General features: G+C 43.9%; 2 protein-coding genes across 2 annotated transcripts; both read right to left on the reverse strand.

Moving 5' to 3' along the window:
* Positions 1-61,587: 61,587 nt before the first annotated feature.
* On the reverse strand, positions 61,588-66,272 carry SPP2 (secreted phosphoprotein 2). The gene is made up of 6 exons (XM_065750686.1): positions 66,117-66,272; positions 65,903-66,027; positions 65,076-65,198; positions 63,532-63,642; positions 62,026-62,080; positions 61,588-61,678 (listed from the first exon to the last, which is right to left on the reverse strand). Exons 1-6 carry the CDS (start codon positions 66,199-66,201, stop codon positions 61,599-61,601), a joined length of 579 nt encoding a protein of 192 aa, XP_065606758.1. The 5' UTR covers positions 66,202-66,272; the 3' UTR covers positions 61,588-61,598.
* Positions 66,273-70,405: 4,133 nt separating this feature from the next.
* TRPM8 (transient receptor potential cation channel subfamily M member 8) lies at positions 70,406-98,880 on the reverse strand. Its single transcript, XM_065750566.1, has 25 exons — positions 98,764-98,880; positions 98,195-98,268; positions 97,555-97,711; positions 94,409-94,586; positions 93,897-94,069; positions 93,106-93,280; positions 92,073-92,140; positions 90,260-90,457; positions 88,921-89,023; positions 88,185-88,303; positions 87,573-87,863; positions 86,718-86,813; positions 86,010-86,139; positions 84,868-85,013; positions 84,264-84,376; positions 83,350-83,566; positions 80,415-80,506; positions 79,282-79,423; positions 78,326-78,497; positions 77,692-77,869; positions 77,032-77,222; positions 74,612-74,711; positions 73,800-73,833; positions 72,892-72,972; positions 70,406-71,506 (listed from the first exon to the last, which is right to left on the reverse strand). The coding sequence occupies exons 1-24, from the start codon at positions 98,878-98,880 to the stop codon at positions 72,922-72,924; spliced, it is 3,315 nt and encodes a 1,104-aa protein (XP_065606638.1). The 3' UTR covers positions 70,406-71,506; positions 72,892-72,921.
* Between the last annotated feature and the right edge of the window lie 28,306 nt (positions 98,881-127,186).

Genomic DNA, 127,186 nt, shown 5'->3' on the forward strand with positions numbered 1-127,186 from the left:
AAAGTAATCCTATCATAATAATCTTATCATCAGGGATTGATGTCCCCTCTCAGCTTCATGTGAAGCCTTACCAACCTGCATGCTGGCTGCTGGCATATCACAGCCACAGAAAGCACGTGCTCCCTAAAGTGCAGACTGTATGGAAAATTACTGCCTGAGTTACTGCTGAAAAGGTATTCCTTCCCCCATCGCTGTGCTCAGACTGCACTTCAGAGACTCCCCTGGGCTGGGCACACAGGCTATAGACACACTCTGTCTAGATCATCTCTTCTTAAGAGGCAACAGGGGACAGCCAGAGTGGTGGGATGAGCCCCAGAAGTCAGCCTTTAAAGTGCCTCCGGGACAGAGAAACTACCTCTGCTTTACACCCGGGCTGTGAGGCTGAACAGAGCTCATCCAAGCACTAAGGCAATGCCCAGATCTGAAAGTTTGCCTCTGCAGTGTTTTGAACAGGCAGCAATCAGATAGGGGAGGGCAGTTCCAGTAGAACATTTCCAGCCTTGGCAGCTTTTCCCTTGGGCTCGATCCAAAGAGGCCATTTGAGTTCATGATACGGAGACTGCAGAGGTTGTGCTTTACACAGAGGCTGTCTCACACCAGGCATGGACTGTTGTCATTTTGAAACATGCTCTCCCTCCCCAACCCCTTCTAGCACACATCTCCAGCACAGAAGGAAATCTACAGGCTGGGCAACTCTAAGTGCCTCATCCCAGACTCCATCAGCAGAGCTTCTTATTCCAGCAGCCTAAAAGGATAACCCACCTCTCCTTATGTATTTGCACAAAAACCACATCCACAAGCTGCTTGAGATTAATCCGGCTCATCTCTGCTGTCTGCCAGCTGTGGTTTTGGAAGCAGGTGAGGGCTGGCAGCTGGTTTGCTGCCAACCCTATCCCATGTTCCCATTTGATTCTGTGGCTTCAGGAGGTTGGACGGGCTCCCCTGCCGTGATGGAGATGTTAGACAAGATATTTGGCAGGTCTCATCCCCAGCACAGCATGGGGAGTAGTACCCTGTGAGTCCCCCTGTCTGAGTTAATGGGGTCAGTCTACAGGTGAAAAACGGGCAAGTCTGGAAGTCTATGGCAAAGGTGACAGCGGGGAGGAGGCAGCCCCCGTGCCCACTGTTTTCACATGGCAGCCCTGGGCTCACTCTGAGCTTCTCAGGAAAGTTTGGTCTCCTCTGAGGAGAGGGAGGGAAGTGTAGAGCAGGAAAAGGAGGATGCCTTCTTGGTTTCTGCAGTTTCAGAGGGCTATGGACACTTAACCTCAACCTTTCTGTGGATGGGAAGCTTACCTTACAGCCCATCCCTTACAGCCCCAAACCCTCCAAATCATCTGGCTGCCTCCCACCAGCTCATGCTGCCTCCAGCCTGGCCTTGAACACATCCAGGGATGGGGGCATCCACTATTCTTTGGGCAACCTGTGCCAGAGCCTCACCACTCACTGGACTAGAGGGCTTTATATCAGTTTTTCCAACTGAGATGCTTGATTTTATGGGGGAGAAGCTGCTGTCTCCTCCATTAACCCTTTCAGCTGCTGCCCTGGCATGTTATCTGCCTTCACCTGAGGAAGGAGACCACTACCAGCCTGGCACTGGGGTAGGATAGACAGAGACCCATGAGGATGGGCAGGATGCCCTGTTAGCAATTTCCACTTTCGACCAACTGCAGCAGTCACGGAATATGGAAGAACCCTTAAGGATCATAGAGTCCAACTCCTAGATTTGAAATGACCCTAAATAAATGACCCTACATAATGATGTGGCTATTCCTTGAGCACGGAGGAGCCACCTGCATCAGCTTCAGCTGCTAGAATTGCTCCAGGAATTTCCCTGCACCTGATTTTATGGCTGCCATAGCCCTACAGCAGTGGTACGTGAGGATCCTGGCTGCCACCTTGCCCTCACCCGGTGCTGTCCTCAGTAGCTCACAAAGCAGCTCTGACCTCCCAGGGCTTTTCCCCTTTTCCAGTAGAGCTGTTTCTATGGCAACAGAGATGGTTTGCATTTTTAAATGCTTCCACAAGGACATCCATTAAAGAGCACGATGACTGGGAGAACAGAGGGATGCGACAGCACACTGCCCATGTGGGGCTGAGTGATGGCTTCAGCACAGGGCAAGCAGCTCTGCAGCAAGTCCAGGTGCCCATCATCCAGTGCAGGGCCATGCTGGAGTATTCAAGTGCCTCCTCTTTGTGTCCCTTCTGCAGAGAGCACTGACTGCACGCAGAAAGAAGATCCAGAGAGGGAAGCTGTGTTACTGGCAGCTTATCGGAGTTGGAAACAACCAGTTTCACAGAAATAAATAAATACATGAAATAAAGCTTTTTTTTTTCTTTCCAGAAGATACTAAAATTGAATCCTCTGTTCTCATTTAAATGGGTAAGGACATTCAGGCAGCATTCGCCAAGTTTCCTTCCCAAAAGAGACTCAGAGAAAGTCCTGTAAGGGATAATTAACTGGCTAACAGGCAGGAGGCAAGGATAAAAATAAAGTGGAATACTTCCACCACGGAAGATGATTATCTGTGAGATCTATTCTTGTGATGGCATCAGCCATTACAGGAGAACTATCCAAGCGTTGTGTTTGGATGCCTGGCTGCTGCCAGAGAAGACAGCCCCAAAACTCAGTGCCCCTTCTGTAGGCTCGTCCTAGCTGCTGCTTGTCTGGGGACATCTGGAGTGCTCTAGAAAGTGGCTTCTAGGAAGAAGGCTCTGTGAGCATCTACCCAGCAGGACAGAAAATGAAGCTGTTGCCATGGGATTCTGGTGTTTAAGTTTTCAGGGAGGCTAAGCTGGCTCTGTGCCTTAGGAAGGGGAGGATCCAATCTGCAGGAGATATGTGGCCAGAGGCTATAGAGAAAAGCAACATGGAGTTCAAGCAGCTCCTACCAGCAAAGAGCACCTGGAGCAGAGCAGCAAGTTTTGAAGGTTGCTCATACTAATAACACATCTGCAAAGCACAGGCACCAGCATGCCCCTGCAACAACGCTGAGTGAAACTGCCTGCATAGCCTTTGGCTTTGCATTGTCTGTTTCCATCCAAAGAAACCACACAGGAACTGAATTATGGATTCTTAATGACGGATGGCAAGGGTGGGGCAAGGGGTAGGAGGGATTGGGTCTCTCCCAGCTCTGAACAAGGATCCCACCATGTGCTGGGAGACGAAGGGTTATGTTCGTGCTGACTGCAATCTGATCTCTCCCGAGAAACAAAACTCACTCCATCATCTGCAAGACAGAGGTGGCAGCGAAGGTCTCCTTTCCTCCCTGAAGCAAAGGGCAGAAGAGCCCATGGGAAAACGTATTGATGGAGATCTCAGCTGTGTGAAATGCAAACTCAGGTGGGACAGAGAGGTACTGAGCACCCCAGTCTATGGGGGAATCAATGGGGCTCTGAGCTGCACTTGCTGGTGATAGGAATACTTGCACTCAGTGCTTCATCCTGGCAAGGAGACACTCCTTTGAGCATTGCTTGGATGATCACTGTGCTCTGCCTGTGGCTGTTGCCCCAAAACATGGCACTGTCTAGAGTTGACAGAGATCTGAGCAAGGACATGACCAAGGTCCAGGGCTTCCTTGGTGCCCCACCACCAAAGTCCTGGGAGAAGACCTCACTTTTGCTGCACACCACTGGCAGGGCTGATCTCCTGTGACTCTACGTACCAGGCTTGTTTGATGTTCCTTCTTCCTTCCTGCTCTCTGTTTAGTTGGTGTAGTGCTTGCTTACATGCACAGAAATCACCTGGAACCAGGATGTGATGCAAAAGAAACAATCCCTAGCGCCCACAACAAATTGCTGTGCCAAAACCAAACGTCTGCCCTTACTGTCAGCAAAAGAGGGCTGGATTACTGTGAACAGCCACCAGAAAAACAAAACAAAACAAAAACACCCTCGATGTTAATAAAAACCAAACTGATTGGCATGGTGCTGAATGAATCATATAACCATGTAATACTCCGAGTTGGAAGGGACTCATAAGGGTTGCTGAGTCCAGCTCCTGGTCCCACACGGCATCACCCAAAAATCAAACTGTATGCCTGAGAGCATTCTCCTCCAGAACAGATTCTCCCTTCCTGTATAGGAACCAGAAAACTCGACAGGGCATTGTTGGCAGGAAAAAAGTCAGAGATAACCAGAGAGTAAATGCTGCAACGTCCAGGACTGAGTTCCTCCTTTCAAAGCGTGGACAGGCCTATTTCTGTCCCCTTCAGATGTCCCTTCAGATGAGCAGACAGATCATCTGCTCTTTTTTTCCCCACCATATACAGCAGATGGATAACTTACTGGCTGCACAATTTTCACTTGCAGGGCTCTGCCCTTTCCCTTTGAAGAGCCTTGCCAGGAGTGATCAATCCATAGCACAGAAGGACATAAACGTGCAGATGCAAGGATACCTCATGAACTAGCCACCAAATTGCTTATTGCAGTTCACCCTTGGCTTTAGCCACACCTCACTGGGGACAATTTAAGAGAGGAAAATTGCCCCATCTGACAGATACAGCTCCAGCTGGGCCTTCCCTGCAGTTCGCTTGGGGGCTCCCCTATAATTACCATTGCCACTAATGAATAGGTCAACAGCACAGAAAAGCACTTAGTCCTACAGGAAAGGTTGCTTTTTTTTGCTGGCAAACCCTGTTCAACTATGCCCAGCTGCTGTCAGAAATGCATTTTCTTTGTGGTGATACCATCCTAGAGACATCTCTCCCCTCCCTGCTCTGTCACCTTGGGTTTGGATTAAGAAGCTGGTGGGTTTCCTGCTCCTGTGGCTTCAGGGCAGAGAATAAGATACCCAAGGACCACAAAAACAAAAAGGGCAGCAGAGTGCCTTGGTGAGATCACAGCTGAGCTGTGATGTGTTGAATGAAGCCCTGCCTTGGGTGTGACAGCAAGCCAGGTGACAAGCAAAGGCCAGGGAAGAAGAGCACACTGGATGGACTATTAGCAACGCTGGGTTTTAGTTCTGGAAGAGATCTGGCATGAGGAAAAGAAATCTTCCTCACCAGCGCAATCTCACTGAATACAAATAAGTAAAATCCTTCACAAAGCCCTGAAAATTCCCATCCTGCAAACACAGTGCTTGGTGCCTTGCTCTGCTGCAAAGCTCCACATCTTCCCTCCACCCACCCACCAGCTGTCTCCCTGCTACAGACCCATCCTTCCTCATGGTACAGCACAGAACGGGTGTGCATCTTGCAAAAGAGCTTCCCCCAAACACCCTTCTCGTTTCTGCTAAGAAGTGATCTCTGAGGATCGACCACTTGCAAAGCTTACTCTTTCCCTGACCTTCAGTCCTCTGGGCTCCTATTTTCACACAAAATGATTGCAGGCAGGGTGGTTTGCAGGGTGATGCTGGAGCACTCTGTTTCCCCCCACCCCGTCCCCCTGTGAGCCTTAAAATTAGGCCTTAACAACAGCAGGGTCAAATAGCATGGAGAGCTAAGATTAGTGAATGAGCAGCTGCTTAATTCAGGTGCAGCATCCTTCATCTTCAGCTGGGACACTGACTGGGGAAAAAATATCAGACCAGAGATGGCTGAGTTTTACCTCAAGAGGTTGTTTCTATCAGAATCCTGAGACCCTACTGTGTGCCCACCTCTGCCTGGGCCACAGCAATGCCACTGTGCCCACCTCCGTGGGTACAGTTGCATTGATTCCATGCTTTCCCTGTGCTGTTGGGATCTGAAGTGCTGATCTTGAGATCCTGGCTGAGTCTTGGACTGCGCCACCACCCTTACCTTCAGAAACGATGAGTCAAAGACAATCTCTTCGTGTTAGGTATTTCTCTGGGAGGTCTTACAATTGCATGAAAACCCATGTGAGACAAGTTCAGTGCAAGCTTGGATGAGAATTTTCCCCTATGTCTATCTAGCATGTGCTCTCTGCAAACTGATTGAACTCACAGGTTGAAGAAGACAAAACAAAAAGCCAACAAATCTGATCCCAAGTGTAAGGGAACATCAAGATCTGTTACTTTCACACTGTGCTGCACCACACCTGATGCACACACCCCAACTCAAAATGTGCCAGCACTACCATACAGATTTCCTGTGGGAACAAACTGTAGCTGAGGAATCATCCCTTCTTGGAGGATGGACAAGTCTCAAAGGTTTGACAGCTGGTTGTAAGAGGGATGAGATGCAGGGGGTTCAAGGCATCTGAAATGTGGTGCTGGCTCTAAGCAGGCTTCTATCAGATCACTGCATCCTTGGAACTCCCAGTGTATTCTTGTTTAGGTCACATCTTAAAGCCAGACACTTTGAGAGGAGGGCTGATGAAGAACTAGCCCTGGCACCTGCACCCTCGCTGCCTTTCCAGATCCAACTATATGATGAGAACTGTAGGATAGATGAGCCCTGTCAGCTTTGAATATAAATGTAAAACCAGAAAACATAGAACAAGCCAGGCTGGTGCTAAATCACAGCCGCAGGTTATCTGCCCTATGAGCCTGTCCACAACAGTGTTAACGATAAAATCAAGGTCTCTACTTTCCTATAAAAGAGAAGAAGAACTGAGAAGGTGTGTTAAACACTATAACCCAGGTGGGTCACGAGGTCTGGGAGTAGGCTGATGTGGAAAGCTAAGCTATGCCCACTAGAAATACAGATTTTACACGAGTGAGTTAAACACAGCTAAGTTTCCATACAGAGGAAAACATCACTAGCAAGGCTCTGGGGAAACAGCCACTTGAATCCCAGCTCAGCTGTAAATGAATTGCCTCCAGCTGCAACCACCCTGCAATATGCTCCAGCTGCAAGCCTGTGCAAGGGTAATGAGAAGAAGGTGCGACTTGTGCTAGCTTGCATTGATCTGGCCTCATGCAGGCAAACCAGAAGCACATGATAGGAAAAAACTGCCTTTTTGCTTGGCTTCCTTTGTGTAGTTCAATTATCAGGACTAACAGTTGCTGCCCCAGACTTGCAGAGGTGACGTGGGTGGGCACACAGTGGGACCACCTGATGCTGCAGTGAGTCAGGTGCAGGGGGAGAGCATCAGGGCTCCTCATATCAGTCATAAGGACAGGTCAGCCTCTGCATGTGGCAAGAGAGTCCGAGGAGTGGGGACACTGCTGTCCTGCCCTCAGAAGAGGGCATTTCAGAAATTGCTGTGCAGAATTCCTGCCAAACACTGATAGCACGCAGCATGCCACAGGATCAGGAGCTGGTTCACAGACAGTGCAAAGGAGAGCGGCCGTTAATTCCACTTACTTTGTACAAAGTTTTATTTTTAGTGCTTGCGAGCGGCGTCAGATTGGCAGCATTATAAATAGAAGACTTCTATTTATCCTACAGTCTGGGTACCGCAGCGCTAAGTCAGTTTTGTGACCTCAATAAATCCAGATTCGGTGCTCTCAGGGATGTATCACTACAGAAATAACGTTTCCTTCTCTCATTCATATGCATGGCCAGGGGGACAGATTATACCAAGAGGGGGTGCTGGCCTTGTAAGCCAGTCTGATGCTGTTTGATCTGTCTTGGTGTGATACAGGCTGACATTGCAACAAGACTGCGGATCCCAGCTTCAGATCTCCAAGTCCTTCCTAAGAGGTGATTACCTGCCATGCCCACGCAGCATCACAGTGTCCCTGAATGATGGCCAGCTCTGCACAGCTGATGAAATTGCTGTGTCCTTGTCCACATCAGCAGCATTTGTAGTGACAGAGCGCCCAGGCTAGGAGGGAGAACAGCTTGCTGCTCTGCAAAGGTTAAAAAAGGGATGCAGCACGAGAAAGAAATCTATCTGGAAACGTAACCTGTTAGTTTGAATGGCATACAGCCTATCAGTAAGGTGTTGCTTTTCTACCAGCGTGTATGACTGTAAATAACTATTCAGCACCAAAATAAATGAAGAAGGGAAGGAGGAAGGAAAGGAGGGAAGCAAAAGGAATGACTTTAAGAATCCCCCCCGAATTCCCTTCCACTTCTTGGAATAGAAGCTGGCAAGAGAACCCAACCAGCTCTGCTACACACCAGGAGTGTACTGATCTGACTTCTGCTTCTGAATTGTGTGGGGATCACAAGCTTCCTCTGTCTTTCCCTTCTTCTTTTTGACAAAGATGTCCCATCTTGTGGTGGATCCCTTACTTCAGCCAGACCTCAGTGGTCCTCAAACAGCGGAGGGCAAGGGGAAATGATCAGTACCCTGAAATCACTGAGTTCCCTACCTGGGAACCGACCTGTTTTCAGCATGACTCACCCTTCTCTGATGTCTGTAGTTTCCACTGGGAGCCCAGAGAGCCCAGAAACCAGGAGCTGAATTGGATGAATTACAGCAGCTGTCGGTTTCTGATCATTTCATTTTCAGTGAGATTTTTTTATAGTTTCAAAAGCTGGAAGTCTTGGACTAGTACAAGCTGCTTGGCTCAGATGCAACGTTTTATCTCTGGGAGAACTGCAGTGTAAGCCACTGCACCGCCCTGCAGCAAATGTCTGCCTGAGCTGCTGAATGAGCTGCTTCATTCAGACTTCTCCTCATTTGGCACATAAAGAGGAGGGGGGCAGGCAAGTGGAAAGTGGAAAAAAACAAAGAAAAATGATGCAGAGCAAGATGAGAAGGAACAAACCAAGCCTTGGTTGGGAACGTACATTTTCTGCTAAACATTGCTGTCTGATTTTAGAGTTATCAGCCTCGGTGCAAAAACCATGGAGTCATCACAGAGTTGCAAATCCAGCCCGCACCACTAAATGAGGATTTGAGCTAGCATCCCAATATTCACAAATGGCACCATATAGCTCAAATGCCAGGCTGGGATGTGATTTCATTATGATTGCTGTAAGGCACAAAAGGCGTTGGAGCTCCCTGGCAAACGATGATCCCATTTCATGGCAGCTCTTGAGATTTCAAATGAGTTTTCATTGCCTGAAATGAAAGCTGCATCTTTAGGATGTTTGCAAAAAAATAAAAATAATTTAAAAAAAAAGGAATTCTGTTGAAATGCCCTAACTTTGGGATTCAGATCTAAATCCTTTTCAGGAAAGAATGGACAGGGATGTGGTACTGCCTGGAATGCAGCTCTGCTGCCCTGGGAGCACAGCAGCGTGCTACACCAGGAGGGTCTCTGCTTCCTTCCCCAAGGCAGCGAGTCCCCCAGCCCTGCAGGGAGCCCAGCTCCCAACACACATCGGGGTGCTCAAGGGAAGAGCAAACAGGCTGGGAAAGCCAACAGTGAGGAGCTACCTCATCAGCTGGGATCTCTTCAGAACCTGCCAGCTGAGCTAGACAGAAGGCTGTTTTCCTGCTTATTTAATAATGAAAGTGAAAGGCACCAAAGGCTTTCTTTCCCACCTAAATTACCAGTTGAGATTACAGCATTTAGAATTTATGCCATGCTGCTCACTGCAGTATCAGAGCCCAGATAAAGTCAAGAGAGGATGGAAGGCCTTGCTGAAGGAGATGCATTCACCAGCTGCACGTGATGTTCAAACAAGCTGCATGCAGGAAATCATCCGTCTTCCTTCTGCTGCACCCTGCAATGCATGGCATGGAGCCTCTGTGATTCAGCCCAAGACTCCTTGGGGTTAATACACTCAAAGTCTAATAAGGGGCCTCTGCTTCTCTTGTTCTTCATTTCTACTGATGAAAAACCAAGACAGGATTGGACAACGGGATCACACAGCCCCTGGCAGCACAGCCCATAGCTCCTGCAGTGAAAGAAGGATGTAGTGAGGTGGAGCTTGGCCTCTTCTCCCAGGTGATGCAACAGGACGAGAGGTAACAACCTCAAATTTCACTAGGAAAGGTTCAGGTTGAACAATTTCTTCTCAGAAAGAGCAGGGAATTGGGACAGGCTGCCCACAGAGTGGTGTTACTATCCCTGGAGGTGTACCACAACCATAGGGATGTGGCACTGAGGGACGTGGGCAGAGGGCATGGGTTGGGGTTGGACTTGAGGACCTCAGAGGTCTTTTCCAGCATTTCTGATTCTGCAATTTCTGCTCAGACTTGTGTTACACAGCACTACAGCGTGGTCCAGAGACACTCACAAGTCCAAATTAGAGTTTCATTAGAAAGTGTTGCGTGGCTCAAGCCTCAAAGGTTTCTTTCAAGGTGGCTTAGGTTGGATAGACATTTGCCAAGGCAAGGAAAGACATCCTGCAGTGTCTTTAGGAACGTTGTACTGTGAGCATTCATTTCAGTCAACAGCATCTTGATCCAGCCCATTCTACAGAGCCCTGGAAAAGTTTCAACTGCACTTTCTCCCTGTTCTAAGACAAATCCTTCGAGGCATGAGATGCAACGCAACAGTGGTTGCTTTTAGGGATGCGATTTAAAGAAGAAGGGATATAGGAAACCATTCTTGCTTTCTAATTTTTGATCCTTGAAGGCATCATGCCTAATGGGACTGAAGACACTGCTGGACCGTGACCTACACCCCACACTAAGCCCTTGCAAATCCTCCCTCCAAAAATGCCAGTGGGTGAGCTCATTCTCTGTCCCTGTCTGTATCCAGAGCCTCAAGAAGTGCGATGCTTCCAGCCCTGCTGTGCCCCTGGCACTAACACATGATGGCAGTGGGCTCGGGGCAAGACTGGCTGCTGGGTACTCTCAAATGGCAAACTGGGGCTTCCTGAAATCAGTGGCTTTGTCTCAGCTCCATCCTTCAGCAGGAGCCCGTCGAAAGCAGCCTCTTAACTGCATTCAAGCAACCCTGAAAGTGCAGTTCATGTATTTCTAGATCATTAAGCCTTCTCCTAGCGACAGCATTTGAAAGGCATGCTGATGCTTCATCCCCTGCCCCCTCTCTCCCTCCTTTTTCTGCTTTTTGGCTCTTGAAATTAAAAGATAAGCTTTGTAAATCTCGTAGAGAAGAGGGAACTGTCACTTCAGCTTTAGAAGACAAGCCAGTAAAGAAACAAAATTCCTCTTTTGGCAGAGGAGAAAAATCCATTAATAAAGGCTTAGAAACAAAAGTTCTCAACACAATTAAAGGCAAACCTAAGCCTTTGAAAGCAGAGGGCATGACACTGGAATACACAGAAGTGATAGAGATGAAAGCCTCCATTGTAGCACTGTTGAAATAGTAAAGAAAGTATCAATGGATGCATTTGCCTAAACCAAACTAGATGAGAAGCTTTCTAGAGGAGGGCTGGAGCCTTCCCATGTGTTTGCACAATACCAAGAGCTGCCAGGCTCAGTTTTAATTAGGATCCTGGTGCATTACTAGAATAAGTCGGGGAGGGAAGGGTCACAGCAGTCATTGGGAAATAAAAACAGGATTCCAGCATTTTCTATAGGACATTTTCCACCTGGGAAACCTAATTTTTCTTTCTAGCTTGTTGAACTAAAGCAAAAACAACTGGCATTGTCAAGGCATTTGTCCTGCAGGAGAGCTCACTGAGGATGTGGGTGCAGCTCTCTGAGTGCTGGTGGCCTTCAGCAGAGGTCTGAATCTGTGGCCACCTCCAGAAAGTGCTGAGAAGAGCAAGACTTCTCTTACAGTCTGTAGACTAAGAGCACAAACTCCATAAGTATTCCACAACCCATGACTGGGATATAAGAAACAAAACTGCTGTTGGGGTGCTCTCCTCTTAGGAGGCAATAAAAGCTGCCCCATGTGGTTCAATCACGTGCCTCCAAGTAGAGGGTAAACATCAGAGCCCTCTCACTACCATTAGTGAAAGTCTCTGCTGGTAAAAGGGGCCACCACCACTCAGGAAAGGGCTGGCTTTGCTGCCCATCCTATACTGCAACAGCCCAAAGCCAGGTGTGGCTTGACCCTAGATAGCTGCACTGTGATAGGAAGGTGTTTCCCTCCTGAGAACTCCAAGCACACAAAAAGGAGCCAGTGATCAATAGAAATGAGCATTAATGCAATAAAAAAAGCAAAACTGCAATGATCTTATGGTCTACCCTGAAAGGCTTTGGCATCGGTTGCATGGCTCACTTATTTCTGGAGGGGGATGCTGCTATACAAGGGGAAGCCACGTTCCCTGCCTAGTGTGTCAACATGGACAGTTTGTATTCTCATCAGAGATTCTCAGATTAGTGCTAGTTTTAACTTAGGACTCTGTAAGAAAGGCAAAAGATTCTTTATAGCAAAACTCATCTTCCTTGTGAGGTTAGAGGTGGAGACTTCACGGTAAGGATGGTGCCCAGGGTCACTCAGAGAGCTTCAGATGTGAGCTGGATGTGCACAACACTTCCAAGCTTGTTTCCTTTGCTCACACAGGGGCTATGCTGGCATCTTTTCCACTCATGAGGTCTATCACTGCAGCTAGCTGGTGATTTAATACCACTTCTAATACTCTCTGCAGGGATGCTCCCCTGGTGCGTTTTGGGATGCCTTGGGTTGCTTAACCACAGAGCTGAAATACAAGAGCAGGCAGGAGCCACGCCAGGCCTGCTCATGGCCAGAGGATGCCCGTGGTGGTCAGACACTGGCGAGCTGTGAGGAGCTGTTCCAGATGGACAGGCGGGGAAATCAGCCTTTCCACTCCGTCTGCCATTCACTTCCTCCTGTTCTGAAGCCCCCTGAGGGTTTCCCATTAATGTCAGCTAATAGCACGATCCCTGATGAAAGCAGCCATCTGGTTTGAAAGGAAAAAAGGCAACTCTCTTCACCCAGGTCATCGAGTGGCTTCCCAGTGGTAATGACTGCATCTGTGGGCATCCATCAAATCCGGACCCAATGACCAAAAGCTGGAGGGCTGCTTTGTTACTTCTCCCCTTAGCTCACATCTCTCACTCATCTTCGTTTACAGCAGTCAGAAGTCCTCTCTTTTTTTTATGGGTACCATAAAATATGGATACCATAAAAAAATAGGTGCCATAAAAATAGATATCATGGATACTTGGCCGTCCACCCCATACAACCAAGAGTCAAAGTGGGCTACTTGCCCACTTCTGTGGGTAAGAAAGCAGATAAAAGACATGATAATTCACGGTCCTCCACTCTGAACATAAAAGTAGGTCCCATGGAAGGTTTTAGCTCCTTTTTTTATGCTTTCTGTTGGTTGGTTTTATCACCAAGGAGACTGAATTCCTGCACTCACTGTTTTAGACACTTGCTGGAACATAAATCCATGCTTCTGTGCCAATGGCTATCGCAGCATAATTGCATAAGCTATGTGTTGTGCGTGCAAGCTTTTCCCACTGTATATGTGATCTGCTGGGTTGTTATTCCTGCTTGGAGGGAAAACAATGTCCTTCACATCTGCGCTGAGCCCATTCTCCTCCTAGCATCGTGGCTGGGAGCTGCCATGAATCTGAAGTTTCCTGCTGCATGGTCTTCACACCACAGAAAGGAAAATGAATTCTGCTGTGGCAGAGACCACAGCAGAGCACATTTGTGTAACCAGGCTGCTTGCATTCCTGCCCCTGCACACACTAATCCTGAGCTTCCCCCCCCCCCCTTCCTTTCACTGCTCCTAAGAGCATTATCAGTTTTCAAAGCACTGAGGAGCAGCCCTATCTGATGCAGTTCACAGGAGTTCTGTGCCTGGGATGCCTTTGAGAGCAATGCACTTGCTGAGTTTCTACAGAGTCCCTTAGGACACAGACTGTCTCATTTTGTTTGCGTGGTATCTATCACACTGCCCTCCCCTCTTTCACAGCAATCTGCAAATAGCTGCCTGGGAAACCAGAGGCAGTGCCCAGTCACTTCAGTTGGATGGGTGTACAAGGCCACGTGCCCTTCTGGCTGGATGAGAGCAATGCTCCAGGTACCTAGGTAAATGGCATCAGGCATTGGTGATGCCATCAGGGCTTTCACAGCTGCAAAATCTCACAGCAAGGCAAGCCCATGTCAGGTCACATATAAATGGTTACCTAATTACATGTCTTCCCCTGTCTGTATCACAGAGAATGGAGATGCTGGTTCGCCTACAGCGCTGTGGGAGATGAGACAGGAAAAGAGACAGGAGAAATTCTCAGTCTTGAAGTCTGAAGGCTTCAGGGCTGAACTTGCTGCCTCCCTGAGCCTCCACAAAGTGGCCCAGAGCAGCACCCATGAGAAAAGCAGGCAGAGGAGGTCTCACACTGCTCAGCACACAGCCCCCTCAGCATGCCTCTCAGCATTTCTAGGTTAGACCTGCTAACCTTTCCAAGTGCCACCTAAATACATCTGACCTACAGGGATGTTTCTATGTATCAGTCCCCACACTGTCCTTTTCTGGAATCAACAATGAAAATGTTATTCAACGCTGCTTTACTTTTCCAAGTCAGCTCCTTAACAGATATTCTGCACCTTTCCCACCCCCTCCCATCTTCCCAAATTTTCGCTGTGTTACTGCTCCATCTGGGCCCTCTGTGCTTGAAGGAGTGCCAACCCCACCCAGGAAAAAAAAGAAAAAAAACTAAAAAAAGAGAAAAAAAATCCTCTCTTCAAGTTGGGATAACGTGAGCAGGCATCAGCAGCATATAGGTTTATATCTGATTTTGGATGCTTTGAGCAAGTCAGAGCAGATCTTGATGAGACATCCCTAATGCATATGGCATCCCAGCACTGCCATGCCCCACAGGCCAATGTGAAGTCTGTGCCAGGGGGCTGTCAGCTTGCATCCTTGCTGCAGAAAAGGTGATCAGTAAGTGGCAATGGATGAAAACTCTCCTGCCCTGATTTTAACCCATTTACTGACTTGTGACATTCCTTTCATTCTCTCTCTTCCAATTCCCCAAGAAAATGCAAGGACTTCCAAACACACTGATGAAGGTACTGTAGTCTCTCTCCATAATCTCTCTTACTTCTGCTCCTAAATCATGCAGTTCTTGAGTGGAAATTGCCATTCCAGCTCCATATGTGCTGTTTGCTCTGGAAGTGTGCTTCCTGCCTGTTGAATAGAGCAAACACACATCACCACCCTGGATCCTGAACCTCCGTGCACACAGCAGCTGTGCTTTTTGGAGGGCTGGGGGCACAGAACCCACGCCTTGTTGTTTCTGGTTAAACATTTCCCAGTCCTGAGAGCTTTCTCAGATAACCACTGGGAATGGGTGGGTTTGTGCTGCTCCGAGCATAGGCTTCATTTGGACCAGAAGCAAGGTGTGAGGTCCTGATAAAGGGGCTGATATCAGCCACCTCTTCCCCTAACCCACAACCCACGAGGCAGCAAGCCCACTGCAGTGACCTATCTTGCCATGTACTGCTTTGGCACCCTGAGGTAGGGTCACAGAACACCTCAGGGAGCAGAAACAAAGCTAAGAGTATAAGTAGGTGGGTGAAACATGGCTGGGAGAGATGAATGGTAACATGCACAGTGCCTAGTTGTGCAGTGAGAAAGCCCACAAGTCCAGATGCTAAATACATGCTCAGTTTCAATGGCCAGACAGCCTGCAGAAAGGAGAGGCTCATGTTCACTTTGTCAGCTCTTCAATCAGAGATAAAGCTAACAGCCTTCTGCACCACTAACAACTGTTCACAGGGAGTCAATGAAAGTTAATTAGATGCTAGGAAGCTTTAGCTGCGTTGCTTATCACCACAAGAGAGGAAAAGCATCTGCCTATCTGCAGAGCTACCTTGTCAGACAGCAGCATCACTTTAAAGGCTCAGCCATGTCAGATCAGATAGCAAACAGCCGTCTCGATCTAAGTGAACTGGATGACAGCAAAAAGAAGGACTCCAGCCAAAGAGGGGCCCTTATTTCTTCATGTTCGGAGCACTTCAGTCTGTAAAGATATTAACGCTGAAAACCTACACTGGGTGACAAAGGTTCTGAGAAAGCTTGCTGGGGTGGCATTCCTCTCTCACCAAGGTTCCTTGTTTATCCCGCTCTGATCACTGATGAGCAACACAGTGCTTGATGCCTTGGTCTACTCTTTGACCATATCAGCCTTCTGCTTTCTGGACTGTGCGTATCATACAATCATTACTCCAAGTTCCTGGAGCTGCCAGCTCACTCAAATCCCATATAGAAACGCAGCCCTCGTGTGAGGTGGACCCACTTGAGGAAATTCCATAAGCAGCATCTCCCAGGGCCACCCTTGCTAAACAAGTTCCTTCCCTTTGAACCACCTCTGAGCATTACTTCTGCTCCACATGAAGTGTGACTCACAGACAGATAAGACTGGATCTGTCATGCAGCAAAGCAATATGGCAGGGAAAAAAAAACACAAACGTCCAGAGCAGTTGTGCAGAGACAGGCCTTGACCTGCAGAGCAGGGAAGTAATCCTTCCTCTCTGTAGGACCCTTGTAATTGCATCTGGATTGCACTGAGCTTGAGGCAGGCCATTCCCAGAAAGGCTGACAAACCACAGCAAGCTCAAAGCTGATTAACAACAAACAACAGGGGTCTGGAGGGATTGATTGATGTGGAGGGACTCACAAGAGTTCAATAAGGCTTGTTCAGCCAAGTTATGATTAAAGGATGTAACAGTCTGGAAATACCTACGGGTTAAAAATCTGATGACCCATCATTGTGGGAGCGCCCAGAGGTTAACTTGGGGTCTAACAAGGCCTGGAAGCCTGGAGATAATGAAAATTGCTGAAATGTACAGGGTGACCCTGTACTAGGCTTAGCAATGCTGAGGATTAAACATGCATACCACAGCAGCGTTGACAGGGAAGTGCATGACCCAAGAGGCAAAGCGATATGGTCAAGCCAGGGGTGACCTGCTGCTCAGCCCCAGGAGGGCTGCGTGTCTGCATGAAGACATCAGGGATGGAAGCCAGGCATTCCTGTGATGAGCTGGAGAGAAACAGGACATCAGCTGTTGAGTAGCTCTGAGACATACTGGTTTTAGGGCTCTCCTGGCTTCTCCTTACGCAGGGTCCCCCAGATCAGCTGGCCAGCTGCAGATCAGTGCTGCCTGCTCCAATCCATCAGCATCAGCAAGGCCTGAGAGGGCTCCCTCTCCCCAGCAACCCAATTCAATTTGAAATGGCTCAACAACATATTGATTTAACTATCTGCAGATATGACCTGTCTTCTGGGCCATGCTTTTTAGTGGAGAGCTGCAGTCATCTTCATGAATGTTTTAGCAGATTTACATCCCTTAGCAGAGGGATGGAGGTGAAGGCAGGGATGGGGAGAGGCTTGGAGAGAAGAACAGCCTGGAGCCTTTGAGTTTTCCTTACACAGACTTTGAGATGAGGGTTTTTCATTGTAAAGAGGTGCCGCTTCCTCATAACCTCCAACTCACATTTGCTTAGCACTGCTCTGCAGAGGGTGAACAACAGCAGACACTGAGCCAGGCTGCTTGCAGTTAGCAAAGCACACGAGAAGGTCAACATGGGGCACAGTCCCACAGAGGGAAAAAAAACCCAAAAAACTCACGGAGCATATACACTCCATGGGTTATCGTGGTGGTGGGGTTATTCAGGGACTTCCTTCTGAAATGAGCACTCTGTCCAAAGCCAGTTCAGGCTCTGTCTTCACCTAATGTCCCAAGGCTTCTGCACACTCCACAGGGACACTTGCATGTTCTCCAGCCACCACCATCCTAGTCCTTCTGTGGGGAACTCATCACACACGGACAGCTCTGTAATGGGTAGCTCACTTGATCTTGTTCAGCAATGCAAGAGCATCCCTGCAGCTAGACCTGCTGATTGGTTATGCTGTCCATAACCACCTTGGCACTGGTGCCAGTAGGGCAGCATCACTGGCCTGCTCAGCTACAGTAGAGGGTTTCTGCTTGGCTGCACGAGATGCAGTGGCCACCTCCTGCTGAGTACTTGACCAGCAGCTTTTTCTCTTAGGCATCATTTTTAGTTTTAATTCTGCCATTGGTAACAGGATGCAAATCAGCCTTCAGCATACAAACAGATGAAGCATCACCATATCTTCTCAACTATTTTTAGGAAACAGGATTGGGCATAACATTACCTACTTTTTTTCCCCACAGGCATGCAAGCAGCATACAAGCCAGCCCTTAAGCTGTTATCAGTTATCACAGTCTTGGAGGAATCTACACTAATTTACACCATCTGAGAGCCGACGTCTCTGAACTGCAGATATTTCATCACCACGTGGCTACTGTGACAATTAAAAATGCAATCTTGCACCACAAGGGATCATCTGTATCCCAAATACAAACATGCTGTATTATTCTCTGCATCAGAAACCAATTACGTTTTGCTAAGAGCTCGCAGACCCTGTGATAAAGCTGCTGATCTATAACCAGGGCGGTACAAGAAGGAGAATGGCTTTGTTCTCCAAGGAGTAACCACAAATGGGGCAGCATGCAGATGTACCCACACTCCCATTTCAACCTTGCCACTGTTTCTCTGCATAATTCTACATACTCCATTATACAAAATGACTGCTCCGAGGCATCCATTTTCGCATCCGTTTTCAACGTAAGAAGTGTTTGCTTTCTCAGACTGTTTCTTCTTAAGTTCATGCAGATTTTCTGTCTCCGTGGGACCAAGTGGCTTTCATCTCTGCACAATGAAAGGGATCCCAAGCTGCCTTTCCTCTCCCCCAAAATGGGAATCTTCCAAACTCTGACACAGCTAAGGCCTTCCAACTTCGTTTCCTAGATTCATTTATAGGGACCAGCTATATACATCAAACAAATAAACTGTCAGGGCAAAATAAAATGAGAGCTCCACAGCTATAGAGGCTCAAGCCAGCTTGAGGTAGGATGAGCTTGTCCACAGCCCTTTCCTTGCACTGAACTAAATGTGATATTTTGCATCCAGGACAAAAAAAAAAGGCCATCTAGCCCCTTTAAAAAAAACACTACTTGAAAGGTCCCAGCCCATCAGCCTTTGAAATATGGGCATCATCTCAAAACAGTGGGAACCATTCCAGCTCTTTCCCCACTGCAGGTTTTTGTGTGGTGCACCCAACAGGACCTGCAAATACAGTGTGCATAAGGGTCAAGATGAAGGTCTGCTAGGATGGAGATGACAGATCCAGGTCGCAAACCTTATGTGAAAACTCAGAAGACACCTGTATTCCTCTCCTCAGGTCTGAAAATTCCTAAAACTTCCCAACTTAGGTTGGAACAACTTTTGTCTAAAGCTTTTTAGGGGATAGTGTCATATGGACGCATTTTGTTTTCTCTTCCTTCTCTTCCTGGCCTGCTCTACTCTGAAAACACACATAAATCCTGAAAATGCTGAACATTAAATTCACAAGAATAGCTGAGAGCAACACTCCAAGACACAGCAACATAGAGGGAGAGCTCTGCAAGATGCCAGCAGAGGCCCTGCAAGCAGGAGGCCAGTCTCACACTCGTGAAAGAGAAGCACAGCATAAGCCATTTGCATCATGTCACCACTGTTCTCAACCTGTGATGCTGGAGCTGGGGCACACCTGTGAACTGTGACAAAAAGGGAGAGCCTAGAGCTAAAGAGGACTCCAGAAAGGCAGAGGGGAAGCGAGCCTGAAGATTTCCTGCCAGCAAGTGTCAACTGAGGAGCTGTGTTAGATCTCCCACACTGCTGATACTTAGATCCCCAGCAGGGAGACAGGAGAGGGTTTTGAAGCAAACATAAACCATCTCTGTTTGATGCCTGTTCTGCTTGATCTGCTGTCTCTGCATTCCAACTGTTGTCTGCTGGTTCCCACCATGCTCTGCATGAACATGATATGGTGCAATGAAAATGCACTCTGCTCTCCCTCTCTTGTACGTGCACGTGTCTCAGCCCTTCCCTAGGAGATTAGGCTTCTTGCTGCTTCCTACCCTGACTACCATCACAAATAGTGAAGACCAAGTGCCAGGGAAGGCAGAGTTGATAAAACCTGATAGTAGCTTTTCCTCTTGCTGGAGATGTTCACAGACAGCTGGACCTCACTTCTGGGTGCTTATATAAATACACACATGCATATACACACGTGTAAAGTGCATTTAAATACGTGCAAATATTTGTTTCTCCTCTTTGTGACTGAGAGACCTTTGCCTGCACTCTGGCTTCAAGCAGGTTTAATGACAACAAGCTGACTTGCAAAATCTGCAGCTAATCTTGGGCAGATTTTTCCAGCTGAGTGTTAATGAGATGTGGTCTCCTCACTCTCTCAAGCCCCACTTTAGGTTAACTTTGTTCTCTCCCTGATGGGTTGAATTCCCCCACAAAAATATGTCTCAGAAGCTGCTGCTTTGTGGCAGCAAAGGAAAGGTGCTTCCCAAATGAGCTTTCCTCATGTCTGTGTCATCTGCGTGCGGAGCATCCCCACAACAGGGAGAGCTGTCCCCACGTGGCAGGGAGAAAGCTGAACACTTCGCTGAGCAACTAACTGCACGCACACACTCAGCACTGATTTACCCCACGTGCACACAAACATAGCTCTACGCAGCCCATGCTTTGATGCACCCGTCCAAGGAAGTGCAGCAGATGTGTCCTGCACATTCTGCAACCAGCATCAGGAAGTTATCAGCACCATGAGGCCTGCAGATAGGGAAGCTTTTGGCTGAGGATGAAGGCACCTTTTTTTGCTTTGGACAAAGAGAGCTGGACCCAACTCACGTTCCCTGACACCATCTTTGTCACCTCTCTATGCGCAGACAGTCTGACCTATATTTCAGCAGCAGCTCCCCCTCCCCAGTTATCATAAGGAGACTCTTGTAATGTCTCCTTGGCTTTCACAGGGTGGTAGGAAGTACCATTCATTCAATTTCTTCAGCACACACAAGAGGAAATGCACTCTCTGCCATCAAGGGATAGTGAGAATGATGCTGCTGGAGCAATGTGCAGTGAGAGGAGAAAGAATGAAACAGTGCCTATGGGAGGAGAGATCCAGGTGCCTCAGGGCTGGATCAATCCCTCAGCCATCACTACATAGCACTAAAGATTATCCTTTGTATGCAGACAGCTTGTTCAGCGTATTCAGTTGCAGCTTGGAGCAAGCTACAAATACTGAGGTCCACTTGTGACTGCATTTCAGAACCAGCACTCCAACCTTCCATAATGGATCCTCCTTGTTTCCACTACTTATTAGGAGAAATCAAGCATGTACCCTATACGTCCCACACCCTTTTCAACTCAGACTCTAACATCGATGATCTGGAGATATATTTGGCACGTGCTCCTGACTACAGTGACATCAAAATGTTTGCAGCCTGACTACCCAGCCCTGATTCACACAGAAACAGTAGCTGCCAAATAACCTAGGCTGGGAGGAAGGCAAAACAAACATACAGAACCACATATGACTTAAGCTGTGGCCTGGCTCTCTTTGAAGCACAGAATTCATGGCTGACTTTCAAGCAGGAGCTTGGTGAATGTAGTATCACCTCTAAAAGCATTATTTGGTTGCAAGAAGATTTGGGTATAGTACACGTGCAGTAACAGTTCTCAGCGGGGTGGAGAAAGTACCTTGGTAACCTACAGAGTAATTACAGCATTCAGCCTGCCCATCTTGCTTCTTAAAACCCAAGGAAATTGCCATGGGAAATAAATAGAACACAGTGGTCTGGCATCCTGGTCCCCAGTACAAAGTCCCTCATTTCTAACTGGAAAGAAGATGCTAATCTGCCTTTCTTTTTTTGGCACCAAGAAACGTGGCCACGTCTTAAGTGGTTTTACTTGAGAAGCCAGCACCAAACACAACCCATTCTTCTCTGTGGCTTTCATATGTCTGGGAGGTGTTGCTTCAGAGCCTTCAAGGACAGTGGCTTACTTGCTGTTTCAAGAAAAAGAAGTGTCTAGGTCTGAGCTCCCCTTGGACCACGTATACTACACGATTTCTGCAGCTAATTGTCTACGTGCAGGAGCATCCATGCTACATCAGTACGTGACCTTGCAAAAAATAAAAATAAAAAAGAGCTGCACAAAAAGATTTACAGCCTTCAGCCAGAGGCCTAGCAGAACAATACAGAATATACATCACTCAAAGCCAAAGTTACATCTATCTCTGCTTTGCAGGGACCTCCTCAGCTGTTCCCAGAACTTGAATTCTGTTAACACTCCCAATTCTTGCAGGTGTTGACAAAAAGCCCTCAGCCAGGCCATGCCTCCAGCCACTCTCCATTCATTTGATGCGAATTCATCCCCTCCTCTTTCCCCTCTGCTGGCTCCATTCCACCATCCATCTCATTCACGCCAGAGCTAATGGATGTGGAATATAACAGTGAGTAGTACTTCTCCACAGCTCAGCACTCGATGTGGAATTTTAAGTGATCTGCTGTAACACCCAGTTCAAGTCACATCACGCACTTGGTTTTAATCGAAAGGTTTTAACTGGTTAAGTACCCCACAGTAAAACAAAGTTAATCCTGCTGAAATACCAATGAGCTATCAAACCCACAACACCTCAGTGCCAAACTGCACGTGCATGGGCTTGAGAAGACCGTGAATCATCTCAGCAAGGACACCAGTCCCCCCAGGTCAGACTTTGTCATCAATCTAACCAGGCACCGTGGTCCTGTTTGCAGGAAACATGGCTCCGTCTCATTAAGATCCACACGTAAGCACAGCAGTGGCATCACTGTTAGCATTTAAGGCTCATAAGCACCGCTGTGAAACTTTGCCATCCCCTCAGCTGACCCCCCTGACCTGCAGGAAGGCAAGCCTCCTCCAGAGCCTAGCTGGCAAGATACTCTCTGGTGTGTTAAGCATTTAACAGCCGCTGTTTATTTATTGCACTTAAATTGATTCAGAAGGGAGGACCTGGCCCCATAAGTTCTTATTGTGCCTGCTCTTTGCTAGCCTACTGACTGCAGCACAGGCCAAAAGAACATGCCTTCGTTAATATTAAGACACGAGACAAACACAAAGCTCTTTTTGTTTGAACCCACTGGAGCAGAAATACAATAGAAGTCCCCCAGAGCTTCATGCTGGGTAGAAACACTGGGGTAGGCAGCGACACGACCCTGCAGAAGTCCTTGCTGTTAATGTCTGCTTGCACAGCAGGACTGGAGAGAGTTTTATGCTTGGCCACGGGATGCCCAGGAGGCAGCAAGCCTGTTTTACTCACATGGGAAGTCAAACAGCAGAGTAGCCCAGGAGGATGGATGGGCAAAGGGAACACTTGGCAGTAAGGGACAAAAGGAGAAGCTGTGGAATAAAGCAGTGGTATCTCATGGAGCCCACAACACTGCAGTGTGCTCTGGATTTGGGGCCAGTAGACCCAAGGCTGGCACAAAGTAATACAGTACATTATGCTGGAGGTGTGTTCTCTTTGCTATCACAGTGCCTGCTGCAGCAAGGCTGTGTATTTAGCTAAGGTCCAGTACACGACACCTTCTGCTCGCTGCCAGCATGAGAAAACAACTGGAACAAATTGCTATTTCACCTCCTTCTCAGATGGATGTTCACTTAAGATGTGCCTATCTTTTTCTACCTCCAAAAGGCTTTATTTTACAGAGTGCTGCTTAATGTGTGTAGCCTGCAGTGCCTTGTGATAAAATATACTGTAAAATCAATGGAAGAAGTATCACTGATTAAAACTGTACCTAGTTTAACAAGACTTAGCATAACCCCACTCACTGAAGCTGTATTTCTTGTGTACAGAAAGTAATCTGGGGGTGGAGTTCAAAGTCAGCAACGGGAAGGCAAAAATAACTGGTTAAACACATATGCTCAATTCCAAAGCATGTTATTTCCTACAGCACAGACTCATGCAGAATGACAGACTCATGACAGCAAGGGATGCTGATGCAGGTCTTCCCTAAGCAGGAGAAGCTGTGCCCAGATCTCCCAGTCCAAAACATTCCAGAAAATAAGAGCTTGACTCTCCTAATAACGAGGACTAAACTCCATACCAATAGGATTTCCTGGGAAAGCCTAGTTTTTTTTCCCCCCTCAATGGGGAAAGCTGAAGTGTAATAGCTTTCTCTTGAGATGCTGGATCACTGCAATTTGCACACATCCTTCTGTCCCCATGCATTCTGCGTGCAGTCACAAAATGCATTCATCTCTGTAACTCCTCCAGACTCACAGCACAGAAATAAAAGTGCTGTGAGTGCAAGGCTACCCTGCCCCAGCATCAGAGCTAATATTTGCTGCAGCTGGGTATACAAGATAGCTTTCTTCCCCTCTGAATAAACAACTAAGCTGTCAGATACAACAATCAAAGAGGAATACTACTCCTTGCACACACAAGGTTTCAAAAGCTGGCCTTTAGGATTTGAAAATGCTTTATGAACTCTGATGTACTCAGACTGACACACTCTTTGTTCACACATCTCTATAAAGCACTGCCTGGAACACCTGAAGAGATTACACCGAGCTCCCCTGAAACTACAAGCTCTTGCAAGAAGGAAAAGCGATGCAGGTTTCCAAAAGAAGGGAGATCGTAGCTGGGTCAGGAAATGAAAGGTTTTGACTCTGGCAGTCAAACTTTGTGATCTAGAATGAAGTGGAATGCAACATAAAAGAGTATTGAAACACTCCACAGAGCTTACAACTTCTTAAAATGAGTTTGTGAATGACAGAGTTGTGGTTTAACCCTGGTAAACAGCTCAGCATCATGCACTTGCTCACTTACCCTACTCCAGGTGGGATGAGGAAGACAATTGGAGTAGTAAAAGTGTGAGTACCCATAGGTTGAGATAAAGGTAGAGAAAAAGCATGCATATGCAAAGCAAAATAAGGAATTCATTGCTGCCATTTGCAGGCAGGTGTTGAGGCACTCCCAGGAACGCAGGCCTCATCACACATAATGGTTTATTGGGAGGATAAACACCATCACTCAAAGGACCCTCCAGTTCTGTGGCTGGGTACAGGATATCCTCTGGCCATGTGGGGTCAGCTGCCCAGGTTCTGCCCTCTCTCAGCTCCTCACTGGCAGGGCAGCATGAGATTTTGCATTTCTTTGTGCTTAAATATGATTGCTTTTGAAGGAAAACCACTGATCTGTGTCGTCTTAGAAAACCAGCACCAGCTAATAGCAAACTGAATATGCAGGGATTCCTGCTCATTCCAGCAATAATCACAGGAGAGCAGCCAAGGTGGCAGAATTTTAATACACAAAAGGCAAGTTCTTGATGTCAATTAAATTTTGGATTGGATTTTTTCTGCCTTCTCCTCTCTCCAGGATCTCTTGAGGCTTCAAAGGCACCTTTAGCTTCACTCTAGGATGTTTTCTCATTACAGGGAGCAAGCTTATATATATATAAAAAAAAATGCTGCTTAATTCCACATATTAGCCAAGAAGTGACCCAGATTCTGGTCTCTCTTAAAAGAGAAGTTGGCCCATGACTGTTTCAGGCCAGACAAGAAGACAGATAGCCTGTCAGAGCAAGGACCTGGCACAAAGAGAGGCAGAAGTACATGAGTCTGAAGGACACTGGGAACTTCACCTTGTCACAGCCAAGTCACAGAGACAGGCTCACTGACTTAACTCTTAGTCCAAGGAAAAGATGTAGCAGACAAGACAGTCGTTCATGAGTGATGTAGTGAAAAGGGTGCAGCAACAAGCAGACTGTTTGAAACAGTCTGGGAATAGCATCAATTGACTCTGGTTGGGTAAACCTCAGAATCTAATTTCCAGGTCGACGGGCTCAGCAGGGAAATGCAGAGTGTGAAATAAAACATTGAGAAGTTATAAAGAAACTCCAGGAGACGAATACATAGAAAGGCAGAAGAATGGTGCAGTCCTGCTGGGCTGTTCAGGATTCATCACAAATCACAATTCATTTTCTAAATGTGCATTACATACTTAAACCAGAGCCTGAATGCAGTGCCTCCTGTATTCTGTGTCACATTTATGAAGACAGGCTATTAGCTGTCAAACTGTATCCAAAAATCTCCTGCTCCCAGAGAAGACCTGATGGGCACAGAAAAATCACACATAATGGATGCTCCTGTCTATGCTGTTTTGCAAGCTGGGGCATATATATGTATATATATATGTATATATATATATATATATATATATATATATATATATGTGTATATATATATATATATATATATATATATATATATATATATATATATATATATATATATATATATATATATATATATATATAGGACAAGGAGAAATGGTTTCAAAATAAAACAGGCAAGATTTAGACTGGATATAAGGTGTTGTTTTTTTTTTTTCCCACAGTGCAAGTGGCACTGGCATAAGTTGCCCAGAGAGATGGTGGATGTCCCATCCAGACACCCAAGGTCAGGTTGGATGTGGCTCTGAGCACCTGGTAGAGCTGTAGGTGTCCCTGTTCATCACAGGGGACTTGGATTAGATGAGTTTTAAAAGGTCTCTTCCAACTTCAATGATTCTGATTCTCTATCTCGTGAGCCATCTGAGGTGGCCCTGTGTGAAATCTCAGGCTCTCACTTCCATAGTGCCTCTGGGTTTACCCTACTGAAGGTCCTAATGGGAAGGTTACTGCCTCAGCACTTTCTGTCTGCAGTTGTCCGTGGCAAAAGACAACTATTACATTCCACAGTCTGTGCCCTAAGAAACAACTTTCTTTTGCTTCTGCCTTCAAATTAAACTAGATCTTATGAAGGACACGTGGGTTACTGGGTGCTATGCTGCAGTGACTTAACACATACAAGAAGTTTAGTGCAAGGCATGGGAACAGTTTTGTGCAAACCTGGCTCAAGTGTGCTTGAAGAAAGCTATTTCATAAGTGCTAAAAAGTTGTATGCTGCATGTCCCCACTTGCTGAAGGTTTGCTTGAGATGCTGATTCCAAAGGACACGGCCATCAGGAAATCTAGCAGTTACCTCCCGTGGCTTGTAATCGCCAAAGCAAACCTATCATCTAATCATATCTGGGCATATTTGCAAAGAGAGCTGCAGGTCTCTTTCTGCTGATCCTCCTCATCTTCAATTGTCCCCCTAGTTGGTTTTGATTTTGTCACCTGCTGCAGGCAGCAATGCTTTCAGGACACCTGCTGTGATTCAGGTTCTGTCTCTCCTCCTGTCCCAACATGCACACAGAAAAGTGTATATGTTTAGAAAAATTTGCTAACCCACTGAAGAGAGTAAGACTGGGGGACAGAAACAGCACAGTAACTGTTTGGAGGCTTTCTAGGGGAAGAAGAGACTACCTAGAACCGCTAGATCAGTATATTCAGCTAATGCTGTGTGCAGACTCCCCTGTCACATCTTGTAAGTGACCCATCAAGTGAAGGCAGTGATGGCTGAACTCTAACTCGCTCAAACACAGTGCAGCCACCTGCCTGCAGCCCAAACCACACAAAAGCCATCTCACCACTGGGGAAGTGGAGCTTCCACACCCAGGCAGCCTCTTTCTACAACACTGAAATCCCCTTGAGCATTTCAGCCCTGCTGCTCTCTCACAGCTGGCATTGCAACTCACCTTTTGTTTTACTGCATGAGCTGGCAACTTAGCTCTGTCATTTTGTGAGTTAATGAGAAGAAATCTGAGCTGTCTCTCCTCTCCAGGTACCAGACACAATGTATTTTGCATCTAAGCGATCATAATAAACCAAAGCCATTCATTTACTTCATACATTCACATTTTTAAGTCATTGTAGCCCGTCATTTTAAATCTTATCCTTTGTAAATGTCAAAACATCTTTACTTCCATCCTCCATCAAAATATCCCAGGTGAGCCAAACTAACAAGCCAGCATATCAGTGCTTACCAAAGTCCTTCCTAAGTCACAGGACACAAGCCAGGTAAAACATTCTCTCCCCATTTGGGCCAGCATGGGATCTCTGCATGCCCAGTAATTGCACACAAAAATATCCACATAAACATGTTTGCAGCCCTACACTTCTGAGGAGCACAGAAATCACTTCAGACAAATGCAGCTGAGTTCTAAAGGCCACCAACAAGCAGGTAACAGTGGTAGGAGAGGACAGCAAGGTTAATGAATAGCTCACCATTTCCCCTGTCTGCTCCAGGACACAGCTACACATTCATATTCCAACAGGCAGCACAAAGACCTCGAGGTCCTTGTCACCAGCATCTGTGAACATCAAGGCAACAACTCCTGGTCTCCCAAGACCTGAGGCAGAGTTAACAAGCTGTTTCTTTCAGGACTGTTGTATGCAAACACAGATGTGCCAGGCACAATGCTTCCTAGCTGCCACTGCTGGCATTTGCCCTGTCAGCCACCTGCCTGACAATGCACCTCCAAGGCTCACCTGTCACCTTCTCTGTTTCGATTTCACACCAGCCAGAAATGTACACCTAAAAGAGAAAATATTGATCTGACAGGCTTGTGTTTGCCACTCCATTCTCATAAAGCTTATACTTGCTTAGTGAGCTAGCTTAAGATTTTCTCAAGGCGAGAAAATAGCCTTGGGCTGAAAGGTCCTCAAATCTAACACCAGTGGCTGGAATACAGCTCCTGGCTTGGCTACATCCTTCTGTGGCTCAGAGCAGATGGGTCATAGTCATGTCATTTCATCTCCTGTCTACAGGTATTGCAATAGCCATGATCCCAGCTAGAATAGATCACAGCTGGAAAGTAGAAAGGTAAGGAAGGAAGCAAGCAACCTGCCACTGGGGCACATTCTGGTTACTGATAGCAGAATTTTCTGACACAGAAAGAGCTGCCAGGAGCCCGGCAGCACGAAGCCAATGGCTCTGCAAGGTGGTTCCTGGAATTTAGCAAGGACAAAACCACAGGAGAGTCTGCTGCACTCTGCACGGTCCTACAGGGAAGGGAAAGCCGGGCAGGAAAGCAGGGGCTCTGCTTCTGCTCGCCTCCATGTCCTGGCTAGCGCATGTTCTTGAGCACCATCTGCCGGCACTCAAAGATATCTCGTGCAGAAAAAGAAAACTAGTTTGTCATGCTCCCAAAGCGAGCAACCTGCTCTGCAACAGAGATGAGGCTAAGACACTGTGGATCCATGCAGAACCAGCCCAGATCACAGGATCGCAGACTGGATGGGGTGGGAAGGGATCTCTGAGTCCATCTGGCTCAACTCCACTCCAACAGGGAAACCCAGAGCAAGATGCCCAGCACCACGTCCAAGTGGATTTTGAGATCTCCAGGGAGACTTAAAAGCCCAGCTATAAGCACAGCCTCATGGTGCAGAGCATCTAACAGCAGTATCAAGAGTGGATGGGAGCCCATCCCATAAGCCCACATGGGAATCTTAACAGATCCACGGGCAGACAGCACTGTCTACACAACTATGGGCTGCTTTGATCCTCAGGCTCTGCATGACATGAGTTTCATAGACTCCTCTGAGTTGGGAAGGACCTTAAAAGGTCATCTAGGCTCAGCTTATGCTTGCACAGGCTGCTCCCAATGATCCTACGGATCATTTTTGCTGCCCTCCTCTAGATGTGCTGCAACAGCACTGCATCTTTTCTGTGTTTTCCTGGACACGTTGTGTCAAAGCCCAACATCGTTCATTTGGAAAGAGAACATAGCAAAAATAATCTTAGTTTTAGAAATCCTTTCCAAGTTCCTATAGTACTGAGGAGGATTGGAATGGGATTAGAAATGTCCTGACCAGGTGAGTTTTGAATGTACAGTAGGCAGGCTCAATGGACCAAGTAAACTAAACCCAGTAAAAATGTCATTTTCTGGTTTTCAGTTGAGTGGCTCGCATTAAACTAACCATGAAAAGTCTCCAGGAAATGAAGCACTTTGAGACACTTGAGTTCCCAGACTGGAACTAGATCTCTTCAGAGAACCTTGGAAGGTGAACTCAAAACACAGCATTTCCAGGTGAACAATCCTGCATCCTGGGACAAAACTTTTACAGCTTATCATTGACCTTTGAAAAATTTAGGTTAATAGAGCCAAGGCATTTACTCTGATAGTCACTCAAATGTGAGAAAAGGATTGCCTCAAAGCAGCTAATAGCTAAACAGCATCTCTGACCTCAGTCAGAAGTCAAACCATAGCTTTGGAAGTACAAGACTATCAGGTAAGGTGCTGACAGACAAGCATAAAAAATTCATTGTATGAACAAAGCACTTAAAAAGCAGTAGGCGTTTTGCTTAAGGATTTCACTACCTGCAGAGGACACTCTTGAGGAAAAGAAGCTGTAAAAGGAGTAGCACTTAAAGGAAAAATCATATACAGCACAGATTCCTCTGCAGAACATTGGCTAGATAGCCACTATGCAAATACATGTGTGTACCAGAAGAAAGGTAGAAAAAAAGAGGGGAGAAGAACCAACACCTTGATAGAGACTCATAAGTCTTTGGTAAGGGGTGTCAAAAAAAAAAAACCAACAATTTCTTCCAGCTTCCAATCTTTCACTCCAATCCCCTTTCAAAGGAATTATTCTACTGTATTCTACATGGATGGGAATGAATCCTCCACCCTCTATTCTGCATGCATCTGGGCTTTGGTTGTCTCCATAACACATTGCCAAATCTACCGGACAGGTACTATCACAGCCCATGGAGAGCACTACTGTCTCAAATACAGGGAAAACGGACACTTTTTTTTTCCACTGAAGTTCAAAGCGACCCAGCCAACTAACTGCTCAGGGTATGGTGGAAGATGTACTGTCTTCCCATTTCCAACAGAGAGCCAGATCATACTGAACATGAGTTGGAGTCTCCTAGTAAAGTTAAGAACAAATGAGACTCTGTCTTGAGCTTTACTGGGATGGCTGATAGAGCCTTCCATGCTTTTAAGCTTAACTGCAACGTAACACACTGGTCCCCAAAACCTCCTGACCTCCTATGACAGTGATCCTCCTTTCAGTTCACCATGGTGAGCCCAATATCATCTCATACAGACCCCATCCATTTTAGCAAATCCCCTTTTCTTCACTGACCCATGTAGAGGTGCAGCTTCCCTTTGCTCATGAGCACTGGGGCTTAGCCAATTATTGGTGTCCTCCAGAAAAAGGACTGTGAAAAGCTGTTTCCCATAACGCAGACTAAGTAGAGGACACCCATTTTCACTGGAAGAAGACATTTCAGAGCATAGACTTGGAGCCATTTTTTAAATACAGGGTCTGTTTTCTCTCTGAGCTTTATAGAAGAGAGATATTGAAGATTTGACCATCTAATTAGAGGCGGATGAGCAAGTGCACATAAAAATTGAAAGGAAACCAGAAGCAAAATGGCTCCATGTGTGCTATCAGGAATCTCTCTTCTGAAGAGAAGCTCAATGACACCTCTACTGAGGGCAATTAGAGGTTGTGATTTGTGGGATACCACTGTCAACTCTTGGAGCAGAGGTTCTATGCCTTCTCTGGAACAAAATCCATAGGAAAAAAAAAGTTTTTACAGGCACTCATGCCTTGGCAGGATTTATACTGCAGCAGGATGATTGCCGTAACAGTCCTGTAAAGAAATGTGCTGGATCCAGTCTTCCTGTTGAGTGGGCACAGGAGACGCACACCAGTTCATGGTAAATAAGCACTTTTTCAAAGAAAAATGAGACAAAATATTAAGTAATACTTCAAACGCAATACAAGTTGGCTGATCAATCTCCTAGTAACTTTTTTCTTTCCAATCTTTGTTACAACAGAGACATACCACTTCAGAATGCTGCTTTGAGTGGACAAGAACACTGCTTGCAGCAAGAAGCCAACATCAAGCTGATGGATTTGCACGCCTTCATCCCTCCCTCCTCCCTGCAGCCCCTTGCAGGGTAACAGCTCTTTGGATAACACCGCTGGAAAGAATTACTGCTTCCTGCCTTGATTATACAGTATTCATTTTCATTGTCCTTAAGAGCAACAGGATAGATAAAGAACTCTCCACATGATTACACATGTGCCTCTGAACCACAGAAGTGTGGGAAATCTGCTGTCTGTAATTAACCAGAACAACCTGGGAGGACACCAAAATATAAGTGTATCCCCTTTGGGAACAAGCGTCCTGTATTTCAGGAACAAAACGCCTTTGAAGTATTACAAAGGAAAAAAAGAAGTCAGGCATACTGAAAGGAAGAGATGCTTGCTTTCCTAGTTATCATGAATATTTTAATTGTGATCCTCCTGAGATAGTTTTGAGCTCCTAATTAGGATATTCCAGGACTGTAATTTGCAGAATGATTTTTTCAAATGAATTTTTGGAAGGAGCATGGTTGATTGCTGCCCTTTGTGTTCTGCATTTCCCTCGTCCACTACACTTACACTAAACCCCACCATCTTCCCCTTAGACAGCATGTCACTGGCTGTGACTCAGCAGTTCCTGTACACCTCCCAATCAAGGCTATTCCACAATTCTATGACTCTACACATTTCAGATCAGATGCTTTTTTAGGCTTAAGTATAGTGCAGCCAACATCCAACTACCAGTTATGAAATGTTATGCAAAACCAGACACTGAGCAGAATAAAAAAGTGTTGAAATTTGTGTTTGTAGCTCAGAAGAAATAATTTCAGGAGTGGTTTATATTTATTTGCTACAAACTTGTGTCTGAAATTTACACCCAGATGCTGAGACCTCAGGGTGCCTGACAAGCCTTGTATTAGCTTGCAACTAATATACAACATCTGTCAAAGCCAAACAGGGGAAAAAATAAACTTTTCCACTTTGAGTTCGATTGCCTGACACTACTCTGTGTGAATTGCTTTTCAAGAATGGAAAATTATGTTTCCTCATGTAAGAAACCTACAGTCTTTAATGCTAAATAGTATTTCTACTGTTTCTACAGCAAAGGAGCCAATCTATTCTCTTCAAGGGCTTCATCTGAAGCCCCCTGAGCAGACACCCAAACAGAGCAGCACATACAGACCGCTCACTTTATGCTTTTGGGAGGAAGAGGAGCAGCAGTATTAGGCTTTTTTTATGATACGGAAGAACAGCTCTCCTGCCTGAAGTAGAGGACAAGACAGATCATATGCTGTTGGGGAGCAAGACAGACATCTTGAAGATTTTCAGTCTGCAGGACCTACGTAACCACCCAAAGGCTCACTCCAGTCACTTTTCTACAGAAAAGAAGGTGAGTGAATCCTAGAAGCCTTGCAGTGCAGCTGACCCAGACAGCAGAATAGATCAGGTAGCAAAAACAATCCATCTCTTCTGATAGGCATTCCTTTCACAAGAATAGCTAAAAAACCAAGTTGTCTAGTATGGATCTTGTGATGCTCTCCCCCTAACAACTGCTCTGGTTCACGAGTCCCAGGACTTCCTTCTCTTTCACTGTTTTATAGAATTACAGATTTCTAAAATGGTTCAGCTTGAAAAGGACTGTAAAGATCATCTAGTCCAACCCCCTTGTGTAGGTCAGGATTGTTATGCACTAGACCAGGTTGCTCAAAGCCCCAACCAGCCTTGCTTTGAGTGCTGTCAGGGATAGGGCACCCATAGCTCTCTGGGCAGCAGTGCCATGGCCTCAACACCCTTTGAGTAAAGAATTCCTTCCTAATGTGTAATCTAAACCTCCCTCTTCAGTTTAAACCATGACCCCTTGCCCTATCACTACAAATCCTAACAAAAAGGTCTCACCCCACCTTTCTTATGAGTCCCCTTAACTACCAAAACATGGTAACGAGGTCTCCCCAGAGCCTTCTCTTCTCCAGACTGAAGAACCTCTGCTCTCTCAGCCTTTGTTTCTCTTTTTCCAGGCAGCATCCAGACAAGCCTGTTGCCAGATCCATCAAAACCAGCTATTTTGGCCAGTTTCACCTTGGATTCACAAACGCTTTCACCTACTCTCTCAAATCTGTTCTTCCCCACAAGAGCCCTACTCATACTATCAGCTGAAATGGAAACCCGCTGCAAGACCAAGTTATCCTCGTCTTGCTGTCCATCACCATCATAGCCACAGTGGGCTGTTGAGAATGCCCTTCAAGCATCTGTTGGTGGGGGTTACTCATCTTTGTGCTTACACCTGCACAGCATTCAAATGAAGATAGCCACCAAGCAGGTTCAGTGCTCACTGGCTGAAGCAAGAGATCCTATTTCTGAGTTTGCCCTAGTTTCTAGTCACAGTTCAGTGGTGCATGAGATCAAGGTTGCTTTGGCTACCTGTATGCATCTAAAGAGAGAGGATTTATCCAGAGGAACCTTTTAAAAGCAGTAGTTCATGTGGGTCAAAAACCAGTATAAAACCCTCAATCACCAAGTTACAAAACATTGAAATAAAAAATAAGTTGGCAAGAGCAGAAAAATACATACTGATCAAGTGCACAACAAAATCTGGTTGGAATTCCCTAGTTTGAAACCCTGAAATCAGCATGGGGTATTATGAAGAATCAAGAGGAAGGTTTCAGCAGCCTGCTGGTAACTGTTGTGGAGGACAAACTGAGTTTGTGGACATTGAGAAGTGAGCCTGGCCAAAACAGCTGCATCTCCACTCTGGTAGACTGCCAGGTTGCATAGGGAAGGAAGACTTGAAATAGGGAGAAGCAAAGAGCAAGGGAAGGGAGAGAAGAGACAACAAATGGCTTCTGCAAAGAGTCAAGATGTCAAGAACAGTATTAATTAAGTCACTGAGGGAGGAGACACAAATCCTGTAATTGCTTCTCCACCAATGTGAGAAGCTTGGATAACAAACAAGAGAAATGAGAACTGCTCATTTACAGAGCACAAAAAATGACCTAGCTGATATCACTGAAACCCTCTGGGAGGAATTAGCATGATTGGAATACAGAAAAGGAATCAGACCTCATAACCTGTTTGGGAAGGGGAGGAGAGGGGTACCCTGAAATGGCATTATCTTTGCAAGGCACAGAGGGCTGAAGGGCTGTTATCTCCAGCATGTAGTCTGCCAGTGTGCTGCCTGCTCTTGAATGACGAGGGTGTCTGACAGGATGGCTGTTAAGCTCCTCTTCCATAAAATGCAAAATAAATTCTTACTGGGAGAGCAGTCCGTATGATTCACCCTGACATTTCCAAAGCTTTCCCAGGACTGTTAGTCTTATCTAAAAGAATTTACCGAAAGTGCCTGCGAAGCTGAGTTCCCCACAGAGCCATGCTGACTGAGACCTTTGTCTGGGCAGGGAAATATGAAAAGACAGCTGAAATGAAAGTCAGCCTGCTCTTCCATGCAAGCAATCACATTAATCTTTTAATGCACAGACAAAGCAAAAGCTAAGTTAATGAATTTGCATGTTCGAAGGGGGAGATTTCAGACTGAACATAGTCAAGAAAAGAAGTTATAAGAAGTTAACAATGGTCAAAGAGAGGCCAATTCCCTCCCCCCCCCAAAAAAAACCCAACAACCTGATACTGTAATTGGCAATGAAAAATATGACAGTTCATATTTTATATGAAAAATATGACAGCTGTTTTAAGAAGTCTGGGGCAAAATACCTGTGTTATGAGGTAAGACACAGCCTTCACAAGGGAAAAGTAAAGCAAGGAGGGATTTGATGCAATTGGTTGTTTCAATCCTAGTTTACATTGATTGAGAATAGAGGAGCTCGGATCATTTAATATCCAGCAGAGTTCACAAGGGTTTAAAGAATCTTCACAATGGCATCTCAAAAATGATACTGCTAAGAAAAACGTAGAGAGCAGTTGCTTTCTGCATCCTTGTGGCTGGCATCACTGCAAATAGCCAATGTGATAAATATTTTCTTCCGCTGTCTGAACCGTCATAGATTTTCTGCCTAATTCTGGAATGATACAAACACTCCCAGTTCTTGCACTTTCAAGGAAAACGCAGGAAACCCTCCTTCCCACGAGGAAGGCCCACCCAGCACTGAGAAATATCTCAGACCTAGTAATCCTTTTAGTCAAAACCCCATCTCCCAGCCATTCCCTCCTGTCCCCAAAACAATCCACTTCCTTGCAGGAAAGTAGATGTCAGTAGTGAGACCACGCCACACACCTCTACTGCACAGATCCCTGTATTCACAAGATTCACATCAGAGAAAATAACTTTTCTAGACTCAATTTGAGTTTGAGAGCTATGGAAGTATAAAGAGAAGAGACAGCTTAATTACATATCTCATTTGCTTAGAAAACCAAGCTAAGGGAAGCATTGAAGTTACGTTGAAAACCTTTCCATTCTAATGTTAAATGCCAACTACCAAGATCAGATAGTACTGAAAAATAAAAAAATAAATAACCCCCTGGACTGCTCAGTTTGACTCTTGAAAAAGTGTTTGATCCAAAGAAGCCTCAAAGTGACTTAAGGGTACCTTACACTTTTTATCCAATCTTCAGTTCTCTGTTCTACAGACACTCAGAATTCATCCTGGATACCGCGTTGTAGAGGATGAAACCCAGTCATAAATATTTAAAGGGTGGTAATGACTTCAATTACAGTGGTTTTATTAGGATAACATGATTTCCACTAGTTTCCACTTTTAAGTTTGGTTCAGAGAGCTCATGCTGTTCTGAACTTCTAAGATCTTGAAAGCATGGCGCAGAGCTGGGTATCACCATTTGAGCTACTATTATGCTAAAATACTAATAATATAAGCTGTGGATTAAATGTAATGTAGTTGATCAACAGGTCTCAACATTTAATTATCAACAGGGAATCAGCTATTGGATGGTAACTGTTTAGAGAATTCTGTTGGGGTTAAGCTGTGCTAGGCTAACCTGGGTTGTCCATCAAAAGGAAGGTTTGTAGATGATTAAAATCACTGAAATAGCTCAATTAGTGAATAAAAAGTAACTTTGTAGAGCTCAAATTGCTAGACAGCAATATGTTCAAATAAACTCCTATCTAGGATCTAGAAAAACAGATCATTCTCACAAAATACAACTGCCTAGCTACTGTTAAAAATAATAAGTACGCAGAAATTGTCAGCCAAAATCAAGCTAACCAAGTTTTCAGTCATTTCACACATAAATAACATAGAGAGAGTCCTTCATATATCTTTTCCAAAAGTATATTGTCCCACTGAAGCTATACATAAGACTGGTGAGGTTTGGAGTACACGGAGTGCATAGAAAAAGGTAAAAATGCTCATCCTAAAATTTGTTTCACATATAGCCATTTTCAGCACGCACCACCATATTGTCCATATCATATTAGGACAGTCTTTGTCACAAGCAAATGATTGTTTGCCCAACTCCCAAGAGAAACAGATGCTAAAGCCTACTTTAAATCACGTGCAGCCTCTAAACTCATCAGCCACTCTGGCCCACTCTCACTTCGATCACGTCATGACTTGCTGCAAGCACTACTTGGTGGCAGGAGCTCAGCCCCTTGTACTGCCCAGGATTCACATGATATTCCTCACCATTTCCAGAAATGCAACTTAACTAGTCTTCCAACCTGAAAATATTCACTGTAGAGTCAAAAAGAGGAGAAAAAATACAGTATAGATACTTCTCACTTTAGCTCTTCCCCAAGATATTGTTAATCCAGCTACATTCTCAGTGCTTCATTGTTCATCTCCAGAAAGACTACGCATTGTTCCTTCACACAAAAAAGGAGATGATATGAAGGAGGTCTATTACTTCAGCACCGTGCAGAGAAAGACTTATCACACACGTACTTGACTACCCAATTTGTATTATGAAGATTTTCTATGAGCCTGATTGTTTCTTTCACATATGAGCTTGTTTAAAGCACTCTTATCTCTCCCACTCCACACTGTTTTAAATTCTATTTCAGCAACAACGCTGAGGATGTCAACTCATGGAAAGCTTTGCAGGTATTTTCATACAAAGCCACGCTGCGTCCAAGTTCTTAACCACATTCATTCATTTATGTACAGCAAAAGAAGGCAATGACAGTGTTTTCCAATGGGATACAGTGCAATTGCATGTAACAAAGAGGAAAAACTGGCTCACCTCTTTCAACAGCCAGCGACAGCTCGAGAGAAGTACAACCTCAGTCCAGAAAAAAGCAGCTCCCTTGGCTGCTAACCCTTAAATGAGAGTGAGGAGGGGTGGATCCTGGCTCCACACCTTCCAGTCACTCAGGTGCACTGCTTTCACCAGAGACAGTCCCTTCAGGAGGTATATCTTCTTCACTGCTTGCACCTGAGCTCCCTGGGTTAGCCACAGCTTCTTACCTGGTGCTCAACCATAGGTTCAGGCTGAGAAGGGGTGGACTGCAGTGGAATTGCCAGGTCACAGCCTGAACCTATGGTTGAGCAGCAGGGCAGGGGTAAGCTCCTGCAGTTTTGGTGACCCAAAGTACAAGGTATATCATGATGCACGTACAATACCCAGCGTGATGTAGGGTGTCACGGCTCTGAAGGTGATTGTTGGCAGTTTTTCTTGTCTCCATGATTTTAACAGGACCTGATTAAACTGCCTGTCAATATTTTTAAAATGAATTCCTGCCCTAATCAGGTCATAGAACATTCGTTTTCTTGAGACCCTGATGGGTCTGGATTGGATTACTTCAGGGGCTGATCTCCTAGGTTGTGTTTGTGGATGGACCTCTGACCTCTCCGCCTCCATTCAAACACTGCACCTGGGCTGCAGGCACTCTGTCTCCCCCATATCTGCCACTAATTGGGTGCCCTGTTGTATTATGGCCTCTAAAGCCACTAGGGATTTATGTTGGATTTATATGGGAATCCAGTACCATCCTGCTGTGGTGGAGCTCATTGCAGGATGAAGTCTCTTCAGACCTTTTGTAGGGAGATGATTAGATCTGTTTTTTTACCCTTCAGTATTATGACCCTCAATTTCCTTCTGGCCACAGACCATGACCTTGAAGCACCCCCCATCCCTTCAGGCTGGGAATGGCTCTTTAGGGTAAGATCCAGCACTAGATGGGTGCTGCCATCTGGGCTCAGGGATACCAGCTGTGTGGTCCCAGCCTTTCCAGCAGCCACAGCTTTCTCCAGCCCCTGTGTTTGAGAAAGTATCTCTGAGAGGACAATTCCCATCTGGCTACTTAAACACGAGTAGTTGAAGGTGCAGAGTCTCAGATGTGAATGCTTATATCCCCCCTCAAATCCCCAGTTCACTTTCATATTTATTCCAAGGGATATTCTTGTTGTTTGTGCACATAATCCTCTTGGGAATCCTGAAGCCCAGGCTTGTCAGAGAGCCTTACAATGATAAATCCCACGGGCTGGTTATACAATGCAGAAGTTCTTTTGATCAGGGGTATCTGCCAGCTTTCAGCATTGCTGTTTGCTTCTTTGTTCTCCCAGCAGAGAGGAAGCAAACAAGGAATTCTCTTGCCCTTCTCCCCACGCCATTCAAAGTGATGTAGTCTTTTGCCCCACTCTTGAAACTGAAGGCACAGAGATGACCTCACTGTGTCACAGTGCTGAGAACAACTCCTTGCCCTCCCATCACCTGATGCAGTGAATTTTGTCACCGACACTGGTTACCACATATGGCACCCCCAGCAAGCACAGAGGGCATTTTCCTTTACCTACATGGTATAATACTGTTAATGCAAACTGTTCTGTTCACAGTCAAGTCCAGAGGGCTCTTCAACAGCAAGGACAGAAAGTGGAGCGTTCATTCAGTGTGCTTCCACAGACACTATTGACATCTTTCTGAGAACAGCCACTTAATGCTGTAAGCCAATTAAGCTAAATCAAATAAAAAGCCACTCTGATTCCAAACGAGTGACTTTACTCATGTTTAGTTTCGCAAATTAATCCAGATTAATTTTCACTGTATACATAAATTATAACATTCTTACGTCAATATATTGACCCAGTTAATAAAAATATCAAAATAAGCATGGTGAAGGCCATTATTTCTCCACATCTACATAATGTTTTCAAGTCTTTCCTAGGTGTCAGGAACTTGCAGACAGGCTGCATCTGGATTCCAGCCCCTTTGAGGCTCAACACGTTTCTTTCCAGCTTTTGAGGAGCTTGTTTTAAAGGGAAATGTGTGCTCTGAAGCAGTGCTGAGTCCTAAGAGGCCTTGTATATGTGCAGCCAGCTGCTCACTGCCACACTACGGCTGCTTTGGGGAGCTGCTCAGAAACTTGTGTATCACCTTTTCTACAAAAGGCAGCTGAAGCAGCCTGAAGTGCTTTTTGCATATGAAACGCCTGACTCCACAAGTAAAAGAGCATCCTTGCCATTGCAGTCAACCTCCCCAAGAAGAATAACACCACTGGATCAAATATAAGGACAGACACTGAATTACCGACCAAAAACACAAGTGTTCTGTGGCAGAGATTATAACAAAGTAAAACAAAGCTCTGTCCTGTTCCCCCTTCCACAAGTGCCACAGTCAACTGAACACCCTCACCTGTCTTAGGAGAACCTGAAGCTATTTGTCCTGTGCCTACTCCAAGGAACAGTGCTCCTTGAGGACTGATGTTCTGAAACGTGTGCTGGTGGATCACAGAGGGCAAAGTTTATGCAAAGGCTGCGTGTGCATTTCTGCATGCCAGACATCTACGAGCGGTGCTTGGCTTGTAGGAATCAGCCTGGAGTCAATGCAGCACTCTGCTGTCCTTGTGTCACCATCACAGCTCAGGTTTGAATTGGTTTGGCAGCCTGCTCTATGTTTTTGAACCTTTAGGAGCATCTCTTGCAGCCAGGTGATCCATCACGCTACGCAAGTCCACAAAGCAGCAACCATGGATCTCCATCTTAAACACAGAAGAAACTATTCCCCAGCAGGTATATGTATCTGACTAATAAAATAATCTTTTCTTGCTCATCGCAGTGATCTCAACAGTCACAGTGCCAACCCATATTCATGTCAATCTTTCCAAGCACACATGGGAGTAGTTTAAAGGAAAAACTAGGATGGATTTTCTCCCCAAGAGCTCAGACTCTGTTGTAATCTGGAAATAGATATGCATTTGATATCTGCTGTTTGCAAACCGATTGCAAGCCAACATGCAGACATCATACAACTACATATGATATACAGCAGCCAACCCTTTCACTTATATAACCTTAATTGGCAAAAGTGTAGGATGCATATTCCTTTTAAGTAAAATGCTACCTAATCAGCTAGACACATAAAGAGATCAGGTGATCCAAGAAACTGTGAAGTGTTCAGCATCATGCTGAACACAAGTGTCAAAGGTTTGAGAAGCAAATGGCAGCTCAAGTTCAAAGCCCCCCACAAGTCATTTGTGATGAGCTTAAGTGATACTAAGCTTTATTTCTGAGCTGAGTCCCTGAGCAAGCACTGCTGACATTCAACTAAGCCCTAGAGTGGAAAAGTCTAATATCATATTAAAGAGACAAACATGAGGAGACTGAATATTTTCCAATACTTGTACACAGTGAAATTTATGGAACAGATAACAAAAGCCATCCATCTTCATTTAGAAGTCACAGCTTTTGCTTTTTGTTAAATTTAATTGCTTCCCCCATGGCTTTAGATCAAGGGCAGCTCCTAATAAAAGTAATTATTTTGCTGGCATGGCAAAGCTGCATGATAAAGGTTAATCTACTAAGTGATGGCAGCTACTAAATGAGTGTGATAATTTCCATTAATAACTCTATGGTAAAGTTGATGCTAGAATTTATATATTCTTTGAAATGATAGCCACAGAGACAGAACCTGAGTGCTTTGTTGGCTCTAGGAATCCAGATGTCACTGCCCCAGCTAAGCAGGGTGCCAGGACAGCTGGCACGATTCTGTGACACACAGCACCCTGTTACCATGGGGTCTCAGTGCTCACCAGCTAGATGCCAAGCTGCCATTTGAGGAGAGCCACAGACCACGAACGGGAAGCCTGTTCATTGACAACACGAAGGGCTTCAAAAACCTCATTTTTCTTCAAGAAAAAGGTGAAAATCAAGACCCTAACACTGAGGTTCTTTTTAGTACAATAATGAGAGTAACCCCCTGCAAGTGACACATGCACGTGTTACATGAATAAAGCAAAAGACAGCTTTCTGCACATGCTCTCCCAAGGAAGCCACCATCTGCACGTTGGAATGGTTATTGTCTATGTAGGAAGCCTGGGAGGGGTGAGAAAGAAAAATCACAGAAATATGCCAGCAAAAAGGCCATATTTTTGTAAGGCAGAGGTAGTCCACACAGAACAGCTCCAGCAGAGAGGTCTGGTAGGGGGAAATGATGGTTTTACACTGTGTTGGTGGAGCAGGTCAGAGAAAGGCAGCAGTAAGGGACAGTGGAGTGTGAAGAAGCCAGCTGATCCTTTATTTGAGTTGCTATAACCTGAGAGATGAGCTGCTATGAGCTTGTTCCGTGCCCTAGACTACATCTCTGCTTGCTGTGCCCTTTCATCCACGTCCCGATGAGAGAAAAGAAACGTGAACTAAATACTACGCACACACACATGCCTGCTTCCATCTGAGAGGCAGCCAGAGGTCGTAGCTCCATCACCAAGGGGGAAGTGAGGTTTTTGTCCCCTTTTCTAAGAACTACTTTTCTTAGAAATTAATTTTCCCTCTTTCCCACAGTTTCCTGAGTTGCCTGGAAAGCAGAACATACCTGGAAGTTTCCCTGTGGATGCAGAGATTGAAAGGTCTGGCTGCAACCTCTCCATTGACTGCCGGATTCCCCACTGCTTCAAGACTGCTAGATCCTCCCACTGCTTCAGTATTTACCTTTTAACTTGAAGCTATCTTCCTGCTAGCAAGCGACACTTTACATCTTTCTTTCAACCCAAACCACACGGTATTCACTCCATTCACTAAATCTGTGTTCAAACCTGCTAACAATTTCAGCTACCAGCCAAACCAAGTCCCTGTCTCGGGTAATTCAGACTGCACACCCAACCACCAGTTTTCCTTCTATTAGTGAACAACCACAGCCAGCACCACTGTGATGTGTGCCTGCGTTACTGCCCCAGGTCAGAGGGAGCAGCAGCAGGCACCGCTTTTTCCTTCCTGCCTCACATACATCCCAGCTGCCCTGCTTACACCCTGGACTTTCTGCAGCTTCCTTGTGCCCATGGGGTCTCCTTAGTCCTTGCTGTCACAGCAGAAGAAAACCTCTCTGCAATGCCTTTGTGCTGAGAAAGGGGATTAACTGGGACTTGTACTTCAGAGGTTTCGGTTTTCTTTTGTAGTTATCACTCCAGAACAATAAAAATCTCACTGTTGCCTTCAGGCCAGGGGCAAACAATGTGTGGCTACATCCACTTACAACACAAATTCTACTGAAAGGTCACGGGAAGTACAAATTATTCCTGGGCCTAGAAAGAGAGCAGTTAGTTATTTCTATAATTACATCAAGTGAGAGGCTGAAAGGTCGGATTTGGTGCTCCTTGTGGGTTCCTTCTGACTCACAATAGTCTGTGATTCCATGCTATTCTGGGGGAAAAAAACTATGGAAAAGGGTGGCTAATAACTCAGGGACACGCGATGAGGATGCTTTGACAGGGAAAGGTTCAGGCCTCATTGCACTGATCAGCAAACTGAAACAATCCATGATGCAAAGAGATCAAGTTTAAGCCAAGGCAGAGCAGTCAGATAAATTTATAGCCTGACTCAAATTGCAATCTCTAGAAACAGCAAAAATTGAGGTATTATAAGTCGGTGTTTTAGCCTGGCCAGGGATACAGGTAAGTAATATGGTTACAGTCAGGACAGAAATACATCCCATTCTCCCGTCCACCTGACTTCCTTGTTTATAATGGGCAATTGAGTGCAAGGGGTCCAAGAAACAGCCCCCGCACAAAAAAAAGTACAAATTTCTCACTGCAAGGTTGTCACTGGCTCTTACACCTGCAATGCCTTGTACAACTGCAGCAGGAAAACACAAAAAGTTAAAGCAGTCCCGGGCAGGAGCAGACCAGCTATAGATAATGGACAAAGAGCTGTTGCTGTTTGGCAGAGATAAATGTCTGAAACCAGAAACCCCAAAATACACTGTGCTGTAGGCAATGTGCATGCATCCACAATGGCTCTGCTATTTTCAGTCTGGTCATACAACACAAACGTGTTTCATGCTCTTGTGGCTGGGCATCACAGCCAGATGTGAGCTCAGTGGGAAGTAAATGGTTGGAACCATTTATGTGGGAAAACTTGGACCATCAGAGGACATTTGAGCAGTCTAGATGACTGGCACTATCCATTTCTCCACTGCAGTGCACAGTCATCAATATCCTGCAATAGTCTGGGCTTATCATGCACAGCCACACAGTCACTGAGGGAGGGTAGGATGGAAACTTCTGCTCATTTGACTTTCTCCAGCTCTGTCCAACATCAACCAGCCTGTGCCTTAGGAGCTAATCTGACCATCTATCCAATTACAGCTAGTGCTCTTCAAAGCACTAACCTCAGTTGCAAGAATGTTCACTAGATAGGATGTGTTCATTATACGAAGATGACCAAAACAGTTGCCAGACAATGCTCTTGTTTCTACATCTCTAGACTCAAGCCTATTTGGTGAGAAACTAATATATAATGAATATACATGGCCTGTGGTTAGCAGAACCAAACCAACACATCTGTAATCCCTCAAATGTTGCCTGTGTAAGCTAGAATAGCATTGAAAATAAGCCAGGCGTTCACGCTCTGAGAACCAAAGAAGCCAAGCAACTACCCAATACATTTTATAGGCATGTGTCAGAAATGTAAGCTTCAGCCTAGGAGTGAGGAACCTTCTACTGTTGTTGGCTTAGCAATGCCTTAAGTGCCACTTTGCTACTCAGTGGGCTGGTTGACTAAAGGAAGCCCCAGTGTCAAATACGATGCGGCCATGCACCTGCTACTCATTTCTATGTGAGCTTGTGGGCACTATCCCCTACTCACTTGTCTTTTGTTGCTATTTTTACTTATTATGTCTCCAAGATCGCTAATGGTTGTCTTACAAGATGGCAGAAGCAGCCCCTGGAAGATGTTCCCTCAATAAGCACCAGATACTAGACACCCACCTCGATTTACACTGGAGCAGTGCAGCCAAAACTGAGGCATCCAGTTTTTTCTTTTGGCAGTAATGAACACACCAAAGGTTCCGTGCATGCTGGATCTTGCCCCATGTTTGTGGATTTAAAAACTCTTTACACATCCCATTGTTTGCCAAGAGAACGAATGCCTTAAAATACTTTAGACACACACTCCAACTTCAGTTTTCTGTATGTGCCCTCCAAAGGTAAAAGATTTACAGAAAACTATTTCTAGTGCCTCGAACCTGAAGAGATGTCGCATTTCTTAAGGAATCTGCTGTAAAGAGCTTTATTCTGTATTAAATGGGAGCTAAAACTATGTGCTTCACTTCTTATTTTTATGGACACTTCAGAGCTCTTTGAAGAGCTATTTAATGGAAAGCAATCACTAGTGTGTGAGTGGAATATGGTTTCTTAGTACTATTCACATGCAATTCGGTGCAATTCATCCCTTTGTTCCCTAGTGTGGACAAGCTTGGTGAATTACAGCTGGGGAAAGGAAAGCAGAGGTTTCCCTTTTCCAGTCACTTAGCAACTTCACTGGTGAAGTTTCACGACTTTTCAAATGCAATAGTTAATGCATTAGTAAACTCATCCACCACCTCTCTCAGGATCCATGGATGCATCACATCAGGTCCCATGGACTTGTGTGCCTTCAGGTTCCTTAGATGGCATTGCACCTTGATATTCTATAGTTCTCCATTCTCCTTCTCCTTGCTTTTGGGTTCTGTGAATCAGGTAGTGAAACTGGAGCACTTAGAGGAGGATGAGGCAGAACATTCATTGAGTATCTCAGTCTTCTCCAAGTCTACTGTAGCTAGGTCTTCTGTTTTGCTTATCAGAGGGTGAAATTTCATCTGTCTTCCTTCATTGTCCTACATACTTCAAGAAAACCTTCTTGCCACCCTTATGCCTTGATGTTACTTTTTAACCCATCCTGCATTCTTCAAGACTGAGAATTCTACTGAGTATGAGCACTTCAGGCCAGGCTATCTCCAGCTCTGAGCTCTCTGATAGGTTCTTCCACACTGATGAGCAACAGGTCCAGCACTACATCTTTTCTGCTATACCCTAATACAGGCAGTGCCGTGCACAATATGTGACTTCTGGACCAGAAGTGTGACTTCTGTAACCACACACAGGTTCAAATATGTACAAATTATGACACAGGAATCACGTTTAACATCTCCCTGGGGAAAATACAGGACTAATTGCAGCCCAAGTGCTTCAGTTCACTAGAACTGGGCCCTGAGGTTGGGCCTCACCAGGGAAGCATCAGAAAAAGATGACAGTTTAGCAGAGACAACGACAGGGAAAAGGGATTTTCAGCAAGGAATGGGGTATTTGATAACAATAAAAACCCCTCTGCCTCAGTATATACCAGAGAGTGAAAAATAGCACATCCAACCTCACTGTAACCTGTAGAGTGCCATGCTACCCAACTTAAGGCCAGAATTCAGTGAGAACCAAAACGTAGACCCCAATTCTTCAGTTTTAATGGGTTTCTGTCCCAGAAGAACTATTTCTATAAACCTGAAGCTCTAAGGAACCTGGCAGCTGCAGAGGGATAATGAAAAAATGCACACAGAAATTCTAGAGAGGGATCTTTAAATGACAAAACTAAACCTTAAACACTCACGTGGAAAAGCAGCAATGGAATTTCATGGTTCTATGACAGGCACAACAGGAATTGCTGGATTTGAGCAACCTTCAGTGAAAAGCACACATAAGCCAAATATTTTTTTCTCTTCAAAGAAAAAAGCCCTCAACTATAAAAGAAAAATAAAGGGGGGAGGGGGGAGGGATAGGCAAAAGATGGTAAAGAGAAACTGAAAAAAAATGCTTTTTTTTTTAAATAAATGACTCTTCCTCCCCTGAGGCAGCAGAATTAAATATAAGCCTGAAAAAGCTGAATGAAGCTAAAGTTTTTTGGAAGCTGAGATGTGGACTTGACCTAGATAGCGCTATCTTTTTTGTGCTTAATTCATGGGTTGTAATTTCATACGAGGCTGCTCAAACTCCAGCTCTAAAACAAATTTTACAGCGTCGTATTACTCCTTCCAACCTCTTGACAGAGCTCTACGTCTCTGAATATGATTCATTCTTTTTCCTTCGAATCCGTTGTGCTTCTTTTTTTCCTTTATGCCTTGAAAACTACATTTTCAGTCCTCAGTAAGAGGACTAGGATGCTAGAAGAATATTAAACCCTATGCCAACATACAAAAATCTGAGGGAGGCAGCCAGGTACTCATACCCACATTAGGTGCCCCCACCCACTAGGCAACTCCTTTGTTTCTCTGTCACCAATCCTGGCCTGGCCCCACCTGGGCTCACAGAATGGAAGCTACAGCACCTCAGTGACCACAACCTGAGATTGGCAGTGCATGCATCTACACAACCCAGCACCTGAATTTCTTTGGCTCTCACACGCTGCTGCACAAAATTGCACAGCCATCTTCTTTCAACACAACAGGCAGCAAGCAAAAGATAGACAATTACAGCATATGCAGCAAAGAAGTGAAGTCGTTTTTATTAGAGAAAAATTGAGCCTCCTTAAACAGATTTATTTTCTCTGGGACACAGACCCTAAGATCTGAAGGCGAGGAAAATGCTCTGATCTCCCTGATAGGTCCCTGGGTGATATATACTTGCCAAACTTTAGGCAACCATCTCACTCAATTAGATGAAAAATAATAAATTATGATATCCCTGCCAAGGCATAGCTAATCTGAAGGCTGGCTTGAAGATTAAAAGCCCTGCTCTGGCTTGACAGATGTGAGCATCTAATCACATTGTGATTCTTTACCCTACTTGAGCTGGCTCCTGAAATTTCACTAATTAAACTTTGCCAGGTCACCTTTTCTCAGTTTTGATTGTTTCGTTAACATTCTCCTGGATACCTGAGCAGCCAGAGCTAATTTATAGCCTTCTGTGGTTTGTAGCAAGCACTGAATCCATTAATGCTAGCCTGAGAAATCAGGAGAGGCAAAAACTGGACAGCGCTGTATTATGCCAAGTGACAGTGCAGCCAGGTAGAAGTTCCCTGCAGCAAATTACTGGCTCCACTGCTTATCCTCCAAACACACTTAACTTGGATCACTGAACCTGCCAGCAAGAAAACAAACCTATACCAAAATGCTGTCTGTAAGAGTGGCTCGCCTGACGCATGACTTCGTCTGCAAACTATAAATTTGATAAAGCTCAGTATTTTCCTTGGAAGCCCAGGCACTTTGGGCAGCTGGGACAAGTGTACTTTCACATGCACTACTACGAGGAAAAGAAGTAAAATAATAAATCAATCAAAAAACCCACAACCAGAAGTCTGGGTTTGCAAGAGCCTCTTTTTCTGCCAATATTTCAACACTCCTTCCATGAATGCAGCCTCTCCTTCTCCCACTGAGCCCCAAAATGCTGCTTCTGTACAGTGAGAAAGAGGGCAGAGGGCTTTACCTTGCGGATGTCTTGTGGGCAGCTGTTGACAGGGTTTGTCTCTAACCCTAGAGTGGTAGACAGGTGGTAAAAAGTCATACAGAAATTGTGTATTAGTCAACTTAATGGTTTGGTCTCACTCTACAATCTTGCACATACTGCGTCTGACCTCAGTGCAATCTCACAAGGCCCAAAGCATGCTGCCAACCTACGGCCCAAGTCTTCATTACTGCCATTTCAAAGCCCATACATTACTCCTTTTGCTCTGTGAAGTGTTAGCCAACCAAGAGAAATTCAAACTTTTACTTGGTGAGACTAAGAGCTTTGCATCAGCATTTGAGCTCACCTTTTGTAGGACACTGTGGGGCTCTTCAGTGCAAGGAGTTGAATCAAGCTACACTGATCCTGGTGTGCACTGCTAGTTTCTTGCCCTCAGGTGGTGTTTTGTGCCACTGAGCACCACTCTCTGTGCTCACTTGTTCAGCCAGTTTCCAACCTATCATAGAATCACCAAAGCTGAAAAAGACCCCCAAGATCACCCAGTCCCACCATCCAACTACCACCAATATTTCCCCACTAAATAAGGTCTGTTAGCACCACACCTAAATGTTTCTTGAACACAACGACACTAAACACCTTGTCTATAAGAATCTTAGGGGGGGGGCAGTTACAAAGGCCTTAGTGAAGTCCAGATAGACAAAATTTGTTGCTCTCCCTTCATCACCACAGCAGAAAGAGGAGGGGTGATGGTTTTTCACTCACAGAAGGTGCCCTTTTCTTCTCCTTACTGCTTTGCCTTCTTTAGGTCACCAGCCAGGTACTTCTGTGGGTATCCACCAAAGCTTTTGTGGTGAACATTCGTCAAAACGACTCTCTCCCATTACCTAGGGAAGTCAGAGCCTTTCTAAAGATTGCAGACCAACACTCACATTGCTACCTAGATGGGACAGGGCTTGTCTCCAGACAAGATGCAGATCTATAGATATTTTCTCCAGGAGAACAGTCATGGGAGGCACACAAACTACTGATCTCAGAGAAGACAGCTCATTCACACAGAGACTTCCACCCATTTTTTGCCTTGGGTATTCACCTGGCATAAAACCTTGCCCTTGAGATTACATTTTGGATAAACTAGACTAGAGGAGGAAGTTGTTAGTCTTCCTATTACTACTTGCCCAGAAGGCCAAATTTGACTTATCTCTGAAAACAGACTTGGACAGACACTAAACAGTCATTTATCTCAGCAGACTGCAACTTGAGAAAGGTTTTGCTGCGTACACAAGAGTAGTAAGGTGTTCCCAGCTTTCGGCAGCAGGTGCTGATCTCAGTTGTGTGGTGGGAGACGTGGCTTTGGATACACTGCAGGAATTGATTAATGACATAACACCGAGGGCAATGGTTTAGTGGGCAATATTGGGATGGGTTGGACTAGATGATCTTAGAGGTCTTTTCCAACCTTAATGATTCTATAAGTGAACACATTATGCAAGGAAAACTACCATGGCCAAGTCAGAGGGACCACAGCATGGGGATGCCCCACACGTGTGTATTTCCAGCCCTCTGTCATAAAATACATCCAGGAATGGATAGGTCCTGGGTCTATCCTAGTACAGCCAGCCTCACTAGTCAGGTGCACGCATTTTACACACCAAAACAGTGGATCCTTCAGTGAGATTAGAACAGATCAGTAGTCCTTCTGGGGAATGTAAACCTTGCCCTTGGAATAAAGCACCCAGGCGTTTTCAGAGTCAGAAATGGCACCAAAGCACTCTCTCGTGGCAGGAGAAAACCCTTCCACCTGAACCTGGACTTTCAGTTTTCTTTTCCCAACAGTGGGAATAAGGAGTCCCTATATCATCTAAGAATTGCTGGGATTTTTGCATGGAAGTCAGTAATGCTTTAGCAGCAGTAGAGATGTTGATAGCTACAGACAAAGCCAATACCATCCCAGCTCTGGTGGACTATGAAGGATGATTCAGGCTGAGCTCTAACGAGCTGTAATACTCATCATTACTCCAGTTTGGAAATGGTGTTGAAGAGTGACTGTCAAATACCCCATTACACTCACAGGCCCAGCTCCACTTCAGCTTTCTTAAAGCAAACCACTTCTGTCACCTATTTTGAATTATATGACTGAATGCCATTTTTCCACAGCAAGTGAAAATAAAAAGTTTCAGAGTTCAAACGTGACTAACTCTGAAACTGAGTCGGCTTACTGCCTGCCACTCTTCAGCCAAGGCGATTAAAATCCACTTGGACAGCACTTTGGAAGCTTTCTTTGCAGCAGCAATCGTGGGAACTTAGATTCTGCACTGGACTTGAATGCAGAATGGCTTGTAAGGAACCTCAACATCATCTTCAATTTGCTCGGCCTTGTTTGCACAAGTGAAGAAGTTGTGTGGATTCCCAGAGAGCACTGAGCAGTGTCAATCCACGGTCCACAACCATGATTTTGCTACTGCTTCTTCAGTACTAATTAACAACAGGAACCAATTGCACTGTCTATCATTAGTTTGCATAGGAACAATTGAACTTTAACACCAACCCAAACTTGCTCCTGCAGGAATGCTTGTTTGTTTGCTGTCAGAGAAGCAATGATTGCTCCTCTGAAATAAGATAACCAAGCACGTTCCCTGAAGGATTTACTGAGAGCCATTCACACAGCTTAGCTCCTGTAGCCATATGCAATTTTAGAAATGCATAAGGCACTGCTGGACTTGTGGGCTATTTGTTTCCTACTCAGCACTCGGTTCTGTGGTGGGATCTTCCTTTGTTTTCTTTTTTATTTCTTTGGGAGACCTGAAATTCTCACTGGAAAAATGCAAGGGGAAAGCATAGCTGAATCTCAGCTGGCTGTAGTATTGGCTTGATTCTGGCCTGAACACAGACCTGGCTGGGCTAGGAGTCAGGTCAACAAATGCAGTGCTTTCCATTATAATTAAAACACTGTCTCCTGGGAGACTTTCAGTACGCTGCCTATATTTAAGCATCATAAGAGAATACCAGCAGGGTCTGCACTGCCCTATAGGAATAAACATTAGAAATCTTAAACTCTAGACTGAAAATTACAGGCAAAGGATTTGTAATCTTACCAAAATAGCAGTAGGGAACACTGCTGTGAGCAGTCTGCGAGGGAGGACCCAGCTCATGTCAGATCCCTGCTTAAACTGACAGCTCAGCTCTCGCTGTGCCTCTGCCTATCCGTGCTGTCCTATCTGGTATTAAGGCTGCTGAGGTTCCTTCCAGCACTGAGAAGCTGCCAAGTGGATGTTTTTAGGCTACGTATTAAAACACAGAGAAGATTTATCACATATTTTTAGCAGCATCTTCCTGTGCTTCCGCTTACGCCACAGAAAGGGGAACTCGGAGCATCGTGCAAGCTTTTGAACTGTTAGAGGCATCTGTTGTCAGTGCCACAGGCAGGCTCTGGAACTCACAGCACTGCTGACAGCAGACAGGAGAAGATCTGTCTGGACAGCATGAATTGCAGCCCAGGGGAGGCTGTGTACATGAAGCCAGCCCAGCTGGCTGCCCATTCTGCAGCCCTCCTTTCAAGTATGAGCTCTCTGCTCTCTGTAGCTTCCATGAGTGTCTTTATACAGGGTCCTTATGGCAAGGATGGCCATAGCTCTCAGGAGTTATTCTCTCTAGGGCAGCTCAGAAATTATTTGCCATTTGCACTTCTCTCTCCTGTTGCATACTCAGTTTCCAGCTGCTCCCAGCAGCTGCAGCTTCTGGGAGACACTGCATTTTCAGGGTACAATTCAAGCAGCTTTGGCTATAAGCTTGTAGGATAGCAGGTAACCACTTGTTAGGACACACTAGCCACAGAAATCTCATGCGTGAGTCTCCAGTTCTGAAAATAAAGGAGTCATTTGATGGGAAAAAAATGACTCCTAGTCATCAAACTAACTCCCAGTGAACAAGAGTTTGCATGGCAGTATTTTGTATTGTAAACATTTGGACTTAATCTGCAGCACTGTATTTGCATGTTTAACTGGGGGGGGGGTGGGGGGGGAAGCAAGGAAACATTTAAGAGCATAGTTCTATCATTCTGAGCCTGAATCTGTTAACCTAGCAGCAGACACCATGAGTTCCTGCAGTCTTCTCTCCAAACTTCCCTCCCCAAAAGGTTGACAGCAGTTATAAGCAAAGATCAATCTTTTATTGGATTACAACAACATCACTTAACAGCATTATCTGTTATTTGAACAGCTTACACTGACATTCTGCCTTACTGAAATAAGAATCTACCAGAAGCAAAGCAGAACAAGATCTAAGCCCTGAGCTTCCAGAAAGCAGTAAGAAGACCAGGAGACCCAATTAAAAAAAATAAAAATAAAAAAAGCTGCTCTGTTCAGGTGTTCTCTGGATGGCAATGAAGGTAAGAGCAAATATCAATCCATAAAATGAAATGCCTTCTTTGCTTTCCAAGCCACCTAGACTGAGAAAGAAGAGCTGTGCAGATGGATTTACCCAATATGAAATGATGAATCAATCCAGTAGTAGTGAAGGGCATATTTTAGACCCCACAGGGTGCAATAAAGCAAACATGAGGTTGCCATAAGGGATGTACTTGCCTTCTGGGAAGCACTGTTCTTGCACTCTCTCTTCCACAGCACATCATTCACACCCACACAGCTCCTCTCAATTTCTGTCTTCAGAATTCAAGCAGTAATGCAATCCCATGATAGGCTAATAACACCATTCCATTAATCATTTCAAGCCCTTTCCCCAGGGTAATCCAACCTTGCCTACAGCTGCCAAATATCAGGCTCGTTTAATCTCTAACCTAGTTTCAGAACTGCCTCATCTCTCTGCCTTTTGTGTTTTCAGCTTGCATTTTACTTGCACATTTGGAATGGCCATGAATCAGTAAAGAGCAGGATAAAGGGGAAAAAAAGAGGGGAGCCAAATTTTTTCTCTCTTTTTTTTCTTTTTTTTTCCCTGTAAAACTTAGTGTTTTGGAACCAGATGGTGGCTGACTTGCTTAACTCTATTCTAAAAGTGAACTCAAAAAGGAACAAGTAAGCGCCAACTGGGCAGCACTCCCTGCTGGAGAGTATGTATGGCACTCTAATAATTGCAAAGCATTTGTTCACTGCATGAAGCAGAATGTTCATGCAACACCATGCCCTGTGGTTACGTTATATGGGTGGGATTCACGCAAAGGAAACTGGGGGAGTGTTGGCCCACACTAGACTCGGCCATTCAGAATACACTTTACCAACTCATACAGTATGTATATCTGAACTGATGCCCTGGCATCAAAGCAGAATGGGATCCGAGCCCTGAGGTTTTAGAAGGCAGGAAGCAGCCCAAAAGGACCAATATTCCTGATGCACCTTGATGCCAAGCCCCAGCATCAGTACCCTCAAAAAAGAGATTTCAGTTCCAGAGATTTAAGATCCAGACCCAAGCCTTGCAGTTCCTCAAGGAGCTCAGAAGCCAGGTTTTTGGACAGAGTAGCCCCTGAAGCCTCTGAGCCCTGTCATATAAAGCATGGGTATGAATACGAAACAGATGGAGTTTCCTGAATCACTGGCAACATTCACATTCAAAGCATGGCAGACAGCAGCCTACCAGTATGTCCCAGTGGAACTCCAGTCTCCTGCTCCAAGCTGTTCTCCAGCAGAGCCAACACTGCAAATGTCAGCTGATGGCAGGTGAGAGCACCATGCTACCTCTGCTGTTGTTCAGTAGGACCATGCAGTAAATACTAGGCTCTCCTCAGGATGGGATTTTTAGGGAAACTAGATCATTGGCAACTTTTAGCAGAGGTGTTCCAGCCAGAGAAGGATGAGAAATTCAGAAGTGTCAGAACATTGCCTGTTGTAAAATCACAGGTAGCGATGAGAAAGCCATTTCACTAGGAAATAGTCACAATAAATAGTTATTTTAAAGGAGATTCAGTAATGCACTGAAGCAGAAAGCTAAGGCCCGCAATTTTAGCCACAGGCTTTTTTTTTTTCCCCACTCTCTTGATGTGAAAAAACTAAATCTGTGACACTCTTTGAACTACAGGTGAACAGCATCCAAGAAGAATCTCTTCACACACCTCTCTGAGGTCAGTTGTGCCTTTGCCATGCAAGTCCTGGAAATCATCCCATCTTTCTACTTTATTGGCCACATAGGGTTCAACAGATATTGTCCCCTAGCCTAGCTCAAAGTGCTCTCGTTATGCTCATGTGTTGAAAAATGATTGCTGTCTTGCTCTGATGACAGAAAGTAAATGGCATTGCTTTGGCCATTCACCATCAGGACTGGTAAATCTTTTAAAAGCATTTAGGGAACTCGAGATGGTAAAACAGTTCGATGGAAAAGTGCTTATTTCATTTCCTTCCAACAAGATAAAAGGGTTGCAGTTCATAAAACACCATTTTTAAACTAGCTTGGAAAACCAATCAAATCAAAAGCTCTTGTGATCGGTTCTAACGTTTTGTAAATTCAGTTTCTTCCTCTCCAAAATACTCTTCAAGGCCATTACACTAAGCAGGAATAGTGTAAGATATTCCTTTGTAGCCCAGACATCAGGAGACCATCCCAGAGTTTTTTTTTTCCATTTTCTTGTCCCCTTTATATTTCACAAAATACCTGACAATTTCTCACTGTTGAATAAAACTGCCTTCAATATTCAAATAGTGTGGAAAATTAAAGACACACAAGAAAACATGGAGCCATAAGAATGGCCTAGGATGGAAAAGACCTCAAAGATCAAGTAGTTCCTACCTCCAAATGGTTGGAATTGAGGCTTTTGCTGCCTCACCAGTGTCATGTAGCCCTTTTTAAATAGGTATGTTGCTTGTGCAGGCACCAAAAAGCCATCCACTGCAGTCTCAGAGGTTGTCTACAACAACCAACCCTGCACCAGCTGTACTTGGCAAGTGCTGTCCACTCACTTTGTAATTTTGTCTATGCCTGTTTTTGAGCTATGATGCTTCCTCACATTATATCATGCCTATCTCTCCTCTACTATTCTCTCCAGGAAGGGCTGTCAGAAGCCTTTTGGGAACTCTAGATCAGGCTTCTGCTTTCCTGATGCATCCGAAGTTTTCTCTGCAAAAACAACACTGGCTAGACTTCATGGTTTTGCTATATGCCAGGTATACTCCCTAGATCAATTCAGCTGACAAGCTCGAAGTGGACAGAAGGCTGGGTGCTTTAATTTCCAGGTTTAAATATTTCTGACCACCAATCCTTTGCTCAGTGACTATTTTTAACGAGATTATGGCCTTTTTTTTTTTGGTCTGTTTCTTTTTTATCCATTTACACTAATAGCCTCCAATTTTGGAGGCTGTTTCTTTCTCTTCATTATTTATCTCAGATCTGGAGGCTCAGCCAGCAGCAGCACCTACCCAACTGCCTACAAAAAAGTTCTGCCTCAAAAAAAAACCAAAACCACACGTAAGATCCTTTTAAAATTGTCATTAATCACTGGATGTGGTCCCTGGGATCCTGCCAGACTCTGCAATTTTCCAGGTGGTCTTCTGCTTCAGCCCCAGATCTCACAGCTAACTAATGCCCTGAACCACTCTGGTCAGTTTCCATCCCAGTTTCCATCTTACTCTGCTGGTTCCAGTTTCACCTCCCCCCGAAGTACTCTTCAGTGAACATCTAGATGAATTCCAAGAGCCACAGGCTGATGGTCAAGGTGGGGACATGCAGCTTCAGTATCAAAGTCTGAAAAACAAGCAGTATTTGGAGGATGTGGAGAGGCATGTGCCTAAGTACCCCCCGATCCATGAATCCAGTAGAATCAGCTGCAAAAACCTCCACCAAATGGCACAGGAAAGTTCCAGGTCCCACAGCTCTATATTAAACCTGAACCTCTAGGAACTGCAGCTCTACAGAAGTTATTTTATGGTGCAGCAGGCTAGAAGTCAGGAATTAAAAATCTAAAATTAAAAATCAGAAGAATATGAAAACTCAGACCCTTTCTTCACTGTGTCAGCCTTGCATTTGTTCAATCCTGACACCTAGTGGGCATCGCCACCAGCAGCCAGGCTCACAAACATCCTTAGCAGCAGTGTTGATGCTCAGCATTATCTACTGACTGGCTGCTGAGAGGGATGTGCTCCATCCTCTACACAGCTGTGTTTCCTTAAACACTCCCAGGCCTCTATGCTGAATTTGCACTTGTATTGAGAACTGCACATTCTGTGGTAGAGTCGAGGCTGGAAAATGCTCAAGTCCCCACATCTCACTACCCTGAATCAGGAAACAGGCTCTGCTACGAAGGCCTATCCTTCATTTCAGAGAGATCGTCCAAAGGTCAACGCCGTTTGTCACCCACCTGAGATTAAGTTGCTGACAGTAAGGTGTGTGCCAGGAAATCTCCACATTCCTTCATGATGAGAAATAAGCTTCTTCTGAGCATGGGCTTATTTCCCCCAGCTGTTGTTCAAGATGATCTCTGCCTTTGAGAAAATGTCTAGGCTAGAGGGGCCATGGAGAGCAGGGCGTGCAGATGCAGAACAGAGATTCTGACAGTATGTCAAAATGTTTCGTGGTGCAGGACTGCAAAAAGGGCCTGATGATAAAGTCCTCCATTTAAACTGGTTCCCTCTAACACTGGTGCTTTTAGAGTCTGTCAGTGTACTCGGAGGCTGGGAGCCCACTGGTGTGAAGACATGACTAAATGCTAACAGAATCAGGATCCTGGTATGATTTCATGCATCAGCCCCAGTGAGATTTGCTCTTGGATGCAGATGTGGCTTTTCAGAACAGGCTCACAGATATGGGAGTTGGAAGGGAACACTCATAGCAACTATCGTTAGTATGTTGGAGTAACAAGTGCTTGAGTCAGCACTGAGACCACAGAAGACTTGAGTAATGCAGACAAAATATTACTCTGCAGCCCCAGAGCAACATTTGCACAGCAGATGCCACATCAGCTTCTGGGTGTGAAGGTATTTGCATACAGATGGCAAGGGGATTAAGATACCTGTAATCCATTTTTCTGGGGAAAATAAAAAGAGTGTTTGCTTTGCAAACTTTGCAGAGAAGTGCACATAGATGATTAGCATATGGGTGACCTATGTATGCTGGAGAGGGATGGCCTTTCATTGCTGTTTGTACACCAGCTAAGAAGAAATATCACAGCCCATGCACGTGCTACCATGATGCTGACCACAGATCTTGCCCTCATGCCCAAGGGACACAACTGCAAAGTCCTGCCTTCAGAGAAATTTTTGCTCATGGTGGAGTCACCATCCCTGGAGGTGTACAAGAGCCGTGAAGATGTGGCACTGAGGGACGTGGTTCAGTGGGCATGGAGGGGGTGGGCTGGTGGTTGGACAAGGTGATCCAACCTTGACCAACTCTACAACATCAGTGCTAAAGGATCAGAAGACAGTTCCTACTCATTTATCACGAGGGTCACATCTGGAGGTCAGAGGCAACTCCACTTCTCCTTCTTTAACACTTAGGATGCTTTATCTCAGACAGTAACTGTGTGTGTATAATCTAACTGTCCGATGCGTTGCAGTAACAACATACTGCCAGTATATCCTGGGAGTGATGGACAGATCCCTGCCACTGATTTTTTTTGGCCTGATGACAACCAGAGAGCAAACTAGATTTTCAATCTCCATGGCAAAGGCTTAAAGAAGAAGAAAGCCATGATGCATAGTCTCTTTCTAAAAGACTGCAGGGGTGGGACACACGCATGGAGCACAGAGAAAGAGACAAGACTGAAAAGAGGAAAAAAAGGGACCAGGTGCCTGTACTAGTATGACTGAATCAATAAGCTGCAAGCACTGCAGAAAATTACAAGCAACTGGAGAGCAATGCAGAACACAAAGATGCGATAGTGGTCCTTTAATATCATTACTATGGGATGGTACAACACATGCTGGACACAGTTACACTAGGGTCAGAACACTACTGACTGAGCAGTGCACCCATTCAGCATCTGATGAACTCTTCCAATGGCCAGGTGACTGTAAAGCAGTTGATTTTAAGGAAAGACTCACTTCATCACAGTTTTTCCTGAAAAAGAGAAGGAAATTGCATCAGGTTTGTTCTTTACATGCTGGATCTTTGAATCCTGATATTCTTCATTCTCCAATCTATGAAGCACGCGCAAAGGAATCCGAGATCCGTTTCCCTAAGAGAACACAAGAGTGCCTCTACAGCAGCCTGCAGCCTGCACTGTATCTCCATCATGTTTGTAACCATGGCAATGCAAAAATTCTCTGGAAATCTATTTTGTTGGTAAAATCTTATGGTGCCAGAAACAAACATTCACATGTGTGGTAGCGACGAAGGGTCAGAACATATGAGAGCATGCTGGTTTATCTTCTACTGCCAGTTACAAGTGCCAGGTGACACCCAGAGTTTGGCAGTGGGAAATGGAATTAAAATCAGACAGCTTCGTAATGAGAACATGGGGGATAAAAGATTTCAGTTCTATGCCCCCAGGATGGCTATGCACGCTGCTGCACTGTCACTTTTCTGGAAGAAGGAGAAACAAGGATCCAGTTCACTCTGAGATTGGGATCCTGGATTTCTTGGGTATGAGCAGAAGAGGCCCAATATTACCAGTTATTCTTCCACTGAAAGAGCCCTAACAGACAAGGATGACAGCCTGTTGACTTTGGCTTCTGCCAGGCTGCTAATCAGCTGCCACCATCACCTTCCAGCCAGCACTGAGCTATGCCACGTGAGAGCTCAGCCAGAGGATCATTTTAAGAACACGTAGAAAACTCCAGAAAGAAATGACAGCTCTTTGTCATCATGCAGAAGGAATCCCACTATCTGTTAGAACAAACAGAACAAAACACTTTCCCTGTGTGGTTAAGAGAAATCCAGCCTTCACAACCTACGCATTTAATGCAAGCAATGACACGCGTTATTTTCCTGCTCAAAGAAATGAAGCACTGCTGGTGTCTGCAGACATAACTCACAGGTTGGACTGCACCTTGTGCTAAAGGCAGCTTCTTTAGGCAGCAGATTTTGAAAAGGCAGTGTCATGTCCCTTTTCCTCTGCTTTTTGGAGTCTGAGTTATTTCAGTTAGATGGAGCCCTTTTTTGAGGGCTCTTCTTTGTGATTCAGAGCACCATAATGCAGATTCCAGCTGAAGAGAGCCCAGAGCTCCACACCTCCATCCCCAGAGCATCAATGAGGGATGGACTACACAACTAACACGCAGTTTGCTGACACTGTGCCAACTCACACAGCTTCACCAAGCTCTGCACATGCCTGGCAGAGCTAGACACGTGCTGCATCTAACTAACGACCTTAACACTTGTTGCGGACTCAGGTTGTTAAGCAGTTAATAGCTCTGCACAGCAGCTGGCTCTCCTGCTGTCATCACTCACTCGTGTGCCCAAGTTGGAGAGGCCAGTCCACAGCATGACATGTAATATTCACAGGTCTCCCCAGTTCCAGAGATGCACTAGGAAATTAATCCAGAAAATCTGATTAGCACTTGTCAGTGAAATAAGCTCTTTAGTCATTGGTGTGGTTCTTTCATATGCAATTTGATAATGCCTGGCGGGCAGCAGCAGATCAGTAGGTCTGAATACTGCAGACCTGAAAACGTTCTTTATGTAACCATTGCATTGATTTTTTTCCCCCTCTTGAATATTTAGCACATTCAAATAAATAAAAGCGGAGAGACAGAAAGCATCTGAGAGACGATTTAGCCTAGCTTCCTGCGTAGAGTGGTGCAGGAGCCTCCTGAAATAATTCCTGTAGCCAAAAAGAAGAGATGATCTACTTCAGAAATTGATAACTCCAGCATGAAACATTCTTTCAGCAGCTTGCCTTAGCAATTTTTGCAGCGGTCAGTTACTCACACTGTTGCATAAAAAAAGAAACGCATTTCATTTCTTACCTGAGCTTGTCTAGCTTTGCCTGTCAGCAACAGGTTCATTGAGTAAGAGATGAAAGTCTTCTATTATTAAATCTGTTCCCTCAGCCTCCCCAAAAATATTCTCATCTGAGAGTAGATGCCAGCTGAGCTGCTGCTATCTCAAAGCACAGCACGTATTTCCCATGATCTAGCAAACACAGTCAGCACAGATGGGCTTGCAATAATGCCTGCCATGATCACACAGTTACCAAAACACAGGAGGACAAAAAAAAGTCATGAGTAACTTTCCTTGACCACAAACACATGAAATAATTTCCATTATATGTTGTTGTTGGACAGCTAGGACTCAGCTCCACGACTGACACTCGCAGCCTATCTTCAGGAGTCAACAGAAGAGATTAAAATGGGAACTCCTTAGCATTTTCAGAACCCTGAATGCGTCCCCGTTTGTTTCATATTCTCTTCAAGGTTTTACAGCTTGCTTTTCATTTTGAGATTTGGTGTTAGGTGCAGGATCAAAACATGCACACGTTGACTGCCTAATAGCTCCACTTGAGCGCCAAGGAATTTATCTAGGGCACCTGGCATCTTCTAAATGACAAGAAAAGGACTTCAGCCCACGTGGAGGGCACAGAGCACCTTCCCCAGAGCTATTCTAGCTGAGGAAAGTTCAACTCAATTCACACGGCCAGACTGAGACTGTTTGGTCTCAGAAGCCAATTTATAATGCGTCCCTTGGTTGTCTGCAACAGAAAGTCAACTTGATTTTACTTTTCAGTACGCCTCAGTCTTTCCACGCTTCCTCGTTGGATAAAAGCTACCCAGAAGGATGCAGAGTGCATGCATAAGCTTGAGGAAGTCCAAAAGCATTTGGAAAAGACAAAGATCTCTGTAAGAGGAATAAAACCAGTGCCTTTGCTGGCTCATGGCTAAACCAGAATAGCATATGGGTTTCATAGAATCATTTAATGAAAGCATTTTTACAAAGACCTGACTTAACAGAACGATCATGTTTTCCTTTCACTTTCAGTGAGAGGAGGGGCACATCTCCTTCAGCACACACAGATTTGCCACAGGTATGTTTATGAATAACGTGTTGCTGGTGAGTCACCACTGCTAAATAACATCTAAAACTTTCTTGTTTCAAACACAGAAGGCCTGAGTCGAGCTCCCACACATGTAGCACTCTGTTCTGTAGTCAGTCTACAGGGATAAACACCTGATAGTGAGAGTGTGAAACCCTTTTAATTGCACAGACATAGTGCTAAGTAACTCCTCTCCCTTCTCAACTATTTTAAATCAGTTTAGCATGCCCAAGCGTGATATTCATTCTCTATTGCTCAAACGCTTTTAAAGACACTTCCCATTTTTTTACTCCATAAAATGGTAGGTAATACACCAGCAGAAATGAGAGCCTTTCCCAAACAGAGCCTCAGAGGTGAGTCAGCTAAGGTGGTTTGTGTAGATTAAGCTTTCCCAGCTCCACTGAATCTTGAATACCTTTCACTGTCATTCGATTAACTGAGCCCTAAACATCTCCGTCACAGCTTCCCTGCAACAAACACTTGCCCAGGGCAAACTGCTTCTCTGCTCTCTCAGACACCTTATTACTAATATTTTTTAATATTTTTTTTTCTGAACTATGCAGCCTTGAGGGTCTGTTGAGTTAAATTCAGCACAAAGACATTTGAGAGAGCTGGGAGGGTAAATGGATACGACGAGCTGTGAGGGGAAAGACAGTGCTGTCAAAAAGATGGCAGGTGACTTGCTCACCTCTATGTTAATGCACTGCCAGGGCATGTCCAAGGTCCCACAGCCCAGTGATACAGCGTGATTTCCCCAAAAACAAGCCACATGTGCAAGGACTTTTAACATGCTCCCAGCCAAGATGCATGTTTCCAAAGAGATCTTTTAACCTGAGGAATCACTTTCCCTCTCTACCTCAAAACTTGCAAACTTAGTGTGCATAAAATCTACACTTGGAGGTGTACTCACCTAAATTGTGTTATTCAATCTTGCCAGGGCTAGTATAATCGGGTCTATGCCAGTTACCACTGCTGCGGCCTCTTCCCCTTGACGAGAAGGCTTCAGAAACAAAAGCAGAAAGAAAGTGGAGACATGCATGAGTGTTGCATGCTGTCAAGCTCGTTTTTTTTCAGCATTCTGCACAACCATAAGTTTGCACATTAGTACAGGTGATGAGAACACAAATCTATCACTTCTAAAAATGGTGGCAGCTCCAGCATTGCCTTATCTTGTAACCTCATGCCCTCACCACTTTCCTAGTGAGAAGCACCCCTACACAGTAAGAGAAGCTGGATTTTTCTTCTGTTTTTTTTCTCTTCCTTACATAGATGACCTTCACATGGCCAAACAGGTAATCCAAACAGAAAACCAACCAGGAGAATCCAGCATGGCAAAAAAGGGCTTACCTCCAGAGCGACTGCTGCCTCGCTTGGTAGGGTCTGTCATCAGCATATGCATCATCTGTAAATTAAAGAAATGACTTTACAAAGTTCATGTACCAAGAAGTCAGACTCACCTTTGTTTCCTTGGGTACTACATGATCAGTGAAGTAATTCCAGGCTTCATTATATTAATTTCTCTGAGAACAAGATCACTGCTGGTACTATTCCAAAGCAGTCATGTTACCAAAGAAGACTGCAGATCCAAGTGGATTCTCTTGTCAACACCTTTGGTACTTAATACCTTACCCGATCTTTAGTGCAGATACAGCCAAGAGAACAGGACTCGGAGAGCTGAATTAGTTTGTTGTAGTTGCACAGGGCACCTCTGACTCACTGGTCCCTAATTACTGTTTTAAAAGCTCTCTATATTCTTATTTTATAGGTTGCTATCCCAGCAGTATGATCTCAACCTTAGTTGCAACTCCTCTCCTGCCCAAATACCACCAACTCTGTAGGTGCTACATCAATATCATTCACAGTGAGCCAAACTGAGATCCCTTTAACTGAGTTACAACCTGCAGAGCAAGTGCTGCAGTGCAGCCCTCTTCAGCAAGACGTTCTTTTTCATGTGCAGTAATTCTCTTTAGCATTTATTCCTTATTAAATTTGTAGGAAATATATTCCCCAGCAGGAATATTGGCAGCAGCACTGAATTTTAAGCGACAGTTAAAGAAGACTTGCAGGAAGAGCTCTGCTTGTATAAGCAAGTGTTTATAGTCAGTTCCCAATTAAATGAGACTTATGCTTAACACAAAGGACAGACTGAACACGCAAAACTACTGTACATATTTCAGTACTTCACACACTGCCTTTCTGCTCTGCAAATCAAGAATTCCTATGGCACACTTACTAGCTCAATCTGAGTAGAGATTCTGAACAAAAGCTGGCAATTCAAATAAAGAGAAAGCAACGTGTAATTGTCTGCCATGAGCAGCTTCCCAAAAACAAAAATGCTGCCCATAGATCCTCCAGCACGTTGTTTATGCAACTAGCTTCATTCCCTCAATATAATACTCAAGCACAATATTCATTGCAGGCCTGTGTTGTAAGTGCAGGCATACAATTTCAAGAGTAAGTTAAAGGAAAAATTGGCTACTGGTACAATCTGAAAGCAGCTAGCAGGGATTTACTGACTGGGTCAGCATTTAATCACACCTTAAAAACTGGATGGGAGCTCAAAAATAAAGATGAGTGGATCATAAATCTCAGAGGAGCAAACCCTCTTCACCTATGCTATGATTACATGTTCAGCTGAGGGATTTGATAACAGAGCCAGAATTTGTTTCTGTCTGTAAGATGTGCCAATCATTTTTCTCTTTCAAAGTCCTTGAACTGCCCTTCAGAGTTTCACAGGGTTAAAGCCAGTTGTAAAGCTTGACTCGACATTCAAATACCTTACTTCTCCTTGAAAGAGGATGAGCAGAATTCTTATGTTCCCAGGTAGCAAAAAATAGTTTTTCACTTCCTTACCTCCTCACTGCTCATCGATTCGGAGCTGAATGTGCTCTGATGGCATCGCACAATAACATTCACAATCTGCTCACTGGAGACTTCCACAACACTTTTGCAGACAGCAGTTGGCTGAAATGGATAAAAATAGAGTGAATCTGGTGGAAGAAAGCTACAATGCAAAGCACTTCATGGGAGTTTAAGTGGGAAATTTTTACGGGGAGTAATCAATCAAGTTTCAAGAGGACAAAATTGAAGCTATATGCCTAACAAATTCTGGACACAGCCTGCAGCCAGATCAATATATTCCAGCAGTGTATAACTTCACACAATTTATAAATCCATAACTACTGCATGAAACTTTGAACCTACTAGTGCTCGGAAAAAAGTTCCCCCAAACCTTTTCATGGCTGTAGCATCACCAATCACAAGCAGAAAATGCAGGGCTACACTGATAGCAGCTCAGTTCTACCTCTAGAAGTTGAACAACTGTTACAGAAGTTGTCTCTGTAATTTGGCAGGAGCTCTGGCAAAGCCTGCACCCAAGTTTTGAAATCAGACATCCTCACATCTTTTGTATTGCACCAACTAGAAGAGAAACAGGATGCATCTTCCCTGTCACCAAACAGTTGTGCCACCTCTCTTTATGTTATAGTATATACATCAAGATGAACCTGTTCCAGGCCTTCACTTAAATAAGCAAGTAAATCTGATCAGGTTTCACAAGGACCTAAAGAAGAGCATCCATTCAGGAGAACTCAATAATATTACCAGTTTTGTGTTCTTTCTATGCACATGCAAGTGACTCAGCTCAAGGGTAGTAATACCTAAAGAGACATGTGCTTCTGTCTTTAGTGCATGAACAATCTTCAGAGGTGGTAGCACAACTCATTATCTACCAGAAAAGCCTTTATTCCATCTGTTCAATGCCTTCCCCAAATCCTTTCTCTTCCCTAAACTCAGGAAGGACAAGTGAACTTGTTGGTCATTTGCTGAGGAAAAAGAGACAAGGACTCAGCTTAGGAGAGTAAAAGAACTATAGTTAGTCACCAAATCCTTCCTTGTTGCTACCTACCAATCAACATAACATCTTCATCTCACATACAACTCCTAGCCTTACTACACACTGCAGCACAGTGCTGTGAGGATGCTGAACATCAGCCTATCAAGTTCGCCAGCTGCATTCTTGTCTCCTGTTTTCTTTCTACATGCATGATAAGAAAAAAAAATCAGTTGAAGCATCAGTTTTACCATCCACTTCACTTAGAAAACAAGCTATGCTTTCCTTCCAGGATTTGTTCACAAAGCACAGACACTTCTACCTCATGCCATTCCAAGGCAAGCATCCTCTTGTTTCAGCTCACAGCAGCTCATGTACTCCCCACTGGTCAGAAATAAGACAAATAAGGGGCCATTGTGGCCCCTTCACATGTAAAACCCACTCTACTCTGCAGATTGTATTTGTTTAGTGTTTATTTTTGTCTTCTGAGGCCCAATCAGTAGTATTTCTACCTGTCTACATCCTGCACAGAGGGGAATTACCCATTTACACCAGAGGCACTTACCACGAAAGGCCCTACTTTGAAGTCACATGTGAACGGGTCTCTTCCTGAAGCTTTTGTGCATTCAGTTTCACGAATGCTGAGCTGGAGCTCTAGTCTATAATCATTGCTGTTCCACATGTCAACCTGGTAAGAGAAAGGCCAAATCAGCCAGTGCCTAGAAAGTAAATCACACAACTGCAAAATGTTGAATTGGTGCAGCTTGTTGTCACTCCTTTTCAGCTCAGCTGTCCCCATGCAAGCCATGTGGCAAGCTTTAGAGAGTTTGGTTGCTTTTGTTGACACACCAGGGTCTTCTTTTCTCCTTCTCACAGTCTTATCAATGCATTAACTCAATATGGGAGTGTCAAAAATACCCACTTTGCCACCAGGCTGGGCTGCAGCCTTTCAGAGGGTGAGCATCGGGGCCGCAGTGTGTGGGAGTAGAAAGTGGAGGGCTGTGCCCCTTATGCAGAGCACCCAGCCAGAGAGCAGATATTTTATTCATCATTTTATGCCAGATTATTTTATGCCCACAGCAAAACAGTTAGCTGGAGGTATTTGGAAAACACCATCTCTTTTCTGAATTAATTTTTGAGCAAAATCTTTAAGGACACCCATCAAAGTCTTCTAAGGGTGGACAATTTGAGCTCTAAACATGCCTTTAGTTAAAAATGAACATACAAAGGATATTTAAAGCTATAGTTTTGTAAGATGCCCCAGACCACCCTCTTGAAAGACGCATCAGAGAACTCCAACTAAATTCAGATTTCCAAGATTAGGCAAAAAGCAGTTTTCCAAGTCAGCAAAGCGTATTTAAGGTAAAGGATCTCAGTCATCTGCACACTTACATGTCTAACGTGGCTCCTGACAACACCATACAGATTTGGCCCCCAAGACTGAGAATTGATCCTTGCAATAGAAGCATTGAGAGCCTCTTCTGTGACAGGGAGTTCATAATCGTACACTGGAAATCCTGAGACAGACACACAGCTCCGTTAGAGTTCAGTGTTTTTCCCAGCTAAGCCATATGAAAAAAGGACTGAAAAATTCTGAACCACTTACCTGAGCATGAGAAAATGCTCAGTGCGAGGACTAAAATCAGGCTTCTCATAGCGTGCCTTTCAAAATCCTCTGGTATTTTCCCCATCAAAGCGAGAGTTTCCACTGCATATGCCTGTCTTTATATACATGCAGCCTTGATAGTATACCTGACCTTCCGGCATCCAGGCTCCGCTACAAACATTGCACTTTAAACAGAATTGATCTGAGAGTAAATATTTGCTGCCAGCTTTTCTCCATTTAGCAGTAGTTCTCTGATAAGAGATGGTGTGCTGTATTTTTCCTTAGCGCTGTCATTAAAAAGAAGCAGTAGGTAGCTGATAGCTCCACAGGCAATGGCAGTGCATAGTCATTTTTTTTTCACTTTTAGCTATGAGTTTTAGACTGAAAGCTGGTGAGGCAACACTTCCCTTAGTACCTCACGTGCACCTTCGTGTCCCAGGTACAACAGACAGTGCTTAAGAGCTGGAACTCCTTGATTTCCTAGGAACAGAATGGGAATCCACCCACCCAGACGTGGCTGACACCACGACCCATCAGGACATAGCACTGAACACATCCTCCAGAGACAAAGCACATAGCAGACCGCTGCTATGCTGTTGCTCCACAGCTACTTTCACATTGCCCTAACCTCTTTGCCAAGCCTGAGCCCAGCTAACCAAACAAGTGAGTGCCTGAGAGCACCTGGTTTCCCCTGTCTGATCCTCCTAATGCTCAGCACTCACCTTCTGCACGTAAATGAATAGAAAAACTATGTTTCTTCAGTATAGAAAGCTTTGTAAAGAACAAGGCACAAGGCAGATGCGATGCCTTCCTTGGCTTTTAGCTAACTGATGGCTGCAACTGGGCAAGGCATTCTCTACACCCTCTCCAGCACAAGGCATTTCTCTTTTCTAATCACTTACTCTATTGCAGCTTCGCTGCATGTGTGTTTTATGGGGCTAGAAGGCTCTAGATTCGGGAGAGGATTGCTGCTGTCTCATTTCAACCTCATCTCAATATTGATGAGTGTGTTAGGATCCTATGCAGTTAGGACTTAATGAACCAAAACACTACTTACAGGGCAGTTCCTCATCCTCTCTGGTTTTTTTTTTGCTTGATTTTCCCCATATTTCTGATCGATTGCTTATACTTTCTTGACTACAGGTTGTCCCTTTGAGACTACTGTCTGCTTGCTTGTCCTTGGTGGACGACAATTAGGATTATGATAGCCTTCAGCATCAATACTCAGCAATGCCACTATCACACCTCCCTGCCATTCCTCATTGCTGCAGCCATAACTTGTGCTAGAGGGGTGGCTATATACTCATGGGAGAAACCTCCAAGTACTTGCAGTCAGAAAGTAAAGATGCTCCCATCTTTATTCAAAGTAACAGTCACTTTCCATGCAAAGCTGAAAGAACAAGCAACTGATCTCCTCAGCCTGGGCTCAGCACTCCAAGAGATAAATAATGATGTGGCAAAGCTAAGTCAAGTGAAGTCATCAGAAGAGTTCCTCCTGTTCCTGGCTCTGACCAGGGATATCTTCCAGATGAGCCAAATGCAGTTCACAGCTGTGATAGTTCAACAGTGCTCATGCTAGCTCTTATTTCAGAGTGTTGCCGTGGTTTATTCATCTTTCCTGGACAACACACACAGTTGTTGGGAGCTCTTTGGCTTTGAACATCACCGGATTCATTCCATGCTGTGGTGAGATCCTAGAAAAAAGCCATGCTAAAAATAAGGATAGGGCTCACGTGCCACTTGCTAGAAGACCACGTGAAAACAAAGACTGTGCTAGAAAGAAAAAAAGCCAATTCTCAGTGTAGCAAAGTCTGTCCTTCCTGTTTCCCAGTTCTCTTTAACTGCTGTCTGGGAGGAAGTGTTAATCTGCCCAAGGGTAGGAAAGCTCTACAGAGGGACCTGGATAGACTGGACCTCTGAGCTGTGGCCAATTGTATGAGTTTCAACAAGACCAAGTGCCAAGTCCTGCACTTCGGTCACAATAATCCCACGTATTGCTACAGGATTGGGGAAGAGTGGTTGGAAAGCTGCATGAAGAAAAAGGACCTGGGGGGTATTAGACTACAGCTGATGAGAGTTAACGATGTCTCTCTAGATAAAAGGAAAGTTGACTAATTGCAAAACAACATTTTTGTTCTTTTCCTAGCTCTGGCACTGGCAAAACCAAAAGGCTGCCTAAAAGTTCTTCTCTGTGGTTGTTTCTCACCTATGCAGAAGCCCTGATCGTTGTATTGACTGTAGGTGATACCAACAGGAGAAAATCTTCCACATTTTGCTCAATATGACAAAAACTTCAACCTGAGCCACAGTTCACAGACACCAACAGAGACTCAACTTTCACTCCCTCTGGATCCTGTTTGCCCCTTGAGAAAGTAGGAGGCAATGGTACAGCCAGCACACTGTCCATGGGCTCTTGCCCACTTGGGGCAGCTGGGATGGAGGAGAACAAGTCTTACTTTTTCCCAGTTTCTCTAATTGCCCACATACTCTCAGCCCTACAGTGGTAAGGATGGAAACTGATATATCTTGTAAGTTTGGATTTCGTGCTATGGTAGTTCCATATTCTGCGAGATCTGCTGTAATTCCAGGGAGCTCACTGAGTTGTTCTGTCTCAGGACTGAAAGCTGTTGGAACTGATGTCATCACAACAGTTTACAAAGATTAAATTCATTAAGTGTGTAGAGTCAGTGCCCAAACTCCTCTGCACTGTACTCCTAAGGTGCACCATCCATGCTGGTTTAAGAAATGCAACCTAAACCTGTGCGGTTTTTACTGCCATTCCCGTGGACTTTGAGAGTGAAGCAATAGAAAGCACACATTGCAGCAAACAAAACCTCAACGATACACACTGGATGGCTGCTCTTAAACACCACGGCCTGCAGCAGAACCTCAGAGGTCTCTCTTCGTTCCCTTGAGCCTTTGAAACATTAAATATTTATATTTCTTGTTTCTGCCAGGTCAGCAGTAATAGTCCTTATGGGGTCACTGGTAAAATGCTGTAATTGATGCGAGACAAATGTTACCTCCAGCCTCAAAGACGATTACCTGGAAAGCCAAAGAAGGAGATACATCTTCCTCTTATTTATTTTTTGCATTTTGCTGACCACACTGATCATTCTCAAGGCTTTTTCACCTATCCCAAACACTGTATGTATGTGTTCATCTGCAAATATCTCCCTGTCAGTTCAGCACCCCTCTTCATTCCTGCTTCCAGCAGAGCTGAGCAATTATTTGCAAGTGATTAAATGCAGAATTCACTTGGAAGCTCTTCGAGGTGCATGATTATTTCATCGAGTTCATTTAAATGTGCAGCACGCCACTCCAAATCACATCTTGCTGTACTGGGTCTGTCTGGGATGGAGCTGATATTCTTCATAGCAGCTCACACAGTGTTGTGTGTTAGTGCATTAAGTTTTACAGTTTCACTTGAGCACAAATGCTAGGAGCCCATCTTTCCTTACTAAACGAGTTGCTTGTCACAGCAATTGTTTCATCCTGTGTATGGGGAGACTGATTTGTTTGCACTGTGGTCCTGTGCTGCTGTGTTCATTGAATGCATTCTCAGAAGACAACCTGCTACCCCAGCTGAGCAGGAGAGCTTGCACTTGGGTTAATCCCTGCCCTCTCCCTTCTTGCTCTCCCCCAAAACAACCAAACAGAAAAACTCACCAAGCAAACCCCACCCTACTCCGATTTCTGGAAAACTTTAACCAGGGAGGAAGTCTACTGGACACTGTTTGAAGCCCATTCTTGCCGTGGGGCTCCATCCATGCAAAGGCCACACATCTCTTTCAGCCACATCCACCTCCTTCCTGCAAGGCAGTAGCAAGCCAGGCAGGTTCCTTCTACCTGGAGGAGATCTCCACTCCTGGCAGCGGCTCCCAGTCCCGAGCTGGGGCCACGAGAGAATGGTCCCATCCCAGAGCATGAGGCCATGGCTGAAGGAAGCCAAACTCAATGCTTGAGCTGTCCAAGGATTCATTGCCACAAAGGAAAGGCACACATAGAAGGTGGAGAAGGAGGAATACGTATCCTGAGCATTTTGTTTTTTCAGACTTTGTCTCGAAGTTACATTCATCATTTCACAAAGGAATAATTCACTGTGAGTTCTGGCACATATACTGAAGGATTTATAAATTAAAGTTATGTACAGAAAGCACATCTTTCACATCCTAGGTATACAGATGTCACACAGGAAATAATTTCTAGAAATTAAACCGATCTTAATCATTTATGATGTGATCTCCATACCACAGAATGAAGGTCTTGCTGAGTTTTTCCTAACCGAACTATGTATATACATACAAATTAGGAGCACTCCTATTTGTAATGCTCTATACCCCAGGTCTGTGCAAAGCAGGGTGTACAGTAACATCAGGAAGGGTCAAGCAGCAAGAAATAACTAGTAACCTTTCTGTCAAGGCCTCATCAGAGTTTTCCCTGGAAAACTATTGCTTTTACAGATACAAACAGAACATCAGCTTCTGCACACAACAAAGCAGGACACGATCTGGAGTGTTTTGTGGTCAGATTTAAAGATCCCCCTGCAGAATGCATGTGTGTAATGGCCTCCTTGAGCAGCCTGCTGTACCTCAGACAGTTGCATCTCAGAAACATTCCCTCAAAACATCAATGCATTGTATCCCTGCGCTGCCCTGTTTTGTCTTCATCTTCTTGGACCAACGTGTTTCTACAGCACGCAGCAACTGGAAAATACTGTTGGGCTTTTGGGCTGCTCGAAAGAAAAAACATATTCCAACGCTCCAATCCCAGTCATAGAAACAAGTAAGGATTATACACAAGGCTTTTCAGAAGTATTTCTGTATGAATTACATCCTTCCCATGCAGGATTGTGACAGCTGAGTTTCTGCATTGCTAGCTACACAGTTACAGGCAGAAGAGGAAGAAGTCTGCACTGTTCACGTGCAGTCCAAGGTAAAGTTGTTGGGCTTGGGATGCCAGCATTACAGACTTCAGCAGATAGACTGTACAATTAAGCTAGATATGGCTACTACGTGAAGGAGAGGAATGGGAGGTTCCTGAAGACAAGCAATTACTATCTAACAGAAACTCATGAATAGATTCCTTCAAGTGAAATCCAAAAGCAGAGCGATTCAAGCAGCAGTACACTTGGAATTAAGAATGAATTTTAACAGAAGCTGATAAGGACTACCTTCTGTCATTGAATTTCTGGGAAAACGAGGGAAAATGAGCTTGCGTAACTTGGGTGTTCTGACAGGAGAGAAACAGTCTTAATGTTTTACCATCATCATCTGACAAGCAGAAAGGGTTGTCTTGTTAAAAACAAAACGGAGACACTGACACTGGTGGGTTGGTTACTGTTTGCATGGTGGTTACTGCCAGCTCTGAGATTCTTGGTGAACTGGTACCTGTGTGAGCAAGAGAAATAGTTTAGAGATTGCAGCCTACATTTTGCTTTCACCCTCATGACATCCACTCGGAACCTTGGATGTCTTGCTCAACGCTTTGAATCAAGGAACTCTCTGCATCACTTATCAGAATCATAGAATTTGTGTTGGAAAGGGCCTTTAAAGTCATGTTGTCCAACTCCTCTGCAATGAACAGGGACACCTACAGCTCCATCAGGTGCTCAGAGCCTCATGCAGTCTGACCTTGGGTGTCCCCAGGGATGGGGCATCCACCACATCTCTAAGCAACCTGTGCCAGTGCCCCACATATAATGTCTCTGCAGAGTAGCAGAGATGCTAGCTGTCAGGAAACGAAGGCAAAATTAACAGCTGCTTGCAAAGTACCTGGAATGGACAATCTACCACCTAATGGGGAGGTGGACACTTTACAAGGACATTTAGTGACATGACAAGGGTTATGGTTTTAAAATAAAAGAGGGGAAATTTATATTACACTTAAGAGAGAAATTCTTCACTCAGAGCAGGATGAGGCCCATGCACTGCTGCCCAGAGAAGCTGTGGATGCCCCATCACTGGCAGTGCTCAAGGCCAGGCTGGATGGAGCTTAGGACATCCTAGTCTGTTGGGAGGTAGAAAGGGTCTCCACAGAGACCAGTTCTGTCTTCCCACCCACCATTCTGAAGACAAGATCAAATACACCTAAAACATGGTAGGCAGCTTTTAGCCAAACTGGGTTTCAAAAGCTCCCAAAGCAGACTGCTCCATGGCATCACTACGGCTACTGCTCAAAAACATTTCCTGTCACTTAACACTGCCCTGCTGTGAATTAGGCCTGTTATGTGTATGAAGAATGTATGCTTTCCTTCCACTTGCAACTGCCTTTCATCTAGGCTAGGAGAGTTTTAAACAGGGTTTGGATCAAAGTGTTCCTTCCAACCACAATTATCCTATGATACTACAGCAGCTGAAGACAACAGTCTTCTCAGTTCTTTCCTAGGGTAACTAATTCATTCCCTCCTTTCTAGATTGTGCTGTTAAGACTTCCAGTCACTCAAACGCTCTCCCAGCCACTCTATCATTGTCCTTGAAGCTTAGTGCTAACCCTCAATGCCATATCTATCTAACCTCCCAAACTGCAGCTACCTTTGATCTGAGCTGGTGCTGTTTGTGCAGGTTGGATGAGATGACCTCCAAAAGTCTGTTATTCTACAACCAAGAAGGCAAGAATAAGATACTTCAGGCCTTGCCAAAAATTGTTAGAAACATGGCAGAAAGTTATATTTTTAATTGATTAATTCTAATTGGTCTTCCAAAAGCACATTCATTTAATACCATGGATGCAGATAAATGGTCCAGGTCAGAGAATGGATTTAAAGCGGGCTTACCCTGCTCAGATAGCTGCTTTTCAGTTGTATTCATTTGAGTTTGCTGGAAATCTCTTTTAGAATCCCTTTCAAGTCAGAGAGCTTAAGAATTAAAAAGAAAAAAAAATCTAACTCATTTCAGCAGATGATTGCAGCTCAGATTGGAGGAGCAGGAACAGAACAAGCAAGCAGTTGTAAGTACCTTAAAATACCATAGAACAAACAAACCCTAGAAAATGTCATATAACATCAGCAACAATGAGCATAAAACCCCTAATCTGAACTCCTGCTTACCTGGGCACCCTGTGGGTGTCAGCTACTAGTTAGAAAGCAATAACTGACTGCTCTTTGAATTCAGTAGTCACACCACGGTGGCAAATGAAGCAGCGTTAGTATTGTCTTTTGCACAAAAGCAATATTAATAAAGTAATATGAGTTACAAGCAATTGCCTTGCAAAATGTAATCTCAAATACAATAGTACTTGAAAAAACGCTCCCAATTACAGTTTTCAGCATTCAGTTAAAGCAGTGAGCCCTAATACATATGTAATTTAGTTATTTAACAAGCAGGCCTCACAACAGCTAGAAGCTCCAACCAATATCCCATTTCCTTTTGCTCCATCAAAGCAGAGGTGGCTGATCAGTGTAATTTTGTGGAGCCAATCTACCATAAGAGAGTGTTGTTTGTGGTCAAGGTACTGAAAAACACTCCTCTAATGCTAAGTAAGCATCTTTCTACTTCATTTTCCAGTACAATATGAAGCTGCAATGTAGAATCAAGGGTGCAAAGGAGCATGTTAAGAAAGCACCATGAAAATGGGGTCCCGGGGGTAGCAACAAAGACCACAAATGGTTCATTTTCCATGTGGATCACTGTCTGCTTTATCAGACACAGGCACATTCCCCAGAGCAGAATGAAGCACAAATACCTTTGCATCCAGTTTTCTAAATCGATGCACCATCCTGAAAACAGAAAAAAGACACACAAGAGAAGGCTGAATCCAGACACCAAAGATGTCTTGGATAACCACCCTGCCTTTGCAAAACTGTTCAGAACTGCCTTGCAAAGCCTATCTGGGACATCCACTCCTCATTGGTCAAAAAGTGTTTGCCTACACTTAGTAAGTGTTTACTGCAACTGCATACAAACTATTGTCAACACTGCACTTTTACATCTTTCTCAACAAGACTTTTCTACTTCAAAAGTGCTGCTTTTATCACCTCATCCAACACTGAGTGCATTGATATAGAATTAACATATTTGTAAATGGGACAGAGAAGTACGGAAGGTATATCTGATTTTTCCAACCTATTCTTATCTATTCTCTTACATTTGATTTGGAGGAATTCTGAAGCTCTTGGAAGCTGGCTACAAAATTAAGTCACCACACACAGCAGAGCACATTGCCATTTTCTAGCTTTCTTTCATTTCTCTTTCCTCTTATAATATTAGTTTGAAAATGCTGGGATTGATCCTAAAGATAATCAACACACCACAGTTTGGTAGCCTTAGCATTTTACCAGTCCAACTACTTCTGAAGCCAATGTGCAGCAATTGATAGAGAAATTAAAAAAAAAAGGAATCATCTTATTAAAAATTTTATACTGGGTTTATTTATCAAATTTATACTGGCTTTATTTACACACATAGTTTATTGCAAGAATTTAGCACTGCTGAAAACTTGATATCACTGAAAATACTCAACAGAAAGTTAATAAAGACAAAGAAGGGTAGACGTACTCTTCTGAAGTATCACTTGCTTTGGTATTGATTTTGACAAGGTAATTTTCCTTCATGACAGCTTCCCATGACAGAATTTCATTGTCTTCATTTTTTGAGCCTGGGGAACATATGTAAAAAAAAAAAGGAAAATAAAAACACAGAGAAAACATTAGATTCAGTCCATTTGTGCATGATGCATGAAGGCTGGTTAGTGCTTGTGTTCAGAAGCTATTACCTTCTCTGCATAGAGAACATTCACAGCCCCACTTCCCACCTGTGAGAAAGTTCTGATAAGCATGGCCCTAATGCATTTTACAGTATGATCCTGGCAATCAGATTTAGTTAAAAATGACAACAACAACAACAACCAAAAGTCTCTCTAGATCTTTTTTGAGGCTTTCTTAGCATGCTTTGTGAAACTGCAGCCATTCCACCAGGCATAGGACATTCCAGAAAGATCCAGTGTGGGTTTCAACTTTGTTTGTATTCACTGTTTCTACATTATCTCATATTGGATTGTTAAGAATAACATCTGTCAGGAACGTGTATAACTCAATTCAAACATTTCAAAATGCTGAAATACTGTCTTCTCTGAAAAGCATCTCCTGCTGATGCTGTAAATTGAAGAATGACAAATAGCAAGACAAACTTGGAGGCATCAAAGTCCTCTAGGATAATATCTCTGCATTTTATCTTGTTCCAACTGGATTAGTCCAAACCATATGGGTCTTAACAATAAAATTTAGCTAAGTTTCAAAAAGTCTGCATAAGGCCTGTGTGCCAATTACAGACATTCTTATCTGTTGGCAACTCCAGACCAACTGCTGCTCTCTAAAGAAGCACCAGTATTAGCACTTAATTCAATCTGATTCCTCTACACAGCGCTCCTCTGACCTCACAGTCTCAGTTTTTGTCTCAGATACCAACAGACATACATTCACTTGAGTTCCAACCAGATTATTTCTGTAAGCATTAAGTAGGGAAGCAGGGATTTTGCAAGTCAATCCGGCAGTGTGCTTTCCCCGTGCAGTTCTGTTCCCATCAACACTTCAATTAAAGTGACGTTCTGGCTTTAATTAATTCTTTCATCTGCTTTCACTACAAGATGCACAAATGTGCATCATCTGTGCAGAAATATCTGTTGAACAACCTTCCCAGAAAGGGAAGTGCTTTGGACAGCTTAGTCAGCACTAAGGAATTTTATAGCCCAAAGATATATGGCCTTTGTCCTGATGAAGTAACAAATCCTGTCTGTGCTGCACGGCAGAACTCAGGATGCTGATGGAGGGAAATAAGTCTGTCAATTAACTCAACTTATCATCTCTCCTCTGCTTCTGAATGGCACTTAATAATTGAAGACATTCCACAAGTAAGGGGGAAAAAAGCTTGTTAAAACAATTCATATCTGTGCCCTCTGATGAAGAAAACAAGGGGATAGCTAGAGGAATAAATCATTCCTGTGTTTTTGAGGTGGTCTGCCCACTTGTCCATGCCCAGAGAGCCAGGAAAGTCTCTGCCATTCATTCAATCACATGCTAACAGATGGAAGAGCCTATGAAGAAAACAGCTATCAGGCTGCCCTTGCAGCTAATAGCTGTATTACCTGGTACACAGAAAAAAGAAATTCCAGGTCAAGTAATAATCGGAGTCTAAAGCCACTTATTGTACAGGTTACCTCAACATTTAGAGCATACAAAGTCAGGCATCAGTGCACCTGGGAACCGTGCAGGAGGGACACACTACCAGATACTGATCACAGAAAGGTTATTTTACTTCCTTTGTGCAGAATATGCAGATGGCTTTCAGCAGCTGCAGGCTCTGAATGAATTTATTCAGTGCTCTAGCACACACACAAAAAAAGAGCTTCAAAGTTATCAAGCACCATAGGCAATCCTAAAATGATACAATTAATTTGAAGACTTAATTGATTCATACACATGAAGTAATCCTGCCCCAGAACAGCTCGAACAGGAAAGCACTGGATAACTGTGCACAGTACTCAAGTGGAGTAGGTATCATGGTAGAACTCAAAAGCTCTCTAACCAAACCATACCCAAAGCTACTGGGGGACAGGGAGTGAGAACCACAATGAAAGCAACATTTCTGAAACATCCAGTTAGAATTGTAGCATGAGATGTTAGCAGTAAGAGTTCCCATATCCCAGACAGAGCACAACTCTAGAGTTCCAGGAAGAAAACAGCTCAGAAGAAGCTGAGGCTTTGATGTGTAACTTAGCGAGAAGATTTCCAATGGTTTTGCATTTGATGGAGAACACAAAGGAGCTGCTCCTCATTTCCACTACATCTACCTCCTCAAAGGTCTACACAACCCTTGAGCATTTCCTGACCAAACTATATGGTTTGAGCACAGCACATCATGAAAGAACTGCAATGCATCTGCCACGGAGCTGACTTCCAAGAAGAAATAGTCGTACTCACAACAAATAGATGGCTCTTTACTTTCATTCTTACAGCAGCACTTAAAACATTTCCTCATCACCATGAATATGTAGGCAAAGATGACAAAAGGAAAGGGGATAGTCAAGCGACTGCAGTATTCCTGGACCAAGAAGTAACGCTGGAACTTCCACACTTGGTCATTGTTCTCTTGTACTGATCCAACAGTGTACCTAGCAGGCAAAGAAGGAGAAAACACAGACATCAAGGAACTCTTATCAGAGGCAAGTTACACAGTATTTCTCCTTATTATTCTAGGACATGTTTTTGTAAGGTCAGCCTGGAGCTGGTCATTTTCACTGGTTTAGAAGCCTACTGAGTTTGTGTACTCCATTTTAGAGCAATCTGAAAACTTAAGGAACAAAGACAGTAGGGAAAGAAAAAAAAAAGACAAAGCCCAAAATAAACGCAAAGAATTAGATACAGAGAGAAAATACTCCACACACTTTCACTAGCTTAGCTCTAGGCAATTTTCTTCCAGTCTAAACACACGAAACATATGAGAACACTTTGCTGCAAGATACCACATCTCATTAATTCACCAGCTAACATCTTTCTAAGCAAATAAAATTAAAAAAAAAATGTCCCTTTGTCAGAGAGATGCTGTGATCACAAGCAAATGATTACTCCTTCATTACATACCCAAACATGGCCACAAGTAAGTTCACAAGGAGGATGTTAGTTGAGAGCATGTATATGCACACAAGGGGAATAGTAATCCACTCTGGGAAGCGGGGTTGGTTGTTGGCATCCAGCTCCACGCACAAGGGCTTGGACTCATTCCCAGAAAAGGTGCAGCGGTCGAAGTTGTAGGTGGTACCTCAGAGGGCAAGAGAGGAGAGCAAACAGTGAACCTTAACTCTCATTTTCTGTTGGTCCAGCACCAGACATTGCAACTGAACATAACACGTGTTGTGTCCTCATTCCTCCATCTCCATCAAACATAAAACTTTGCTTGCTGCTCTTTGGAGAAAAGGGGACAAAAGGGCAGAGGCTGTTCCTCAAATATGGACAGCTATTTTGGCTATCTAGGCAGAAAAGGTGGCTGGCATCTAGAGATACACACGGTAGCAGGGGAGGACTGAACAGTCCTAAGAGAGCACTAGACATGGAGGAATTGATTTCTCATGGCAGGCCTTGTTTCAGAGGCCTGAGCAACCAGTCAGCTGCTGGCCCACTGAAGACCACAGATCAAAGATTTCCTCCCCCACTCAAACAATGGACTGGACAACCACTGAAAGGACAGAGCCTTCCACCAACCACAGAAGTTAGCTACCATCAACATCATCAGGGTACTGGCCAAACATAGCCAGGTATGGCTCGTAGATGACAGATCGAAATATCCACTCCCAGCGGTGCTCATTCTTCCTCAAAATGCCTTGCCTGGCCACACCAAAGGCCACCATCCACACAGCAAAGAGGAACAGGAAGAAGAAGACATCTATCATCTGAAAAAGGACAACAAGCAAACATTACAGCATCCCACTGCTGCGTGTTGCAAGCCACCCATATCCTTTTTCTCCCTGACATGAGAGTGGAGAGCACATATGTGGTTAGCACCATTTTCATGCTAATGTACAGCCACCAACATCCACATACAGAAATAACTGACCACTCCCATGAGGGAACTTCAAAATCACTTACATAAGCATAAAAACAAGAAATTTCAGAATACAGATTAGCCCACCATCATCAGACAGGCCATCATCCTCCCACAAAAACCAGATCCGTGGGGAAAGACTATTTGTGGAACAACTGCAGCCAAGTGTCAAGTAAAAGCAGCCACCACTTCTGCCACCCCAAGTGGCTTCAAATTGGCATTAATATTCCCAACACTGCAGCTATTGGTTTCATATTCCAGCTTTCAGTAACATACAGATATGTGAAGACTGGCAATACCCTATTTAAGCCTTCCTGTTGTTGCAGACCAACCTTCCCCCCGTGACTGAAACACACCACTGAAATATTTGAAACCTGTTAGACAAAAGCTACGAGGAAGAAAAATTTCTCTTCTGTTCTTCAGTCTAATCTTTTTGTAATCAGGAATTCAATCTTGCATGGAGGAAGAGAAATAGGCCTTGCTCTTAATTAGATCCTATTCAAATCTTAATTAATTCTGTTCAGCAGATTTAACAGAAGGAGTGAACTTGCTGCCATCAGCAGAACAGTGGTGATATGACACCTTGTCATATCATTTATTTAAATGCTCTTGAATGGCTGCCAGAATCTTACCATCCTCTGCAGCATAATAATTTTGGGTCCTAGATTCCTGCTAACGGTGAAAATATGGATCAGTCTCAGAGTAAAAACTATGTAGTCCAAACAGAAAATGACTCTCCCAGAATACCAAGAGCTTTCATCAGATGAGTGAAGCCTGATGGAGACAGCAAAAGAAAGTCAAGAAGGGCACTGGGTAATGCATAGAAAAGTCATGTAAAAATACACTGGAACACTGAAACAGGGAGTGAAGAGAGAATAAGTGGAAAACAGCACAGCTAGCCAGGATTTCATGCCCTCTCCCAGCCAGTTCCACCTGATCATTTATGGTAGAACTTGTTACCCACTGCTATCTTTACGCACTGAGCTATATCACTGCTGTCTTCTCTCCCCTTATAATAATATCAGCAAGGAAATCTTGTACCTTTAGGTACCCTCTAAGCTTCATCACAGTGCAACAACCACTCTGCTGCACTGAGATAACAAGATCTAAGTTACAGTTGACTAAACAATCACAAAACCATCAATGCTTTATCACGGTTGTCAACCTGTCCACTCATATAAAACAGTTTATGTGAGCTGATAACATGCTGTTATGATATTGTAAGTAAAATTACAGTCCCTTTAAATACAACACACTATAGGTCAGAGTTCAGTTTACCATACTGAATAGTCAAGAATGGGAGCCAGGAAAAATCCCAAAGTACTTCTTTCTATCTGGGACATTCACTATTTCATCCTGAAAATTTACTATCCTTTGTATGGCCAGATTTGAAGGCACTGCCATTAAATCTATGTCTCATTTAAACCACCTTGCAAACAGGTTCATACAAATTCAGATTAAGAAAGGTTGTCACAATGGCCCAGAAAGATCTCAGTTTAGGGAAGTCACCTTTGATTCCAGTGAAAGACTCAACCTCCATTAAACAAAAAAGACAAAATGTTGCATGCAGGTGCTCCTCCAATCACCTTGTTTTATTTGTTTGATTGGCTTTGATTTAGAGTCAAGACTTTGAAGTATTGTGGCCTTCATAAAGAACAGAGAGTTTCAGGAACATGTTGTTTCCCACAATCTAGTTACAGGTTGTAGTCAAAACTTGGAAAGAAAGGGAGGTCATAGAATGGCCACAAGAGAAGATGCTACTCACCTGAACACAATCCCTGCTATGAAGTAGAAGATTGCTAGGGTATCCATAACATTCCACAGATCTGAGAGATACTTACTGCCATTCATATACCACTAGAATGGAAAAAGAGCAGAAAGTAACAGTCACAGCAGTGGCCAGTTACCTGAGGTGTTCATACACGACTACTTCCTCCCCTCACCTCTCCCACCAGATGGGTCAATCTTCCACCCACTGCAACAACAAGGTTTGTTTCCTTGCCCAACTAATACTTTATAAGACACAACAGCTACAACAGATTTTCAACTTCCTCAAAACGAGTTTTTTTAATACACCCAGCAATACCAGAAATTACTGGCAGCGTGTTTTTACTGTTAGCATCTCAGGATTTTGTACATCTCGAGCTCACCAACACATTTTCTCCCGCAGCCTAGATGTCCTAGGTTAATGCTCTTGAAGTGAGACCACAGACACTGCACTTCAGTGTGGGTTACTGTGCTCAGAGGACACAACCTGATCACATGGATACTGGTACAAGGAATGCTCCTGATGAAGGTTGAGACTGATGTGCTTAGGGAATCACATGAATGAATACATACACTGCTCAATGAGCTTCTGAGTAGATCACAGTAAGCTCCAGAAGAACTGCTGCCAAATGGGTCAAGTCTTGCTTTCACCTACCAGGAGCAGTTGAAACAATGTGGGGAGGCAGGTGGGTCAATGCTTCAGGGCTACTGAAGTATTCTGGCTTCTCTTTCATCAGAGCTCATTCAATAACCTGTCCCTGGCATGTGTTTTAGATCAAAGATGCAGATGTAATTCATTCTTCTAACTACAAGACTCCCTAATTCTAAATTACAAGGGGAGTAAGAATCTCTACTGCTTCCCAGAGTGAATGACTCGTAGAGCATCCTGGACTGAAAATGTGTACAACTGACTTCTGGATTCAAAGCAGACAGCTTAAGCCACTGGTCCTGAAGGCACAGTCCAAGCCCTGATCATAAACAAAAAAAATCCATCACAAAGGCTCTGCAGAATGTCAGCTGCTTACATTAACTCCATAACCTTAGTTGTGTTTGGAATGTACTGACTTGTGTAATCAGCAAAATAACTCCAACCCTTCAATTCACGTGCAGCTGTTGAAAGTAATCTCATGCAGTGGCAGATGATTGGAGGTTCAACAGACACAACGCTGCAGCTTGTGTGTTGTACAGCCTCCTGACTCCTGGAAGAGCATCAGCACTTTAGGAGGCAGAATTCTGACACTTGGTGGCTCATGCATTGCTAAAGATAGACAAGTATATTTGGCAGCTAACAGGTTGCGAGGTTCAAGATATTACCAGATATTATTTCAGCATCCTGGGACCTTTCTTACTATTTAAACCACCAAAGGTTGAGTGCAGAGCGAGGACAGCAGATCTTACACCTGTGACACTGGGTTGACTCTCTCTAGGAATTCCCTGCACCAAACATAAGTTGCCTCACTTTCAGTAAGGCAAAAAAATGCATATAACCCACAAAAAACTAGAAATAACAGCAAACTGATGTTTCTCATGATGCATAGGGTCCAAATTTCACAAAGAAATAGGCACAACGCTGCACTACAGATGTATTAAATGTAGTAGGCTTAAGTCTGATGCCTCTGTCAATCCACTCACCTGGATGGAGGCTACATCCACGAGACAAAGAAGGTAGCAGGGAAAAAAGCATTTCTAGTAGTTGTTACCTCCATAGTCACAGCCTGATTTTTCCCTCAAAATAGTTATCTGATGGCAGCAGCTGCAGTTGGACCACATACAGAGTTATTCTTTCTGTTCCTTTGATGTGAAAGCAAAATCTAATACAAATGTTTGTTTTTTAATTATTAAGGACACAGATATTATTTTGACAGCAGAATTGGACTCACTTTTGTCCAATCTATCTCAGAGGAAGCCAAGGAGAAAGTTACCTGAAAAGATCATAGGGCTGGGACACTGTTCTGCCTTCTGCTCCTTAGCAGAATAGCTTTGAAGCCAGGATGTCAGCTTCAAGTTTAAACCCTCAATAAAGTCTCTGTTTTAGCTGCCCCTCCACTCCTACAACCAAACTGATACAGTCTGAAGCTATTAAGGAATCACTGGGATCTGAAGCTGTTCTACCTGCTCAGGTTAGTGACAAATAGCAGCACTGGGAAGAAAAAAAGGTTTCTACCCCTAAGCCTTCCCTCTGGATTTTTGCTGGGTGCACACAGGAAATGCACTGACAGGTTCAGAGACACCTGAACCAGCAAAAAAAAAAACCAAACACTTCATTTCAGTGTTTTCACTGTGATGATCTTTTATTTTCCTCCCATTTTCCTTTGCAAGCAAAGCTGGCTTAAATAGGGTACTACCATGACTAAGCAGAAGAATGTTGTCTATGGGTCAGCTGTAAAGGCAATCCTGCACACTGATCCCATACACCACCACCAGAACAAAAATGTAGGCAGTCCCAGGCAGGCACTTGGGACTGTAAGGAACTAGCAAAAACATTAGTTAAGACACACAGAAATATGTAATAATACGATGCTGCTCATTGCTCAAAAAAAGAAAATTAATGAGGGGAAAGGAGGAATGTAGAGACAAGAAGACAAGAATCTCTTGATACATTGGTGTGTATCTAAATATATCTTCTGTTGAATCTAGCCTCCACATTTTCAACTGCTTTGGCAACCTCAGCCAAGCAGCCCTGAGAAGCATCTCCAGAGGCATCAACAAACCCACACAGCCTTAAAGCTGGGTGGATAATAGCTCAATAGCCCAAAAGCTTACAGCCATTGGGATGTAAGCAGGAATCAGACATAGGACTGGACGTACAACCCAGGAAGTGGTTACTCTATAAAGCAGATTGCATTGCCTTAAGCTACGGATGCTGGAGGAAACTGTCAATACAAGGCTTTTAAATGAGCATGAAACATTTTTGGTTTTCAAGCGCTGCCTACTTGTCTCACTTCATCACAAAGCAGGATGAAGACCAGCACATAAAGGATGATCTCCAGGACAGTAGGTTCCTTCTGGAAATCCATGAGCAACACGTAGGCGAAGAGCAACAGGAAAACGATGTAGAAGATAACATTCCAGGAGAAGACTACAAAGGGTGAGGTGAAGAATGACACATAATACAAGAAGAGTTTCTTACTCTTCTCCACAGGCTTTTTCCTGAGGAATTAAAAGAGGGAAAATGTCTCAAAGCACAGCCTGGAAATGCCAGGAAATATTTGCCCACTTTATCGAAGTAAAAATTAGAAAGCTTGCAAAGTCTAGCACAGGACAGCACTGTCAAGGTAACCATAGAATCATTCAGGTCGGATAAGACCACTGAGATCATCTAGTCCAATCCCAACTCATCATCACCATTGCCCACTAAACCACCAGAGCTATGTACAAGGGGATGACCACCTCGTGTTCCTGCTGGCTGCACTAGTGCTGACACAACCAGGATGCCATTGGCCTTCTTGGACACCTGGGCACACTGCTGGCTCATGGTCAACTGGCTGTCAACTGGCTGCCAACTAACATCCCCAGATCTTTTTCCTTCATAATGCCATTCTGCATTCAGTGATTTCAGGCATACAAGTGCATTGGCACATCTTAACTCCACATCAAAGGGAGGAAACCACCCATCAAAAGCTTCATCAGCCATTACTTCTCTTTATTTGTGACTGAACACAGGTTATCAACAGAATTTGTGGAGTCTCCACCCTTGGAGATATTCAAACCTCAACTGAACACGGTCCTGGGCAATTTGCTGTAGCATGGGGATGATCTAGAGAAATCTCTTCCAGTCTGAGTTGCCCTGTGATTCTATGACTACTCAATTTGCTTTAACTCTGTTAACAAGAATCCAACTGATTACCTGAATGAAATGAAACCACAGCCTATTAAAGGGAAAAAGAACAGACACAGTATAATCTTCCAGTTCTTAGTATCTCTTGAAATTTCTCCGTACCACTGCTTGGAAAGGAAATTCTGCAAGGAAGAGGAAAATATTCTCATCTGTTTCAAGAACAAAATAACTTAGGAAGGCTGTCAGAGCACATCTGATTTAGAAGAAAATACCTTGAGATGTGAAACAAAAATAATAATGGTTCCAATATCAACAATACAGTAGCATCAGTAACAGCACGCTAGCTCCTTAGTCCAGCCATCCTCTAGTCTATCTGACAAGGAATTGAATGTGAGGCTAAACAGGCCTTGAACTGATTTATAAGGCACTTTATACAGTGCAGTATATCCACACTGTGTGAACACAGAAGCTGTGCCAAGGGAGAAGTCACTTTGGGCAGTTTTTATCATTATTATTTTTTTTTTTAATGATTTACTGCTCTAAATAATCTTCCCCTCTCATCTTAGTGTTTGTAGGCAAATCAGCCCTTTCCAGTTTCATGAAGGGACAGAAGCCACAAGAAGGGAAGTGTTCCCCAGCTGCCGCAATCAGTGCTCTTTGGGATTGATATTACCTGCACCCCTGGCTGTGCAATGAATTGCTGGTCTTTTGCTTCCACTGCTAGTTCCAGGCAATTGCTCCCTCCCCAGGCTTCACAGGAATAGGTCAGCAGCTGCTCAGCCAGATTTTCATCATTGCTGTAGCACTCGGTGAACAGCTCTGGAGGAAAGAGGCAGCTCCATAAGGGAAGGAAAGCACCTCTTTCCAAGCCTCCCCCCATTTGGCAACAGCTGTGGAGCTCAAAGAGCAGGAATTACCCAAACTAGTCCTGCAGCATTAACACTCATTCATACGGCACCTGCTGCATTCTTGCATTTCCAGCACAATCACTCACACACTGAGTTCCAGCATGATAAATCAACACGTGCTACTGTTGATGACTACACTACTGACTACGGACTGCTACTGTGGATGACTACACTCAACCTGGACATTACCAGCACTTGTGAAGAAAGTTTCTCTTAGTCTACACTGTCCTTGCTATTTCAGCCTGGCCATTACAGCCAGGTAGCTTTTCTTTCCAATGAAAGAAATTCCCCATTAAAAAAAAAAAATCCCCAAACACTCGTATTTGGAGGCAAGCTGTTCAGACAGAACACAGTTTCTGATGGGAACAGATGGTGTGGAAAACATTTCTAAGCAGTGAAAATCACTACGTTAATGGAACAGGTGGCCCAGAGAAGTTGTGGGTGCCTCATCATTAGAAGTGTTCAAAGTGAGGTTGGGCAGGGCTCTGAGCAACCTGATCTAGTGAAACGTATGGTGGGAAGGGTTGGGCTAGATGATCTGCAGAGGTCCCTTCCAGCTCAAACCATTCTGTGTTTCTATGATTGAACGTTGGATAACTAGTTTTCTAAATGAAGGTCTCTTTCTAGTTCTTCCTGAGATGCCATTCTCTTCTTTACAAATCAGGCTAAACTTCTGGTGGGTACTCAGCCAAACTGAATGAATTATCTTTCCTTGCATTCTGCTGAGGAAAATCAACAGGGTTTTCATTTCTCATTATTTGCACAAAATAAAAACACTGTTACACAAGCATTGCTGTGCATGAGATATGGAGATCACTAAAAGCCAGTAACATCCAAAGAAATCGAACTGTTTCCCAATCTCTGACCCTTCTATTAATTTTCTACAGGTCTTAAAGAAGGCACTTACCTACTGCTCTTGTCTCATACTCGTTAGCGAGTTCCTCAGACTCACCAGCAGCATTTATATCATTCTTCACTTTTGCCATGCTTTTCAGGAGCTTACTGGCCCCAAGAGCTGCCAAAGTACAACCTCTGGTCTATGGAGAGAGAGTTAAATCATGCAAACCTCTCTGGAAAGGGAAAGCAACACATTCTTTAAAAATTATCCCCTCTTTTTGCAGCCACTGTGCTCCAAGACAAGAGTGGCAAATGAAGATCTAGTTCCATGAATGGTAACTATCACTGCACTGCTTTGGTAACAACTTTGTGACCAGTCTGAATCAAATCTAATCTAAATCAAATCTAATCTAATCTAATCAAATCTAGTCTGAATCTAATCAAAATTAGAAATGGGATTCCAATCAAATACCTGAGATCATAACACTTCCATATTGAAGAATTGGGTGCACTTAGCATTCAAGACTGAAAACAGACAAGAAAATGTATCTATATGTAAATGCTAGTTTGGATTGCTAACGCATATCTGGCATTATAGAATAAAAATATGAAATCCATGCCAAACATAAATGGGTAACATTAAACCTACTTACAGAGCTACCTTGCAATTATCCACCACAGTTTTGCGTTTAAAGATGGATCCACAGCCTTCAGAGGCCAACAACACAAGACACCACTGTGCTGATTACAAATAGGAACTAAGAAGGATTCAACTCACTTGCTCCCAAATGACTTTGGACAACTCTTTCTTGTTCTGAAGAACAGACCAGATAAACAGAGCTTGCAATGGATGCCTCGTGATAGGACACTCAGTCTAAAAGGAAAAGCAATAGTTCTTCAGACCAAAGCCCAACTAAACCATTTTCTGGAATAAGTCCTTGAAGCTCTACACTATCAACTTCTTTGCTCAAGAAAAGTTTGCACCTGGGGATGGCAAAACCATTGGGAAATAGCTATTAAGCAGCAAAACTTTCAAGGAGCTTTGGTGGAAACTCTCAAAGTTAACCAGCAGTTTTAAACCAATCCTCCCCTGATTGTCATACATGTTGCAACTCTGAAGTCCACAATTTCAAATTCCACTAATTTCAAAAGTTTAATGGCTGATGCCTAAGCCACAGTTCTGCAATTCAGATCTTAGAAATAAGTAAGAAATCTAGAACTACCTGAAATATGGTCCAAAAGGTGCATAACACCCTTGCAACAAGCAAGGTTGAGGATACAAAATACCATGGTCTGTACCAGGCTGAGTCCTAAGTACTCACTCTCAGCTAGCACTTCCATACTGAACTCTGCGTTTATGTTGGTTTAAATTACAAGCAAAATTACAGCACTGATGGCTGCAACAGAAATTCTTATAACTCAGCATCCAAATACAGTCACCCATTTTGCTCACAGCTAAACAACCCCTACATGTATCTGTAAAATGAGACCACATGTTAAGTGTAAAATAAGAGAGACTGTTAAAAGCAAATCCTGCTATACCAGAAATAAAACGCTATTTTTCCTTTCTCTTTTTTTTTCCCCCCTCTCCTTTTCAAGGATGCAAAACGAAGGGAAATGGTTCATCACTTACTGAAAGATGTATCTCCAGCTCATGCTTGTTATTTTTGTCATCTCTTTTGAGACCTCTTCGGAAGTCCTCAACCATCTTCCACACAAATGTGAGGAGTGCATCATTATAGGAGTTCTTGGCGATCTGCAGGTTCTTGAACACCAAGCTGCTGAAGTTGTTGGTGTACAGCTCTCTAAGGACCTCTGTGGTAAGGAATTTCCTCAGATTCAAACCATTTTCCAGAAAGAGACGAACAAATTTGGGCCTGTCTTTCACTAGGGCCGTGAACATGACATCCTGCAGATCAGCAGACTGGGAAGAAATGGAAGAGAAAAATATCAGGGGTCATAAGGGATGTGAAAAGCTTAACTAAGGGGCCTGATACATGTAGCTAACTGCCACATTTTCCTTCAGGCCAGCACACTTCCATCAGAAACAGTTTTTCACCTATGAAATTGCACTTGTTGGATGGCTTAGAGTGCTTCTGGCATGACCTGTGATACCAGTGCTGGGAGGAAGGTGATCTTACTATCATCACAGAGGGTGAGATGCTGAGACAGTGGCTGTTTTTACAATGTCTCTCTTCCCCCCTCTCCCCTGTCCCATATCACTGTATTCAGAAACCATCTGTACCTCCCAGTTCCTGTCATTGGTGAAGATCTCATCACTGGCCAGGTCCAATTGGTTCCACTCCAGCAGCAGCTTCAGCTGCCCATTCCAGTTATCTCTTTCATGCTCATTGGTGCTGAAGGCTGCTGAGGAGGAACAATCCTCTAGGTAAAAGACCAGAGATAGAAGAGCTTCTTGGCATACTTATTCATCTCTGATTTTCACACTCTACTCAACAAGAGCCATACATTAAGTATCTTTCCCCAGACTCATCTACATCTTCCTGACTGCTTTTAGAGGATTCTCAAAGCTTAGAGACACACCTAGTGCCCCATGCACGCATATCACATCTTCAGTTTCACACACCATGCAGAAAATGGGTACTACTTTGCTTTTTATTTTTTTTTTTATCTGTTTTAATCTCATTTATATCTTCAATACTAATTTTAATAGGGAATTTTTCAGGAGAAAATTAAACAAGCACAAGTAAAACCAAATGCTAAACCAAACCCATCTCCCACTAGGAAAGTTACTTCAAGTTTAGGAAAATGTTGCATGCGAAGGGACTGATGGTTTTCAGATTCAGTACATCACTCAAGTTTGTGAAGATGATTCATTTGCACAGGGCTAAACCTCACTATTCAAAATCCCAAAGTAAACCATCTTTGTCCATCTATTTCAAAAGCAGCACACAAATACAAAGAAACAAAACCACACACACACACACACAACACAAGAGAACAGAAAGACAATTACTTGCCTTTGTACAGAGCAAAAGAAATGGCATTGCTCACAATTTCATCTCCAGCTTGTTCTATTTTGATAACTGTCAGTAAATGGGGGTACTCAAGGACTTCTTTGATCTACAAAAAGAAGTTTCAATTCATACCCATCTAGAAAGTTTAGCAGTCAACCTCCGAGAGCCTCTTTAAAAGAAATCTTCCATCACATTGAAGCAAACTTCCTTCCCATCAGTCCCATTTCCAAATACAGTTAAAATTTACACAAGTCCAGACAGAAACATGAGATTTAAGCCATCAAAATGTAAGATTAGTTTCCCTCTGAACATACAGCAAATATCTGTGTTTCCTTCCTAAGCAGAACATTATAAGCCCAAAAAACATAGTATCAGTAATAATGAACTGATTGCCCAGGGCTTACAAACAACTTGCAATTGTACATGCATCAAAAATAAATAAGTTAAAGGAGAGAGAAAAGTGAGTGAAGGGGACTTACACGTACAGGAAGCAAAACATCATTTTCTACCCCCCACTATGAACATGCAATCACTCTCTGTTACCTCCTGTGAACTTAGGCAGGAGATAATTAAACAAAAGAGGAAACCTGAGTTACACTCCAAGATAAAGCACTGGTTTTTAATTGAGAAAGTCAATTATCTTAAGTTAATGGATTATTTGGCTGAAGTGTTGTTGGAACAAAGACTTACGAAAAAAAAAACAACCAAAAAACAGAACATTCAGATTTTCTGGAGCTCCATTTTTTTTTCCCTAGTTAGGACGGAAGAAGCATATCTAAAACCAGGTCAGTAAATGCAGAGTTTAAACAGCTTCCTGTGTCTGGCCCAAGCAATCCAAGACAGCAAATGCTTTCCTTAGTCATCCAGTTTCCCTCTCTCTCCAAAAAAAAACACCACCAACAACAAAAAAACACTCTTGTAATAAGCAGTCACTACAGTAACTAAATTCTGAAAGCTCCATCTGTGGTCAAAGACTAAAAAAAAAAGAAAAGATTTTTGCTGGTGTATGTACAGTGCTACACCTTCAGTTGCAATCCACGTAAGCAGTACTAATAAGTCCAAACTCCATTCAGCAAGTGTCCTACTCAAGGTGACACAGGGATGCTGCTCTATTGAAACACCAGTCAAGTAAGCCTCTAGACCTAAAGACTCTCTTCCTAAATGGTAAGGTAAAACCTGTCTTGCCTGGTACCATGAAGAAAGGTTACGACTTTTTAAACAAATGAGAGAATTGTGAAGTAAAGTTGCTCCAGTTTGAAAGCCCAGACACAATCTGTTCTTCCAAAAGCTGTCTGCTCCTGACCTCGTTTCCCTTCTACTGCTTTAAGCCTCACACACTTACCCATTTGATCCAGCTTTCAGTCTCCTCTTCTGAGAGCCTTGAAATGGTGCGAGGCAGGTACCTGAGCAAGCTCTCCTTGACACATGAGGAAGTAAGAGTGTCTTCTGCCTCCATCAAGCTAGCTATAACATCAGCTATCCGGCCAGAGCCTTCCACGACAACACAGGGAATTTTACTCTTGATGGCCACATGGATAGACTAGGGAGCAGAGAGAGATGATGACTTGTGGTATATCTGCGCTATTAGAGAATACTATTCAGCCTGAAAGCCTAGTGACTTTAATGTAGAATTATAGCATCATTTAGATTGGAAAAGATCATGTTCCAACAACATGGCCTACTGAGTCCCATCACTAATCCATCTCCCTTAGCACTGTGTCTACATGTTTTTTATGTGCCTCCAGGGACAGAGACTGCACTACTGCACTGGTAAGTTCTTTCAAAGCCTGACCACCCTTCCTGTGAAGATATTCCTCTCAATATCCAACTTAAACCTACAGTCACTACTCTTTTATGGCCAAGCATTGCTTAAGTAACACTTTATTTGTTAGAGGAACAAGCAGTAGTCTTGAATATACAGACTTCTGCAGCACAAAACCTGCTGATCACTTTAAATTGATCAGAGACTCAGTTTACCCCTTGAGAAGACAGATTTTACCTATAAATGAGCAAGAAGGCAGACACAGATGTCTGAGTAAACTATTAAAACTAATGAGTAAACCCTATGATTGGTCCTGAACTACAACCTAGTAATTTTTCAGAGGATCCTCCTTCCATGAATGAAGCATTTGATTTAACACAACTTTTATCATGCAGACTAGATAGCTAGTAAATGTGTTATACGTCATTTCTTAACACTAGTTTGATGTCTCTCCATACATTCAGTCATACAGCTTCCCAACTAGCTGTACTGCACCCTGTATAAAAACAACTCCTTCAGCTGTAGTAAAATCCTCCCCTACAATTTGTCTATTTTGAACTAAAAGAAGCTAGCACTTACAGCAAAGCTTCACTCTAAAACCTGAATGGATGCCTTCATCTCATCTTTATCTTTGGACTTTTGATTAGCACATTGAACTGTATTCATCTACAATATGCTTGTGGGCAAAACTAGAATTAATCATGCGAGTGGAACAAAACACCAGGAAACTTACAGAGAGGCTGGGGTGGTGATTTCAGAGTGATATAGAATAATTGATTAATGTTAGCAATGAAGTGGTAGCAGAAACCATGCTTAGAAGTATTAAAAACATTTTTTGTCATCCAGTTTGACTAGCCTCAATATTAGCTGCCTTGTTCAGCTCTCTAGACTTAAACTAGAAGTGGCTTACAGTTCACAGGATCAGCAATAAGGTCAGCTCTAGCAAGCTCTAAACTGGAGTACCTCCAACTGGTATTTTCTGTGTATGAAATGAAAATACTAATGTCCACTGAACAAGTGAAAGGCAAATTCTGGCAAACCAAATCATCAGGTAAACTTGTACAAAGAGGGTCAAGAGTGACATGGCTGCCAAAGACTCATCTAATTGCTGCTCAGATTAAAATGAGAAACAAATATTTTCGTGCTGGATTTGCTATAAGAGAACTGAGCTGTCCTGGCCAAAAGTTTTGCAGAATGTCAGCCTGAGGGAGCAACTTTGTGCAGAAGTTCTCAGCTGAAACGTGCTCATAAGCTTGAAAGAAATTGCCAGCAGGCGTTAGGCAATCTTCAGCAAATAATAGGATCAGCTCCTTTATCACAGAGTAATCCCTAAAAATACTAGAGCAACGTCCCTAGTGTCACTCCTGGAAAACAGTGAAAGAAATAAACTTACTTTCAAAGTCTCTTTCCCTCCACCCTGGGCAAAACATACAATTGGAATCTTCCCGCCATAATTTGATTCTATGAAACATGCCAAAAGAAAAAGGGAAAAAGATTCAACCCATTAGCACAGTTTGACTGACTCATTTTCCTCAGTATGATGACAGAATTTAAGTTGTTTGTGCAATCACTTTGATACCAGTTTACTGCTGATTCGGGCAAAATCTATCAACAATTTTTCCTGTCTTTAGCAAAAACTCAGTTCTGCTTAACATTCTGCTAAGCTGGCATCAGTCTTCTCCAGCTTTTTTTCTTCCTAGCAATCACAATTCCAATAGCTCTGAAGTCCCCAGAACATCTGACTCTATTTACCTATTGCTTTGACCATTTGGAGTCTAGATGCAAGTTGAAGATTCCAAACTGCTGATTCCACGTTTTCAATTATAAAGGAAAGTTAAGAATCGTGTGACTCCAGCAGCTAGTTTTTAAGAGACACAAAGTGTAGTAATTCAGAGTGCCTCGCCATGACTAACAGCAAATATGCTTCAGCTGAGTTACAGTTTCAAAAAGAAAAGAAAAACCACACAAATCTTTAATTAAGAACATCCTGTCTTTGTCTTTTTCCCTCTTAGCAAAGGAGTCAGACAAGAAACTGTTTATGAGCAGGGTGTAGGTGGATCAACACAAATAATTTGTGCATAATATCAGCTGCTGTGCTTCACCTATGTGGAATTCAGTGCCAGTTAGGCTACCTGCAGAAGTCAATGGTCAGCTCCCAACAGTAGGATGAGTAAGAGGGGCTGCACTGCTGAAGCACTGTTGTGTCCTACAGAGGACAACAGTCACATAAGAAATAGAAATGAGGGGAAAAGATTGCTCTGGCGAAGCCCAGTTGAACTTCAAAGTGCTCAAGATGCAGTGCAGATAACAAATTCCTTCCACTCAGCATTTAAGGGATGCTTCTATTGCTCTTTCTTTCCCTGAAAAAATACTGAGCCCAGAGCAAGCAAGGAGAAGGAGATCTGCAACCTGACATCCACACCTACCTGGGATAACTCGCTCCGAAATGTATTTCTCTAACTGAGTTCGTACTTTTGCCTCGATCGTTGGGTGCCCATGGGTGCCATTGTCAACAAGTAAGAGATGGGTGTGATTATTATCCAGGCAATAGAGGGGATCTCTCTTGAGATCATCCATTATGTAATGGGCCAAGTAGTACCCCTAGAATCACAAGCACAGTGTTTAACAGAAATGCAAGGGCAAAGCACGCACAAGTCTTGAAGGTCAAACCAGTGGCAGCTGACCCCCCAACACCAATTATTTCTCATCATTTAGGGGTCTGTGTTTCCTGACTCCAGACATTAACAGCCCCCATAGCAACAAAACATAGTGAGAGAAACCTCATGAAAGAGCACAGTACAAATGTCTTGTTTTCTTTACAAGGAAGAGGTGGCACAGGGTGTCTTAGTTCATGGGAATCTCCACTGTGGGCAACTATGCAAGGATCTCACAGCAGATAGAGAAACTGCAACGTGCTCTGAAGAAAAGTTGGCCCCAAGTTGAATTGTTTCGGGTACACAAAGGCTAAGTGTTATGTTGCTAAGTTGTATTTGTGTTTCTACACAAACATTTCATTGGAAAAAAGTCATGCAAGCTCAGGTCTACCAGAACATAATAAGCAGAACTCTTCACTGATCGCTCAAGTCAGTCATCACATGACTGATAGCATCAGCTGAACCCATTACTGCTGAGAGCAGCAATCAGTCAGGGATATAATCTGCATAATTTAGAGTGGAGCCCTGTCCTTGTTTCCCCACTGACTGTATATGCATCTTACCTCATTATCACTGCTGCGAATCAGGCTTTCTCTGTTGGAAATCATGCCCCAGGCTGCTATGCCAATAGCCACCACATTCTCCTCAGAGCTCTGACTGATGGTGTTATCTCTGAGGACTTTCCCAATGTACTTCATCAGCCCGTAATGCGTGCCTCCTGTGAAAATCCAGGCCCCTGGGGACAACATGGAGGGATAACGTGGGAGGATGCAGAGGACTGCCTGCCCTTTGAACTACCACAGTTCAACTCCCACTCAAGACGAGGTACTTCAAGGCATTTATTCTTCAGTTAAACACAACACACATGCCACGCAGCCTACCTTACATCACCACAGGCATCCAGATGACTACTTTTCAACTCTGTAACTTATAAACAGATAGATAACGTTTGCCCCAAGTGCACCAGCCAAGCAGAAACAATTCAAACGCTCTGCTTCCCTGCTGAAACTGAGCTGCTTTCTCTCCAACATCCTTACACAGCTGTAGCAATGCAGACTCATTTGCAGGTCTTTACCTTTGGACTGAGCAATGTAGATCAGCCTGCTGAATATCTTGCGCATTCGGGGCTTGAGCACAAAGTTCTTTGCCCCTCCAGTGACAGAGATGACAAGGTTAGGGGTTTTCAGGTGCCAGTGCTGTGTCATGAGGTCATAGAGTATTTCAGGGTCTGTGTCACATGACAAACGGATGTACTTCAGTGAGAAAAAATAAGAGAAAAATAACAAGAGATAAACACTGATAGCTGGAAACAGACCTCGAATCGTATTTTCTTCTTTTATGGTACGCTCCCACTCCAACAGCTGGTAGACAGAGTGAACTGATGAACAACTGCAGCCTAGGTATTTGTTTCTTCCTCTAAGGCATCTTTATATTCTCCATATAACCATACACCATTACTAAGGCTTCTGAGGTACTTTTCTCTATAGATCAGGTCTAGAGATAAGGGACAGTCTTAAAGCAGAGCACTGAGTGGGAGTTTCCAACCAACAGCATAGCAAAGAACATGACTACTCACTTCAAGATCTCCCAGCTCTGCCTTTTCGGTCCCAAAATCACAACCCAGATCTCCAGCTTTCTGGTTGAGCTGCAGCACTGAGCCTACACTCCCATGTTCTGCCACATACATCTTCAACTGCACAGAATATAAACTGCACAGCCCACGAAACATAATTTTTGCCACCACTAGTGAAAGTCATCGAGTCATAGAATCATCAAGGTTGGAAAAGACCTCCAAGATCACCCAGCCCAACCGTCCAGCTATCACTAATATTTTGCCACTAAACCATGTCCTTAAGTACAACATCTAAATGTTTCTTGAACACCTCCAGGGTCAGTGACTCCACCACCTCCCTGGGCAGCTCATTCCAGCACCTGACCACTCTGAAAGAGAATAAATTTTTCTAATATCCAACCTGAAGTCCACCGTCTTTATACTGAATTGTGACTCTAAGAATCAGTTTAGTGTGAGCTTATTACAGCTGTGATAGCAGTTTTCAGGAAGTCTGGCAACCATTGTCTGTGTTTGTCTTAACTTGAGCTTACAATGACGACAATTCTGTGGAGACTGAATGATTTATGTCCAGAACAAGGGTGGTGGTGTGGAAGAATGCTGACACCAGACAGCGTAGGTGCCAGTCTTTAAAAAGAAATCAATGGGCAGTAGCAGTCACTGAGTGTGAATGTGTGAGCACTGAAGAGAAAGAGCACAAGCAAACAGTCTTGAAAACAATCTACATCAACAGCTCCAAGCATCCCAAGCCCAAGGAGGAAAGGATCCCCATGACTAGTACTGAACCTCCCTTCAGAGACCTAAAGAGTCACTGTAAAGCTTCCCAAACCTTCCACTAGTGGACCCTGGACTCACAGGATGAGCACCAAACAATTTTGTGGGATAGCAATTCTAACTATAACAAAACTAACTGCATCAGACCCATAGTAAAGTTTGAATGCTCTACAAGGATGCCACAAAGAACATGAAGTAGATAACTGGGTTCAGATAGACGTACCATCTCTCCATTTCCACATCTTAAACAAAATAACAAGCTCCTGTGTTCTAGGAAGGTTTCCAAGCCTAATTCCTGCCCAACAGCCAATGCAGCTCTTGTTAGTTGTATAGCTAGAAGGTATTTCTCCTGAACAAGGCTCTGAACCGTACCATCCACCTGGCACTTCCCACCTCTAGTCCTCACCAGGCTATACCTGTGCAGCAGAAAGCAGCTTGCTCCTTCCAAAATCCAACAGTGCCATCTGCCTGATACACCCAGCTAGTGCATGCCCACCAACACACCGATCACAGGCAATGCCCTGTGCTTCAGCAGCTGAATTCAGACGGGTATTCAATGAAGCAAGTTTTTTTTTCAGACTGAAGGCCATCAGAATGTTAATACAGAAACTGCAATGTTCTTGGATGGTACCAGCTCTGAGCAATGCTGCTGAAACGAATGAGCTGAAGTAGGATTTACTAAAGGCAGAATTTTTATCAGCTTGTTCACATCTAGCATCTCTGCCAAAATAGCGTGTCCTTGGAAGCTGGATGCAGAGTGCACATTTTCCTGCCCCTCACTGACTTTAATGACCTTGGATTTGAGGAAGGGGGGCAAGGGGAAAAAGGTATGGAGGAGGAGGAAAAGGAGAAGGGAGGAGAAAAAGGTGAGTGGCTGGAAAGCTCTGTAGGCAGAAATGACATGACATGCAATGGTAAAGCCATTAAAAGCACAAGTGATGATTTGGGGGAGTAACAACCAGGTATGCGTGATCGGCTTCTGTACTGAAGAGCACAGATCCACAGAAGAAAGGTCTTACATCCTTCCAGATGTGAAACCCCTATGATTATTATTTCACAAATCCTGTTGCATCTTCAACAGCAAAGCATGTTACCCACGCTCCTTCCCCAGGAGTCACACTGGTACACGCTCTCATACCATTTTCTTTCTAAAGCATAAGTTTATCCACACTGGAAAGGAGCAGTATTCGAAGAAATAACCCTGTCTTGACGTTAAAGTCAGTCAGGAACAAAGCATCTTTATCAGGAGCTCAGTCATTCAGGCACTTAAGGGTAAGGCACATGCTGGGTTCACTACTAAAGATGGATGGATGCCTACCTGTGCAATCTGGTCTAGGGAGCTGCTTTGGCAGGGAGGTTGGACTAGGTGATCTCTAGAGGTCCCTTCCAACCCCTACAATTCTGCAATCCTGTGAAAAGGGTGCTAAGTTGTTCTTAAAAACACCACCTTACAACACCATCACATTTCAGCAATAGTGAGGACCACAGAGCAGGCAATGCAACAGCACACCGATGCACTCAGGGTGCAGAGTCCCTAACAGACATCACAGGTCAAGCTGAAATTATTTCTTTCAGATTCTAAACAAAGAGCAAACAAGCATCACCTTCACCCAGCCATCCTTTTGTCACACTTGGAAACGCCTTCATGCACACACGCACACCCCCATCTGTCTACAAAACAAATAAAACAGAAGAAATTGTTCCCTGTTACAGCTATCACAGCTTGAGACATCATCTTGTCTCCTTTCTAGCCTAACTGTTCCCATTTTCTTCAGAATAAAATCAGCTTCATCTCCCTGTTTTCAGGAGCTCCCACTAGCATCAGATTCAGGACTCCCACAGGGGCCTGACATACACCCTTGAAGAAAATTACTTACCTTTCCTCTTTTTTCTATATTTTCAAAGTGAACATCCCCGAAAGCATCAGTAGGAAGTTCCTTAGTGTGCTTCTTATAATTCCATTTTTCATCATCATTGATCTGAGTGCCCTCTATATGTTGACTTTCGGGGTATCCACACTTACACAAATTGCCCCTGGAAGAAAAGTGAATGGGCCCATATGACTCCTTTCATTACCCCAGTGTAAGTTAAAACACCAGCAGCTTAATTTTAAAGCCTACGAGATGCTCAGAAAAAGAGCAAATCTCAGCATCAGTCACCACCAGAAGCGACCATACCAGCCCCTAACCTGAAGGGTACAAACAGTTTATTTTCCTTTTTGTGCTCTTAACCAGGTGGGAAGAATAAGAAGTTAGAGTTAATGATTCCATGATGAATTCCAGCTCTTCTGACCATGACTGAACAATATCCCAGATGCATGCTAACAGACCAAACAAGCAACGACAACCAAAGGAGTTGTTCAAGCAAGACCGAAGGGAGGTTGAACTGCTAGATTCAGGCTCCTAACAAAAAACTGAGTCTGCTTCCCAACCTACCCCTGCCATGAGGCTTAGCAAGAAGAAATACCCTCAGCTCCTGACCCTGACATCTGCAAACAAGAGGAAAATATCTGCTTACACTGACTTGCTGTCTTTTGTAAAGAAGACACATTCTCTCTTCTTAAAGTTTTCTTGAATGAAGTTGACCAAATCCTTGGAAGGGGAAAAAAAAAAGAATTACTTTCAATAGCTTATGAAACAGCACAGACCTCTGTAACAATATTGTCAGTTCAAGCACAAAGTGAAATCGGTGTGATATTTCAAGTCTCCCTTCTCAAGATGGTTAGCAGGGGCAAAACAGAAAGCACTGAGGGAAAGTGACAAAACAACACATCACAGAAAGGCATTCAAACCAAAGTGATATCTGTACTTTTCTATCAAGTGCAATATAACAGAAGGTGGAGCTTTCCTCCATAAAAAAAACCTTGAACGCCAAAGCAGACTTCATACCCTAAGAGTTGCTGAAGAGCTTACTTGAACTGCAGCAATTGTAATCTGAAAGACCCGCACAAATAAGAAAACATCTTACTTGAATTCAGTGGCACTGTGGGTAACTCTGGTCCATCTGGCTGGGAAACCTCCATCAAAGCAAAACAGACACATCAAGCAAACATCTCTCAAGGCTACCAGCGATGCCCTGATACTCACGCTGTCGTTGCACGACACATCTATGCTGCGAGACATGCTGGAATTGAGGAGCCTGGAACTCTCAAAATTGCCATTTCTTCGGTGCCGCATGGTGCCTGTAGAAACCTGGAACGGCATGGCAGAGGGGAAAGGCTCACTGCCACAGCTGTTCCCTTCAATAGACAAAATCAGCAAGGACACTGTGCCCTGGGAGGGCTTATTCAAATTAAAGCACGAAAAATTTACATTTAATCGATCGCTAAAATGTGCAATTAACACTCCAAAGAAATCTTTTCTCCTACTTCATTCCACAAAAAGGCTTTCCTCTTGCTTTCCCCACTTAGAAAGAATTTCAAGTCAACATGCTTCGAGAAAGTAATGTATATGCCATTGCACACACACTAGTTCACCCCAGGATTTCTCTCTCTTCCCCTGCCATCTCTGATGGGCACGCTGAGGACTTGTACATACACTCAACAGCTTCCTAGTTTGGTGTGTGATATTAAGAAATAACATCTCCAATCACAGAAAATGAACCATTGTGTAAAAAGAAGTTGGTCCAGGAGTACATCAGAATCTTAGAGCAGATGCGGCACCTTAATTCACAACCCTCACTTCTCTGTGCCCTCATCTACCAATGACAGCCAAAGGATGCAACCTGAAGGAGAATAAGTGGATTTAAAGTTCATTAACATGTCAACCTCGGCACCAAACACACTCCAGATACCCTCTGGAGCACCTAAGTGTGCTGGCTTCCCTCTGGCTGAAGGAGCATCATGTTGGTTGCACCACGCTTCAAAGCATTGAACAAAATTGCCTTCATGCTAACAGCAAGGGCTTCAATTCCCTTTGTGTTATTCTGCAACAGAATACTGAAGGAGATCTGCCTCGGAAAGTCAGCAGCCAGCTAAGGCAGAGAGATGAAATCCAACTGCTTTCAATGCTGTTTTCTCTCCTGCTGTTCTCCCCACTGGGTACATTGGGCTCGTGTCTCAGGTAATACCACATGGAGAAACACTGCCTCCCAGTTAAGCAGCACTCATCCTCCAGCTCTGACAAAGCATCTCTGGGTGAGAATAGAACGTTTCTGAGGACCAGAAACTACCAAGTGGAAAATACACAATTTACTCACAGAGTCTGACTGAAAGGGGAAAGGTAAAAGCAGCTGAAAGCAGTTGTCATCATTAGAGCAACTCCCAAAGCAAGAAAAAAGGCAAATTTCCACAGAAACATTTGTATCTGTGCTTCATTGTCATTAGATAACACAAAAGTGGATTGTCTAAAGCAACAGCAAATGCACACTACTTCACTTATCTGATGACTGTATTGGCAGGCATAGCTACAACAAACCCACTGTGCAATTCATGTTATTTCACGTGATCAATTTTTGATGTAAAAATGTTTGTAAGGGTATTGTTCAAGATAAAAAGATCCATGGAGAGAAACAAGTGTTGGTCTGGATCTGGGAAGCATTTATTGGCCCAGTTTTACTTCACTTGTTGATTTGCCTTTAAGTTAACATCAGAAAATGGACCGTGGACATATCTGTACACAGAGAAGATTTAACAGAATAAAAGGGAATTGAATTATTCATTCAGAGCACTAAGGAATTTCAAGTTTGTCTCACAACATTTGTAAATAATTGATAAGAATTAACACACTGCAAACAAACTGAGAAAAGTTAGCAAGAGTGAACCCTGAAAACCATGGACTTGAAGTTCTGAAAAGCTGCCTTGGTAGCACAGGGCTCAGCTGATATTTGGGAGAGAGACTTGTTCACTCCGTGGGCATCCGAAGCATTTGTACATACCCTAAAGAGATGTGACAGCCATAGCTTCTGCAACAGGCAAACACAATTCACTTCTCATCATACATCCAATCCGTTAAAGAGATAGGAAGGCTTTCTTTAACAGCATAGACTACTGCATGAAAGTCTAACTGTATGGAACTAACACGCTTTGGAGAAGAGCAGATAAAAATCACAGTAGTCTTTTGAGCTGTATGGCTTAGTATACAGCTTCTATAGCACTTAAAGGAGCATTTTCCAAGGAAATCTCCAGCCTGGAAGCAACTAATGGAAAAAAAATCATAGCAGAAGAGGTAAACAACAAGTTTTCATAGAGTCTTTAACAAATATTGCTTGCAACAGAAAAGACCCACTTCCATTTTCAGAAAGGTTTCAGATCCATCTAAACACGGTCTGCAGCAACAGAATTCTAACAGCTGGCTTTAAGCAAAGGCTTCCAAAAAGGTAAGAGTAGTGCCAAACCTTCAGAGGTGCAGCCACCTCAGTTTCAGCATATAAAAAGCATGCACTGTCAAGCACAGGAAAAACAAAGCCTCGTCGTGTACCGGTGCAGAGCACTTACCAGAGTCTCCAGAATGTGCCCCAGCAATTCTACTGAAATCATTACTCCAAGAGGAAGGTTTTGATATACTTGAGCTTGCAAAGCCCCACCTTTTTTAATCTGTGTCATGCTTTCCTTTTAAGGGAGAGCACAGACAATGAGAAAAATGCACAGGACTAATCAACGGCAGGATTGCTCACCAATTCATTCACCAATTAATAATGAAGGAAGGTGTAATTGCAGCAGGATGCAGGAAATAAGTAACTGCTGCAGGTTGTTTGCAGGAAGTGGAGATGCTGTTTCTGTTCCACTTGGTGCCAATGTACTCTAGAAACTGGTAACAACACTGCAGCTGATTAATCCCACCAACAGCACTATTACAAAGCCAGAGGTGTGAGAAAATGCTTGCGAGAATAAATAATCAGATTTTAGTGTATCCAAAGATAAAATACAGTTCTAAAATTGACATCCATGGAACTATCCACTTTGGCAGAAGTCATTGCTACTGAAATTCACAGCAACTGCTCAGAGAGGCAGGTTTCTCCCAGTCCTCTTTCCCAGCAGAAAGCAGAGCTACCCAGTGTGTGCCCGTTTAAGCACCCACTTAGGACAGATGTCACCACACAACCACTCCCCACCACCACAAGGATGTGCAGCAGGAGGAAGCTGACCGACTGCCAAGAGGTGGCAGCATTAAAGGGAATGGATCTGCCATTTCCATTCTGCTGCCTGGCCTCCAAGCAGTCTGTGATGGAAATAGGTTTGTTTACCCAAAATTTCATGTTACCTTTGCACGTGCACATGGGCGTTTGCAGAGGTCTTCATTTAGAGGCTTAACTTCACTCTGCAGTTCCATAGGATCATATCACAGAATCACAGAACAGCTTGGGCTGGAAGGGGCCTCAAAGATAATCTGTTTCCAAACCCCTGGGCAGCAGTGCTAACCACAAAACCAGGTACTAGGATCAGGTTGTCCAGGGCCCCATCCAACCTGGCCTCAAACAGCATGTCAGCCCTTCAATACACATTGCACACTTGCCATTAATGACTTACAGACAGCTGCCAGGGACATCATTGCTCCATTTTCTTTCCTTCTTGGCTTGGTATCCAACAGGTTCACCTACAAAAGAAGGAAGAAAAAGGAAGGAGAAACTAAACATTTAGACACTAAAAGCTGCTAGAATCACACGTGGAACTTGGTCCTCACTAAAGCCATGCAGCCCATAATCATGACATACACGTGCTACTTCACTTGTTCTAAGACCTATTATCCCACTAAGTCCACCCAAAGCTGGTAGTAAAAACTGCTTAAGAATTCAAACCAAATGGAGGCAACTGCAGCTTGCAGTTTATTTTCTGTGCCATTTCAGCCCAAAGGAAAACTTTTCCTTTATCTCATTGCCTCCCAGAAATGTAGGATGTGGTTTCACCATCCACGAGAGAAACATTGCCTAGAACAGCACAGGCCAGTGACCTTTTGTATAAGTCAGGAGGGATTAAGGCTGCTTGCTCTACATGTGTGCTCAAGCCCAAAGACATAATTCATCATGACCCAATACTCTTCAGAAGCATAAGAAAACAAATCAAAGACTTGCAGCTAACTCTCAGAGGGAGCTACAACACTCCTGTACATCTTCTGCCAGGGAAGAACAGTTCTCAAACAAAGCAGTTCCTGGTGATTGATGTTCTGCATTCACGATTTGGATTCCACAGGAACACAGTTTCCAGAAGCAATGTGGTCATGCGTCCACAGTACAGTACAGCTGAAGATGAATCTTGACCTGTGGCTCATACCTGCGTTGAGTCCCTTAGCCACAGCCCTGAGAAAGCAGCCCGGCTGACAGCTCTCAAGATGGAGAACTAATGAGTAGATAAATGGGAAGCTCAATCCTTTTCAGAAATTCAGAACTGGGGAAGAAACCCTTTGGCCTGCTCCTAGGTATAGGAAAACTGGCAAGAGCTACTTCATTGGCAATAATTCACACTTCCCAGTATTTCTGCATTCTTGATCTAAGAATACACCTCCAGATATTCTAAACCTACACCAATTATTTCAAATACATTAATACTACCTGTATTCCAGCAAAAATTCTATTTCTACCAGAGATTTCAATGAGAATGTGCCAAAACTCTACAGTTTGCTGTCCTTCCCAGTCACACAACATACTGAGGAGTACTTCAAGATAACTCCAGTTTTGGACTAAATCAAGGTATTTTTTAGCAATAAAAGAGGTGCTACTATGGATTCTTCTTCAGATCCTGGCTTAAGAACTGCATTTCTATGACCAAAGACATAAAAATCTTTATCCTCAGGATCAGCATTTAGAGACTATACGCAGGAATCAAAATACAGCAAGGACTTACATTACTAAGAAATGAAAAGGAACAGTATAAAAATATTTTCTATTGTTCCAAAGACTGCAAGGAAGAAAGATATCTCTGTATACAAATGATCCTTTAAAAAAAAATACAAAAAAAAATTGTAAAGCAAAAGAGCAGATCTAAGGCAAACGGTGCCTGAAGTGCTATAGGGATTTCTGAACCATGCAGTCTCCATTGTGCAGAAAAGTCAGATGTCATGGGGTTCAGTAGCTAGAAGTAAATCATCTTTTGACCCAGGACCTATCAGAGCTTCAGGTGGGCCTTTTATTGCTGAAGGCAGAATTGACAGTGCACCTGTGAAGCTGACCAACATATTAATTCTATTTCTGTAGGTTTTAACTCAGTCGGCCTCAATTGACCCTACAGAGTTCAATTTTTTTTTTAATGTGAAGTAGTATCATGGGCTGACAGCATTAAAATCACCAACCATTGGCCACGAAAGCCATATTAAGAACAAGCCTGCTTTGGCTAAGCTCTGAGCCACATGCAATCAACACTGTTTAAGAACAGTATCTCACTGGAAGATCTGACACTGGCTGCCCATAGTGGCCTTTGGTTTGCCATTAGTTGCCTGTGCTGGTCACTGTTTTGCTAATGGAGTTTGACAGTACAAGTTACCATGCTGCAGAACTCAATGGCTGTACAGATTTTGAGGTCACCTGTTCTCACCCAAAACTCACAGCAGAGCTCAAACAACTATACAGATGGGCTTTGCAGCAGTACCCAAGCACGATGGATCAAATGGACAAAGAGGTTCTGCTGAGTGCTGTCATCATCCTTTCCTCATCTAAATTATCACCACGGATCAGCGGAGAGAACAAGATGCCAGCCACTCTTGTGAAACAGCCAGGCTACTTTCTAATTACAGAAACACAGTGTTACATGGAAATTCATTTAAAAAGAAAAACAAAACAAAAAAAGACACTTCCACAGTTCTATCACAGAAATCTCTTTGGACTTATTTTGTTTTGGCTAACACATTTCTGCTGATGTAGTTTCACATAGATGCTCGTTTACTGTGTATGACTTGCCCTTTGCATCCCTCCTTCTTTTATGGCTTTCTATAATGATCTGCTTCTTCTTCCCTTTCTATCCAAACAGCAGAAATTCACCTTTAACAGGGATAGCAGCCTGCATGACTCTACCCTTTTAATAATGTGAGTTTGGAGGAGAAAACAGTCTGTTCTCCTCCGAGGAAAACAAATCTGTTTCATCGTGTCTCCAATTCAGACACAGCATTTCTGAAGTAGGAGAGAGGGAGAGAAAGCAATTAAAATTGTTTAATGTGAACTGTGAGGCAGGACTCGAGCACTTTCTCAAAAGCACGTTGAACATAATTGGCATGAACTTCACGACAAACCTGGGGAAAAAGAAGGATAATTACTTGTCATTTCAATTTCATCCCCTTCATCTCTCCTACCAGTGGATAAGGAGAACTTCTGCAAACACTACAAGGAGAAAGGCCAATATAACAGCAACAAGTATCCCACAATGCTTTGAAATAAACTCTTCAGGTTAAACAAGTGGACAAGGATGGATTTCTCCACAAGCACACCCAGCTTGTGACAAAGAAAGACAGACCTGAATCTTTCCTCTGTGTGCGGATTGTGTAGCTCCTGGCCTCCAGTGCTACCTAAAAGCTACAAACCTTAAGCTTCTGGGTAGGAAGTCAAAATAAGTACTCTGGAAATGAGGCACCTCTGAGCTAAGCACTTGGATGCTCTGCGCACCATCAGCCACAGCCAGAAGACTTTCCCAGCAGAAAACCTTGCACAAAGTCCTATTTCCAGCAGGCTGCTCAAGTCACTAGGATTTCATATTAATTACCAAAAGCAATTCTGTTATTTTTAACCCACTGTTTTTCCAAGAGGCACAACACTGACCTACCAAGTTTGCAATGACATAAATGATACACCAGTGCAAAACGGCAGTACTGTGACAATCACAGACACTAGAACTGTTCAGAAAGGCATTGCTAACAGTGCCCAATGTAATTGGAATCCCCTATTCCTACTCTGGGCTTGCTGCTAGGCTCACTGAAAGGGGACAGCTCACCTGGATGTGTCCAAGTGTTCCTTTGTAAGGATACGAGGACTTCTTGTTACCAGAATTTGAAATTATGACAAAATAGAAAGCTGTAGATCTACCCTCTCTTATCACTTATTCTGCTGTTCCACAAGCATTAAAAATCCTTTTTAACAATTCCTAAATGCAGACATTTATATTTATTTATAGTGTGAGAGCACGACGCATTTGGAGAAAAATGGGTGAAATCACTGATATGCATGTTAGCCCAGAAAGCTTTAAAAGCACATTTTTGTGTGAAATATTAATAGGCATGAACAGAACACTGTTGGATTCTTTCTGTAAAAGCCTTAAAAATGAAATAAATCCACAAAAAATAATGTCATTTTCAGCTTATGAACTTTCAGAGTGATTGGTGATTGCGCACCTTGGGCTTTTAGGCACTTAATTTGATAGAAAAGAGGAAAGGGAGAGGAGAGCGAGAGGAGGAAAAAAAAATTGAACCAGTTGCTCCATCACAGAGAACTAATTCTACCTCAGTTCACAGGCATACTTAAGCATCAAAATAATCATCAGTTCCAAGAGCAGAAGGTGCAACACACACATTTTCCCAGGCCTAAGCACAGAATGTGAAGTTTCCACAAGTCTGATGTGATTTTTTTGTTGTTGCACCAACTAGTACCTACATCCCAGTTGTCATCAACAAAATGCTGCCTGTCCTACTGCTGGTTTTTAGTCAGATACAGCTAATGACATGTTCATTAACCTAGAATAAAATTTACTAGAGGAGTGAAAGGATCGTTAAGGTTGGAAAAGACCCCTAAGGTCACCTAGTCCAACCACCAACAACAAATGCCCAGTAAACCACATACCAGGGCAAGGACACCTTTACCTCTTGTAATAGAGAAGCTGGGTTCAACCAAACTTAGTGAAATCCAAAGTCATGGAAATGCAGGTGACAGGGAAAGCAGAGAGGACAAAAAGGATGTAAGACCTCAAGCTAAGTCCATGGAAAAAAATAATAACAGCCATTCTCCAGATTTAAGGTGAGAAAATCTGACTGAATCATCTGTGGGCACACAGAGGATCTGACTCCTGGAGCCCCTTAGAATACTGCAATACAGAGTCTTTCATTCTCTAACTCCACTGAAAAATCAGTTTGAGAAAAGAAGGATCAATTCCTTCTCCCCAGCGATGGGAAGAAACTGTTTTCAAGAAAATTTAGCTGAGGTCAAACTGGGCAAGAGCTCCCATCCTAGATGAGACTGTTCAGAAAAGTTCTGAGCTAAGGACAGTCTTAAATAAGCATCATTAAATGCAACATTAATAGAGAGAGCAACCAGCAGTGCCAAGAACTACAGTGCACAGGGAGAGGCAAGGAGACAGGGAGACAGTTAAAGGAATGCAATTCCCTGGGGAAGGTCAGGCTGATCAAGGCACAGTTTGAGTCAATTACCCACTGAAAACCATAGCTGAAAGCAAGCAAACCCTAAATATCCTTTCTTCAGCGTCCTCCAAGGAAAAGACACTCATGGCAAATATATACAGGAGCTTCCAAGTCATCATAAATTAGCAAAGATACATTTATTTTATCGACCACTACTTTCTGCTAATTATTCATTATTTGCCACTACCAAGCCTACGTGCTTAAAAACACTACACTACTATCTATCCTGACAACAAATGACTCTCTGGAACATACTGGTCTTGAATACGGAATTCAAAGACCTGTTAGGTTTTGTAATCTCTTCAAGTCTGGGCACGCTTGCATCACAACTGGTATATCTAGAGCAGTTCAGCAGCACAAGGCATTCGTTCATTACTTCTCCAAGATGCCACATCCACAAGCTTAAAAAACCTCAGTCCCAATACCAGAAGTCTCCTCCGTACTTTCTGTATTCCATCAACCTTGGTTTCAACTGGAAGCATTCCCTACAGAAAACAGTTTCACCATACAGTCACAGTACGGAAGGAGGTATCATGTTCTGGTAAAGAGCAAGGCTAACAAAAGGCAAATGTTATCTTCACACCCATCATTAAAATAACACTGTCACTTCTGTCAGCTACAGTCTCAAAGACTATACTGTTCCCTTCATTGCCTTCATGTTTCTTACCGTTATTAGTCACCTCTCTGACTGGAATAGACTTTAACAGAAGTTCACCACCCTCCAAGTGGAAGGGCAGCCTGATGCACCTTCGTTTCAAGGACCTGAGCCACATGACTGACCACAAAACCATGAGGAATGTAATTGAGGGCGAGGGGGCTTCTCAATCCAGAAGTTGAGGGGAAACTGTGAGAGGAGGGCACTGATGAGGAAGGTCAGCAGCTGTTTGCTGAGATAGCACAGAGCTCCACAGGGTTTTGGTTTCTAGAACCATTTGGTTTCTCCTGTTTGCAGATCACCATCTGGCCTGGGAGAGTTCAGGTTCACCAGGACCTGCTTTGGGAAATCAGCACGACTGGGTATCTCCTTGAAGTGCGTGTTCCCCAACGAACACAGCACAGAGTATTAGAAAGACTCATTCTAAACTTTCACATCAGCTTCGACTTTCCAGCTTCTCCAGGCTACCAGATAGCTGAAGCCACAAAAACAAGGCATGCGTTTGGAGCTGCCACTCCCTCCTTTGTGAGAGAATGCACTCCTGATCAATTGAAAAACTAATTAAAGCATTTATGATTTCCAGTTTCCCTGCAACTGCTGAGAAAGGTTTTCACCACTAACAGTTTGTATTAGCTAGCCTGGAATCTGCAACCAGCAGCATTTAAAAAGTAATTTGAAACTGAAAGCATACTTTTGGGGAAAGTGTCTCAAATGTCAGACAGATCTATTAAAACAGCCCTTGACAGACTAATTGATAAACCCTTCTTTTTTTAGTGTGATATTTGCATCGATTTTTTAAAATAGCAATCCCATTACCACACATTATCAGCATAGAGAAGTATCTCTCAGAGAGTATTTAGCATTGCAACAGAAGCAAGCCAGAATTAGAGGGCAATCATTTTTCACCACTTAGAAAGCAGGGTTAAAAGGCGAAGGAGCTAGATCAACACTTGGGTGTCAGAAAATGAAATCCATCTCTAAATCAGCAGCAGTGCTGACCTCTGTTAGTCAAATGCATTTCTATGCTCTCCACTCCCTTCCCAGCAGCCAGCCCTAAGCATCACCCAACCCCTGGGCTCCCTCCTGAGCTGTCAATCCTGGAAATCCCCTTTCTAATCCATCTAACTCTAAGCAGGTTCCCACTGTCACAAGGAGGAAAGCTTCGCTTTCACAGGGGAGGAAAGCCAACAGCAAACATGCATACCCACGTGGGGCTGATTCACCATGAATGCAGGACAAGACAAGACACACCCTGGCAGAAGACAGATGGGAGAGGCAGGCATCTGTTTTCACTGGAGTTTGGCCTTGCCCATAGCAGGAGGGTTGAAACTCGATGATCTTTGAGGTCCTGTTCAATCCAGGCCATGCTATGGTTCTAAGACTTTCCTCCATCAGTTGTCAGAGCTGTGTAAGGATAAGTTGCCTTACCCCGAGTTCCAGACAGCTTTCTGTGATACAACCCCTCGTGCACACAATTAACAGTCCAGGTGATAAGACAAAATTGAAGAGCTGAACCTTTGAGGCTTTAGCTCAGAAACATTTGCCTATGTCCTAACACAGGAACAACATTAGGAGGGCACTTGAAGCTTCACAGGACTAAACCAGCAGACTGAACAAGTGCTGCTGGTCAGAAACACACTTCAAATTCAACTCCTGTCTGAATGTTGTTCAGATAGCAAGAAGAAAGTGCTGCCAGCAGAAATATGCACGAGCTGCAAAGCACAAAGCTCCATTCTCTGCCACCATTTAGTGGTGCCTTTTATCCTAGTTTTCCTATAGACAGCAGAGAGGAACAGTTCGCTACAGGCTTATGAAAGGAAGAAATGCTCACAGAGAAGGGTCTCAGTGAAAAGGAGTCTCTCCTCTAATTTGAAGATGGTTGAATCACAGCAATACAGAATGGTTTGGGTTGGAAGGAACCCAGCAAGACCATCCAGTGCAACATCTAAGCCACAGACGGGGACATCTTCAACTAGTCCAGGTTGTCCCAGCCATCACAATTTAGAGCACTCTGAATGCTAGAATGTTCCTATCTTGTCTGGGTACCCTGTTCCAGGGTCTCGCCAAACCTCATCATGAAAACTTCTGTATCATCTCCGATAGAAATCTACTTCCCAACCATCATCCCTTGTCCCACCACTACAGGCCCTAGCAAAAAGTCTTTCTGTGTTGATTTTTGTTTTAATTAGCCCTCTTTATACATTCAGAAGACCACAGTGAGATTTCCCCAGAGCCTCCTCTTCTCGAGGCTGAATAACCCCAACTGTTTCAGCCTTCCTTCATAAGAAAAGGTGCTCCAGTGTTTCATACACCAGTACTGATGACTGCTCTTGATCCACTCATCACTCTACACTGATATTTGGAATCACCCCAGGACCTTGCACTTGGCCCTGCTGAACTTCAGGAAGTTCAGGAAGTCCAACCATAAGCTTGACCAGGATTGTAACCCTCCTCTCTAGCACACCAACAGCATTTGGTGTCATCTGCAAATTTACTGAGGGCACACTCAATCCCACTTATCCCATCTACAGAAAGGGCAGAAGAGGAGATCCAGGAAGCTACAGAGAGGTTAGCCTGAGCTCAGTTCCTGGAAGAATTATGGAGAAAACTCTCCTGGGGGATACTGAAAGATGCTTAAAGAATAAAGCTGTTATCTGGCACAGTCAGCACAAGTTCATGAAAGGAAAGACCCTAGTAATGCAATCATCTTCTATGATAACTTCTACAATAAGGTCACTCACTTGGTGAGTGAAGGAAAGGGAGTGGATATAATCATTCTGGGTTTTAGCAAGGCCTTTGGTACTGTCCTCCATGGCACCCATCTGGAGAAAGCATCCATAAAGATAAACAAATTTGTGCTATGCTGATGAACTGACTCCATACCAGCACTCCAAGGGTTGTAGTGATGGCTGGTAGCTGCTCACCAGCAGTGTTCCTCAGGGGTCGATTCTAGGACCAGGTCTGCTCAGTTTTATCAAAGTAGATGCAGGATTGGAGTCAAGATTGCTGATGATGCTAAACTAAAAGGTGCTACTGACTCCCTCAGAAGCCTATTTCAGTGTCTGATAACCCTCGTGATAAAGAACAGTTGAAGCACCAGCAAGATGCCCACTGAGGTAGAAATGCATTGCATGGCTCCCATAGGGCCTCAGACACTTCTTGCCCTTGCAAGCCTGCTCTCATCCCAGCATACCTCCTTCCTACCTACACCCCTGTGTAGGAGTATTGGTGGGGAAAGTTATCACTGATAGAGACTGGCAGGGGGCATCTGTCTGCTTGTGGGAGATGCAGATAGATCATTCTGAAGAGACTGTCCAGAATCAAAGTGCACATCAGCCCACGTTTAGTGGTGTTTCAGTGCAACACGGGCTGTTTCCAAAGGGAAGAACCATAAGAACCATAAGCTTCTTCACAGTTTCAAGTGCATACACCTACTGACAGCACTCAGAAATGCTGAGTTTCTTCAGCTAATCTTTCCATTACAGGATCCTATTACCTAAACCCCCCAAATCTTAGGGTCAAAGGGATATCAATTTACTTTCTAAATGGATTCTGCGCTGTTAATGGAGAGAAAAAAAACAACACAGTGAAACAACTTGAAACAAGGTCATGTACCAGAAAGGTGCACACCATTAAAGCAGAGATTTAAAGCCAGTTGCATTATTCCACAGACCTGATTCTGCTATAGATATGGAAATTCAGATTCATCCATCCAATTCCGTTCTCCACAGGGCAACCCCAGTAACAGCACAACAAAAAGGAGCTGGGTTGAAACAGAATGGAAATCTCTCTTTCTCTCCCCTTTACTCCCACACAACCTGCAAGCTCTGGGCTCCAGCACCTCGCAGCTCTCTCCAGCATTAGATTTCAAGGTATAGGTCCCAGTGTTCAGGCAGTCCCCAGTTCAAGAGCTGTGATGTGTTTTCCCCAAACCACCTCTAACTAATCTATTAGTAGTTAGTTATCAAATTATTATTAATCAATGTATTAAATTCCCTTTAAAGATGTTCTCCTAGTCAACACAGCTTTAAGAAACAGGTGTTGGGAATAAGCATTCACGTTTCCCAAATGCCTGAAGGGTCCAAAAGACATAAGGGAAGAGTTAAGGCATTTCAATTGACTTTCCTCACGGTGACTCACGGCCCTGAAGGAGAAGCCCTTTATTTGATTTGTGGTGCCTGCTCTGCTCTCTGGTTACCCCACTACTCCCTCCTACTTCTTCCTCTGCCCTTGGATCCTCTCTCAGGCCACATGGACCTTCCATGTGCCTTCTGCTCCCCACCAACCCCTACATTTTCCTCTAGGTGCACACCAGAGCCTGTTCCTTACCTTTTTTCATAGATGGTGACCTCAGTTTTTAGTTCTTGGGCCCTTGGATGGCCCCTGGTCACTACACAGAACTCCCACTGCCTTTTCATACATCCCAGAGGTCCCCAATTACTGCAAGACTCCTCAATTTCATTTTTTTTTCTTCTTTCCCAGCCCCAAGTCATGAACTCACACACACGCCCAATGAGAGAAGCCTAATTTGGGGGGGGAAATAATCTTCCAATTGAAAACTGAGAAAGTACAATGTTTTTAATTGGCCACAAGGAGGAGTGAGGGTAGAGCTGATACTGGAGTTGCAAAAGGAGCAGAGTGCCTGTGTTACAAACAGCTCACTTCCACAAGGCACAAGCCTGAATTTGTCTCTGCAATAGAATCCTCAGCTGACAGCCCTAGCCAGACTGGATTAAAACAAAACAACACACACACGCACAAACCCCACCACTCAAAAGCATCTTCAATTAAGCAGCTTAGCCCTCAGAAGACCACCTATAGCTGAAACAGCCATTTAGATGACAGCAATCACAGATTCCACTGCTGACCTACATGAGGAACAAGAAAAGGTTGCCTGTCGTATTTCCTCTTCACTTTTTGAAGTGATACTGGGGACCTTGCTTGAATGTGGAAAGTCAGAAAGCAGGACTTCATTAACTAATCAATATTTGTCTCTGAAAACATTTCCCGCTCTTATAAAGCTTTTGGAGTAGCAAGCTTTCCAGGTAGCATCAGCATGAGGGAAAAGAAAATAAAAATCAATGAAGACACTGTGAAGAACGAGAGGACTAAGTACTCAACCACAAACATCATCATACTGCAGACTGCAAGGGCTCTGAGGGTAAATAGGCCTCAATTACCCTGAGCAGACTAACCAGGAGCATCCAGCTGCAGCACCCCCATGGCCATGGACACCCATTTCCTTGGACCTACAGCCTCAAGCCTTCCAAGTGCTGAAATCCCTAAGGGAATACTGTTTTAAAATGCTCTCCCAAGTGCCATCAGCCACTGTCAGTTGAAAGCAGCTTTGCTCGTGGTTCATGCAGAACTGTTTGACTTTGTCACATGCAGACCCTGCCTTGCCCAAAGGGCAGCCACGGACTGTACCCAGAATCAACTGTGTGTGCACAACCTGTGTCTGACATGACTTGTGTTCTTGTCCCCTTGAAGCATGATGTGATAAACCAGCTCACAGGCTGCCTGCAGGAGAAAGGCACAGCAGGAGGACCTCTGCATTTGCTGTGCCAAAGCAGATGCATCTGTAACAGCTGGACACAAACATCACCTCAAGCACTTGCTGTTCAGTGCCTGCCTTACAGACAGATAAAGCACTGCATTTGGAAAGAGGAACAGAATGAATACTTCAGTTTCTCTTGCCAACGTGAAGAATTGGGCAATACATATTTGTCTCAGCACAATCTGAAGAAGCATTTAAACAGGAACAGGTACTCCCATTTTTGTTTCCTTATGAATTAGTAAAATAAGAAGGCCACTGGACTCTTTTGAATCGTGTTATTCAAATTAAGCACTTTAAAAATTCTAAGTCTTGCATACATTTCAAACATTGCATACTCCCCCCCACACACACAACAAAAAACTGTAATGCCCTAGTTTACCCTCAAAGATAGCACTGTGTGCTGGGGAAGGTCACTGTCTTGGCAGTCAAACTTTATTCAGTTTGACTCATTGAAGTCCAAATCTTATTTTTCCTGATTTGCCCAACACCTGACTTCGCTGAGAGTCAGATTATTTGGGGACGTGGGCTAACTTCCCAGAACACTAAATGCAAAACCTTATACTCTGCCACCTTCAGGCAAAACGTGCACTCGCAACGTAGCCTTGAATGCCCCCCCCCCCCCCCCCCCCCATGGCCTGCTGTTTTCACTTTGGCTCCTAGTGCCATACCTCTGCTGCTGCATCACTCGCATTCACCTCAAACCCAAACAAGCGCTTGAATACATGAACCAGCAGCAGAGGGAACAGCTGACAAACACTGCAGCACAGACGTTATGTCAGCAGAAAAGCAGCCTTCCCCCCGGTAAGCAAAGCAGGAGAGGGAGACCAGCAATCTATTTGTACTGAAAAGAGGAAGCGTACGGTTTTGCCAAAGCTCCTCCTCCTGAGCCACGCAGAAACGCTGGTGCTGATGTAGCAGCAGCAATGACAAACGCACCCTCCAGGTGGGGAAAAGAGGCAATGCAACAGACGGATGAGAGACAAAGAGAACAGAATTCTTTATTTATCTAGTAGAAAACTCAGACTGCAGCAAGATTTAATTTTGCCCAACCAGAAGCAGCTACAGCTCGAGCAGTAATGCTCTGTGTCCACACAGAGCCAACATCTGGTCCTTTTAACTCCATCTCACCTGGATGCTGAGCTGTGCAACCTGGGCTAGGGAGCTGCTATGGCATGAGAGTTGGACTTGATGTCCCTTCCAACCCCCACAATTCTGTGATAGAGTGAAGCACTTGAAATATCAAGGCTTAGGATGGTCATATATAAAGCTCTGAAAGCACAACCAAGTCCTTTCAGAGCCAGTCTAACAAGTACCTTGACAGGGATGTGTTCCCAAAGCACAAAGTAGTTTGGCAATTGCTCCCCATCTGCATTTCTTAAATATGAGGGGACTTATATGCATGTAGGGCAGTGATAACCAGATCTAGTGGGAAAACTATACATGCAAAGAAACTCAGTAGTGACCGAGTTGCACCAGGGGAGATTCAGGTTGGGTGTTAGGAAAAAAGTTTCTCTCTGAAAGAGTGGTCAGGTGATGGAATGGGCTGCCCAAGGAGGTGGTGGAGTCACTGACCCTGAAGGTGTTCAAGAAGCATATAAATGTATATAGATGTTGTACAACATTTTGCTTAGTGGCAAAATATTATAGTGATTGCTGGACAGTTGGGCTGGGTGATCTTGGAGGTCTTTTCCAGCCTTGGTGATTCTCTGAGTCTACTCCCTTTGCCTAGGATTAGAGGAATAAGAAAATGTAGGTATGTACAGCCCTACCCTTTCCTTAGGAGTTGTTTAAAAATCCAGCAGTAACGTGACATTAGCAGAGACCAAAATAGATGCCCTCACACCCACTTTCTTTGAAGCCCATGTTACAGCTGCTCACATCAGGAGCCCAACAGTCTGAGATGAAATGAAACCAGAGCTCAGGGCTGGAAGCCTGTACCCAGCGTTAGGGGATACTTCAAGCCCACAGAGTACAGCAAGCTGACCCTGTGGAAACAGGCACAGCTGATTTCAGCCACCCAGCTCCATACCACTTAATCTGCTCTCCCTGAGTCAGCATTCCCTGGCCAGCCCTGGAGGAATTGGGCAGGTGTACAGTTACCTTCTGCCAGACCACAGGAGTCTCCATCTCAAAGACAGATTTAAGAAATACAACATTTCTGATGCTAAAAATAAGGCTTGCTTTCCACAGACAATATCCTTTCCTGCATACCTGGTGGCAGAGCTCCTCCATCTGTCAGAGGAGCTTCACGCAATCAGTGCTGAATAACCAGTGCCCCATGCAGTAATTGTTAACAAACTGCACTGTACTAAGGACTGTCAAATTCAGTCAAAAAAATATAACTGCAGTTATATGAACCTGCACACAGGTTTCCTGACAGCAGCCAGAGATAAACTTGCAAGCATTTCTTGAAATTATAAGAACTAGGCAGGCAGTAAAACTAGCCATTGATGCTAGCATTCCTTACATTGCTTTTTTTTATTCTTTTTTTTCCCCCTAGAAAAATCAGAAATATATGCATGTATGCCTGACTTTTAACTAGTACACAAACTAGTTAAGTCTGTCTTTTCACATCCCACATTTTGAGGGATCTGAACTACCATCTCATACCAGCATCCATTTTCCTAGGTTAAATCCACCATATTCAAAGCCCACAGGGGTCTGTAATGATGCACATACCCTAGTACCTACAGAACAACAACCAGGGCATTCAGAGTTATCACAGCTATGGTCTTCAAATGACAACAAGGTCCTTCATGGTTTCCATTCACACATCCCTGTTCTTGTTTTGTCACAATGCCCAGCTACATGCAAAAGGCACGTGTTCTAGTTTTGCTACTAGTTTGCCCCAGGACATTTTAGCATTTCAATTAAAGTCCCATTTAATTCACACTTTGTCTCATTATAGATACGTAATGCAGAAAGTACATCCTACTGTAAAACCTCATGCTAAGAAATCCTGGCAGGAGCCACTGCAATGAAAATAAATTTCCTCCAGGACCACATCCAGGCTGTACTCTCTGCTATGGATCTCAGCCACAGAATGAAAAAAGAGCCTACACTGCTGAATGAGAAAATAGTCCTGTGCCATGGTTGTACAGTGACAATTGAAGAAGTGGCTACCTTAGTGCCAGAGCCAAGTAATCCTCGACAGAGAGCAGTGAAACCACATTGAGACATCGCTCTGGGATTGAAAGCTTTCACACTACTAGGCTTTAAGGGATACGTAGTAATCATAGAAGCACAAAGGTTGAGGAGGACAGTAATCCAGAATTGTGCCACCAAATCTCATCAACATGCAAATTTAGTTACAATGAAGAGCTGAGACCTTAATTTGGCATTTAGCAGCCTGCTGCATTTGTTTTGGTAGTTTTCCTGTTACTGTTGTGACTGTTGTCTATGCTCCCACATAATTAGGAGCAGCATATTGTCTACTGAGTGCTTCTAATTTGAGGCTGCTTTTTCATGCAAGTGAAAAAGATGTAAGCAGGCATAAGCAAGCAAGGCAAATCAACGCAGTGCTGGTGTGGGCAAACTTCACTTTCTGCTATGAGCAAAGGCCCGAAATGATGAGCAAAACTCTTTGTCATTCAGGAGTGCCCTTGTCTCCTAGCTCATCCCATGTTCTCACTGAGCAAACCTTTCAACCTCAGTGAGCTTCAGGCAGAATTTCTTTGGTTTAAGATGCAGTTTAGGAGAAGAGGCACTTCCTCAGACCACGTCTAAATGAAACACTTCTGTTTGCTGCACAAAGTCACGCGTGGACTAAAGCATCATCCGAAAAATGCTGAGATCTACTGCCAGCATCACCAAGCACTTCCTTCACAGGCAGGTGGGGCCAAAAGTTCAGAATGCTTGCTTGAGGAACTCTTCCCAAGAAGCACTTTAGCACCTGGAACAGAGCGTGGCTGCATTAGTGCACCTTCACAGATACCTTCCCAGGATGAACTGCTGAACCCTGCAGCTCAATATGATTGATGTTGCTTGACAACCACTCTGGTGCCACACACAATTGAAATCCCCAGGTCAGTGTTTTTTCAGGTTGCCCATCCAACAAGGATTTGCTGTAATACCTCACCATCCCGTGAACGTGATGGTTGTAGAGGAAGAGGCAGCAGTGCTAGGTTGGCTCCGACAGGCTAAGGGCAAAGCTTGAGCAGCAGACACCAGAAGAAGGGCTTCCCATCACTATGGTGAAATAGAGCTCACTTCAATTAGATTTCTTTAATCCCCACACCAAACCTTTTAATATGTTCTTCACCTATGAAGAAAGTCACACACCACCACAAACTAAACCTAAGCAAAATTAAAGCATGCCCATCGTGGCTTTGCCTATGGATGAAGCTGCATTTCCTTAACCTCCCAGCCTTTACACTTTTAAAGCACGCACACACCCCTGGGAAAAAGAAGAAAGAACAAGCAGCATGTGACAAATGTTACCCACGTCACCTAACATGCTGCTGGACAGTGCTGGGATACTGCAGAAGCAAGGACAGCCCAGGAATGTGCGAAACAAACAGTTTTGCTTTTCATTTCCTTCCCACGCTGTGGAAAAGATGTTTTGATCTCCAGGACTCGAATGTTTCCCTGCAGCAAAAGGTGATGAGATCAGGCACTTTGCTGGCCAAGCAATTACAATGACTCTCCCAAAGGGAACTATTCTGTCTTCAGCCACTGCATTCAGGCACTCAGCATGCACGACAGCAAACATTCAACCAGGTAATTAGGAATCAATCTTTTAAATTACAGGGAAAACAACCTCCCTCCCCTGCCAAGCTAATAATCTTCCTTAGCCAAACATGCCTGAACTCTTATTTATGGCTTGAAAGAGCTGAGGGCATGGCTTTAGATAACACTTTTCAGGCTCTAAAGTGATGGCTTACTATTTTTCACCATTAAGCAATGGTGCAAACAATTCCAGTGCAGATCTTAGGAGCCTGCTGTTTTAAGCCTTTCCCGTGCAGCTGAACAGAGAAATGAAGAGGTCATACTGCCTTGGCTTGTTGAAGACTAACTACAAGCCAGCTGACAACACTGCTGTCAGCAGAGTCATCCAACTCATCATACCTAAGACTGGAGGAAGCAAGCCTGTCTTTGTAGAACACAGCAACACACTACAGATAGGTCTGAGTGAGGACTGAACACAGATAAAGGGAGGGTTGCAACTTGATGGAAACTGCTACTCCATCTAGAGAGCAGCCCAGCACTTGTCACAAAATGTAATATATTTGCATGGATGATCTTGTTTCTTCTTTGGTAATGTGAGAAGTCAAGGCCTCCTGTTTTAACACATTCCAAAAGTAAATGAAGTTCAGAGAAAATACATGTTTGAGCCCAGAACTGGTGCCAGAGATAGAAATTTTTATCTCTGGTAGCATTCTGCAGCCCTTCCAGAGAACATTTTCTACTGGGCAAAGCACAGCACGATGCACTGGCCCCTCAGAAGCCCAGACCTCTCCAGATGCATCTGCCCTTTGATTTATATTCTCATTTGCTACCTGGAAAGTCATTGGCATTCTCCTACTAATGGGCTCAGTAGCTTAGACTCAATTTAGAAGAGCCTACACCTACAGAGCACTAGCACTTCCCTGGCAGCACAAGGCTTCCTATGCCATTTACGTCACCAATCTGGGCGTAGGATGATACTGGCAGAGGATGTTACTGGCAGAGTGCAGTCTTTCAGTCCAATAAAAGAGGAGTCTTTGGCTCAGAGCTATCCAATGTTGTCATCTCTGTGAATGGATCACAACTTCAGAGCCTGGTCTGAGGCAGCAGGTGAGCCCAGAACATTTTGGACTAATATTTGCTCACATACCATCACGCTGTAATGACAGGCAGCCACTAGGAAAGCCCAAATTCCCTTCCATACAATTGCCATTCTTTGCTTTCCTTCACTGAGTTGCTGATATTACAGCCAGTCAACATTTGGATGTACGTGTGCCACACATCTGCCTTAAGGTAGTCATCACCTACACCAGTGTGCTTACTGCTTTGATTAAGAGCCTGCCTAAGAAGCATTGCCACTTCTGAACATTCTTAAGATGTTTTCTTCTCCACTGTGAGCTGTCTGGCCCAGAAGAGTGTTTCCCAACAAGAAAGATGCTTACTTGGTAAATGCCAAATCTTGAATCGAGATATTGGGAAAGAACTTACCCCGCTGTACCTTCATCTGCACTGCCTCCAGTTCTTCTTGGAATATAACACTCCCAGACAAGCTTTTCCTGCTTGCCTTATCCTCTTGCCTTCTTCAGAAATCAGAGGCATCAAACCTATCAACTTTGAGTCCAGCTCACAGAGCCATTACTCAGCAAAGATATTACAGTAAAAGCAGTAATTTGTGCTTAGCCACGCCACTAGAGAGGGTGCCAAAGCTGACTGAAAAACTTGATACAGCCATGCTATTCAACATGCCCTGCTTGAAACCAGGAATTAAACTCAATATATTAAGAAATATGCACTAAGTTCATTCACAATCAGAGGAAAAAAAAGTGAATTTACAAACACTCACCTTAAATCACATTTCATTATCTCCTAGAGGAAACAGTACTCCCATTAACCCATTGCCTGTGCTGAAGTGCAGCAGACTCCATCAGCTGTGATCAGTGCTGAGCACAGGGCTGCCAGGAAATGCTAAACAGAGCTTCTCCCTCCATTTTTTCCCCCCTTCTTTTATTTTAAAGCCATTTATTAGTCATACTGAATACTACATAGCTGCAGGCTAAAGGATTAAGCGTCCAATGTATACCAGGGAAAGGTTAGCAATTGTTTTGTTCTTTTCTTTTTAACTCTAGCACAGAATAGCCAAATGAGCATCTGTTTTTCATATTTAAAAGCAGGTTAAATGTTTTAGCTCCCCTCTAGTTTGGGCATAGCAATACAGAGAATAGCTCACTTCCCCCCAGCCTCCTTTACATTATCTATTAGTGCAAGTACAAGAAAAAACTGCTTAGCTTAGTCACCATTATTTATAACTATTCAAGCCCATAAAGGATAAGGAAGTGGATTTATGCTCGCCTGGGTACAGAAGTTAAGTGATACAGTACTGAGCTCTACTCAAAGCACATCTGACACAGCACTTAAAAGATTTCTTACTGCTTCACTCCAAATGAGAGCTGAGGCAGTGCTGTCACAATCCTTCTGAGCCAGCTGACCCTTAGGGAAAGCCAGTCTCTAGGTTCAGCACAGGGAGGAAAGACCCAGTAAGGAATTTGAGACCCACTGGAACAGATAAGTACCTTTGTCTGACCTAGCCCACACATCATTTAAAAACGAAAGCTGGCCAAATAGCAGATGCAATTTAAATCTCCAAGCAATTTCACACAGGAAAATGTGAGCTAAGGTTAGTCAGTTCCGTTGCTTCTGCTACCCTGGGCACAGACTGCTTTGTTTGGCATTATAATAAGCATCCTGACCTCAAACTCCAAAAATCCTCATCTCATCAGCATGTATATGCTGATCTCATCATAGCTCCTCCTTCAAAGCGTGCTACTCTCTCAGTAGCTCGGTAGAACAGCTAAAACAAGAACCAGTATCTTCTGAGAAAATAAAGAACATTCAGTCACAACAGACCATAAAAGTTTGTGAACACACAACCACAAGTTTAAGTGAACGAGCCATATGGATTTAAAAAACAAAAAGTACATCCCATCAGGGAAAGGTGACAGAGGTTAGTGCTGTTTGTGTCGCAGAATGATGGGAACTCAGCTCTTCCTGCTGATCTGATGATGCTGATTTAAAACCCACTTAAACCACAGTGATTCAGAGAGAAGGCCATGAGCAGTATTTGCAACCTGCATTTAAATTATACTCTCACATCCATTTGTCCAAACAGCCTGTTTGAGCCAACCATGCTAGCTACGTTGCTGTTTTATAAAGCCACCAGTTGGCAGCCATTTGAGGTGCAGTACAACCAAACAGCTTCTCTTGTTGGGTTTATATTGCTCATTGTAGAGTTCTGGCATCTATCCCTGATGGCATAAAGGCCTGTTCAGAGCACACTGATGGTTATGCTTCAATCCCTGGTCCAGCACCAGGGTGCTGTGCAATCTGATTAAAGCATAGCTGCTGTTACTGACAAATCCTATATATCAGAACAAACGTACTGTAGATGTGTTTTTTCACACCACTCCTCAAGATAAATAACTCAAGGATAATGCTTTTCATTAAAGGATCTGTTTTAAGCTCATCTTCTGCATTCTCAGATATTAAAAAAAGAAAAACAACTATTTCCAGAAGGACAAGGTCAGAAAGATGCTATGAGATCTTACATTACAGTTAATAATGTATGCTTGCTAGTAGAAACTACAAAAGCCAGAAACTGCAACTTGCAAATCTGCAAGAGGAGTAGAAGTAAAAGACTCCAGCTTAATAGGCTCACCCCAGCATTGACAAATATTTGCAAACTACGTGGGGAATCTATTGAAATAATCTGCATAAGTGAGTCTGGGAAAGCCTGATACTTGTTTGGGAGGGGTGGAATCACGACAAACAGCAGGATACAAGGATCAAAATGAGCACAAAAGGGCAAGTGTAAAGCCAACAGCTGTTTCTTTCCCGCTCCTTTCAACTCTATTTTTATTTCTGTGACAGATGATTGAGATCATACTGTAAACAGAAGATTAAGACTGTTAGCAAGGAGCAGCATAGACTGCAGCCTCATTTGAAGACAGCTGACCAGAACAGTCAAATTTCTGCAGTCACAATAGCATTAGTGATCATCCCTGAAGGCATAAGATTTCATAGCATAGTATTTACTACTGCAAATATGTTGTGGGAGGGATGCTATTTAAGCCAAGCGTTCGGTTTCTAAGCGGGAACAGACAAATGATTATTTGGAAAATGCTTTTTACCCCCCACCTTCCTACCCTTCTCATCTCTCCGTGAAAACCTCCTTTTTCATCAACTTGAGCCCACCACTAAGACTTCTTGACACTGCAGCTGAATGGATCATCTCATGTTAAATAGCTGTTATTTTCTGCCACTCCTACACAAACTGACATAATTGCAGCACAGAAAACAGTCATTAGGAAAGCCATGACTGTCCCAGCATTGGCAAAACATCCACTCTACAAAAAAAGAGATGACTGTAGAAGGGACAATCATTTCTTAGATAGAAGTACATGGAGTCATAGCATGAGGTGTTTGTGCCTGTGGGGGCTCCAAGTGAGCCTTCCAGGCAGGAAAGAAATTAAACATGTTTCCACACTTTTCTGATCAATAACATCCCTTCCAGGATGGTGCCATTAATACAAAGATCAGATGGGTATACATGGCAAGTTTTGGTAGCGAGGGAGATATCAGAGGATCAGATGAGATGCACACCAAAGCATGATGGTACCTGGTGAGGGAGCTCCCTCTTTTTACCTTGACCCACAAGCTTTTCTGCATTGTTTTCTCCACCTGACTCGGGTTAGAAAAGACCTTAAACATCACCTAGGTGCAACCAGATTAAGCTGCGCAGACCCCCATCCAATCTGGCCTCAATGTCTCCAGTGATGGGGCACCCACAGCTCTCTAGGCAGCAGTGCAAGGGCCTCACCACTCTGAGTAAAGAATTTCTTCCTAACACCTAACCTAAATTTCCTATCTTATAGTTTGAATCTTTTCCCTCTTGCCCTATTTGCCTGTGTTTAAAGTCAGCCCACCTCCTCTTTACCCACCTCCTCTTTACAGGCTCCCTTTAAGTACTAGAAAACCTCAAGGAGGTCTCTCCAGACTTTTCCTCCAGGATAAACAAGCCCAGCTCCCTCAACCTTTCTTCATAAGGAAGGTATTCCAGCCCTCTGATCATCTTTGAGGCCTACTGAGAGGTCCCCTTTCAGCCCCCACAGTTCTGCCACAAACCTGGACCTAGTACTCCAGATGGAGCCTCACAAGAGCAGAGTAGAGGACAATCATCTTCGTCTCTCTGCTGTCCCATCTCCGTTGATACTGCTGACCAGTTCCTTCAGGACCCTAGGACATCATCCAGCCCCATAGATTTGTACACAGTCTCATGACTTGCTCTGCTCTTATAGTGAGAAGGATTTGCTTCTCTGACCCCAGCCTAGAGTTTTGGGGACACGAGAGGCATAGGAAGCCAGACTGCCAGTGAAGACTGAGGCAAAGAATTTGTTGGGTATCTGAGTCTTCTCCATGTCTGTAGAAGCCATCTCTCCCTTCTCATTTATTCAGAGGGGGTACGCTCCCCTTAGCCTGCCTCTTCTGATCAATGTATCCATGAAATCTCTTGTTTTTCACATCCCTTGCCAAGTTCAATTCCATTTGTGCTTTGGCTTTCCTGGATCCATCTCTGCACATCCAGATGGCATCCCTGTACCCTTCCAGGCATCACATCCCTGTTTCTACTTCCTGTACATTTCCTTCTTATCCTCCAGTTTGACCAGCAGGTCCTTGTTCAGCCATGCTGGTTTCCTGCCTCTTCTGTATCATTTCTTTGCTAAAGGATGGAGAGTTCTTGTGCTCTCAGAAGCACATCATTAAAGGAACAGAACAGAGCTGGCAGTTCTATGTCCCTAAGGACAGTTTCCCAAGAGATCTAAGACTAAAAGATAAGATTATTAATTAACCATTAATTAACCAATCTTTGCAGTCTCTTTTCCAACGAGAGGTGAAATTGGTACAGAGGAGATGCAAAACAGACAGTAGCTGGCCTTACAGAAGTAAAAGGCATGAAAGGAGTGACAATGCTGCCAAGGATCCCTTGCTCCAAACAATCACACAGCTGTGTGCAGCCAGCAAGACAATGAGCATCTGACTTGCATCTGCCTGGTGCCTGAGCTGTGACTAGAACAGTATAAAAACACCAGTACAACTGCACAGAAGCTTGCAATGATATGGTATTAGCTGCATGCTTGCAGAAAAGCAACTTGTGCAGCTGCCTGGCCAAGTGCACAGCAAAGCCATTGCCCTTGCTGTGCAGCATAACAAGGCAAATGCACGTGTTCATGATGAGCTCTTGGTCCTCTTCACAGCCAGTTTCATTTTGCCTGCACAGCAGTGAGCCAAAGCCACATACAAATGCTTAAATTCTGGATAAAAAAATGCACTTGTCTGCATGGTTCAGTCCCACTCAGTTTCATCTTGTTTGGCTCTGTGCAACGCAGAAGCAGATGAAGTCGTGCTGTCCAGTCACTTCAGTTTTGCTAAATTCAGGAATATATAGCACAAATAGTATTTTTTCCATTAGCACAAACACATAACTGGAGATCTGTTTTTCCTAGAACTTCTTCATTTACTCAAGATGTGCCACAGAAAACTGGAAGGATGAAAATAAGACAGTATAGCTCTTAATTCCAGGAACCGTGCTGCTCAGAAAGCTTTTCCCAGGCAATTTGCTATCAGTCATCACATAGTACTTGCTGCAAAAGGTCTTGCCAAGTGGGTGCCTGTGTCTCTCTTTGCAGCTTATTCCATCAGCCATGCAGTGACACACAGCTACAGGGGTGCTGAGAAATAAAGCACAGAAGAAAAAGGTGGTCTGGTCACCAGGAAAAGTGAAGAGGAGCTTGTGTGCAACACATTAACAGCAAGGAAACCACATAGCAGGTTATGAGTAAGCATCACAGAGGAGTAAAAGAAAGACAAAGGCTCTCATTTAAATCTGGAATCAAGATTAACAAGCAAAAAAAAAAAATCACATTTGACGTTTTTTGGTGCCACACATTTTCATTACATCAGAGGACTGAAGAGCTCCTCCATTGCCCCTCGGGGGTCACTGCCTATTTAGGAGAGTAATCCACACAAAGGTAATCTCCAGAGGTGCTTCATCCTTTTAGGCTAGATTTAATTTTGAGAAGAGCCCTGGCAAACCTATCATGTAAGCCTAACACAAGAAGCAGATTACATAAAGAGCTGCTGCTCCTGTGTGCACAGGTGGAGCTCTAACATATTTAATTGAACCCATATCAACTCGGTAATGGGATTACAGACAATTTCTTCTTTTAATCAACACATAGCAAGCACCTCAAAGCACACTCCAGTACCAGAATACCACTACCAGAAGTTCCTCACCCTGGTTATTAGTGTGCTTGACTTGCTTCTGCACTAGCACAGTTTTATTTTGCAAACATGAAGACAACCATTAGACACTTCCCCTCAGCCAGCCAGTGCAATTTCCAGAAAATTAACAAGGTGATGGAGTAGCATTGCAGACCTTAAGTGTATGAGAATTAAAGTAATGAATAGCTGTAAGAGACTGCTGCCATTAAAGGGATTACTGATTCAGTGCAGAGAACATATATAACACTTTTAAAACATACTGACATTACCCAAATCACAGCCCCACAATAATACATGCACATTATATTAGAGTGTAATTACATGGCAATTTTCACACAACAGCAAAGGGGAAACTCAGAATGTCAACCAACACAGCTCCTTTGAAACTGGCTTAAGTATACTTGGAAAATATAATTAAGCAACAGAAGGTGAGTTGTTTCCAGATGGTAATTACATTACTCAGTGTGTATTCAAGTAGGTCACTCCTACAGCAAGGGAAACTGAACTCAGGCAGAATTCTGATGCCTGTGTAAATCCTACTGCACAGTGTTTGCAGCAGTGGAAGCCCCATTTTTACAGGTGTACCTAACAAGGTCATTTGTTAAAAAGCTTTAATGGCAAGAAGGAGGCTTTGCCCCCCGGCAAACTTGTGGGCAGCCTGATTTTTATATTAGACAGACTAGTATTAGGATCAAAAGTAGGTCTTACTCCACATTTCTGAAGAAAATATGCAGCTTGGGAGAGCTAAAGAGTAAACTGTGTTTTTGCAACTGAAGCAGACCCAAAGCTGTAGCAGATGGTGAGCTTTAAAGCTGTGTTCATGGCCAGGTAAGGTTGGCAGCTATTTCTGTGTTCCTGGAAAAGGCCATACTTTCACAAACATGCTCAACTACAGGAAGCACTGTATATTCTTCTGCTACTCCTTCTGAAGAGATACAGCTTCTAGGATGCTCCCTATGAAAAGCTACAGCAAAGCACAAAAGTACGAACTTGGATTTACCATTTCAAGGGTTGTTTGAGACAATAAGCTATGAAATACTGGTTGTTCTTGTCACTGTATCATCTTCAAGCCACAGATGGCACAAAACGATCACTGCTTCTTAAGTTTTGAGCCCAATCACACTGCAGTTTTATCCCCAAACTGGAAAAACCCCACTTCTGTGAGGAACCAGGGTCACCTTGTCACACCATCCATTCTGAGACCTCATGGGTAAAGAGCTGCAAGACTCAGTCTCAGCTGCATGTTGTACGTACTCATACTTTGCAGTTCCATACCCAGAGCCCTCTGCCCACACCTCCTGTAAAGTTCCTAATGGAATCTACAACCACAATCTGATCTTCTGGATATCAACCAAGCCTGCTAACATCACTTATCACCCACTTTCTCCATCCAGTTGTCCTTTTTTGGTTGGGATTGTGTTAGTTTTCTTTGTAGTAGCTCATACAGCACTGTGTTTTTGATTTATAGTGAGAACAGTGTTGATAACACATGGATGGTTTAGCTATTGCTGAGCTTACACAGTGCCAAAGACTTTTCTGCTTCTTGTGCTGCCTCACCAGCTAGGGGCTTGGGGTTTACAAGGGGTTGGAGGGGATGTGGCCATGACACGGCATCATCCTGAGCAATAACACGGGGGGGAAAGAAGGAGGGGGCTGTGAGGCACTGACAGAGCTGCCATGAGGTCTTCTCTCAGCCTCCTCTCCTCTGGGCTGAACAAACCAAGAGCTGATGCAAACCGCCTTACTAATCTGTAGAAACAAGAAGTCACAGGAGAAAGAACAACTCACCCAGGCAATCCAGTGATTCCTGGATCCTTATCGGTCAAACTGAATTATTGCATTTTACATTCAGTACCCCTGCCTTAAATAATAAACTTTCCCCATTTATTTCAGGCCCTTGCAACTTCGAGAACATTAAACAAACAGAAGAAGGGGTGTAAGAGGTCAGAGTCCAGATTTCAGCAAAGAACACAGTCTTTTCTGAACAAAAAGCCCAGATAAGACCAAAAATCTGATTATGCAGATTATTC

This window comes from Cyrtonyx montezumae, unplaced genomic scaffold (genome assembly GCF_038088225.1).
Source record: "Cyrtonyx montezumae isolate F1298 unplaced genomic scaffold, pur_monq_1.0 scaffold_7, whole genome shotgun sequence".
NCBI lineage: Eukaryota > Metazoa > Chordata > Aves > Galliformes > Odontophoridae > Cyrtonyx > Cyrtonyx montezumae.

Bases quoted from the DNA above. Each gene is read 5' to 3' on its own strand.
- SPP2 (XM_065750686.1), bottom strand. From the start codon at position 66,201: ATGGGGAAAATACCAGAGGATTTTGAAAGGCACGCTATGAGAAGCCTG. The intron at 63,643-65,075 runs GTAAGTGCCTCT...TATCCATTTCAG, and splicing joins TCAAAGTAGGGCCTTTCGTG to CCAACTGCTGTCTGCAAAAG. The intron at 61,679-62,025 runs GTAAGCCCTTTT...TTGTTTCTGAAG, and splicing joins AGGCAGCAGTCGCTCTGGAG to CCTTCTCGTCAAGGGGAAGA.
- TRPM8 (XM_065750566.1), bottom strand. From the start codon at position 98,880: ATGCCGTTCCAGGTTTCTACAGGCACCATGCGGCACCGAAGAAATGGC. The intron at 78,498-79,281 runs GTAAGATTCTGG...GTCCTTTTTCAG, and splicing joins TTATTATGCTGCAGAGGATG to ATGATAGATGTCTTCTTCTT. The intron at 73,834-74,611 runs GTACGTCTACCC...TTCTGTTTTCAG, and splicing joins GCAAGTGATACTTCAGAAGA to GATGGTGCATCGATTTAGAA.